Source organism: Ylistrum balloti, unplaced genomic scaffold (genome assembly GCF_031769215.1).
Source record: "Ylistrum balloti isolate Yb309-2 unplaced genomic scaffold, AGI_CSIRO_Ybal_v1 Utg370170, whole genome shotgun sequence".
Lineage (NCBI taxonomy): Eukaryota > Metazoa > Mollusca > Bivalvia > Pectinida > Pectinidae > Ylistrum > Ylistrum balloti.
In genome coordinates, this window is record NW_026782161.1 from 175,169 (window position 1) to 297,064 (window position 121,896).

Genomic DNA, 121,896 nt, shown 5'->3' on the forward strand with positions numbered 1-121,896 from the left:
AGCTGACAGAATGGACATTTCTACAGTAAAACTGTATGTCTCAGTACAACAGCTCAATAGATCACCGTGACTTTACTCGAAGTCGTATTACCATCTGACAGAAACCTGAGTTAGCGGCACGAAGGGTGACTCACAATTACTATCTATGTTGTACGTTATTGACATAAACATCCTGTTTAATGCCAAGCATTGTGAGTATAAATATAATGTGTTTGGTTGTATATGTATATCGATGTTTGGACTAGGCAGTAACGAGAAAGGTTTGTTAATCATTATTTCTTTATATTAAACAAAAGTACTATCGAATCATCTTAATTAGAAGCGCATCATATTGAAAACGATAAGCTATGTTTATCATCACTAATTGTTTTTATTTCCTATTATCTGATTCGTAACGGGTCCCTGGTAGTGGTGAGCGCCAGTTTTGTTTTCCTAATTTTTGTTTTTTATGTTCTCCGGCGGGGGAAAGCATATATATATAGTCGTTTTGTCCGTCTGTCATCATTTTGTCCTAAGTATAACTCAAAACCTATAAGAGGTATCCACATAAATTTCATAGGTAGAGAGATCTCATCAAGGAGGAGTGCAGTGCACAAGAACCATCTCTCTCTTTTGCATTATTTAGGAGTTATTGCCCTTTGCTATTTTTCATATTGAAATATTGCTCGGAGCATTACACTAAAATTACAGGAGGTAATAGCTTGATACTTTACCTTTTTACAAAGATAAACAAGTAGAAGCGCAGTGCACAAGAAATATCTCTCACTTTTGCATAATTTAAGAGTTATTGCCTTTCTAATTTTCATACTTAAATTTGTGCCATTCTGGGAGCATAACCCGTCTCTGACAATCCCTTGTTTTATTTTACTTGCACAGTATGTATTCATGAGTCGTTGTTTTATGACGATGTGATACATTATAGCGAATTCAAATTATTCTTGTGCTTATTTATTTTTGTATGTTTTTGTGACATGATTAACGTCCATTCCAGGTGATAAATGTACCGTTGATCCGGCATATATTTAGGATAGATGTCTCGTTACTTCGCTGTCTATTACGTATATTTAATGACGACATAAATCTCAAGGTGTTTGAAGATGATTGATGTATGATTAGAAACAATAAAAATCTGGTGTTTATAAATGGCTGCATTAGGGAGTAAAATTTTTACCACAGATGTGGAAGGTTCACAGACGAATGAATGAGGTCTCTGTCTGAGCAGTGTGCAGCTTTCATGTTCCTTTCTGTCAATTACAAATATGCAATAATACATTGTAATCTAATTACATCAGTATCACATTAACAGGTTATCATTATGTTGATTCAACCGATCGATCAAGGCGGGACCGTTTGATTTCGCTCGCCTGACAGTCGATTGATACAACACCCAAACAGATCGGCTTTCTTGTTACCTTTAATTTGTTACAGTTAATTAACTCATATTTTAACTTCAACTACTATCGTCTACATCACCGGTAGATGATATATATATATATATGCAACTGTACAGGTAAATAAGGAGCATCCGCGACACTAGACAACTAATGAGTGCAAAATTAACTGCTCACCTGTTCCAAACCAGGTGTTCTTTACGGCTAATCGTACTGGCTTCACCTTTCACTAATTATAATACTATTAACACTTATACATAAGAGGGATCATTATAAAGCCAGTCGGTGGTTAAAGTCAGCAGTTGTGGTAGGATCTGACGCGGACTCATCTCATTTGAAGAAATTGTGTGTGTATATACGGTTTGGGTTTGGACTGTATTGATCTCAAACGTGTTATTGTCTGTTATATTGAATATTGCAGATGGACATTTACAGATTGGCCATACCCTATTAATACTAATGGCCAACAACATGGAGATATATCACATACTAAACCCGGTTTAATCTGAGAGTGTCTGTGAACTCTTCTTGGACGATAAATTCATCGGAAATCCATTTAACCCAGGATATTTTTTTATTGTAAGTATTAATAGAAACATCCATGCCAACTTCGAATAAGAACAAAACAGATGTTGGGCTTTGTTTTATAAAAGTTAAAAGTAAACCACTATTTGTATTTGTTTAATCATACGCGAAACTTGATTCAATGTATTTCTGATATATCTATCACATTGTCACGATAAGGATGGTTTTGACCATATCTAAAATTCTACCAGCTCATTGAATTGTTTTTTTCTGCCTTAAGTAAAATGCAAGTAACAAGTATCCTGTATATTGATAACTGTCTAGTGTGACACTATTATAAATCGATACATTGATCCATTGTCTCGGGATCTTTTCTACATTACTCTAACTTTGTGACGTTGCTTTAACGTATATAATGATAAATAAACTGTCTAAAAACTGGTCCGTGTGAGACAGACATAGTTTTGTAAAACTTTTATAGATCATTTAATATGAGTGGACACTTCATCGCAAAACGTCCCGAGTCATTTACCGCCCTACAAGTTAAACCGCAGACGTATTCAATTTTTTAAGATTCAATAACGCCGTTTCCTTTATTTGTTTGGAGATCATCATATACCTCCTATTTAACCTTCGCAGGAAATAATAATAAAAATAACAAAAACTCGGAAATATAAAATTTTGGGGGAATATAAGACCAGATATTTCGGAAATTAACTTTCGCTGCTTTATCAAGCATATAAAGTAAATTCAATTAATGTTAAGTTCTCGGCATGAAATTGGGAAAGTATCAACGAAACTAGCAAACATTTAGAAAAGGATCACAGAGCACTAGTTAGCATATAAAGGCAAAGAGCATATCTCAATGCTGGTGTAGCGACCTTAACACTTTCCTGTAATGGTTTAATGGATCTTCACTCACAAGATTCACAGTGTACTTCGACATTTAGCCTGCTTGATCATCATTTTGAAACTAGTTATCATCAACTAAATGAATATAACTCTAATGTTTGGTGGAAAGAATATACAATTGTACGCTGTAAGCCTACAACAAACATTATATTGTTGCTAAGACTAGTTAAAGATTTTAAAATGTTCCTGACAAATGACATGAATGTATTGATTCAACAATATATTTTCTGACGGTTGCCACATTGATTTTTAGGTTTCGTCTCGGTTTCGGTGTCAATGTTGTTTTAGTTAATCCTATCTGTCACGTTGGTTGATGTTGTTTTGTATTTTTATATTACCCTAACATCACTCTCGTTGTGACGCTATCAACTGATGAACATCTTTTTTCAATTGTCCGTTACAGATGCTGTCATATAGAAGTGTTAAATGTCTGCTCCGATTTCTGCTCCTGATCACGGTCTTTCTGATCCACGCGGATGGCAAACATCAAAGATGGTACCTGTTGGGGTGTCATTGTCGAAACTGGTCGAAATGGCAGTTCAGAAAGAGCTTCAGAGACAGCGTACTTAGCATGTACCGAGGGCTGTTCATGAATCCTCGAGACCTTCGACAACTTCCGGTCATAAAACCGGAAGGTGTGAGAGGTCATGGTTTGAATTCATACGTAGATGGAATTAGACCACGACCTGGGCCTGTTCCTAACTCAAGAAATTCCTGCTGTTACACGTAAGCATATAATTAAGAAAGAATATCACATTTCGTTATTTGTGAAAACAAAACAGTGAGATAGATTTAAGCTATCTAAAGGTGAATTTTAAAATTAAAACCTAACATTGTAGTGTTGAAATGAATATAACATTTATATGTTTGAAAAGGGCTTTGTTTAAGCCGCAAAACTTGTGCCCAATGTTATTACTATTTATGTACAATAAACTCAATTTAAACCAAATGAGATGATAAGGAATTAAAAATAAAAGAGAGAAACAGATCATACAGGGGTATGAGGCATTAATACGCTAACTATGATTTGATGAGCAAGGTAAATTAAAATTGAAAATTCACATGACATATATTGACATGACTGGTCACACATGTATTTGTTTGACTAAATATCACATTATTGGAAAAAGTTCAAACCTAGCTATAATAACTGGTTAAATCGGTGTAATGACAATATATCGTTAAGTGGTGGAGAATTCTCTCTCGGCCAGAATGTATTTAAAATCCAATACTTTAAACTGATATTGTAATGTCAATTGGATTATATTTACTAGTTAATTTATTCATGACAGTACATCTTTCCTAAACAACAATATAAGTTGTCATAAATGAAATATGTAAATGAAATATTGATTGTTCGTTCCTATGAGTATACATGTAAAATGTATTGCTTGTTGCAGAGATTATGCTTACGAGGTGTTCAATACCACAGTCAGTTCCAATTTCCAGCTGAACGTCGTCCACTTTAAAAATGCTTTTCAATTTGTGCCAACAGGGCGGTGTGCGTAAGTATCAGCTCCATGTGACAGATTATACAGTTTTTCAGGAAAATTAAAAATTACCATGGGAAATAAGTAAATGATTTAAGAAAAAATATCAAACAAAGATACCATTATCTATATATATATTAAGTTTGTCAGATGAACGTCACAGATATTTACATTTTTCAATTGCTCATAAATTTACAAGAGAGATATATATTTTATATGTGTGAACTCATACACGGAAACAGTGAAGATTTATCATTTCATTGGTTGTAAATTATTTGTTTGTAGGTCAAATGTAAGCTGTGGAGTAGGGCAGTGTTTACAGATGTATCGCCATCACTGGATGTTAGTGTGGGATGACAACCTCCCTCATTATCCTCCTGTTACGTTCCTACCTGTCGAGGTACCCTCCCATTGTGAGTGTGTTAATGTTGGGAGGAGTAATTCCTAAACTAAGAGCATAAATTCCTTAAAAACCTTCAAAAGTATTGAGTGATTACATCACCAGGATTGGGAGTTTGTTTTCATGATCACTGCGTCAGATTACCGTGTGTGAATACATTCCTATTGCCAACAGGCAAGTCCATTAAGACATCACTGCTGATAGAATTGTTGCTTTTAAAGCTGTAAAAAACAAACGAAACAAAAACCACATGTCCCTTGCAGAGGATATTTTCTGCGTTTATCCGCACTTATTAATTTTGTTTTATTTTGACACAAATTGCTTCAGTGGAGATTATGATGTGACGAAATATTTATATATTGTAGATTTTTTTACACGAATTTTCATGAACTCACGAGATAATTTAGTTGGTTTATTCTAATAACGATACATATGTACATATTTTTAAATGTGACCATGAACGGTATTTGCCTTAATATATTTCATTTTATCTATACTAGGTAAATATTATGATAACAAATAAAAACCACACATTGTTTGATCCAGCTGTTATATAGTTTTGCTGTTCTGAATACATATCAGTTATCTATGTTGTAAGTAATGAAGTGACATAAGGTGGTAGTATACAGTCGATATGAATACAGTTGATTGACAGATGATTATATTGTGTTCCTGTAGACTACCATCTAGTAACATATAACATCATAGTATCATGATATATTTACGTTTACATTTTTGTGATCTAAAGCACTCACACACAAAAAAAAATACGTTTAGATTTCCTGTTTAACCAAATAATGACGTCAACAAGTTCAAATTCGAGAATAGCCGTAATAATATAGTTCATTATGTCATCATAGAGGGTCATCGTATGAAGTAGTATGATCATCAATTTACCTTGATTTTTACGTTTAAAGATGTTGACATGTTGCTAAATCTTTAACGATTGCGGTATTATACCTTTCCGTTTGAGATAAAGTCAATCATTGTGTATTGGTATCTGGTTAAGGAGGGAAAATGTTCCCAATGGGATTGAACGGAGCATTGTGTCTAGTTTTTTTTTCTATCGGGACTATTTACATTTACGTATTTTGGATTTGTTTCTTTTCGAAACGTGAAAATTCTAAATGAAGATTGCTCCTGTCACTGTCAGCAAGTAACAACGTTTAATGTGGAACAGATTCCATATGGACGGTCAGATTGTCATCTATCAAACGAAGTTGACAAAATTTGATAATCACAAATGTTAAGGCGCTATTTTGTTGTACATTTAATTTCGTGCTGGAAAACAAATATGCTTTGCAATAATTTTTTTGTAAAGTTCTATGACTATTGTCTAACAACTTTGGATGTGTCATAATGGATATTTTTACCGAAAGAGATCGCATGACATTCTTGGTTCACTGGTTTACGGAATGTGTCAAAGGTTCCAGATTAGATAGACGTCTAACTGTATATCTACCCTGACCGAATCACTGTTGATTGTAGTAAACAGTTTCATAAACTACAATGTGGCGTACTAATAACATATGCAAATGCAATACAGAATATAGATATATGACAATTTAATACTTAATACATATCATATTATGAAAAACATAATGTATAAGGCAATCGCGAATTCCAATATTGTTATTTCTGTTTTACCTACTGTATAATGAGCCATCGCCATATGCTATCAACTGTATATCTATATATTAGATCATTCTATACTGTAAGAATACATGTGTTTGTCAACTGACTACTAATTATTTGGAGGTTTGTTACTGTAGAGCTGTGACATATACATTGTAATATATGAGGTTATTGTATTGTATCAACTGCACTGTGCAACTTCAACATATATTTGATTTTACATGAATGGTTAAAATTTAGGATAGATGGTGTGTTGCTAAACTATTTATACTTTTCTTTATAATTTCTTTAGATCGGATAAACGATTTGAAAAAGATGTTTACTAATTTCGGTACAATAATTGTCTCTATGTGACCATTCATTATCCTGGTATATCGTGATTAATGTATTTTGATAAAATATTAAGCAGCCAAATAAACATGTTCTTATATCAAAATAGTAAATTTGAGTAAACTAGGACAGCATGTTCACGTGTGATACATAGAACGGACATTTGGTGAACACTAGTGTTTGTAATTCCTTCGATGTCGACCATAGAAATAAGACTTATGTCGAGTTTGTTAAGGTCCTAAATTATTTCAGTTCCGAATGTGTGTCTCCTCCATAAAGGATGGAATCGTTATATGTGGTCAAACCAGTAAGTGTGTACGAGATTGAATCTGAAGATTAATATCTTGTTATGTACAATATATACTCTGCTCTCTGTTTGTGTTTTTGTTCATATGCTGTGTTATTTGATTTGAACATTTAGAACTTATTTAGACATTTCAATAAACATCTCCAAAAATATATTCCCTTGTGTGTGTTATTGTAAACAGACTTTGGTTATGAATCTTCCTTTAACAAATTGATTTTCAGACAGACGAGGGAAACATCTATCAATATACCCAATAATATAAAGACAAGAAGTCACCGATATCGTCAAACAATTCAAAGCACCACGGAATAGCATCAGGATTTAAAGGGATGATCAAAATACACATCTACACTTCGAATGATGAGAAGTGCATCATTTAGCTTTTTCATAGGTTCACAATCGACTGTTACCAATGTTTAGATATAGACAAGTAGATCCCGTCAGCCTTTAGAGACAAAAGCCATAAGAAACACCAGGCCAATCCCCCATCCTGAACACCTCTTGTTTCAGACTGAAGATAAAAGTATAAGACGAGAACACAAGAAACGAAACAAAGAAGCTGACCGTGTGCGCAATTATCGTATGATCTAGCCAGGAAAGAATTTCTAAGAAACAAATGGTATGTAGAATCCTGTGTGTAACCCCCGTTGTCTACGGTTATGTCACTCTAAATCTTCCAGTACAACAAAAACCTACCGTCACTGTATGTATCAATCACATTAAACAGGTGTTCTACCAGTGATTGTATTATAAACATATATAGATATTAAGATAAAAACTTAAAACCCTGTGTAATGATACACATTTAATCATTATGTATGTTGCATATTGTCAAGTGTATAAACTGTGATGACTACGTGATGATAAAGATAAAAGCTCATTGTCTGAAATGTTTGACGCAATGTCGAAATGATGTACGAGCTGTGTGTAGCTCCATACAGGACACAGTAAGACGCCCTCAGTCTTTATGATCCTCAACATTATACAATTATCAACACTACTTTCTACAGCTTTCAAAATTTGTTAAAATAAATACGATAAAACAAGTTTTATGGGTTTCATTGTTGATTTACGATCGGATGTTTTGGAGTTATAACTAATAAGAATATTACGATTTATGTATCTCATTCTATGACAGTTTAACAAAGCTACGTCCTGAACTAATGCTTGATATTATATTCTTAAGTCATTATAACAGATTGCCATGATTCATCAGTGTCGAATAAAAACCAAGAGAGATCGTTAGTTATTTTTGTGGTCGAACGACGTCACTTATATTCTGACAGAAGAGCTTTACAGAAATTTACGCAATTATGTTGCTTCGCCATATGTAATTTACCCCACAATATGAAGTACATCTGATGCGACTAACAAAGTAACCTATGATTATGCGTTGACTTTAGCAGCGAAAACAAAGTGAATTTATATTGCTAATTTCATGATAAAAGGATTACAGAATAATAATTAATATAATTTCATATTATATAAAAGGAATACGAGATATTTTGTTATGTCATTATACAGAATATCTATGTTTTGTCAAACAGAATATCTATGCTATGTCATCGACATCATGTGTATTGTACTTCTGGAGATATTTTCTAGGTTTTTTCATTATATTAGTAAATAACTTATTTTCTCTTTCAAATATTTATATTTACTAATCATAGATCTATAGTAGATTTTACCTCATGTTTACATTTTTCTTGGTAGTGAGGACGCCATATCACAACGTTCGCACAAGCAATCTCTATGTACTTTATATATAGATATTGGAAAATGAAAACAACTCTTTATTGATATAAAAATATAATCAATTTCAATAAAGCTAGGGCAAATACGAACAAAAGACAGAATTTCATAGAGACTAAGGAAAAAGTACAAGGCTAACATGACCAGCTGTTCTTGACGAGTAAGCGTCTGCTGTTTCATCGACGACAAACGCCATGTAATGTCATGTCCTCAAATGGGGGAAACACAACCAACGGGTAAACTAATGAGCATTAATCAGCTTCATATCACACAAAGACAAAAACAGTATTTCTTAATTAGATCACTATGACGACCGTAAAATTTCCCCCTAATGTTCATCAACCTCTGTCTTTGAAAAAACATGTGGTACGAGATTTTCCGTCAGTTGACGACTTCTTGCACGAAAATCGTGGTGATTGGAACATGATGTTAAATATCGAATCAACTGAAACATGTAAACAACATTAAGCCATCGCATATTTAAGAAATATTGATAATTAGCTGAGTCTATAACTGGTTTTGTTCTGCGGATTGAAAGTTTAATTTTGAAGCCCACATACTCCTACGCTGCGGAATGTCCGCGCTAAACGTAATTTACATGTAAGGAAAACATTAAAGGAATGTGCGTAATGAAGAAGACTTCATAAATATGGATATAGAGCCGATTGACTTCCGTTCGCATTTATCATGTATATATAGAATCATAAACGTTTGCGATTTCAATATTTAATTTTGGAAGACACCATAAATATGCCAATGGGTCATGAAATAGAAATTGGAGACACGTACAATATGTAAATGCATTTATCGATGGCAAACTGTCTTAGTTTGAATAAACCCTTTCTCAAAATAGGATTATTTGGTGACGCGTCGATCTTTGTTAGGAATTTTTCAAGGGTACCGGTGTTACATACTCGTAACAGCGAATGCCAGTTATATATATTACTTAATATTGTTTATAGTGTCATCTGACAGGAATACTTGTTACGTTTAAAGCACCATCTCACTGAAATGCCATAATCTGGACATGGCGACATGAGACCCATCTTTTCATCTCATCGAAATGTCAGAATCTGGAGATGGCGACAGAAGGCACATCTCGTCATCTCATCGAAATGCCAGAATCTGGAGATGGCGACAGAAGGCACATCTCGTCATCTCATCGAAATGTCAGAATCTGGAGATGGCGACAGAAGGCACATCTCGTCATCTCATCGAAATGTCAGAATCTGGAGATGGCGACAGAAGGCACATCTCGTCATCTCATCGAAATGTCAGAATCTGGAGATGGCGACAGAAGGCACATCTCGTCATCTCATCGAAATGTCAGAATCTGGAGATGGCGACAGAAGGCACATCTCGTCATCTCATCGAAATATCAGAATCTGGAGATGGCGACATGAGACCCATCTTGTCATCTCATCGAAATGTCACAATTTGGAGATGGCGACAGAAGGCCCATCTTGTTACACCACTGAAAACAAAACAATTCAATTGTTTATTTTGTATTTTTGTAAGAACTTTAGTGGCTTTACTTATTCATTATGATCAAATTCACACAATGATCATATATGGTAGACGAATTAAAATATGGAAGTTACAGGAGTAAGGTCAAGGACACTTTTACTATTTTGTTATGGTAATTGTTTACCAGCCCCGTCATGTCTTCATTCCTTGAGTGACTTGTATCAAACATCACATAATCTCCCAATTTTCCCATCTCTATCGCACATTATTCATGTTTGAAATGAGGGGATTTGTATTCCCGTTTTCGTTATGAAAGAAGCCGTGACTTTGAGTTGCCTTGGTCAGGTAGTAATGGTTTGTGTTAATTGTCTATTTTGATGGACGAGGTGATCTGTCTATGTCGTGTGATGGGTACATAATATTAAAAGTAGGCCAGACTCATCGACACTGATAGATCACCACTAAATATAACCAGATATAAACTGATGAATAGTTACAAAGACCTACATATCGTTAGCAGTAGCGAAATTTTTATATAAAAAGCTCGATTACAAATTCGTTGTTTTGGCGAAAATCACATACCAACTCAGTTTGTTAAAATTTTATTCCTTTATCGTATCATTATAGGTTTTGCTAGAAGAACAGCATTTGTTTTAAAGTCAGTAATGAAAATATAAGAATTCTACTCAATGATCATTTATTTGGTTTGGAAATTTTAGTCATTGCAACAGATAAAGCCATATGAAGGTATTTATTGACTACTTAATTTGAGTCAACTAAATTGTTCTTTTACAGATATTCACCCTGAATTGTCATGACTTATTAGTACGAAAGCTCATTGGTCACAATTGCGAGTCAAATTATATCAGATCATAATATTTATCATTATTGCTGGGCAGTTAGGAAATGCTGAGAAGACATCAGAGCACTTAGGGAAAACCTAACTGGTACGAGACCCTATCCTTTTCCACGCCCACTTTAGGGAATCAAACCTGGAAGGCCACGGTTACTACTCCGTCAACCGATCAATTATATATTGAGATGTTTCAAGTAAGTTCAGTGTGAGGTTTATATATTCATCCGTTCTTGCGTAATGATATACGTAATCATACACTACCAGGTGAAAAAGGTAAAGACTTACGATATTGTGCAATATCAACAAACGAAACACCGACATGTCAGTCAGCAGAATCATAATCCAAACTCAAATTCAATAAACTATGAACAAAAGAAATATTTACATTGCGACACCTGAGAAAGTACACGAAGGAAAAATTGGTATTCGGAAGAGAAAGGTCTTCTGCTTATCTGTCATGGTTAATGCAAGGAATATATGTCATGTTCCCAAATGAAAACAATGGAATCATTAGGAAAGCTAACGGGCACAAAACACGTCCGATTTCATCTTGCACAATGAAATAGAATATTCCCCCTAGTGTGAATATTTTGATGGCTATGAAATTTCCCTATACACTTCACCAGTCTACAGCTCCCAAAGCACTGTGTTGTGCCGAAATCTTGAACATTGAATCAACTGTATTAACCCCATAAATTTAAGATGCAGGGATATTGCTACCAAGAAATGGAAAATTCACTTTAGTAAGATTAGAGTATCCTTAATTTCCAATGCTGGTGTATATATACGACATATATTGTCTTAAGATTTTCTGGAGTTTTTTTTAAGGACAAGACGTCCTTAATATCTGCATAATTAACAAGACTCTGTACCATGGTACCGCCTTTCTCCTTACTTTGAAAAATAATCTTTTAACCATACGATGACGGCGTTCCTTCAATATATGGCATTTTGTTGTGTTAAAGAGTTTATAGAAGATTGGTATAAAGCTATCTGGAGTTCTTCATTATAGTTCACAACCATATAACTGCACTCTACTACCCTTTCCATTCTTTGAAAAAATCATTTTAAGAGAACAAAATCGTTCTTTTCGTCTAGAACATCCTCATTGAAAATTTGGTTTTAGAATAAAGAGTGTAAGCTCCTTTGAAATCCACATTCCATTAGCAGCACTTCTAGAGTGTAAAGTATCACAATACGACTGTAACCCTGATTTAACATTGACAAGAATGGTAGTAAGAAGCTTAGACAAACGTTTGGTTGTATACAACCAGATAAACTGAATGACAAGCTGAATAACATTGATTTCTTTGAACTATCATACAAGTTGTACAGTAGTTTAAGTTCTGTATACAAAATTTATTTTTGTATTCGATGCCATGATATATTTGTACTTGCACATGACTTGATATTAAGTCCTTCTATAAATAACACACAGTAGCACCGCAGAATGAACAGTGATACCATGCTTCTCCTATGATGGCTAGAGTTGCCTCCCTTCATCATATCGAGGAAACATAGAAGATGTTTTTCTTTAAAATTGTAGTTTTAAGCAATGTTAAACGTATGCGTGTATGAAAACAAATAACTATGTGTTACCTTACAAAGAATGTGTATAAGCATAACTGTGCTTTGTATTTTCTATTAGTCCGTGGATTCAGGGACTAAATTCATCGAAATATAAGCGGCTTATATCTGAATAGAATTTCGAAGATGAAAATTAGTGAAAAAGTACGGTGCATTGTTTACAACCTCTTTTTACTATCATGAGATCAATTGTAGAAAATATTCATTTTGAAAAAAATATGGAAAATCGACGTGTTCGACGTGTCTGACAAGATGGAAACCCGATAACTTTGAACGTCCGATCCGGGAGTCGAACTACGCGTAGGCAACAAGCAAATTCGCCACTGCGCCACTGGGCCGTTTAGGTAAGACCATGTATTTATTGGTTTTAGTAGAAAATGCTTTTACGTAAGAGGGCCTATGAACCTACTTACCTACATTCAACATCTCTCAAAAATAATTTTCTCTTAGAATATCTGGAGCTCTTTTTATTAAAGGTTACTCCTGGTATCGATATGTTGTGGTAAAGATATCTTTTGGCCTGCCAGTGTAATTGATGGGGTTTTTATAACAAGTCAGGTCTACGTTGATACATCAACACTGCACTTATATCGATTGTTAACATAAGAAGTACACGCTTTACACACAATGAGTCACATTTGTCATTTCTGATGTCTAACATTTAAAACTGTCAGACATGTAGCAATTTATGTAATGACAACTAATGAATGTTTGAACAATAAGACCAGTGTATAATGTATAAAGGTCTAATTGTCAATAACTTAGTGATTGTACTAACTACACACATGTAAAAGTACCTTTATATACATAGGTTAGATACAGTAGAGCCGAACAATGAATTAAACTGCTGCATAAGAAATGTTAAAATCAAAGATAATGATAATACTACTATGAGAGCAAACTACTTTGAATTTCCCTTGTGAAAATCCACGTGGTTGCATCAAACCTTTCTGTGACTGATCTATTAATTATTTTTTTAAAATCAATAACTATCAATAGCTGTTATCCTTTTGTGCCTAGTTGTATGAAGAAAAATAATAAACAAAATTCATGACAGATTTACTAAGTGAAGTTGATCTTACTTCACCAGTTCCTGAACTTTTGGAAGGAAAAAGTCAATATCATTTAAGTAAGTACAAACAAAACATTGATTGTACATGTAATATCATAACATCGACATTTTATTTTTTAGACTCAGATACAAATCCAGCCATTACTACCGGATATCCAATCACCCAGGTATGAACTTTTGTTCTGCTCATTAAATCTTTCTGAGTGTATAGATATATAGGTATTCAATGTCTGTGTGTCGAATACGTACATATGTTCATGGTATTTTATTCTCCATGTGTTGTCGTAGTTGTTATTGCAGCTTAATTCATCAAATTATAAAACTAGTAAGACCACAACGTGTGCAATTTTAATTTCATATCTAATTGTCCTTCGTGAAAATTTAGTACATATTTAGTACACGATACAAATGAATAAAATATAACCACTTAAACTCGCATCTTATTTAGGAAATGATGTGTGATGTGCAGGTGTTTGGTATTCACACTCGAGATTTATCATTGACTGACATGCTATAGTGGCCGAGAAGTTAAGGCGTCTGATCATCTTTCTCTGTTTTATAAGAATCAAATTTGAAACAATACTCCCATTGTTCTGAAGAAGACTGTAAGACTGACAAAATGATTTTCGTTAAAAGTTTACTTCTCTTATATAGAAACATAATTTTCATTAATATCATACATCCACTAAGCATTGGAATGGCATACCCTCCCTAATGCTAACGAGTTTTTGTAAGATTTAGATTGTTTCCAATAAATTCTAATTTTAAATCATCGTCTTTGTCCACAAAAAAACAAAACAAAAACAAAACAAAAAATCAAGGAGTGCACTAACCTCATAATTCGATTCTTAGAAGAAACAAAATTAAAAGAAACAATCATATGAATTTGATGTTTTTATGAAGTGGTAGGGGTTGTTACAGAGAACAGCGATTTCCTTTTACGACATATCTCATTTAATGACTCGCGCAGTAATACGTTTTGGAATATATTTCATAAAAGCGGAGGCAGGGATTGAATTACCAAGAACGAATTCTTGAGGATGCCTAGTTAGCGATATATTTGTTTGCCTGACAACAGATACCTGAAAGATACTAACATATAACTGAGAGTAGACGATGTCCTCTTCCTGTCTGAAGTCCTTTACAACAGATATTAACATATAACTGAGAGTAGACTGTGTCCTCCTCCTTTCTGACGTCCATTACAACTGATTTCAACATATAACTGAGAGTAGACTGTGTCCTCTTCCTGTCTGACGTCCATTACAACAGATATTAACATATAACTGAGAGTAGACTGTGTCCTCTTCCTGTCTGACGTCCATTACAACTGATATTAACATATAACTGAGAGTAGACGGTGTCCTCTTCCTATCTGACGTCCTTTACAAAAGATATTAACATATAACTGAGAGCAAACTGTGTCCTCCTCCTGTCTGACGTCCTTATCAAAGTTTATCTCATCACATTAACTGAAATCCTAGGTAACATTACATACTTGAATTGACCAAGATTTACATTACGCGTGTTGGCGATGAAGCAGAAAACGCTTATTCCTCCGGAACACCAGAGTATTATTCTCCTTGTAGGTTTTTTAAAAGTCTACTTGTATTTTTTTCTTTTGTTTTTATTATGTCCTAGTTTGATTAAATTCAAGTTTTGGTGATATTGGCTTGTTGGCATTTTTTATTTTTATCATAATCATTTTGTTTTCTTTGAATAGTTTTTGTCAACATTTTATTTGTTGTACTTAACTTAACTGTAACTATATTCATGTTCTTAATTTATCTCCCGTTTGTCTATATTGCTGTATCATAACCATACATTATGAAATTACAAAGGAAAATAAGTTTGTATAAGCATATATTTTTAATTTGGCTATCTTCAGTTGTTTTCCGGGAAATACAGCTATTGGTATTTCAGGCTGATAGTGAAATTTTAATTTTAATTTCTCTTAATTAATAAAAAATCAAATTTTAGCTTCATTACAACTTGTCTTAGATGGATAAAATTACACTAAGGTGTGTGTGGGAATTAGATTGAAGAGGTGATATCCATAATTATTTATCTATTTTACAACAATTATGAAGCAAGCTATCAGCTTACTGTGGGAAGAAATGGAGTCTCTGTGGAAAACCCATATGGTCGGGCAGGTGACCTCTACCTCTTCACTACCATTCCGCGAATCGAACCACGAACCACCAGACCATCCAATACTTTCCTTACACTCAACAGACACCATAATCAGCTCCCATTCGTCTGTCTTTCTGTAAATCTCTATAGTTTCTCCGTTCTAATTATCTTATCTTTTTCGCCACTTAATGAATGATTCACAACGCTCCTAAGACATTTTGCTAATCCCTCCGTAATGTTTGATAATGTTCGTTATATTTCTCTACATGTCTCGTCGACGTTTAAATTCTTGTTTTGTTGATGAGATATTTCATTAATATCGTCCTGACATGATGACACCATAGTGCTGTTTGTTCTTCTATAGGAATTTCTCCTTGTATCTGTATAATGTTGTCGCTGCAGTGTGTTTTATCCGCCGTATATATAATGGGATGCTTTAAGTATAGACGTCCTTGTGACCTTTGTCCATGAGTGTTTTTATACCATTTTATGTCAATATCACAATGTACAAGTATTTTGCTCTGATGCGCTTATGCCACAAAGTGTAATTGGTTTTTAACTGTTGAGTTTTTTTTATCTAAATTTGACCGTATTATTTAAATAAAGTGTAATTTATTTAAATCTGTTAAGTTAATTTTGACATGATACCTTAGTTTTTCTGTGTTTGTTTATAGAAATTAATGTAACTTTCCTTTTTGTGCTGAAACAAGCCTGTAATTAACTTAAAGCCTCAAAGTACTTCATCTGCTATGTTGAAACCAGGGTAGTTAGCCCTGGTTTGTTAAATTCACAAGGTAGTCCATTCTTATGTGTTGACACCACATTATAGTTAGTCCTCGTATTTTAAAGTCATAATGTTCTTCATCCTTGTATGTTGATACCAGCGTATTCTAATGTGTTCACACCACAGCGTAGTTAGCCTTAATACGATTAGATACTGCATGAGTGATGATTTCGGCATGAATGTATGAGTTTGATCGAACTGTCTTCTAAGTGTTCGATCTATAGATATATCAGTAGTAAATTTTCCCATAAGCAGTATTCAACAGAACTTATTTGTTTATAAAATATGAAAAAAATAGCAAAACCTCAGATTGTCATCGCATACATAAATGGTATAATGAAACTGGTAGGTTTGATAATTCTGAAAGAATCAATAGAGTTTACACATATTGTACAAGTAGTGATATTCAGGATGATGATAATTTCACCTTTATAAAGTGCGAGCATTATGAAAATATCAGAAACTGTTTTATCAGAAAGTATCATTATTAAAAACTAGTGTGGCAAAATTTATCCGACAGCTGGAAAAAGAACAAATATTTGTCAAATTTAGGAAAATATATTGGCATTAGTAACAAGCGACTAAATACAGAATAAATAATGTATATATATATATTGATATATGGTATTATTCTCTACACTTTGATCAGGTATGTGTTGTTTGTGTGTGTTGTGAGCTATGTATTCCCTGTGTTTGTTGTTGTGTTTATACTTACAATGTGAATATATGTATACACTGTTTAATAAATCGTACGGTGTGCGGTAATAACCGATTTGAATCCTTGTATTTTGTGACAGGAGCTTGACATTGTTAATTGCAGATAAAACTAGTTATCTGCACTAACAGCTGAACTAGATACTTATAATACCAAGATCTAAATTTCTTAGATCAGTTTTATGATCTGAGGAATTACAAGATGTCTTGTATATTAATTATGACAAGGCATTGTTACAGGTTTCCACACCCTCACACGGGAATAGATACAACGCAGCTTTGTGATCATCTCATCTCCAACGTCAGACCAATACAACAATGGTCAAAGATGTTTGTTTTGTAAAGTCGCTGACGATATATTAGTAGATAGTAAATAGTGGGGGCCAAACTTAAAATCAATAAGCCTAGGTTTGATATGTTTATTTATATAAAGTTTTTGCAGCAAATGGATCAGTAATTATACAAGAACGAGGGAAAGAAAAGGATCAGACAACAAAAAAAGTTCAACAGTCAAAACAAACAAAAACATTCTGTATGCAATCAAGTATGTAGAATCCATCAACATTAATCTTCTAGGAATGAGAAAAACTTTACCTTCAGACGTCCCTCTGGAACGTGTCAATTTAGCGGTGTAGTTTTTATACCGCAGCCCAAAATAGCGTGGTGATAGTGTAGGTCACTTTTTATCGGTTAGGAAACACATTTACGACAGCGTTAATGGGTTTTCCAGGTAGTGAATGAGGTTTAAAAGACAGAAAGACAAAAAATATATCCTGTATACAATAAACAGGACGGCTTCTCATAATTTTGGAATGGGATTGAATTATTGCAATTTTAAAATTCTTAAATATACAGTGGTACTTGGTCATAACAATTAAAACGGGAAAAAGTAAACATCAACACAACGAAAGGAAAGCCAAAGTGGATATAGACATGTAAAGTTATTTAAATGTGCTCTTTACTGAAGTTCATAATTTAGTACTACAAGGATAAAGAAATCAAAGATACACTTAAAGATTGTATAAAAGACTCGCAAGTGAATAGCACCTTTTCATAATTAGGAGCAAGATACAGCAGAGCCAAATAAGGAATTAAACTGCATTATTCCGCTGTTTCGTCCTTCTAGACCTTGTCTGTGATGCTTAGGACCTAAATTTTGAACCTAGGAGGTGACTAAGGAAAATCCAAATCAAGAGAAATGTCAAAATCTAGACGGAGAGGTGCAGCAGTCCGAATATTAGATAAAAAATAAATAAGATGATTCATGAATACCGGGTTTTCCATGCGGTTTATGTTTTTGTCTTGAATCTATAATCAGTGACTATGTCCTTTCACAAATAAGCATTCTGTAGAAATAGATCATCTATCAAGAAACAATGATAAAAGAAACTTATCAAAACAATCAGGATATTGTCAGGAATCGCTGTAACATAATAAGCGTTATTTTTCGTCACCGCCCATCAGAAACCAATGAAAACGCTGTCAACGCAAAGGACATGAAAGGTGTCCGTGTATTGGCCCGGCGGACTCGCACTGTCAATCAGACAGTGACGACGGAAGATTTCAACCACTTACGGCTTGTTTTTATATACCTACTTACGTAGGTTGGTCCCATTATATATACAATGTATAGATGGTTCCCTTACAGAGTATATGTTGTGACAAGTTAAAACATTAGATTGCGGTTTGGAACACACAATAGGTTAATTTTAGTTGCTTCTTAAGGTGAGTTGTTGATGTGATTTGTCATAGAACGTCGGCGTTAGAATAGACTATTGTAAAATAAAAGACGTATTTTACATTGTATTATTAATAGTAATTAATAATGATTGTTAAAGTAAAAAATGTGTTGTCATCGTACGTTGGTGCACCTGTCATAGCATTGTATAAATACGGAAGCATATAGACTGACGGCATAAACTTATCAAACTTCAGGAAGCGGCAGGTAAAACGAGCAATATTCTTGACCGTTAACCACACATAGACATGGCAAACATCGTATTTAATGTGTGATAGTTTATAGTGTGTAACATATATGATCGTGTAGTGTTGAAAAAGTATATAATTTGTCTAATAGAATCTTCTGCAGAATTTAAACATGGATTTTTAACTTAATTTTCCCCCTCTCTTTTTCAGAAAACAAATCAGAATGAATATTGCAGTGAGTTACCGTATTATTTGTTTATTGTCCGTGCTGGTGTCTGAAGTATACCTTACTATAACTTTGCGAAGGTCTCGGTTTAACCCTGAGCTCCGACGACAACAACATATTGAATCCGGAGGCTTCCGACACCCTCTTCTCCGGCGCCAATTTAACTATAGACAAAATGGAAATCGACCAGTTACTAAAACTATTTATCACCATGGTCATTCACATACGTACATACCACGACTTACCAATAATGCTAATTTAACCCCACAAGGTCCGCAGAGTTTGCGGATAAAAAATGGTGTGGAGTATTTGCCAAAATGGGTCGTAGAGCGTTTTCCTCAGGGTCGCCAGCAGAGGCAGTACGGATTTTGCGATAGACAGTATGGCATTAACACAATGTTGTCGGAAATAAAAAAGCTGTTCCCTGGCAGATTTTCGTCTGAAAGACGTATCCGTCTATCTGATCGGGAACGCAGACACAAACGCCAGCACAGACACAGGGACGAGCAGTGGGAGTTTAACCCCAGTAGCAAGATCAGGGACACCAGCATGTTATCTGACAGCGAGGCATTACGACTTGATGGAAACACTGTCGAAGTGCAACGACCATTGCTTCCAAATAGTCAAATATTGGACAATAATATACGACGCAATAACGAGTCCAACAGATTGTTGACGAGCAATGATATCTCGACTGAATCTCAGCCCCGTCCACAAGCTAGTCCTGCACAGGCAGCTAGACCTCTTGACACGAGTGCTTTCAGATGTGAACCAACCTGCTGCGAAACGTAAGTAAACAAAGTCGGAAACACAATATTCTTTTCCATGGATTTGCATCGGGAATGAAAAACTGCTAAATATGTATAATTAACAATAGATTTTTAATCGTCCAGCTGACAGAAACATTTGAAGTAACCAAATATTATAAAGCTGTTTGTTTTCTGCTTCATCAGTCCTATTGAAGCCACTTTTGTCAGTGTATTACTTCTCGTGTTACAGTTATATATGGACTACAGCGATAAATTCTTGTCAAAATTCTTTGAAATAAGAACATCATACTATAATGGGAATGAACCCGTGTTACTTCGTTTTTCACTTACTCAATGTTTATTGGTTGTACGTCTGATAATCATTGTGATTTACATAATGTTATGATTGTTATAGGGAAATGTTACACGTGGTTTACGACAACGTGACAATAAACGGCGAAACATACTCCGTTATTAACCTGGAAGATGAGAAACAGTTCATGAACGTCGGATTTTGTCCGTAAGTTTTACCACGTAATATTAGATAGATAGATAAATCTGTACCAGAGTTGTCTTTCCTTACAGTCCCTACGCACGAGGATATCGCAATGCACTCTGGGAGAAATTGTGATGTATGATGCATTTTCAATCATTGTTCTCATTGTTATTGTTTTTACTTCTGAGTACAAACATAGGAGCGGTGGGTAAGATATGTCATTTCAAAATGATTTATGTTTCAAAAGTAAGATATCTTATAAGCATCCATCTTTTTTGTCAGTAACCAGCAATGTGCAATGTAGTATAAGATTATTTTTAGATTTTTTTTCTAGCTTGTTGTTTAATCAGTGTTAAGTTTTCCATAACATCAAGTGTTCTTCTGTGTAAAATACCAAACCTTAAATCTTTTGTTACGTTTGTTACAAGTGTAACAATCAGTTATACTTATGTAAAATGTAGATGACCAATCTTATCTTACTAATGAAAGAAATCCACGATATATCGTAAATATGATATATACATAAGTAAGATGTCTTTCGTGTGCATGTGTGTACAGGTGTTCAAAAGCAACCCTGCCACTTCAAAAGCCACCGTGCCACTTTAAAAGCAACTGTGCTACAGCTCATCCAGACATATTGTGCGTTAATCGTTTGCTTTTTCAATCCTTCCTTGTATCAAGTATCAATAATTTTAAATTAGACCAAAAACACAACTATTCTCAAGAACAGTAACTGTCCTACCATATTCGCCATGGTCATGACTAACTGCAGTGTGCGACTGTACAGTCATGACCTGCTCTGATGAATATAGTGAATGGTGGGGTCAATGCCGTGACCCCCGAAATATATGCGCACTCATAGTCATGACCTGCTTTGGTGAATACAATAAATGATGGGGTCAATGCCGTGACCCCCGAAGTACATGTGCACTCATAGTCATGACTTGCTTAAATATTCACTATAATTAATAGTGTAATCATGCCTATGATCTCCCGGAATATATACAAAACCTGGTGGGGACAAATTCATGACTAATTGCAATATACAGCTTGTGGAGCAGTCATAGGTATGGCTCTGGTCTCCTGCAATATATACAAAACCTGGTGGGGACAAATTCATGACTAATTGCAATATACAGCTTGTGGAGCAGTCATAGGTATGGCTCTGGTCTCCTGCAATATATTCAAAACCTGGTGGGGACAAATTCATGACTAATTGCAATATACAGCTTGTGGAGCAGTCAGAACTACGGCCTACTAGTGTCAATACCATACCTAACCTTGCCAAAATGTATCACGTTTCTTCCTTTGCATAATAATTTACATATATAATACCAATAATGAATATTGTATTGTTTTCAATAATAGGCAATACATGACTGTTGTCCTGTCCGCATAACACATGATAATTCCCCTGAACAGTGGTACTGGTTATTTTGAGATCGGTGTAGAAAGTCGTTATATAATCTAGGTATGACTGTATTTCCTCGTCTTTATTCTAATATCTATTTCGGCCTCGGTTCATTTACTTTAATTACCTCCCATTGTCCTGGCATCGCTAAGGATAAAACAGCTGTATGATATATTCTAATGCATTACCTGGAAATACTTTTATTCTAAATTCTATATTGAAAAGATATATTCACTTGTGTATATTTCGCACGAACGATATTTATAATGAAAAGGTCTAGGAATGTCTTGACCTTTCTTAGTGGTGTAGTGACATCAATCATACACGGTGACGTCACTGTAATGTCTGATACACACTTTAGATAGGTCTGGGACAGGATACTCCATCACACCACGTAACCATGCATGTTGCCACGGCACGCTTGTTCCCAGTTTTTTTTTTACGACAGCTGATTGAATGGTGTGATGTATAAATCAGACAAGGAACAGTGTGTCGTGTGTTTGTACACATCCGTAGTGATAACTACCTGTAGATAGGGTCCCCAATATTGCAGTAGAATATACCTTGGAATAACTGCATCAAATATTTTCAATTATATCTCTAGGAAAGAATGCTTGATATTTCATTTCAATTGCTTAATACAGATGGCATAATACAACCTTAGGGGTTTCATGACAATGATACCATGATGTTGTGACGTCACAACTGGACCAAGAGATTATCTAACATCTTGGTTCTACTAAATTCAACTGTTTAATCATAAGGCAGCTGATGTAATGAACGGCATTGTGTCATTGATAACAGGGTCGTTATGTGATTTTATTATTATTGGTAAAAGTGACTGTAGTTCACAGGTATTTTCTTCATATAGCTGGGTGTGTTAATTATACTTTGCAAAATTACATCCTGAAATCTTTTTACCGTATGTAGCTGACTGTTTCCTTATATTAATCAAACTTTTTAAAAAAAAATACATCCTGAAATGTTTGACGGTATTAAGATCCAGGGGCAACTTTTATGACTAGATAAAATTAATAACCAACATTTTGGAAAACTGGAAAGTAAAACACCAGTTTACACCCACGATAACATTTTTTGGGAATTCCCTTCAAACTTCCTCATTATGTTTCCCCAGGGATATGAAAACCTTTAATTCACTGTGTTTATTACGTCAGAGACATTAACTCTGCGTGTTCTAACCATATCGATGGCATGGCACTCAACTTTAAATATGCTGCCAGAAAGGATTCGCCTTTCATTTGTATTTTGACAGGATAGGGTACCATACTACCGTGTCAGGGTAATGATATTTCAGTGTGACGACACTATGATACAGTATAGTTCTGTGACACCATCCACATACGACGTTTACTGTTGCATTGACGTAATATCGCAAAGACATTAACTTGTTACCTTATGGCCACAAATAATGCTGACGCATCATTTAAATATGATAATAACTGTTTTTTTTATCATTTACTTCCTCAAATAAATCAGATTCGTTCTTTTTGTTTCAATAGGGAGAGAAATACGTGTACATTTGGTAGCTGCTTCCAACATTACTCAACCCAATACGTCGTTATATGGAACATAACAGTGGATTACTGGCCACCAGTTGACCTGACGCCACACGAATTTCCGTCACACTGTTCCTGGATTGGATAACAATGTCACACCCCCAAAGTCATAGATCAAACGCTCTCAGGTCATACCTCAGAACATTTCATCGAAATGAATCCTGATCGCCAGCGAGAAATCCACGATCACGTGACTCGTGTGAGCTGCAGGTCACGCCCACTGAAAAGGCGCCGCCCTCCACGGCTAGCACGAGAACAACTAGAACGAAGGTTATAGTTACCGGTAAGATAGATAGATACGCCATCACTGTCCTGGTGTATTATCCGTGTTATATTTGTCTGTGATACATAAAAAATAAATCTCTATTTTTGTCGTCTTGTTCCTCGTTGTTTGTATACGTCATAAGGACGGTTGGTAACGTGAAGTAGACACTGGTGCATGGAGTCGTTACTATGTAAAACAACTTTTTTCACCCCCCCCTCCCCCCGCCCCCCCCCCCTTTTTTTTAACTGAAATAACCCACTTTTTCTCATCTTTTATAACAATAACATATCTAAACATTTTTAAATGAAAGAACGAAGATAAATTGGCATGAAAATTGTCAGATTTGAGTCAAAACATAATACTAAAGAGTTCTGGAAAAATCGAAAATAAATTGATAAAAATAGATAAATAAAACTACAAATAATCTGAATATTTGGTTCCATCAATGAATAACAAAGATAGCTGCCCTCGCATAATCCTTCAGGTTATAACGGAATACAGTCTAATATAATTCCATCTAAATATATTTCTCTCTCTCCATCCATTTTTCATACAGAGTAAATGTAGGATGATAGATAACTGAAATGGGTCATTTCACTACTGCTAAATGATTTCTTAAGGGACATTTTTATTTTCGTTCTCTTCGATTTGATGGAAAAATTTTTTTTGAGAGATACAAATCGACGTGTTTTATCCTCGATATTTGTCTCCGTGATTTGTTGCCGAATATCTAATTTTAATTCAACTACGTCTGAAAGCATATGGCGTCGGTAAAAACCCTACAAGAACATCCCATCATATTCTTCTTCTGGTTAGGAATCGTCTCTCTTATCCCACTACATGATCGGAGGAGGCGAGTAGTCTTTTCTCTCTCTTTGAAGGGCATTTTGTACGCTTCCTCTTGGTGTTGGTAGTTCCCCAATGTGAGACGGACTATTTGTTGTGTCCCCCCGGAAGTGATACATCCGTTATCAAAGTAATTTCTCCTGGTCGTTCACAGCACAGGAACGTGTTACCTCGGTTCTGTATCATATAACCAAATGGAGTGTGATCCTTAAGTGTTCATATTGTGACACTTCAGTAAGATGAGATCGTAAAAGTGTCCGCCGTAGATACGACCTACCATCGGTGAATACTATTTTCAACTGACCATGAGAAAGGTAACTTCAAACGAACCACCAACGCTTTGTGAGTAATTTAACATACCAGACTGACGGAACACCGTTGTTCTTTTCGTTGTGAGATCTGGATTGTTTCTTAAGAAAGAGAGAGAGTGAGAATGTGGAAATGTCTACACAATATTAATTCAAACTAAATTTCAATGAAAGTATGGCAACATTTGAAGAAAAAGAGCATCATAAACGACTAGCTTCATTTCACACAAGAAATTAAATGAACGAAACTGAACATATACATATTTAACTAAATGCGACAATAGGGTCATTGATATCACGCTTGCTACACACATTAGTGGAAAGTTGTCCATGTTGGTTTCGTCGTTAAAAAGATCGATGAAACTGGCTGATACAGAAGAGACTGTCGTGTAAGCCAACTATTGGAATAATACTGAAGCGTGTTTGGTCAAAGATCATCAATATCAAAGAAAAAAAATACCGAGGGTCAAATTTCTGGTTGTCGGTATCTACGTCGAATATGATGGTAAGATCCTTCAGTCGGCTAGTACATACACATGTTCCTCTTGTCGAACTTTTTCTTTTTTCCCCATTTTCCCCCTGAACATGTCAAATGCTTTGCCATGTCCTTCAATTTCACTTTCAAATATACTGATGATGTTTTGGCTTTAAATACCACGAAATGTACTGACCCATCAATATTGCCTTAGAATTGGAAGCGAAAGACACGACAGTCACTCACTGGATATTATTCTACATCAAATACGACAGTTATATTCCCATGTTCGAAATAATGTAGATATTACAGAGTTGATTACCTTTATGAGTAAATATAATTTTTTGACAGAAATCGAATATATCTAACTGTAAATCAGTAGCACTGAAAATAACTAGAATGATTTTCTACATTTAAATGTTTTTTAAATGTCAATAAATCAAGCCTTCAAATATATATACTCTGAAATTAACGATTAATCCATCTATATTATACTTCAGAATGTTTGACATTGTTGTGGTTTATGAACATTATATTCCATATATACTAGTATTTTATTCGGATATTACGGAATGTCTGAATTATTGGTCAGGTCTCCCTACACCGCCTCCTTCTTTATTTTCTAGTTTTCAATCACGTAAAAAGACTGTTTACATCAAAAATAAAAAGCAATAGAATAGATAAGGTCATTCAGCATTTGTAACAGCCATCGCTATAACACGGAAAACACATTTGAAATTCGAACACATCGCATTAAGTATAAAGTCACTGTAGAGGAATTTTATTGATAATTGGATTATTGGCCCGAACCGAGCTGGAAGACGTTCTTTCGTTCCAAAGTGGTTTGTGTTGACTCCAATTGGTTCTGTGTTTATTTTAGTGACGATGTTTTCCTAACTTGAAAAGATTCTGCAATTCATATTTCGTACATACCAAGACGCAATCCCTAATTAAATTTCTAAATATTCGCTGATGCTATTTTGCATTCACTCCAAATGACAAAGAATATCTGGATGTGCTTTCATTAAGCAATGTCGTGTTGTTTATGTTGACTTTCTGGAGCATATGAACATCACCGCAGCCGAAAATGGCGGAGGAGATGTTAACATTGGAGGATATGACTATCTTTAAATCTATTATTGATAAAATAGATTTATCGATGCCAACCATTAGGACGATAACCTCGAACTAGTGCAAATCAAACAACACGACTTCACTTTACACAGTAACAATGAAACACTTTATTTATGAGACATAAAAAATATGTCAACAGAATCTAAAGTCAAACTTAAAACCTATGTAACGAGCAAGAGAAAAATGAACACAAGAAAGACAAGGATTCTTTTGAGAACATAAATGTATACAACCAGCGTGAGTTTCATTTGGGTCAATATCTTCAGCCTCATCAACGACACTCGCCATTAAGTCTAGGGCGTGGAGTAAAAATGAAATGTTCTTCTTGAAGTTTTTTTCACGAGTGTTCAAGATTTGGTCGAAAGTTTTCAGGAAGTCAATAACATCTACACATAAGTAATTCCGTTTCTCGAGTAAACAGAAAACCTCAAAATACTTGTAGGATGATGTTTGTCAAATGTTGTCAGCCATTTCATACTTATTCTGACGGTTGTAAAATGCCTTCAATATTTAACAAGACATTATCATGGCAAGTCTCGAACCATCATGACGACCCTTCATCTTACATATTTTTACAAGTTCAACAAATTGTAGAGTGTTTAATAACGACACCGCTATGGGAACAAACGTATTGGTTGATGGAGGAAATCCGATTGGGAATGAAACCAACTACGTCACATTGCTACCATATTGTGTTGTTTTTTTCTATTATCTGTCTACCATCTTATCACACTTTTTCTACCTTAAGTGTACATAGCATTATATTACAGGCGAAACAGTTGGTCAATTCCGTACCATCTCGTACACTACGTATGTCAGTGTTAGTACACTCCACTGGTCATTTGTCTGACGATGGTGACCATGTAATCATCGAAACGTTACACTCAGACATTCTACTGGTTGTGTTATAAGAATGTTCATTCTGTTTAGCCCAACGGGATAATCCTCTGCCAACAATGTGTCACGTACCCGCAATAGCGATGAACAACCAAAATTGTGTCTACAGTCTCAACATCACAACATATATCGAATTATTATGACGGTTATAAAATGTATTCATTTCTCATTATTACGGTAACCAACTGTTCTCAATGACATTTTCACTGATTGAGTATAATCATTCAGAAAGTTAATATCAATAACAGCTTGATACACGTGAATGCTGACATTCAGTTATCATTTTAGAGACAGAAATTTTCGGTCTATATGGCAGGCACTGAAATATCATTTCAGGGAATTATGAGTGGAAAACAGCTGCTCCATAAACTTGTACTAAGTGACCAAAACTATAGGTGTAACGATCCTAATAACATCAGAAACACATTTAGGCTTTCACGGTACCGGTTTAAGTGTTGTTTGACACCTGCAGGAAATGTTTTTCATAAAATGTAGACACAGAGCATTACTTAATGTAAAAGTTTTCAAAAAAAAAGCTTCATCAATTTTTGACATGGCGCACTCCTATTTAGAGTTTTATTCATACCTTAGTCTTAAATATAAAGGATGGATTCTGCATTTGTCAGTTTAACTTTGAAATTTAGTGACGTAATTAGGCCGTTTTAAGACATTTGTATTAAGGATTGGCGTTATGTTATCTAATGATTTCTAATTACATAACTCACCATCCCAGACACCTATAGTTCTATATATTGATTGATCTATATGTGTATAGCGTTGGGCCCAAAGACACTACACACAGAACACCTGTCAGTCCTAGTACTATCACTTTCTAGTGCTATAGAACCAGCAGGTACTTTTAGTTTAAACAATATTTCATTCAATAATCAGCAATTTGACAGATAATCTTATGGGAAAACAAGCTTGATCTTAAAAAAATATTACTTTTGGAAATGAATGTAATTCTTCATTAGATATGGTAACTTAAAGACATAAACCATTTTAGAATATGCAGATACTCTGTTTCAAAAGCTAGAAAAAACCCAAAGCAGTTGCCATATTAAGTTACCATATTTATGGCAAAAACAAATCAGTCATATCTGTAAGAAACTATGGGTTCTACAGCACCTTGGTGAGATTTGTAGCTATGGGACAGTGCTCAGTGTTTCTGGATAAAAGTGGTAATTCTAAATACCTCTATGGTTACTAGAAGTCCTCTAGCTGTGTCTTCTACCTGGTAAAAAAGACACACAAGTGAATAGTACTTTTATACAAATTTAGAACCAGGTACAGTAGAACCGAATAATGAATCAAAATGTATCCTACAGCTGTTTCTTCCTCCTAGGATCCTGTCAGTGATGCTAAGGGTCTTATGTCTTCCACCTATATCACCTAACCACATGAAGTCATATGGCTCCAGGTCTCAACATCTGTAGAAAAGGTTCAGTGGGAAGGTTGGGAGATTTCACTGTTACCTCTGGTCAGCTATAAAGATAGGTTGTTGACCTTTGACACTAATTAATTATAAACTGCTTTTGATGATTTCATTCAGAGTCCTGTTCAGGGAAATTGTAAATCTGCCATAATGACTAGAACATGTATCATCATGAATGTATTTCTACAATCAAAAGTCCTACATGTACATTCCATTCTGATAAGTTCCAACCTTTTTGTCAAATGCAAGTTTGAATTAATAAATCATAATTTACCACGAGTAATTTTAACAAAATATTCAACAACAGCAATGGTGGATGACCAAGAAAAGACAGAACAATTTTACTGTTTTCATCCGTTTTTATTTTGTTTATAAATATTTTGTTGTTCATTTTGTGCATTTAGAATTAACATTAAATAGTTGAGACATATGACACACCAAGCCCCTCCCTATTACAGTTGTTAAACCATCAGACAGTTGGTACCAATAGGCAGACAAATCTCACCTTGACCAACTAGAATTAAAATGCATTGTATAAAAGACAAGTAAAACTAGTAACAGTGTAAAATATCTACAATCCAAGCAGTTAACAAATCCATCTGTAGTGAACTAATATTTATGTGTACTACGGAAGTTTGTAAGCTGGTAATGTGCCCTGGTTTATCTGGTAACTACAATAAAGAACTTTACAGGTACATGGTAGTTACTATGACAACGGATACTTCAGGTATGTGTGTTTACTAACTTCGTCCTTAGTAAAACAAAGATCTGAAACAGTCACAACAAAAAAATGTAAACCATATTTCAAATTCCATACCGCCTTACTTCCAGTCTTTACATTATTTTGCTAGGTGAGGCATCAATTTCATCACCTGAATATCATACTAGTAATGTCGGTGCTCCTGGTTTGTAGAAATTGGCTGCCCAAAGGCATCAGAAAACCCATGTAATGGCAAAGAAAATGTTTTGTAGATTAGATTTATTTATTTCTTCTCCATACATATTTTGACAGTATATCCAGATGTCTTATCATTTCTAGGATAAAAGAGCATAAGCAAAGTCTAAACAAGATACCCCGCAAAGAGATGAACAAACTAAAATAAAATGTAAACACTTAATCCCCCTACCCCTCCTCCCCTAAAATGTAAACACCTAATCCCCCTACCCCTCCTCCTTTAAAATGTAAACACTTAATCCCCCTACCCCTCCTCCCCTAAAATGTAAATACCTACTCCCTCACCCCTCCTCCCCTAAAATGTAAACACTTAATCCCCCTACCCCTCCTCTTCTAAAATGTAAACACCTAATCCCACCACCCTTCCTCTCCTAAAATGTAAACACCTAATCCCCTGCCCCTTCTCCTCCCCCAACCCCGTTAGGACAGCAATAATATGTACACATCTTACGCCCCCTCCCCACAGCAAACATAGTATTACAAAATAAAAATATCACAATCAATATACGACTGCTATCACATCTTGAGTCTCGCACTCTCAAGCATCACTGAACATCAATTGTATTCTTCCATATCATTTTAGAAGCACTTTAATTTTCATTAAATACCAATTTTGTTAATCTATTTGTTTTGTCTAAAATAAAGGAAATGTACACTGAAAGATGAAATGTAAACACTATCCTGTACAGAGATCTGAAAGGTCTGCGGTCTGTGGGTGATGATTATTTCATGTTGGGAAAATGTGTAGGTAATTTGTTGGGGAAACCTAAAATGAACTGTCATGACAAACAGTGTATTCATTTTTACAAAACAGACATTCTTTAACAGCTTATAAGTATATATTGAGAATGAGTGTGTGGTTTACCGATGGTGTATTTGTAAAATTAATGACACACGTCATCAGCACAGGTGCTAGTACACCTTCTGGACAAACAGCTAGATAACAGGTAGTAACATCACTGACAGTCTGTACATAGATCAGCTCTCCTGTGATGGTATGTCCTAACCAGGTGGATGCAGGTATACATGTGTATAAGCATTTAAACAGTGAACTCCCATTCCCCTTTGTAAATATATATGTGTAGAAGTAGTTCCTGATCAAGGTTTATAATTTTATGTTATGAACCCTGCCAGATGGCTGTGTTACTTCCCTGCAGTTAGGGCCCTTGATGTAAATTTGTAATTATTACATTTGTGTACAACACATTCTGGCAGGTTTTAACTACAGGACAATTCTGTTTGACCTACATGGACACCCAAAGTTTACTCGAAATTTTTTGACATAAGTCACATCTCATGGGATGTGGTTTAAGTGTTTTTTACCTGTACAAAAATGTAACTACTGCCTGTCTTCAGAGGCCAAAAGTTATACTTGTGTACAAGTAAAATAGTTTTTCTCTGGAGTTACTGCCCCTGGCATAAAAATATAAAAGACTGAAGGGATAACTGTTTACCATTAGTAAAACAGTACTTTCCTGGAGTTACTGCCATTGAAAACTGAAGTTACACTTGTGTACCTGTAAAATAGTACTTCCCTGGAGTTACTTCCCCTGACATAAAACACTAAAGGTATACTTGTATTTTAGCACTTCCCAGGAGTTACGTGCCCCTGATATAAAAAGATAAAAATTTTTATAAACGAACTAAATGTTTATTGTTTGTCCTGCAGGATTTTTTTTTCGCCCCTTATATGTACATAACATAATCTGTTTGACAGATACATCTACATTAAATATACAATGCATATTAAAAAACTGACACAGAAAAATGTATTCTACAGACACAATTGTATGAAAATAATTTAAATAGTTCTACCCATCTAACTACTAACAACATAAATGCCATACTACATTACAGCAAACAAAAAGAATATTTCCACTCAGTCTAACAACGTTACATAAAAAAATGATACAGAGAGATAGATCTGGATAGTCAAGATGTAAGGAATTCACTCATTGTTTCATCCAGTAAATTTTTTTACAATTATTATAACACAGAACTGTAAAGGTGATTTATAGAGTTTTTCTTTTTATGTTTTTACATGATGAACATTACCCTCTCTATTTCCTATGGCCTGGATATATTTAAAAGTTCAAAGATGTTTTTAATGATGTGTAAAATAATGCTATTATTAGACACAAGTATGACTTTCATTAGACTGACAGGAGTTGAATGTGGTCGGTTTCCCTTCAGTGTTTATTCTACTTAATCTCTATCATAAAACTACATTTAAATACCATCTAATTTCAACTATGAGAATGAAATTTTCCTAACATCACTGACCTACTCTAATTTCGAACACAAAAAATTGCAGAAAACGTTTTTAAAGCAGTGTCACTTTGAGCAATATTCATAAAAAACATAAATGAAAGCAAGACTAAAAATGCTCTAGATTTGAAAGTGAAGGAAGATCAGAAGATGTGTTCTGATTGACGTAAGACAATAATCTAACAGACCATGCATGGCCACTTAACCATATAAAGTACGGAGTAGTTCCGCAGAATGAACGGAATATCAACACTTCACCAGATCGGCACCACATCAAAGATGATTGTTTCGTGTACTGAAATAAGGACTTATCAATCAGTACCACACCTAGTGAACACTGTTATGGGTAAACACGGAAAAAATAGGTCACGAAGATAAACCCTACAAAAAGAAAAGTAAAGAGGCCTATAGCTTCAGATTGATTTTCTATCTATATCGAAAAGTGACACAAAACAAATTTTCTGACATTACCAAAACTTTCACTCCTGAAGTGTTTTCTAAACTGAAGTACTGATCAAACACTAGACAAACTATGTGTTAATACAAGTTTCCCTAGCTCTGTACAGTATATAATTATATCATGACACACCGATAAAAGTCACACTCAGCCCTTCCCCAATGTTAAAATCACCAGCAAACAACACACAGATTACATCACCGTTGAGTAAAATAAAGATGTTGTGTATAAAGACATGCCATAGATTTAATAAATTATACATTGATACTACATATAACATTACATTAATGTATAGTAACTGTTTAGTTCTCAGTAGATCAACAGTGACTACTTATCTAACTACAGCAATCAATTAGCATTAACCATTATCATTTCACATCGATAAGTAGTTGAGTTTATAAAAACAACACCAGCAGTAGTCTTACAATCAGGCTGGACCGAACACAACATATTATTGTTATTAATATCAAAACTAATACTGGAATAATCATATTTTTAAAACACATACAAAATAAAATTGTACCATGAAAGATAAAAATAAATTTCTGGACGGATATGGAATCAAAATATTTCTGGACGGAATGAAACTGATTTCTAGCTGTTGCTGCACAATTCTAAATCTTGCGACTTCTATATGGTAATGACCATGATGCACAAGTATTAAATCCACTACGGTGTCAGGATACAAGTTCTCACACAGTTTTATAGACAACATTCAAAACAGGAAGGATCAATATGTATGAGGAAACCAGCCAATTTTAATGAAATACTTCAATATTAAGTAATGCTATTTCAATAAGATACACACTTCACTTACTACAGATAGGTGTTGAACTTCTTTAATGATAGTTATTATCTACTGACTAGCTCTGGACTGTGGATATAATTCAGCATTGCTACAGGAATGTTAACAAATTATCACAGATTGAACTACAAATAACTGCAATTACACAACGGCATTAATACATATGATACTATAATGATTGTGTACCTTACATACATAAAACAGTCAAACAAGATTCTAATGGCAGTCAATATGTGTTGTAGCCATAAACAGTTGATCAAACAGTTACTGGTGTAATAAAAACTCACAAAGAAGACAACAGACAAAATGATTTCTTAAAAAATAACACTATTCAAATAAAATCAAATTTCATCTTAAGTATATTAATTTTACCTAATGCTTTGAAAAATGTGTCTAGAATAAATAAGGCAGAAATGTGAAGAACAGTGTCTTAAAAAAGTGACATGGATTCACCATCAGTCTATATATACACGTACTCTGAGGAAAACCATGAGGTATGGACTCAAAAAAAAAACCCAATATTTTTTTATGTTTATTTATGATGGAAACTAATGGTGTTCATCCTTTCACAATCAATCATTACCATTTCAAAATTCAAGTGACTTTTCCGTAAATTCTAATTAAAACGAAATTTTATCATTTATGTTAAATAATTCCAAAATATTCCACACCCTGAAAATCCTTTATACATTTCACATGACGTAGAATATTTTGAGTTTATTATTAAGCTCCTTTTTGTGATAAATGTTGAATATCTGATTTAATAAACTTCACTCTTACAGTATAATGCTAAACCTGTTGTCAGTTATAACATCTCTTACTGTAAGATTTTATAACTATTTAAGAGGAATGTAAAAAAATCACATGACCTTATTAAATCATACAGATAATATCCTCACTTAGAAAGCCTTAATGGCAAACTTTACAGGTTGTTAAAGGTAAATTTTAGCACAGATAGGTCGTTTATTCAAACATGCCTTGCAGCTATATTTCTTAGACTTGAAAATCAGGCCATCAATTGAACATGTCTTTTTGGCAAACTTTACAAGCAGTTACTCCTTGTCAGTTAAGTTAAGTCCTTGTCAGTTAAGTCCCTGTCAGGTAAGTTCCTGTCAGGTAAGTTCCTGTCAGGTTACCCTTAAGGAGTTCTGAAAGTTGGTTACCAGTAAGTTTGACATGTACAATTGTATGTACTCATCATAGTACAAGTCTCATAATAAAAAGTAAAACAGTTGTAAAAGATATTGATCACATTTTAACAGATATTGATCACATTTTAACAGATATTGATCACATTTTAACAGATATTGATCACATTTTAAAGATATTGATCACATTTTCAATATTTGTGAGGTTGTTACCACGTGATTCTAAAATGTAAGTCTTCTATGTGAAAACAGTGCATGGAGGCAGATGTCACCTTGTGATGGTGTTTTACAAACCATTAGATCGTAATACACAAGTCATCAGAATGTGTACATCTTCTGGAGTTAGGAGTGTAAGGTAGATCACAGTGACAAGAGTTTATGCATTGAATAATTAGAGATACAGTGCTTGTCCTGTAATCATAGAGAGTCAGTATTTAGACACAACACCTTAGTCCTGTTTTATCACATCCAGGAATCACACAGACTCATACTCTCTCTGCCAGGCACTGTATTTTTCCTTCAGTTTGGAGGCAGAGGGTTTAGTCCGATCTACAGCTTTTAATACATCTGAGGTCGTTATTGTGTCCAGCCTGAAATGGAGCTGGTCGCCTGTAAACAAAAAATGATCACATTTACAGAATTTTATACATTGCAGGTTGGTATGTCAGAGATAAGGTAATGGAAGTCTGATGATGTAACTACACATAGTGGGTCAGTAGAGATAGATAACTACACATAGTGGGTCAGTAGAGATAGGTAACTACACATAGTGGGTCAGTAGAGATAGGTAACTACACATAGTGGGTCAGTAGAGATAGGGTAACGTAAGTCTGATATACATTGTGGGTGGGTGAGGGAGGGAGGGAGGGAGGAGGTAGGTAGGTAGGTAGGTAGGTAGGGAGGGAGGGAGGGAGGGAGGGAGGAGGTAGGTAGGTAGAGATAGAGTTATGTAAGTCTGATACTGTAGTAACATCTTAATTTACAACTTGTTAACAAGGTCAATGATCTCTTGATGACAAATGACTACTCACCATCTTTGTCATTTTTTTCCAGAGCATCAAATATTTTTCTAACTGGTCTCATGGCAGCCTCTTTACACACTAACCTCAGGTCAGAACCAGAATAACTTTCTGTTCTCTGAAATAAAAAGACAATCTTTGAAATATCAAACAAATATAGGTTGTTGAGTATCTGAAACAAACCAGTGATACAACATTCCATGAATTGACACTTTCTTTTTGTTTGGATAAGAAATAACACATACTCTGTCATCCTGACAACTTAGCGAAAATGATCGAAAGAAAATGTTTTCAATAAAGCATCAGACTCACCATGGAGCTATATCTGGATGAACAGCACAACCAGTTTTATTTGAAAATCAGACAATTTTATAGTTTCTGAATGTAGAGTAAAAAGTCATTTACCAAGCAAGAGGCCCATAGGGCCTGCATCCTTCACCTAACTAATTCAGCTATTCAGTCATTTAACAAAGAATTGAATAATTTCCTGATGGGGCTTTATGATCAAACGGAAGTCGAATCATCTGTTTATACTATATTTAGTCTCATTTACCAAACGCTTCAGACCAAACTTGGACATTATAGTAATCTTACACAAAAGACGGATTTTTAGGAATACATTTCGCCATTGCATCCCACATCTCTGGCCTCTTGGTGGTCATGAAGACTCCTGGTTTATATGAAATTGTGTTCCTTCAAATCGGATCAAAACAGTACAGAATCCAAGCATTTCCACAAAATACTCAACTTCTAAGGATATTTAAGAATTTTCCCTATTTCTGCTATTGGGCCCTGCCCCTACCCTCCCAACCCCAGGGACACACTGTTTATCCATGTCATCAAAGGATAATTCAGGAAAAACCAGAACATACTAACAAGAGAACATAATCGTACTCTAAACTCAAAATATGGAGTCTAATCATACTCCAAACTCAAAATACAAAACCTAATCATACTCCAAACTCAAAATACAGAGCCTAATCATACTCCAAACTCAAAATACAGAACCTAATCATACTCCAAACTCAAAATACAGAGCCTAATCATACTCCAAACTCAAAATACAGAGCCTAATCATACTCCAAACTCAAAATACAAAACCTAATCATACTCCAAACTCAAAATACAGAGCCTAATCATACTCCAAACTCAAAATACAAAACCTAATCATACTCCAAACTCAAAATACAGAACCTAATCATACTCCAAACTCAAAATAAAACCTATCATACCTAATCATACTCCAAACTCAAAATATGGAGTCTAATCATACTCCAAACTCAAAATACAAAACCTAATCATACTCCAAACTCAAAATACAGAACCTAATCATACTCCAAACTCAAAATACAAAACCTAATCATACTCCAAACTCAAAATACAGAGCCTAATCATACTCCAAACTCAAAATACAGAGCCTAATCATACTCCAAACTCAAAATACAGAGCCTAATCATACTCCAAACTCAAAATACAGAACCTAATCATACTCCAAACTCAAAATATGGAACCTAATCATACTCCAAACTCAAAATATGGAGTCTAATCATACTCCAAACTCAAAATACAAAACCTAATCATACTCCAAACTCAAAATACAAAACCTAATCATACTCCAAACTCAAAATACAGAGCCTAATCATACTCCAAACTCAAAATACAAAACCTAATCATACTCCAAACTCAAAATACAAAACCTAATCATACTCCAAACTCAAAATATGGAACCTAATCATACTCCAAACTCAAAATACAAAACCTAATCATACTCCAAACTCAAAATATGGAACCTAATCATACTCCAAACTCAAAATACAGAGTCTAATCATACTCCAAACTCAAAATACAAAACCTAATCATACTCCAAACTCAAAATACAGAGCCTAATCATACTCCAAACTCAAAATATGGAGTCTAATCATACTCCAAACTCAAAATACAAAACCTAATCATACTCCAAACTCAAAATATGGAGTCTAACCATACTCCAAACTCAAAATACAGTGCCTAATCATATTCCTAACTCAAAATATGGAGTCTAATCATACTCCAAACTCAAAATCAATAAAACTAAGGCAAAATATGAACAAGCAAATGATTTACACAGAGACTCCTGAAAAAAGTACAAGGGGAATTAGACCAGGTGTTCCAGAGGAATAAGGGTCTTCTGCTTCATCAACAAAACCTGCCATGTAAATTTTTGTCAATCGAAGTAAATCATATCCAACTTCATATTGCATTCACAAATAGAATATATCTCAACAAGATCACTATAACGAATGTAAGACGGCCTCATTATTTAATCTACTTTTCATTAAAGATGTCATTCAACTTTATCCAATGATGCTTCAGACAAAATTGAGACAAGACTCTTCCAGGCATTCCTTCAGAAGAAAAAGGATTTTAAAAGGATTTGTTCTAGTTTCACTACTTGACCACACAAGGGGCTTAAAACACTGATTTACACAAAATTGATTTCCCTTCACCTGTTCCCTCCTTAAGATGAAGAGGGATTAGATAAATAAAACCCCAGTTTTCTCTTTTTTCCCTTAGTGGACCCTATATTCCTGTCCCAAGTTGACAAGACTCATTATTTATACAAAATCTATTCAATTTACCCAAGTATGCTTCAAACCCAACACAGAAAGAACCCTTAAATTCCTATAGAAGAAGAAGTTTTAAGAATTTGCAAAATTTCCCTTGTGTCCCCTGGACCCTCAGGCCCTGGAGAACTGAGACCCAGTATTTATTGGAAATTTGTTCTGGTCCATTCATGGATGCAGAAACTGGTCAAAATGTATGACTATGGATGCCATGCCCCGGCATAAGCTCACCATTCCTGTAGGTGAGCTAAACATTAATGAAGACTTAAAACTTGAGCTAAGAGTGCTTACAAGGAAAATTATTGATGAGCAAACAAATATCACAGTGTATACTGTAACAGGACCCCTTATTAAAGAGAACAAAATGTTATAAAGCTTACATTTGCCAGCAGTTCGTAGTCCAGGTGAGAGAGGAGTTCCAACCCGCCTTCTTTAGGACATACTACATGTGGTAGATAATACCTAAACATGGCCTTCCTGGCCTCATATGTAGGCAGGTCAACAATTATCCTCTTCTCAAGTCGACGTAGCATGGCTTGGTCTAATTCCCTGTTAATAAAATAAAATCATTTTAACAAAGACACCTATGAATCATTTAACTGTAGCCATCAGAATTCTTTACATAAGTAATCTATAATCTCCATAACACAATTCAAACATTTCTTTTCAAACACATCATACCACAGAAAGTTAGATGCCAATCAAAAGACTTCTTAAACTACTAAAAAAAATTTTTTTAATCAACAAAACACAACTGTAAAACCTGCAATATTGTCATTTATTACAAACTTCATTTTTGTAAATTATCAGTTGAATAATTACAGAGCCAGGTGAGGAGAGGTGACCTTAGATAATTGATTACCATGGTAAGTTAGAGGCAGCTAACAAGAAAACAAGATCATCTGTCTTAGCCAGACCATCCATCTGCACCAGTAACTCTGTCTTCATACGTCTGCTCCCTTCGTGTTCTCTGAAGAAAAAAAACTTAATCTTGCAGGGACACATCAAAAACATTACAATATAAGGCCCACTGTCGACAGTTGTGATTGAGAGTTATCCTAACGTGATAGATATTTCTTTAACCAACATAATGTTTACATCAGGACATTGATGGATTATAAATTTGAATGAATATACATTGAGAAAAGGTCCTAGGAGTCCTATTTAATATCACTTACTTGCTATCAAATTTGACGGCCTATTTAACAAATGTAGAGTTATCTCCCTTTATATTTGTTTTGGTAGGGCGACCATGTTGTTGATTTACTTTTCATTCTGGAACAAATGCCACTTACCCACCACCACCACTGGAACCTCTCTGACTCATTATAGCTTCTAATTCATCAAGGAATATAGTGGAGGGAGCATAATATCTAGCCATTTCAAATAGCACCTATATTGTAAAACAAAAAACAGAAACATTTGAAAAGTCAATAAATGAACAGATATATAAATAAATTGTACAAACCAAATCAATTTGCTGACTTTTGTACTATTGTAACATCCCACTCTGACAATCCACTCACTCTATAATGTATCACACACTGACAATCCACACACTCAATAAAGTATCACACACTGACAATCCACACACTCAATAAAGTATCACACACTGACAATCCACACACTCAATAAAGTATCACACACTGACAATCCAACACTCACACTGACAATCCACTCACTCAGTAAAGTATCACACACTGACAATCCACACAATCAATAAAGTATCACACACTGACAACCCACTCACTCAATAAAGTATCACACACTGACAATCCACACACTCAACAAAGTATCACACACTGACAATCCACTCACTAAACAAAGTATCACACACTGACAATCCACACACTCACACTGACAATCCACTCACTGACTTCAGTACTACAGTATTATATCACACACTGACAATCCACTCACTCAATAAAGTATCACACACTGACAATCCACACACTCAATAAAGTATCACACACTGACAATCCACTCACTCAATAAAGTATCACACACTGACAATCCACACACTCAATAAAGTATCACACACTGACAATCCACACACTCAATAAAGTATCACACACTGACAATCCACACACTCAATAAAGTATCACACCCTGACAATCCACACACTCAATAAAGTATCACACACTGACAATCCACACACTCAATAAAGTATCACACACTGACAATCCACACACTCAATAAAGTATCACACACTGACAATCCACACACTCAATAAAGTATCACACACTGACAATCCACTCACTCAATAATGTATCACACACTGACAATCCACACACTCACACTGACAATCCACTCACTCAATAATGTATCACACACTGACAATCCACACACTCACACTGACAATCCACTCACTCAATAATGTATCACACACTGACAATCCACTCACTCAATAAAGTATCACACACTGACAATCCACTCACTGACTTCAGTACTACAGTATTATATCACACACTGACAATCCACTCACTCAATAATGTATCACACACTGACAATCCACTCACTCAATAAAGTATCACACTCAGACAATCCACACACTCAGTAAAGTATCACACACTGACAATCCACTCACTCAGTAAAGTATCACACACTGACAATCCACTCACTCAATAATGTATCACACACTGACAATCCACTCACTCAATAATGTATCACACACTGACAATCCACTCACTCAATAAAGTATCACACACTGACAATCCACTCACTCAATAATGTATCACACACTGACAATCCACACACTCACACTAACAATCCACTCACTGACTTCAGTACTACAGTATTATATCACACACTGACAATCCACACACTCAATAAAGTATCACACACTGACAATCCACACACTCAATAAAGTATCACACACTGACAATCCACACACTCAATAAAGTATCACACACTGACAATCCACACACTCAATAAAGTATCACACACTGACAATCAACTCACTCACTCATTAAAGTATCACACACTGACAATCCACACACTCAATAAAGTATCACACACTGACAATCCACTCACTCAAAGTATCACACACTGACAATCCACTCACTCAATAATGTATCACACACTGACAATCCACTCACTCAATAATGTATCACACACTGACAATCCACTCACTCAATAAAGTATCACACACTGACAATCCACACACTCAGTAAAGTATCACACACTGACAATCCACTCACTCAATAAAGTATCACACACTGACAATCCACACACTCAATAAAGTATCACACCCTGACAATCCACACACTCAATAAAGTATCACACACTGACAATCCACACACTCAATAAAGTATCACACACTGACAATCCACACACTCAATAAAGTATCACACACTGACAATCCACACACTCAGTAAAGTATCACACACTGACAATCCACACACTCAATAAAGTATCACACACTGACAATCCACACACTCAATAAAGTATCACACACTGACAATCCACTCACTCAATAAAGTATCACACACTGACAATCCACACACTCAGTAAAGTATCACACACTGACAATCCACTCACTCAATAAAGTATCACACACTGACAATCCACACACTCACACTGACAATCCACTCACTCAGTAAAGTATCTCACACTGACAATCCACTCACTCAATAAAGTATCACACACTGACAATCCACTAACTGACTTCAGTACTACAGTATTATATCACACACTGACAATCCACTCACTCAGTAAAGTATCACACACTGACAATCCACTCACTCAATAAAGTATCACACACTGACAATCCACTCACTCAATAAAGTATCACACACTGACAATCCACTCACTCAGTAAAGTATCACACACTGACAATCCACTCACTCAATAATGTATCACACACTGACAATCCACTCACTCAATAAAGTATCACACACTGACAATCCACACACTCACACTGACAATCCACTCACTCAATAATGTATCACACACTGACAATCCACACACTCACACTAACAATCCACTCAAAGACTACAGAACTAACAGTATAATATCACACACTGACAATCCACACACTCAATAATGTAGCACACACTGACAATCCACACACTCAATAAAGTATCACACACTGACAATCCACTCACTCAATAATGTAGCACACACTGACAATCCACACACTCAATAATGTATCACACACTGACAATCCACACACTCAATAAAGTATCACACACTGACAATCCACACACTCAATAAAGTATCACACACTGACAATCCACACACTCAATAAAGTATCACACACTGACAATCCACACACTCAATAAAGTATCACACACTGACAATCCACACACTCAATAAAGTATCACACACTGACAATCCACACACTCAATAAAGTATCACACACTGACAATCCACACACTCAATAAAGTATCACACACTGACAATCCACACACTCAATAAAGTATCACACACTGACAATCCACACACTCAATAAAGTATCACACACTGACAATCCACACACTCAATAAAGTATCACACACTGACAATCCACTCACTCAATAAAGTATCACACACTGACAATCCACACACTCAGTAAAGTATCACACACTGACAATCCACTCACTCAATAAAGTATCACACACTGACAATCCACACACTCACACTGACAATCCACTCACTCAGTAAAGTATTACACACTGACAATCCACTCACTCAATAAAGTATCACACACTGACAATCCACTCACTGACTTCAGTACTACAGTATTATATCACACACTGACAATCCACTCACTCAGTAAAGTATCACACACTGACAATCCACTCACTCAATAAAGTATCACACTCAGACAATCCACACACTCAGTAAAGTATCACACACTGACAATCCACTCACTCAGTAAAGTATCACACACTGACAATCCACACACTCAATAATGTATCACACACTGACAATCCACTCACTCAATAATGTATCACACACTGACAATCCACTCACTCAATAAAGTATCACACACTGACAATCCACACACTCACACTGACAATCCACTCACTCAATAATGTATCACACACTGACAATCCACACACTCACACTAACAATCCACTCACTGACTTCAGTACTACAGTATTATATCACACACTGACAATCCACTCACTCAATAAAGTATCACACACTGACAATCCACACACTCACACTGACAATCCACTCACTCAGTAAAGTATCTCACACTGACAATCCACTCACTCAATAAAGTATCACACACTGACAATCCACACACTCACACTGACAATCCACTCACTCAGTAAAGTATCTCACACTGACAATCCACTCACAGACTTCAGTACTACAGTATTATATTACACACTGACCATCTATTCACTGACTGATGCACAAGTATCTTACCCTGACTAGCTTCTCTGAGTCTCCTCTCCATTTGCTGACTATAGTAGATGCAGATATATTGAAGAATGTTGTCTTACATTCTGTGGCTATTGCCTTTGCTAATAATGTTTTTCCTGTACCTGGAAAAATTAAAATAAATTCCATTTACACTCCTTACAATATAACTGGGTATGTAAGGATTACAAAATTCATGTGCACATCACCTGACAGTTCCTCTTCCCTGATAACACCTGATTCTTGCTTCTCTCTGATAACACCTGACAGTTCCTTCTCCCTGATAACACCTGATAGTTCCTCTTCCCTGATAACACCTGATTCTTGCTTCTCTCTGATAACACCTGACAGTTCCTTCTCCCTGATAACACCTGATAGTTCCTTCTCCCTGATAACACCTGATAGTTCCTTCTCCCTGATAACACCTGATAGTTCCTTCTTCCTAATAACACCTAATAGTTCCTTCTCCCTGATATCACATGATAGTTCCTACACCTTGATAACACCTGATAGTTCCTTCTTCCTAATAACACCTGAAAATTCCTTCTCCCTGATAACACCTGATTCTTGCTTCTCTCTGATAACACCTGACAGTTCCTTCTCCCTGATAACACCTGATAGTTCCTTCTCCCTGATAACACCTGATAGTTCCTTCTCCCTGATAACACCTGATTCTTGCTTCTCCCTGATAACACCTGATAGTTCCTTCTCCCTGATAACACCTGATAGTTCCTTCTCCCTGATAACACCTGATAGTTCCTACACCTTGATAACACCTGATAGTTCCTTCTCTTTGATAACACCTGACAGTTCCTTCTCCCTGATAACACCTGATAGTTCCTTCTCCCTGATAACACCTGATAGTTCCTTCTCCCTGATAACATCTGATAGTTCCTTCTCCCTGACAGTTCCTTCTCCCTGATAACACCTGATAGTTCCTTCTCCCTGATAACATCTGATAGTTCCTTCTCCCTGATAACATCTGATAATTCCTTCTCCCTGATAACACCTGATAGTTGCTTCTCCCTGATAACACCTGATAGTTCCTTCTTCCTGATAGCACACGATAGTTCCTTCTCTCTGATAACACCTGATAGTTCCTTCTCCCTGATAACACCTGATAGTTCCTTCTCCCTGACAGTTCCTTCTCCCTGATAACACCTGATAGTTCCTTCTCCCTGATAACACCTGATAGTTCCTTCTCCCTGATAACACCTGATAGTTCCTTCTCCCTGATAACACCTGATAGTTCCTTCTCCCTGATAACACCTGATTGTTCCTTCTCCCTGATAACACCTGATAGTTCCTTCTCTCTGATAACACCTGATAGTTCCTTCTCCCTGATAACACCTGATAGTTCCTACTCCCTGATAACACCTGATAGTTCCCCCTGATAACACCTGATAATTCCTTCTCCCTGATAACACCTTATAGATCCCCCTGATAACACCTGATAGTTTCCCCCAATAACACCTGATAGTTCCTCCTGATAACACCTGATAGTTCCTTCTCCCCAATAACACCTGATAGTTCCCCCTGATAATACCTGATAATACCTGATAGTTCCCCCTGATAATACCTGATAGTTCCCCCTGATAACACAGTTCCAGTCCCTGACAGCTGATGACCTATAAGACCTACATTATATACCTACCAGGCGGGCCGTACAGTAGCAATCCTTTCCATGGAGACAGTATTCCTTTGAATAACTGTGGATACTATAAAGGAAAAATCAACATCAAATTATTTTTCTATATTTTGTTGCTTTTGGATTTGTGGAGTGAACATATCTGATAGAAAGGCTTTAGATCTTGAAATTTGTAATTATTATCATCAGCATCCTAATAGATTTAACTCTAAAAGTGCACAAAACGGCCAGTCACAATATCAACCAGTCACAATATCAACCAATCACAATAGAAACCAATATTAACTGTCATCATATGAGTACCTACCTTAATTGGATATACTACAGCTTCCTTGGATAAACGTTTAGCTTCGTCTAGACCTATAATATCATCCCACTTGACATTAGGGTCTTGTGAGTAAATATCCTGTAAAAAATAACAAACAACAATGTACACAAACAGAAGGTGAATAGTTAAGGTCAGAAACACAAGGTCACATAAAGGTCAGATAAACAAACATGTAAACACAAGGTCACATAAAGGTCAGACTTAAAAACAAAAGGTCATATTAAGATCAGAAACAGAAACACAATGTCATATGAAATTCAGGCTGAGAAACCCCAAATGGTGTCCAGTAAGGCCATACAATGGAACACAAGGTCCAAGTAAGGTCAGACAAAGGAATACAAGGTCCAAGTATGGTCAGACAAAGGAACACAAGGTCCAAGTATGGTCAGACAAAGGAACACAAGGTCCAAGTATGGCCAGACAAAGGAACACAAGGTCCAAGTATGGCCAGACAAAGGAACACAAGGTCCAAGTATGGCCAGACAAAGGAACACAAGGTCCAAGTATGGCCAGACAAAGGAACACAAGGTCCAAGTAAGGTCAGACAAAGGAACACAAGGTCCAAGTATGGCCAGACAAAGGATCACAAGGTCCATGTAAGGCCAGACAAAGGAACACAAGGTCCAAGTATGGTCAGACAAAGGAACACAAGGTCCAAGTATGGCCAGACAAAGGAACACAAGGTCCAAGTATGGCCAGACAAAGGAACACAAGGTCCAAGTATGGTCAGACAAAGGAACACAAGGTCCAAGTATGGCCAGACAAAGGAACACAAGGTCCAAGTATGGCCAGACAAAGGAACACAAGGTCCAAGTATGGCCAGACAAAGGAACACAAGGTCCAAGTAAGGTCAGACAAAGGAACACAAGGTCCAAGTGTGGCCAGACAAAGGAACACAAGGTCCAAGTGTGGCCAGACAAAGGAACACAAGGTCCAAGTATGGCCAGACAAAGGAACACAAGGTCCAAGTATGGCCAGACAAAGGAACACAAGGTCCAAGTATGGTCAGACAAAGGAACACAAGGTCCAAGTATGGTCAGACAAAGGAACACAAGGTCCAAGTATGGTCAGACAAAGGAACACAAGGTCCAAGTGTGGCCAGACAAAGGAACACAAGGTCCAAGTGTGGCCAGACAAAGGAACACAAGGTCCAAGTGTGGCCAGACAAAGGAACACAAAGTCTAAGTGTGGCCAGACAAAGGAACACAAGGTCCAAGTGTGGCCAGACAAAGGAACACAAGGTCCAAGTATGGTCAGACAAAGGAACACAAGGTCCAAGTATGGTCAGACAAAGGCACACAAGGTCCAAGTATGGCCAGACAAAGGAACACAAGGTCCAAGTGTGGCCAGACAAAGGAACACAAGGCCAGACAAAGGAACACAAGGTCCAAGTATGGCCAGACAAAGGAACACAAGGTCCAAGTATGGCCAGACAAAGGAACACAAGGTCCAAGTATGGTCAGACAAAGAATGAGTTACACAGACATACAGTCGTTGTGTAAGTCTGTATCAATGACTATGAAATGAAATACTTACCCTACTGATAACCTGGGCGAGTTCCCTCCATTCGGAATTGTACCCTACATATCCTCCTAGAGGTTTCAACAGTCGATCCTGTCAAAGGCAATATTATATCATCACAGGGTAAAACCTACACATCTAAACTAGTGACGCCTATAAACTGTCTGTCAGATAAAACATTAAGTACATGTACAGTAGTGATTAGTGATAAGGCCTTGTCTGAACTACAGAGTGTTATTCTGATGGAGGATCTAAAGCTTTATGTGTACATACATTGTATGTTTATTATTATCAAATGATGAGAATACTTCACCTTTTCATTTTTGTAGTTACACTAATTAAATGGTATATGCTGTCCTTTATAGTATTGTAACCCTAGTTTTGTTTAGAATGGTTTACAATTTCATAAATGAAATTATCAAACTGGAAATGTGACAAAATTTATGTGAAGATGATGTTATTTATTGTAGCAGGAAATCCAGATTCTTTTATCAAGTTGTGAAGTCATATTAACATTCACCATATGTTCTGTATACCAGCGTGATGATGTTTTAGAAAAAAAATGAAAAAACTTCTCTCACTCTCCCGTATTAGCTGATTGCACACTAAGCTGTAACTGATGAAGTTTTGGGAACTGCTAATTCCCCTAGCCATTAACAGCTGCTAGCTCATTATAATAAACACACTGGCAGGATTCCAACAGCTTCACAACTTACCCTGTGTGACTGTCAAATCAGAGAAAAACCAAACTAATTGCCGATACCATGTTAAGATCAAAAACAGAAATCTTTTCATAAGTCTGTTTAATCAGGTTTGAAAATTTAAAAAACAAGAGGCCCACAGGATCTGTATTTTTTATTTGGATATTATAACAATTACACATTTTACAGAAAAGTCTGTGGTAGTGTGTACTCATGACTGTTGCATAAGTATATATAAGTTTTGAACATACTTACATTCTGGTCAGCACCTTCTTCAGCAGACATCCTAGTGGCCTCATTTATCATTGACCTGATGTCTATTATCTGGCCCGGCTGTGTAACACCAACAAAACAACAAATTCAGAGACAAGAAGCAAACTTCTGTCGAACGATATTTATTTAGGATAGATAGGATGATGGTTTGTCCCAAAATAAGGTCCAGAGGTATTTACTAAAAAGACAATTAATTATTTGGAACTGACCAAATGGTGCTTGGTACAATGTATTTGTTATGACTGCCACAGAATACTTTTTAAGCATATTATCATAATTAAATCTTGTTCAAGCATAGTGTTTGAAGATTGAATCCACAATAATGTGACTGAAACTTGACATAAGGAATGACATTCACAAAATTTTGATCCTCTTACATTCAGATAGTGAAATTTTAATTTGATAAAATTTAATTTTTCTTATCTAGTTATTGAAATCACAAAATTTTGAACTGAGAATATAACTAGATAGATGATTGATTGGGGGATGAGTGAGGGACAAGATACTCATTCTCCAGAGAGGACATGTAGGACTAATTTGTCTGCAGACAGGATGTTTAAAGGTGACATGTACCGCTCGTAATTTTTTGGAAGGTTCTTCTACGATTCTGTTATCAGGATTACTGTTGGATCCCTGGACAGTCAGACCTTGTAAAGCTAGGCCCATATCTCCATTAGGAATTCCATTCATCTGTGTTTAAAACATAACCATTAGTATGAATGATTGAATAGTATGTAAAAACAATAATGCAAAGGAATACATGTTCAGGTAGGCAGTGTGTGGCGTGGCATGGTATTGTGGAGCATGGTGAAATAAACAGGCTATACCAGGGTAAAAATACCATAATGGTGAAATGACCCCACCCCCCACCCCCTCCCACCATCCCCCAATAGTAAAGTGAAGCCACATTAAATTTTGCTTAATATATAACCATAATGGTTCACTTTACCATGGGGGCAGAGGGGGGAGGGGGTTATTCATTTCAGCATCATGGTTCACTTTACCATGGGGGCAGATGGGGGAAGGGGTTATTCATTTCAGCATAATGGTTCACGTTACCATGGGCTTCACTTATCATACTACACCAGTAATCTATTTCCAGATCTGATACAAATATCAAAGTAAAGAACAACCTTAAAATCAATACAATACCTGTATTTTTACTATTGCATTTAGAACAAATGTGTGACAGTAGTTTTATGATAAAACATTTTCTAATCATATCAAATACTGGTTTATAAAAACCAAATCAAAATTAGATAACTGCAAACAGGAAAAATCAGTATTGCAGAAACATCTGTGATGTGACACTTGACAATGTGTGAAATTATGATAATTAGTTACGAGATAAACAAAACTTTGTCTATGATAATGCTTGACTGTACTACATGGTGACATACAACCTTATCTTGACGGTCATGTCCATTAGCACGTGGCCGCGTAGACGACTGCACTGCCCTCTGGCGGTTGGCACCAGACTTAGGACGCCCAGATGTTGGAGGACTAGGAGGACGAGCATTCTGAGGAATCCTTGGAAGTGATGGTGTAGTGGATGCAGATTTGTTGCTGTGGAAGGTAAAACATCAAGAGAAATTCTGATAAAATGAGTCAAGACATAAGATATGACTGTGGTTACTAGTTTATGTCAAACTATGATGACCCACATATTAATTACTGCAGGGGAGGCAGCTTTAACATCAATTAGAAGATCTCCAAGGTACTGATAATTAAAAAAGCACCTAATCTTTTCATACATGTTATACATGTACATGTATTGTGTTAACTTTAATAGCGTAGAAAGAAAATACAGACAATACTCTGATCAATGTTTAGCATGCATTAAAATGATACAGGAATTTTTGATTTCATGAGACAATTATGAAATAAGTGAAACATTTTCATTTTTGTAGCGTGTGGTAAGCTAAAATGAAAAAATTACTGACAAACTTCATAAATCAAATACAAAATGGAAAGAAATGTATTCTAATTATCGAGCTGTTTTCGACAGCATTTTTTGTCTTTCTATCCAAGCTCTCCATTACCATGCCATAGTAATCTGTGAGTGAAGGATATTTCATTATCACCTCCTGACAATACAACACATGTCATATAACATGAATTAATTCAATGGTAAATGCAGCACACACTGATAAATATTATATTAACTATACCCATATATAGATACTGTACCAGGCAGGTATATAATCCTGGAGAGGCTACAAGGCTATATAACAGTATTATAATGAAGCGGAGGAACCTTTAAGTATAGCTAAGTGTAGCAGATGGTATATTGTCAATCACACCGTATATTCCATATTGAGATTAATTTATATTATATACATCAAACAATAATTAATAGCATTTAATTTTATGGATATGAAGTTTGTAATGAATAGAGAGATATGGGACCAAATTGTAATAATATCAGGTTCTGTCAGTATATCTAGAGATATGGGACCAAATTGTAATAATATCAGGTTCTGTCAGTATATCTAGAGATATGGGACCAAATTGTAATAATATCAGGTTCTGTCAGTATATCTAGAGATATGGGACCAAATTGTAATAATATCAGGTTCTGTCAGTATGTCTAGAGATATGGGACCAACTTGTAATAATATCAGGTCCTGTCAGTATATCTAGAGATATGGGACCAAATTGTAATAATATCAGGTTCTGTCAGTATATCTAGAGATATGGGACCAAATTGTAATATCAGGTTCTGTTAGATATGGGACCAAACTGTAATAATATCAGGTTCTGTCAGTATATCTAGAGATATGGGACCAAATTGTAATAATATCAGGTTCTGTCAGTATATCTAGAGATATGGGACCAAATTGTAATAATATCAGGTTCTGTCAGTATGTCTAGAGATATGGGACCAAATTGTAATAATATCAGGTCCTGTCAGTATATCTAGAGATATGGGACCAAATTGTAATAATATCAGGTTCTGTCAGTATATCTAGAGATATGGGACCAAATTGTAATAATATCAGGTTCTGTCAGTATGTCTAGAGATATGGGACCAAATTGTAATAATATCAGGTTCTGTCAGTATGTCTAGAGATATGGGACCAAATTGTAATAATATCAGGTCCTGTCAGTATATCTAGAGATATGGGACCAAATTGTAATAATATCAGGTCCTGTCAGTATATCTAGAGATATGGGACCAAATTGTAATAATATCAGGTTCTGTCAGTATATCTAGAGATATGGGACCAAATTGTAATAATATCAGGTTCTGTCAGTATGTCTAGAGATATGGGACCAAACTGTAATAATATCAGGTCCTGTCAGTATATCTAGAGATATGGGACCAAATTGTAATAATATCAGGTTCTGTCAGTATATCTAGAGATATGGGACCAAATTGTAATAATATCAGGTTCTGTCAGTATGTCTAGAGATATGGGACCAAATTGTAATAATATCAGGTCCTGTCAGTATATCTAGAGATATGGGACCAAATTGTAATAATATCAGGTTCTGTCAGTATATCTAGAGATATGGGACCAAATTGTAATATCAGGTTCTGTTAGATATGGGACCAAACTGTAATAATATCAGGTTCTGTCAGTATATCTAGAGATATGGGACCAAATTGTAATAATATCAGGTTCTGTCAGTATATCTAGAGATATGGGACCAAATTGTAATAATATCAGGTTCTGTCAGTATGTCTAGAGATATGGGACCAAATTGTAATAATATCAGGTCCTGTCAGTATATCTAGAGATATGGGACCAAATTGTAATAATATCAGGTTCTGTCAGTATATCTAGAGATATGGGACCAAATTGTAATATCAGGTTCTGTTAGATATGGGACCAAACTGTAATAATATCAGGTTCTGTCAGTATATCTAGAGATATGGGACCAAATTGTAATAATATCAGGTTCTGTCAGTATATCTAGAGATATGGGACCAAATTGTAATAATATCAGGTCCTGTCAGTATATCTAGAGATATGGGACCAAATTGTAATAATATCAGGTTCTGTCAGTATATCTAGAGATATGGGACCAAATTGTAATATCAGGTTCTGTTAGATATGGGACCAAACTGTAATAATATCAGGTTCTGTCAGTATATCTAGAGATATGGGACCAAATTGTAATAATATCAGGTTCTGTCAGTATATCTAGAGATATGGGACCAAATTGTAATAATATCAGGTTCTGTCAGTATGTCTAGAGATATGGGACCAAATTGTAATAATATCAGGTCCTGTCAGTATATCTAGAGATATGGGACCAAATTGTAATAATATCAGGTTCTGTCAGTATATCTAGAGATATGGGACCAAATTGTAATATCAGGTTCTGTTAGATATGGGACCAAACTGTAATAATATCAGGTTCTGTCAGTATATCTAGAGATATGGGACCAAATTGTAATAATATCAGGTTCTGTCAGTATATCTAGAGATATGGGACCAAATTGTAATAATATCAGGTCCTGTCAGTATATCTAGAGATATGGGACCAAATTGTAATAATATCAGGTTCTGTCAGTATATCTAGAGATATGGGACCAAATTGTAATATCAGGTTCTGTTAGATATGGGACCAAACTGTAATAATATCAGGTTCTGTCAGTATATCTAGAGATATGGGACCAAATTGTAATAATATCAGGTTCTGTCAGTATATCTAGAGATATGGGACCAAATTGTAATAATATCAGGTTCTGTCAGTATATCTAGAGATATGGGACCAAATTGTAATAATATCAGGTTCTGTCAGTATATCTAGAGATATGGGACCAAATTGTAATAATATCAGGTTCTGTCAGTATATCTAGAGATATGGGACCAAATTGTAATAATATCAGGTTCTGTCAGTATATCTAGAGATATGGGACCAAATTGTAAAAATATCAGGTTCTGTCAGTATATCTAGAGATATGGGACCAAATTGTAATAATATCAGGTTCTGTCAGTATATCTAGAGATATGGGACCAAATTGTAATAATATCAGGTCCTGTCAGTATATCTAGAGATATGGGACCAAATTGTAATAATATCAGGTTCTGTCAGTATATCTAGAGATATGGGACCAAATTGTAATAATATCAGGTTCTGTCAGTATATCTAGAGATATGGGACCAAATTGTAATAATATCAGGTCCTGTCAGTATATCTAGAGATATGGGACCAAATTGTAATAATATCAGGTTCTGTCAGTATATCTAGAGATATGGGACCAAATTGTAATAATATCAGGTTCTGTCAGTATATCTAGAGATATGGGACCAAATTGTAATAATATCAGGTTCTGTCAGTATATCTAGAGATATGGGACCAAATTGTAATAATATCAGGTTCTGTCAGTATATCTAGAGATATGGGACCAAATTGTAATAATATCAGGTTCTGTCAGTATATCTAGAGATATGGGACCAAACTGTAATAATATCAGGTCCTGTCAGTATATCTAGAGATATGGGACCAAACTGTAATAATATCAGGTCCTGTCAGTATATCTAGAGATATGGGACCAAATTGTAATAATATCAGGTTCTGTTAGATATGGGACCAAATTGTAATAATATCAGGTTCTGTCAGTATATCTAGAGATATGGGACCAAATTGTAATAATATCAGGTTCTGTCAGTATGTCTAGAGATATGGGACCAAATTGTAATAATATCAGGTTCTGTCAGTATGTCTAGAGATATGGGACCAAACTGTAATAATATCAGGTCCTGTCAGTATATCTAGAGATATGGGACCAAATTGTAATAATATCAGGTTCTGTTAGATATGGGACCAAATTGTAATAATATCAGGTTCTGTCAGTATATCTAGAGATATGGGACCAAATTGTAATAATATCAGGTTCTGTCAGTATATCTAGAGATATGGGACCAAATTGTAATAATATCAGGTTCTGTCAGTATATCTAGAGATATGGGACCAAATTGTAATAATATCAGGTTCTGTCAGTATATCTAGAGATATGGGACCAAACTGTAATAATATCAGGTCCTGTCAGTATATCTAGAGATATGGGACCAAATTGTAATAATATCAGGTTCTGTTAGATATGGGACCAAATTGTAATAATATCAGGTTCTGTCAGTATATCTAGAGATATGGGACCAAATTGTAATAATATCAGGTTCTGTCAGTATGTCTAGAGATATGGGACCAAATTGTAATAATATCAGGTCCTGTCAGTATATCTAGAGATATGGGACCAAATTGTAATAATATCAGGTTCTGTTAGATATGGGACCAAATTGTAATAATATCAGGTTCTGTCAGTATATCTAGAGATATGGGACCAAATTGTAATAATATCAGGTTCTGTCAGTATATCTAGAGATATGGGACCAAATTGTAATAATATCAGGTTAATTATGTCAGTATATCACTTGACTGTACAACATATATCTACACCCCTTCCATTTGTTATTGAAACGATGCCACTATATATCATCAACACACCATGTGACAGCATATCAAACCGGTTGTCTATAAAGAGGAGATTGTAGAACAGAAAATATCTTACTTAGAAGAGGTCAATGTTGCAGAGTGCTCAGTGCAATATTAAATCTAAACACTCAGTGAAACAAATTTCCAGCCTTATAGTCACAGACTACTGCAGCTGGAGTGTAAAAGATTCCTTATAACGAACTAACCTAGAAAACACTGACTCTAAAGTAGGTGCACTTGAAGAGCTTTACATTCAACGAGCACAGCATATGAGCAATAGAAAGTACAAAGTTGAAAATACAATGTGTTTGATGTTTTAAGCTTAGTCCTAACTACTATGTTCAAAGTGCAACAAACAAAACATCAAAAATACAATTGCTACATATCAATTATCACTGCATGGGAAAAACATAAATATGTCTTTACCATGTCATAATATACCGAATTTGCTGCTATCGCAATGTACTGATGGAGAAGAAACTCAATATTAATGACAAGAAAGTCAGTGGAAATGCTGAATGTTCTGTGAATACAACTTTATCTGGAGGCTTTTCTTGTCTATGAATTTTGTATAACACCATATTCTGCAATAATATGTTAAAATGGAGAGTTTAGAACAGAGATGAATAATGGTATAACATATTAAATCCATGTACTTGTGTCTGACACAAACACGTAATTATAAAAGTAAGGGTATATTTCCCTCAGTCTGATATCAAATGCACAGGTCAGCTAAAGCACTGATTGTTACCTGTACGTTTGTTTATATTGTTTGTATTGTAAGTCGTGTGTATGGGCTGACTAATACAACTTAGTTCAGTTTTGAATTTCATCAGCATCAGTTAAAATATGTTATACAATTATGCTCTGGACAGAAAAAGCTTTAAAAAGGGCAATAACTCTGTAATTAAGGGGTTGTGGGCACTGACTTTGGAATACTGCTCATTCTCATAATATGAACAATGTTTACACCAAGTTTCATTCTCCTTGTTTAAATGAAAGTGAAGTTATGCTGCTGCTTCAAGATTTTAACAAAGGACAATAACTCTGTAATTGAGAGGTTGTAGTCCCTGACTTTGATTCATTGCACATGGCCTTTATATGACCATGTACACACCACATTTCATTATCTGATTCAATGCAAGCAGAATTATGCTATGCACAAAACATTTTAACAAAGGGCAATAACTCTGCAATTAAATAGTTGGAGGCCTTGAATTTAGTACACTGCAAAATGCTTTATATAACAAATGTACAACAAGTTTCATGGTCCTTGCTTCACTGTAGGTAAAGTTAAGCTTTAGCCACAAAAAAGACAAATGGAATGACAGATGAACAAAGTAGCAACTATATAATCCCCTACAAAGCTTAAAAATAAACAGTAAAATCAGCCCTTCTTACTAATCAATCTCAATTCTGAAGTTTGGATGGCTCACTAATATTTTCCTTAAACTACACTGAAACTGCCCAAACTGACAGCAGGGTTAAGACTAAAGGATTTCCTTAGGCTGAATTATGTTTTCCCTCAAATATCTAATGAAACAACACCATATACTTTAAATCTTTTCTTGGAACAAACAGCACTTCTGAAGAAAACAATCTCACTTTACTTAAGACTAAAGGTTGACATTTTTTTAATGACTGATTAAAATTTGATGGCTATGAACATACAAGAGATAAATTTTGTCCTTACAGAGGAGCACTGAATTTTTGTGCTTACAGAGGAGCACTGAATTTTTGTCCTTACAGAGGAGTACTGAATTTTTGTCCTTACAGAGGAGCACTGAATTTTTGTCCTTACAGAGGAGCACTGAATTTTTGTCCCTACAGAGGGGCACTGAAATTTTGTCCTTACAGAGGAGCACTGAATTTTGTCCTTACCGTGCAGCCCTGAATTTTTGTCCTTACAGAGGAGCACTGAATTTTGTCCTTACAGTGCAGCCCTGAATTTTTGTCCTTACAGAGGAGCACTGAATTTTTGTCCTTACAGAGGAGTACTGAATTTTTGTCCTTACAGAGAAGCACTGATTTTTTGTCCTTACAGAGGAGCACTGAATTTTTGTCCCTACAGAGGGGCACTGAAATTTTGTCCTTACAGAGGAGCACTGAATTTTTGTCCCTACAGAGGAGCACTGAATTTTTGTCCTTACAGAGGAGCACTGAATTTTTGTCCTTACAGAGGAGCCCTGAATTTTTGTCCCTACAGAGGAGCACTGAATTTTTGTCCCTACAGTAGAGCATTCGATTCTTGTCCCTACAGTGGAGCATTCGATTCCTGTCCCTACAGTGGATTATTCTATTTTTGTGCCTACAGTGGAGCATTCGATTCTTGTCCCTACAGTGGATTATTCTATTTTTGTGCCTACAGTGGAGCATTCGATTCTTGTCCCTACAGTGGATTATTCTATTTTTGTGCCTACAGTGGGTTATTCAATTCTTGTCCTTAGAGTACAGCATTGAATTCAAAGTTTCCTACAACTATGTATAGCTATTTATCAGTCTATCAATTCTACCTAGAATTATAACTGGACTAATTTTTTCCAGCATTGACAATAATCTTCATACTATAAAGCCAGAACTACAGGAGTGACGGTGTACTATAATTACTAAGTGTGACTGTCAGATCAGATACACAATCACTTCCTTATCTTAAAGCAGGAGTGACGGTGTACTATAATTACTAAGTGTGACTGTCAGATCAGATACACAATCACTTCCTTATCTTAAAGCAGGAGTGACGGTGTACTATAATTACTAAGTGTGACTGTCAGATCAGATACACAATCACTTCCTTATCTTAAAGCAGGAGTGACGGTGTACTATAATTACTAAGTGTGACTGTCAGATCAGATACACAATCACTTCCTTATCTTAAAGCAGGAGTGACGGTGTACTATAATTACTAAGTGTGACTGTCAGATCAGATACACAATCACTTCCTTATCTTAAAGCAGGAGTGACGGTGTACTATAATTACTAAGTGTGACTGTCAGATCAGATACACAATCACTTCCTTATCTTAAAGCAGGAGTGACGGTGTACTATAATTACTAAGTGTGACTGTCAGATCAGATACACAATCACTTCCTTATCTTAAAGCAGGAGTGACGGTGTACTATAATTACTAAGTGTGACTGTCAGATCAGATACACAATCACTTCCTTATCTTAAAGCAGGAGTGACGGTGTACTATAATTACTAAGTGTGACTGTCAGATCAGATACACAATCACTTCCTTATCTTAAAGCAGGAGTGACGGTGTACTATAATTACTAAGTGTGACTGTCAGATCAGATACACAATCACTTCCTTATCTTAAAGCAGGAGTGACGGTGTACTATAATTACTAAGTGTGACTGTCGGATCAGATAAACAATCACTTCCTTATCTTAAAGCAGGAGTGACTGTGTACTATAATTACTAAGTGTGACTGTCGGATCAGATACACAATCACTTCCTTATCTTAAAGCAGGAGTGACGGTGTACTATAATTACTAAGTGTGACTGTCGGATCAGATAAACAATCACTTCCTTATCTTAAAGCAGGAGTGACGGTGTACTATAATTACTAAGTGTGACTGTCAGATCAGATACACAATCACTTCCTTATCTTAAAGCAGGAGTGACGGTGTACTATAATTACTAAGTGTGACTGTCAGATCAGATACACAATCACTTCCTTATCTTAAAGCAGGAGTGACGGTGTACTATAATTACTAAGTGTGACTGTCGGATCAGATACACAATCACTTCCTTATCTTAAAGCAGGAGTGACGGTGTACTATAATTACTAAGTGTGACTGTCAGATCAGATACACAATCACTTCCTTATCTTAAAGCAGGAGTGACGGTGTACTATAATTACTAAGTGTGACTGTCAGATCAGATACACAATCACTTCCTTATCTTAAAGCAGGAGTGACGGTGTACTATAATTACTAAGTGTGACTGTCAGATCAGATACACAATCACTTCCTTATCTTAAAATTTCAATTTTTCAAATTCAAATCATATAAATGATCCTAACTGAACTAATCTTAACAATGTGTCTTCTCTGACAGATATATATATATATATTCTGATGTATAATTACATGAAGGCCCACTGTAATCTATTCCATATATACCAGTACATGAACCATCACCTGCATGCTAGTTCTTTACATCAATCCAGGCTCATTTGCATTGCTATCAGACTATCAATGTATTTGTATGTATTGTCAGATATTTCTGAATGATAGAAAATTCATCTGAAACATTGATGCTAAAGTATCTACAGAAAACATGTTATACAAATAAATTACCATTGAATTCACCTCATCACTTTAGAAACATAAATGTTACATACTTAGTATGATATACATGTAGATCTGTGGCCATCAATCTATTTTATACCATTACCTTTGAAGATTATCATGACTTCAATGTTATTATCCCAGTATGAGTACTATCTTTAAGATGAGTTTGGTTGACTTAAGTCTGGAATCCTCTACAGTTGTGATATCTAACAAACTGTTAATATTTTTTCGATACATTGGTACACAGTGACGAACATAACATAAATAGCACTATTTCTACACCTAGCCAATCACTGCCCACACAGGATTAATAAAAGCAGCCATTTTTGGTCCACCAACACCCCTGTCCTTTGACACGCCCCAGTACCTACCGACCATGCACCTGAAGGTCTGCTTTATAACTATGGTGAGACGACCGAGATGAACTGATGACGCCAAAAAAAAAATTCCTTACATTATGATCACTTGTTTCTCTTTACAGAGTTAAAAAAAATATTGTAAAGAGCGCCAATCCAATTTTCCAACTGAATTTTATTTGCTTTTATGGTAAGTTACAGAACACTCTTACATACTAAAAACAGTAAACAAATGGAAACATTCACTCTTGAGCATATATATAAAAGTAAATTGGTAATACAACCATACAGGTTAGAACTGCATATCTTTTATCTCATATTTATACAAAGCTTTATTTTGATCATGCCTCCATTATGTGCCAACATATTCATAAAGATACAACAAGTCTTATAGAAAATTTAATGGAAACTGAAATTATCTCCCTTTAAAATTCCACAAGCTGGGTTAACCAATCAACACATCGGAACCATCCCAGAAAAGACAAGTCAACCAATTGCAATCCAGGACAATACTTGACAAAAAATATGTACAGATAATAGACAACCACATCAACATGTTGCAACATAAAAAAGTGTATATATATTAATTGTATATGCCTAGGTGTGTATATATATATTCTTTTGGTCACTGATGTTGATGTATAATTCCTAGGTTGTGAATTCCTCAAGTAAACAGAATTTGAACCAGGTCTTTTGGTATAGTTTGTGTACCAGTCCTGTGTGTAAAGAATATGTACGTTCAACAAGTTGCCTGTGTACAGTATGTGTACCAATCCCCTGTGTACATAATGTGTACTAATCCCCTGTGTACAGGATGTGTACCAATCCCCTGTGTACAGGATGTGTACCATTCCCCTGTGTACAGGATGTGTACCATTCCCGTGTACAGGATGTGTACCTATCACCTGTGTACAGGATGTGTACCAATCCCCTGTGTACAGGATGTGTACCAATCCCCTGTGTACAGGATGTGTACCAATCCCCTGTGTACAGGATGTGTACCAATCCCCTGTGTGCAGGATGTGTACCAATCCCCTGTGTACAGGATGTGTACCAATCCCCTGTGTACATAATGTGTACCAATCCCCTGTGTAAATGATGTTTAATAATCCCCTGTGTACAGTATGTGTACCATTCCCCTGTGTACATGTGTACCAATCCCCTGTGTACAGGATGTGTACCAATCCCCTGTGTACATGTGTACCAATCCCCTGTGTACAGAATGTGTAACGCTAGCCAGTTGCCCGTGTAAATAATGTGTACCATTCCCCTGTGTACAAGATGTGTACCATTTCCTTGTGTAAAAGATGTGTACCATTCCCCTGTGTACAAGATGTGTACCATTCCCCTGTGTACATTGGATATGTACAAGTCTTCTGTTTATAGGGACTGTACCAGATCTCAGCTGAGGATGAATCAGTCAGATTTTACAAAATTGTACAGTAATGCTGGTTGGACTTTTAAGTGATTTTTTACATAGTACTGCAAGACATAATATTGGTATTTTTATAATTTTGTATGCTATATGGAAACAAGAAATGGAATACAACAATCAAAAACAGATTGGTAATGCCAGATAAACAATGCAAACAAGTCAGTGCTCTATCTATACATACCCAGAGTGACCAGACTCGGTTCTGCGTCTAATGCTACAAAACGTAACAGTTTATAAAGAGATGTCTAAACCTCTACTTACAATATATTAGCCAGTATTATAACAAACAACACTGTATACCGTTAGGCCCTATGATGTACACTATAATACATATGCTACAGATTATGATTATGTGGCTGGCTATGTTAGGCTGATAATATTAAGGTGATTTGTCACATCATCAAGTGTGCCAAAATAAGATACAACATGATGAAATATCAATCATTCTATCAATAAACATTGAATCTGGGAAAAAAATCCAGTCAGAAAGTAATTTCTGCAATAAATTAATAGACAAGAAATTCTAACATAAGACAAATAAAATTAATTCAAACTAGGTGAATCCTACCCTGGAGGTAAATGTAAAATTACCCATCTCCTTTTTCCTGCTAGCATTTATCATTAAACGCTTTACACATAAGATTTGTGATGTATCATCACACTTCTATTTACTTCTTCAGTTTAATACCAGAAACAGCATGGTAGGACACTAAACACTTGATCTTCCTAAGTCTAACTCTAGTAGGTTATTAGTTCAGCACTACTGTGGAGTTTTAGTTCAATCTACTATACACAGACTAGCTAATTACGTTAATGTTGGATTCCATTGTACCTGAAATATTTAACATCAATATGATACTTAAATCAATGATAAAGTTATAGAGACATAGAAGAGTGTTTAAGGATCATTACAAGGTACATTGACTTTCTTCTTGTATTTTGATTGTAAAGAGATTACAGGATGATGGCAGTAAAAAGATTAACTGAACACTTGTATAAAATTGGAAAAATGAAAATTGTCATATGAAACATAGAAATTATGAGGTCAACTTGATTTTAACATACAAGCAACTCAAATGTTATGATATAATAAGAACAAATACAATGTGACTGTATATATGGATAAACCTGGTCCAAAATTTCTCTATCAATCACAAAAGCTGAGTTAGTGACCATTTTGAATTTCAAACTGACTCCAAAAACAGAACAACATTCACACATATTTATAAATAAATATAGGTAAATGAAATAATGTCTGAGAATACAAAAAAATCAATCAACATCTGAATTGTGTTTCCTGATATTACAGAGGAGGAAAAAAGGTTACCTCTAACCACCAAGTATAAGGATAGAAAATTATGTTGTAGCTGTAGAGAAGGAGAGAGTTTTATGTTGTAGCTGTAGAGAAGGAGAGAGTTTTATGTTGTAGCTGTAGAGAAGGAGAGAGTTTTATGTTGTAGCTGTAGAGAAGGAGAGAGTTTTATGTTGTAGCTGTGGAGAAGGAGAGAGTTTTATGTTGTAACTGATTTTAACTGTCATTATAGAAGAGATTAACATAATATTTGTACCATAACAATGCTGTTTAACTTAGTAACAAGTATTGAGTATTTTGTTTGATAAATGTGCTGACACACATTACTTGTCAAAACAACAAGAACACTGACAGAGATTATGTTTGTGAAAACTGTTATTTTACTGAAGCTAATGTTTCTAAAGGTCTTCTGTAAAGAATTTTATAAATTATAAATAAAACAAGAAAGGAGTATACTTAATGGGAGAACCCTGATGACTAGGATTAGAAACAAACTGAAATAGCAAACAGGTGATAGAGGCCACTTACTGGTCCTAGAGCTGTTAAAAACAGTCATTACTTTCAACAGGTGACACAAACAATGAACTAGATAATAGAATTAACATGAATCTGCATTTCAGCTTGTAAGTACATACATATGTTAATGTGAGGGAAAAGATGTTTATCCAAAATCAATAAATATCTATTTGAAGATATACGAGAGTAGTGAACTATCTATATATGTACATAGAAGACTGAAATGCATATTCACCACCGCCATAGATACTTATATATCTCAATCTATCAGATCAAAAGGACACAAGACACAGTAGGGTTATTTACACTGAAAGTCAATCAAACATTCACTTTTACCTTTCTTTATTGTTTCTTAAAAAAGGTACCAGAACATAAAAATTACACAAACTGTACAACCAAGAAACTACCAAGGATTATCACTTAAATCATGTCTTTCTGTATAAACTCCTAAAGGAAATTGTGTATAACCTAGTGCCTTATGCTTGTTGAGGTGACTTACTATATACCTAAAGCCTGACTGAACATATTAAGGTCACACTGACTTCAAATGTTTCAATTTCAACATATAAAGAATATTCTACATTATAGTGGTTAATACTGTGCAGTTATATATATAGCTACCTGATAGAACTTTTTCTCATAATTATCATGCTAACGATTTAGACGTATTACAGCTCTTCTTTGTACATTGTACCAAAAAACAGCGTGAAAGAATGTATCAGACCTACATTTAAGCATTTACTTAAAGTAATCTACAGTGTGTGTTAATACAGGGTTAAGTTTATGATTTACCAACCTGTTTGTTCGTGTCATCTTGTGTGGAGCCCGACCACGCCCATCACCTGCTAGAGAGAATACACAAGAAAAGTGTGAAATTTTACATCCAACATATTTAATTTTAACCAAGTTTCATCTGGCCCAAATATCAGGCTTTTATCCTTTAAAATATTTGGTGTGGGGCCAGAGGCAACTCAGGTTAGACTGGTCTTCAAAAGTTGTTTAAATTATAAATATCTTTAATTAACCAAGCTTTCTGCATTAGATTTTATATATCCATTTTTATTGTAATGAAATCTTAAGTATATAAAGTTTGAAACACTTAATCCTAAACACACAACTTCTCTCACACAATCTTATACACACAACTTCTCTCACACAATCTTATACACACAACTTCTCTCACACAATCTTATACACACAACTTCTCTCACACAATCTTATACACACAACTTCTCTCACACAATCTTATACACACAACTTCTCTCACACAATCTTATACACACAACTTCTCTCACACAATCTTATACACACAACTTCTCTCACACAATCTTATACACACAACTTCTCTCACACAATCTTATACACACAACTTCTCTCACACAATCTTATACACACAACTACTCTCACACAATCTTATACACAACTACTCTCACACAATCTTATACACACAACTTCTCTCACACAATCTTATACACACAACTACTCTCACACAATCTTATACAGTCAACTACTCTCACACAATCTTATACACACAACGACTCTCACACAATCTTAATACACACAACTTCTCTCACACAATCTTATACACACAACTTCTCTCACACAATCTTAAACACACAACTTCTCTCACACAATCTTATACACACAACTTCTCTCACACAATCTTATACACACAACTACTCTCACACAATCTTATACACACAACTACTCTCACACAATCTTATACACACAACTACTCTCACACAATCTTATACACACAACTTCTCTCACACAATCTTATACACACAACTTCTCTCACACAATCTTATACACACAACTTCTCTCACACAATCTTATACACACAACTTCTCTCACACAATCTTATACACACAACTTCTCTCACACAATCTTAAACACACAACTTCTCACACTCACACAATCACACTTATACAGACAACTTCTCTCACACAATCTTATACAGTCAACTTCTCTCACACAATCTTATACAGTCAACTTCTCTCACACAATCTTATACACACAACTTCTCTCACACAATCTTATACACACAACTTCTCTCACACAATCTTATACACACAACTACTCTCACACAATCTTATACACACAACTACTCTCACACAATCTTATACACACAACTACTCTCACACAATCTTATACAGTCAACTACTCTCACACAATCTTATACACACAACGACTCTCACACAATTTAATACACACAACTTCTCTCACACAATCTTATACACACAACTTCTCTCACACAATATTAAACACACAACTTCTCTCACACAATCTTATACACACAACTTCTCTCACACAATCTTATACACACAACTACTCTCACACAATCTTATACACACAACTACTCTCACACAATCTTATACAGTCAACTACTCTCACACAATCTTATACACACAACGACTCTCACACAATTTAATACACACAACTTCTCTCAAACAATCTTATACACACAACTTCTCTCACACAATATTAAACACACAACTTCTCTCACACAATCTTATACACACAACTTCTCTCACACAATCTTATACACACAACTACTCTCACACAATCTTATATACACAACTACTCTCACACAATCTTATACACACAACTTCTCTCACACAATTTAATACACACAACTTCTCTCACACAATCTTATACACACAACTTCTCTCACACAATCTTATACACACAACTTCTCTCACACAATCTTATACACACAACTTCTCTCACACAATCTTATACAGTCAACTTCTCTCACACAATCTCATACACACAACTTCTCTCACAAAATCTTATACAGTCAACCCCTCTCACACAATCTTATACAGTCAACTTCTCTCACACAATCTCATACACACAACCCCTCTCACACAATCTTATACAGTCAACCCCTCTCACACAATCTTATACAGTCAACCCCTCTCACAAAACAGTCTTTACCAAACATCTCTAAAATACAGTCTTATTCCACTTCCCTCACACACTGTCTTCATTAAAGGTCTCTTGTCAACAGTCTTCTTCAACCTCTCTAACACACATCAGTATACAAACAGTTTTACCCTCCAAATGCATGTAGAATCTTTTATGTGAATCAATATACCAACTTAAGTTTATGAAAAATAAGAACACATTGCCCCACATGTGATACCCTCATTATGACCTACTCAGTAAGACTTACACATTGTATGTTGTGTTCTATTTCATACACAAAATGGGATGTATCAGGATTTATTTTTATATTAATTCAGGTGATATATAGAAAGAGTTTGGAATACAAAATATAATGAAAATAAGGGAACGGTCAGTGTTAAGTGCAGATTGGTATATGAAAAAGTCACACAAGTTATATACATTTTCAAAGGAATCACACATATTGGTAGGAATATTTATATACACTGGTACAAACTCCAGCATGTTTGACATTTTAGTGTTAGCATTTGTCATAATACACATAACCATATTTCCAAGGCTATAAACCACACCCGAGTATAAGCCGCATGGCTTGTTTTTAGCTTTTTCGTTCGATTGATGACTACTGAAAAATTTTTAAATAAACCGAGGGAAAGTTTGTTTTCCCTCTTCTGAAATTAGTAGAATTTTGTGAATCTGAATTTTCACAAAACTTCTTTTATAAGAAATAGCTTAAAAATCATGAATTTGACATTTATAAATCAGTGTCTTGTTAAATAGGAGTCATTCAAGTTTTACAATGTTGATAAACATGTAAACAACTTTGTCTCATTTAAAGAACCTTCTTATCACATACCCCAAGGTAGATTTTGTAGGTGTGATGACATCAAAGTAAATAAGTTAGTAGTTAACTTCAGGTCAATTAATTATAGCAATGCATCAATAATATGGATAGTATCACAAAATAAATATCACACACAGATATTATCATGTCATACCAGAAATAATAACTCTGAATAATTTAAATTGTTTGTAGTTAATTTCTTTAGAAGCATTAAATCTCTAAAAATAATACAAATAATGGATTTCTGCATAATGTGACTATGAGGTGTTACATGTCATTGATTAAGTAGTTTTCTTTCGATTTACAACGATACACAGGTACATAGTTATTACCAGGTGTTTCAGTCTACATGTTCTCTACTATAAATTTCTTTTTTATCAGTTTTAAATGTAGCATATAATTATATGATATTTTGCAAAAATTGATACACATCAACAATAATTTGTAACTTATTTCTGATATGTTATTCCAGGTTAATAAAAGAGAAAAAACTCAGGGCACACAGAGTTTCACATGACGATCTACCTGGATGTCCTGTGGAAAGAATGTAGGTCATAATTATATTTCAGGCTCATGAGAATGGTACAGATAATATCTTATATTGAGGGACACACTATTGTATATATTTCACATACTCTTCAAATAACGGCAGTACATGCAAGCTCTACAGAATCATGCATTTAAATTTCTAGCTGCAATGAGTGTATAAGTAACACATTGTAGTATATAAGTATTACATTATAGTGTATAAGTATCACATTATATTGTATAAATATTACATTACAGTGTATAAGTTTTACATTACAGTGTATAAGTTTTACATTATAGTGTTAAAGTTTTACATTATAGTGTATAAGTATTATATTATAGTGTATAAGTATTACATTATAGTATATAAGTATCACATTATATTTTATAAATATTACATAACAGTGTATAAGTATTACATTATGTTGTATAAGTATTACATTATAGTGTATAAGTATCACATTATATTGTATAAATATTACATTACAGTGTATAAGTTTTACATTACAGTGTATAAGTTTTACATTATAGTGTATAAGTTTTACATTATAGTGTATAAGTATTATATTATAGTGTATAAGTATTACATTATAGTATATAAGTATCACATTATATTTTATAAATATAACATAACAGTGTATAAGTATCACATTATGTTGTATAAGTATTACATTATAGTGTTAAAGTGTTACATTATAGTGTAAAAGTATTACATTATATTGTATAAATATTACATGATGTTGTATAAATATTACAAGATGTTGTATAAGTATCACATTATAGTGTATGAGTATTACATTATATTGTATAAGTATCACATTATCATTATAATTTAATTACGTTAGTTAATCATAACTTTATTACAGAGTGTGTGTGAAGGTCATAGTTACATCAGACTTATTGATAACATGTTATGCAAAATGACTGTTATATGGTAAACTTTTTAGACAAAACGTCTCATGTGAAACAGAACAAATCTGTAAGATCTATACTAAATACACAAGCATGCATAAAAACAGGCTCTTCCATTCCACCTTATACTAATGTTATAGAGTAATTGTTTCCTAATCATACCAAGTTTGGTAAAATAAAAACTGCCTTAAGTAGAAATCCTTGTTCACTTACCACTCTGTGTGAGTTTCTTGGTGATCTTTGGATACTTGGCAAATTTGACATAGTAGTAGGACTCATACTCCATAAGAATTGTCTCCAGGTCAATGTTATCACACACCTCATATTTACTTAGGTCTATATTTGTCTCCTTTGCTAAACTTTGTGCAGAGTCTAGATAGCTAGAAAACAGTGGAAGTTGAAAACATGTTTTCAGGATATGATGCAGACAAATTACTATAGTCATGGATGTACAAGAGAATTTGGGGGCCCATCAAAGTCCATCTTTTAGAATCATCTTTCTTTTGGCCTTGATGAATTAAGATTTTTCATGTTATAAACAAAATTTATTTCATTTCATGATTTATCTATTGATACTTACCCAGTTTTAGGTGATATCAAACTCAACAATATATTCTCAATTAATCAACAATTATATCATATATCTTACATAAGCATACCCTGGTATTACTCATGTACTGCTTTACTTCTTTCTAGGCAGAGAAATTTGGTAAATAAATAATAGCACAAGGTCTCTAAGTAAAAATGATAAAACACAATGAGATGAATAACAGGATAGAGAATATAACAATGTATTACAATGAACTTGGAAATGACGATATTGCGACGCACAAATATTTAGGGCTACCAAAAACACACTTACCCTTCTTCATGCATGTAATTCAGGACTAAAATCAGTAAGTTCTTTTTTCTACTTTCAGTCCTAAGCTCATCCTGCAATGAAATTCGAACTTTCTATGTATTTATGATTACCATAAATTTCCACGTATAGTGCACACTTTTTTAAGCTAAAACTATCGTGTCAAAAAGGGTGTGTGCATTATACGCAGGTACATGCCATTCTTTGGGTTATCATTCCCGAGTTCTGCGTCCGCCATATTGAATTACCTCCCTTCACATAGTTATATGTAAAAGTTGTCAGTCATATATGATAGTTTGGGGATAAAAACAACAAATAAATAAATAAAATTTGAATGTTTTTATCATCGGCCATATATATTGGCATGCAGTCAGAATCTCATGTAAAGTTATCAAGTTTAGAGTAATTAACAGCTGGGAAATTATATAACTGTGTTTACTTGTAATCACATTTTCTCTGTATATATGTAACAAATTGAGATACACAGAGAAAGATTTTGTGTTTATAGGACAAGACTTTTGCAATAGTTACCCAAAAAAGCATGCTACCTCCACTGAGGGATAAATCTATGACAGCTGATTGATAAGTTGTGAGTTTCATATTTAAGGGATTGACTTTTGGCAGACATATTGCATTGGTTTTCAACATAAACCTTTTCAGTATCTATTAACTTTTGCCAGCAATGTTTAAGCAACTCAATGCCACTTTTACAGAAGTCCTTTTCTTGGCCATTCAGAAAGTCCTGCATGTATGACATTATCATCTGGCTGAAAGTGGGTACCAGAAATGGCCTTTTTCAAATTCGGAAATAGATGAAAGTCTGATGGAACAAGATCAGACGAATATGGCAGATGCTCAGTCAATTCAAAACCACAATCGTTAATGGCAGCCATGGCAAATGACAGACCAGGACGGGTGTCATCCCCAAGGCTCTGCCTGCCAAATTTAAATTCTGTAACCCACATTTTCACTGTGGCTTAATGAAGGAGCACCATTCCCTAGCGTTGCTACCACATCAGTGTGGATATCCTTACGTGATAAACCGTTCTTATGTGAATATTGAATCACTGCTCTTTCAGCAACTTTTGTCCATTTTGCAAAAGTCACTAGCCTTGTTTACTTTAGGTTGCTACCTCTTCGACATAATTGACCAAATGACACCTGTCTTCAGGTATAAATAGCAATGAGAGAAAGAAACAACTGAGTGACACATGTACAGGTTTTATGTATACCTTATACAATTCACACAGACTTCCTTCTCCTCTTAAACAAGTACATGTACCAGCAGAATGCCAAATAAGATATTATGATGGAACTAAATAGCCACTTCAATAATTTTTTTTTAATTTATCCAGACCATTCTAAACATCTTCTTCATTTTTTATTTGTCTAAATAACTTTGTGTCATCCACAAATATAGCATATGGGGATGCTGGTTCTTCAAAAGAAAAAAATCTTTGATATACATGACAAATATGAATTGGACCAACAACAATTCTTTGTCACTTTTGTACATTGATGTTTTGGCCATTGGCTAATACTCTGTGGCATGTTACTGATTCTGTAAGCTGTAAGTTTTGTAAGGAGATGTCAGTGAGGGACTTCATCAAATGTCTTCCTTCATGATATCCATATAAAGTATATCTTGTTTTCCTAGATTATCAATAACCTTGGTTCACTCTCCAAATACAGTTAGTAAATGTAGCTGTCGCTATCTAAGATCATCTTGCATATGTAAATCCAAACTGCCTGTGACTTAATAAATCATTTATGTCCATATCTTTTACAATGCCGTTAAATATTTTCTCATCATTTCCTATCAACTCTATATTAACATTAGTCAAACTAACTGGTCTATAATTGCAAAATTCCGATTTTGAACCTTTCTTGTAGATAGCCCTTATTATTATATTTGTCTCCTTCCTAGCTTTTCAACAAGTGCCTGGCGTGAAATTTAGAGAAAAACGTTCAAATAATACTCTATTATTGGGGTTTTTCTTCTGCATAATAAAACTTCTTAAAGACATAATGATATATGTACATAGACCTGGTTTGTACATTCATGTGGATGAAGCCGAAATACATGTTATTAGCCGATGCCGATGGGCTGAATCAATGAATATCAACAGCTAAACAGGTGTCCTTACAATGTTAACGAACAATATAAATATATTTTTCACATATCCATAAGCGAAATACATACCGCCTCCCGAGCCTGGTTGGCTGTGCGGATAGCTTGATAACTTAGTTCCGTCATCGGAGGATTCATAACATTTTAGCCGTACATGTTGGCTCAGTCGCTAGAGAAAACAAATATGGCTGACAAGTCTCGTAAGATCTCGCCTCAATAACGTTGCCTAATTACCATTAATAATTGTGTTCTGGGTGCTATTTGTGAATTTGTTTTTATTTTTGTATTCGTCGCTTCATTTTAGATTCAAAATGAACAAGAATGAATTGACTATAAATATTTTACATTTACTTTTGTTGATGGCTGCAAAACGTTTATTTTGCATCAGGTCTAATAAGGAATTAGGCAAGCTTCTTGGTGACGTCGATTAACATAAAAATGGTCTGCACCTTGTAGATGACAGGAATGGAAATATAAATTCGGTTACAAATAACAGACAAAGCGATGAAATATTCCATATTGGATTGAGCTGCTATTCAGTGTGTTCAGAATATTTGTTACAAGTGAACTCATTTTATCTGCGGTGAGTTACAGGGAGTGCCCGTATCTGACTGGTACAATTGCAGTCGATTAGTGATTCCAGACGACATTTCCTCGATTGCTTGTTTGGCTATTCGCTACAAATAATCCTTACCCGTTTCATTTGCTTTTCCGAACTATTGAATACTGCATTTGGTTTTGGTAATGGTATTACGTAAAAGATAATGAACAAAGCTGATGTTGTGAGGCAATCTACGTTTAATCCCCTCTGCAAACATTATCGGATGATCGCTGTGTAAGTTGTAACCTCCCTGGATTGGAGAACATTTCAGTTCACTGTATTTATAAGCATTTTCAATGCAAAACTATATAATTACTAATCTTTCTAAAATAAAAGTTAGTAGAAATTTTGATAATTTTCAAATTGATTATACTATTTTTTGTGAGAAATGATTTCAGTGAACTTTTGATATTACAAAGCGAACTGCATTATGCCCTATATCTATTTGTATTTTTATTGACTGATTTACTAAATCAGACCAGGGACGTATAATACTGTATTATATGTCCCTGATCAGACGTAATTGTTTTAGCACATAAGATTCCTACCAAATAACCAACCTCCAACATGCACATTGAAGAGTAACCTGTGGGGGGAACTTGGGTTAAATATGTCCAAATAATTTTAGTTTACGGTAAATTACCGTCATCAGGTATTAATTAGACTGTTTTAAAAAAAAAGGCAGATAAGTGTCAATCTTGGATTATGATGATGAAAGTTAAGTATGTTTTTTTTTTTGAGAAGAACAAAACAGATCTTTTTAAACTTTCATATAAAGGTTTTTATATGTCTCTAATTGTGCTCTTTTGATGTTTGGACATGATCGCAAAAATAAAATGACTGACTGGCTGTCACAGATGACTATATAAGATTTGACTGTCAAAAAATATTCACTATTTCTTCAGGATAACTTTCGGATTTCATATATAGCCAAGAGAAAAGAAATGGAAAAAACAGAAAAGAAGGGAAAAGGTCCAAACATTTAAAGAAAGAACAAATAAAGATCAAACATGGAGGGTGCTAAGGTCCCTTGGAGATATCTTGTTTTTATGCCAATGCCCTCATCATAGAATTGTTTAAGTCCCTTGTCATGGTTATGGGGAGTTTACTCTGCATGTACCTTTTGCTTCTTCTACTTCTTCTTAACCTTCAAAAGTGCAATTACACAATATATTTCTTCACCACCACCCACCCTGCTCTGATCCTTTACCGAATTCTGACATAAACTTCAACTATATGTAATCCATGAATGCAATTAGTGTGAATCGACAAACTTAATTGTAATTCAGAAAAGATTGAACTTTCACATAAAGTCCATACAGCAACAAACATCAAGATCCCACTAGGGTCTCCTATACCTAAATATCCTGTAAGGTGCCCTTGCACAGGATGGGAAGCATTATGTTCCTGGAGACTTGTTATTGCTTCTTTAGTTATAAATTTGGTTTGATTCTGTCTTATGGTATATTTTTGTTTTTGTAGATAAACCAAGAAAAGAATGGACTGCAGACAGAAAAGCCATCTTACATTGCTATTTTAAATTAGAGATGGAAATGAAACATTCTTCTTCTTATGAATCAAAGCGGAAAGCTCAGAAAGAAGAATCAAATGAATCTAATACTGTGTTTAAAAAGGCACGACATGAGTGGCAGATAAAAGGCGAGTCAACCAAAGGCATTAAAGTACATGAGAGTAGACTGGCAACTGAGCTACACCTAAATCATGGAAGGGCCAACCAAAACATTGTGACAGTGCACAGAAAGCATCCAGAGTATGCATCTCCCACAATTATTGACTCACCAGATTGTAACAGGATATCATGTCAGAGTGAAATCGAGCTTGTTAGTAACCCAGAATTTCCAACACTTGACCAGACATCAAATGAGACAAGGCGGAGAAGGTTTAATGGACATCCTGCAGAAAGTATTGAATCTCAGAATCCAAGACAAACTTCAAATGGTTCTGATCCTGTAGCTAGTGACAGGATAACATCCAATAATTCCATTCATAATTGTGATATCACACAAGCCAAAGGGAGTGATCCACCTGTACCCAAGTTTCATTTACAAGATCAAAATTCATCTTCAAATAATAGCAGGAGAGAATACAATCCTCATTCTTCAACAAGAAGTTCGACAATTTCAAATGAGTTCAATAGTTTTCTAGCCAAGCGCCAAAACAGTCATATAGCTAAAGCAGTGGTAGACAATGCTATTAATAAGACACTGGAAGATATGGGTGTTTCTCCAGACACCAATAGTGATAACTTTGTAACTGGAAAGTGCCATGTAGAAGATGCTGGAATATCACAGGCTATACAGAGTCAGGGCCTTATCCCACAACACCAGGCTATACACAGTCAGGGCCTTGTTTCCCAGCATCAGGCAGTGTGTAATGCTAGACTAGCACCCATTCTTTCCCATGTCACTCACTTATCTGACATGGTTTTCTCTCAAGGTCACTTGCAGCCCAGTTGTTTGGCAGATACTCAGAGCATCATTCTTGATGAGAACTCGACTTTTGCCACCACCTCTGATACAACATCTGGATCAATGTCCAGTTCTGACCTTCTCGATCAGGCTGTTTCTATGGCAATATCCTCTCAAGGTTTAGCTCTTCAGAGAGATGTTTTATAGTCTTTTGGGTGCGTTAATCAGCAGACAAGAAATTTATTGCCTTCTCGTAAGTAATGTGTGGCCTGTTTGCACAGTAAATGATGAATTACTAGGTTGAAATTGGGATCATTTCATACAGTTATATTGAATTGTATGTGAAAAGCTTATAATTATTCATAGTATTTGTTGTATTTCTACATGTATGCTGTGATGATGATGATCATGAAGTACATGCCAGATGGCAAGAATTTTTTTATTTTACAACAGTTGCAAATATACAGTTTAGCAAATATTTTTAAGCCAGATACATGGGACATGTTGTCATATCAATTAGATAAGGAAAAATATTATAAAATCAAATTTAGTTTCTAAATGTATTCAGTATAACTTCTGCCAATGCAATATAATAATACTCACTGTATTGTCAACACTGAATAAGTATGTGTATATTCGTTTAGGGTCCATTGGAAAATGGCATGTAAACACCTTCCAGTCAGAGATGGAAACACAAATTTTCTTTGGTACAATTTCCAGTATGAAAAAAAAATATTGAAATATTTAAGCCAGATAGCATATAGGTTAACATTACATTATACAGTGTATCATATAGTGATATAATGATATATATATTATATTAAAATCAATTTCAGCTTCCACCCATAGACCTACTGAATTCAACATTTTAGTAAATGATTAATGATATATTGTAAAAGAAATTAGACATGTTCATAATGCTCAGGACATGTAGTGTATTTGTGCAGTAATTTTAGACTACTTGAAGTTTGCTTGTCACTAAATTATTTTTTCAGAATAAATGTATAGGTCCTGGAGTGAAGTTTTGACATCATGTTTTAATTTTTGAATTCATAATTGCCAGTTTTTGTGATAAAAACATTGATTTAACCTACAGTAATATGTAAGTGTTATTCAATTTGCCATGTACTTAATCTAAACCACAGATGTCAGTTATTGTTTTTCCTCATTTTAAAAACCATCACGATATATGTGCAGGTACATAAGTGTAATATACAAAAGTTAAGAATTGTTTAAATCAATTACATAGTGTGTGCATGTAATGTGTATGTATATAATATATATATTGATGTACTTTTAAGATTGTGAATATTTGAGTACATATTACATTGTGCTTTTATTTTAGTTTTCAAAACTGATTATTTACATTTTTAGATAATGTTTATTTAAAATCATTGCAATATTTTACATTTTTCCATATATTATATACCATACTGATCATGATATGACAAGCTTCATTTCATATCAATTCTGTTTCAACACCTAGTCTAGTTTGTATTGTAGGTCATTCAACATCATAATATAATCATTGTCTTAAGTACCAGGGATGGAAAGGTTCAGGTTAGCACCAGGAATATGGGAAGGTCCAGATTAGTACCAGGGATGGAAAGGTTCAGGTTAGCACCAGGAATATGGGAAGGTCCAGATTAGTACCAGGGATGGAAAGGTTCAGGTTAGTACCAGGAATATGGGAAGGTCCAGATTAGTACCAGGAATATGGGAAGGTCCAGATTAGTACCAGGAATATGGGAAGGTCCAGATTAGTACCAGGAATATGGGAAGGTCTAGATTAGAACCAGGGATGGGAAGGTCCAGATTAGAACCAGGAATATGGGAAGGACCAGATTAGTACCAGCGATGGCAAGGTCCAGATTAGTACCAGGAATAAGGGAAGGACCAGATTAGTACCAGGGATGGAAAGGTCTAGATATGTTCCAGGAATATGGGAAGGTCCAGATTAGTACCAGGAATATGGGAATGTCCAGATTAGTAGCAGCAATATGGGAATGTCCAGATTAGTTCCAGTAATATGGGAAGGTCCAGATTAGTACCGGGGATGGAAAGGTCCAGATTAGTAGCAGGAATATGGGAAGGTCTAGTCCAGTACAGGGAGAGGGAAGGTCCAGTTTAGATCCAGGAACAGGAAGGTCCAGTTTAGAACCAGGATTATGGGAAGGTCCAGTTTAGAACCAGGATTATGGGTTGGTCCAAAGAAGTACTATTGCTGTGTGAATGGTTTATAAAAACATTATTTCTTCATTTAGTGAATCAGTACATTTGATTGTATTTTATGCCAGTACTAGCTCAGTATTAATTTCCTGGATTATATAGCCAAAACGCAGGTACATCAACCAAAGTTTTAAAGCCCTAATAAAGGCATTGTTTTGCAAATTTACGTGATTCAGAGAGTTTTGAGAAGATCTCCACTTGATATTATGCAAAGGTAACATGGAAACATGCTTCAGCTCAGTGGTGTCTATAGAGAAGTGCTCAATGGGGATTGTGAAACAAACACAAATTAATAAAAGTGGGTCACACTAAAAATACAAACCAATGTTATACAAAGTTCTGAAGGCTGCCCCACATGACCAGTCTGCATACTCAGCATAAACAGAAAATGTACAGGTGTAGTGGCATGTGTACAGGTGGAGTGTGATGTCACATGTGCTGCCAGCTTTTCATGTTGTCATATGACAGGTAGAATGCAGGTGTATAGTCATTCATATGCTAACATTTTAATAGTAGACCTCTCAAGGAAACATCTGAAAGGATTTTCCAACAAAGCTAGTAAATGGAGACATGTTTTACACGAAATGTAACTGTCTTTTGTATTAATGCCCATACATGATATCCTTTGGAGTATTTATCAGATAAGTTAATTTTTACGATCTATATAGAGAGATCCGTTTTTCTCCTCACGTTTTTGTGAAAGTTGCATATATTGGGGCTTTATGCTGCAGGGCTATATCACATGTAGGTTTGTTCAAAATATGAAAATTTCTACCATACCAAATTTATGTGACAGCAGTATTACAGTGCACTTAAAATTAAGATAAAAAGAATATAAGCAACTCCTGAAACCAGGTTTCTAAGCAGTATATTGTAATCCTTGTTCATGGTTCCCATTCAAGGTTTTTGTCATTCTATCTTTACTAAATTACATGACCTATATGCTATGATATGTAAATGTGAAAACAATATAAATAAATATTTGAAAAATCTTGTTTAACATAAATTTGTGTATATTTATTTACCTGGCATGTCTCTATCAGTCAGTAAGACTTCCACATTTTCTTTTCAATGCTTTGTTTTATAAGAGTCAGATAGAGATTAGAAAAACAAGAATGTGTGTACATTAATCTTGACAGATTTCAGTCAGTTTTAAAGCCTGTCATTTTGAGTTATGAAAATACTCACTTTTCAACTTGGACTGTCATTTGTGATATTTTTCAAATATTGCTGGTCGGAAGAATAATGTTAACTATAGGTAAAACGAAAGAAGAAGTATTACACAGTTACACACACTCTCAGTTACACACACACACACACAGGCTTTACTTATAAGACTATCCAGCGACTCTATAGATCCTCGCTTTACAGCAGTACTACAGATGTACTATGGATAAGAGCGATATGCGTGTGTAGCTCTTGTGAGAGGGAAACTGAATTGTAATATGTTCAGCAGACCAGACATGCCTGTTAGTAAGGTGGGAAATTGAAGCATGCAGTGTGAGTTCTGGTCAATGAAACACAATGCAGATGTCCCAAATACAGGTCAATGTCAACATGTTACATAACACAGAACATCACTGCCAAGGTCATTTAAGTACATAAACTGCATATATACATAGAATAGTGGTGGTGAATTCTCCTTGACCAGCAAATATAGAAAAAAGTTAACACTGGAAAATAACAAATTGTAAAACATTAATACTTTTATTTCTTCTTCAGATGTTTTACATAGATATGAATTGTGACATCATAAATAACATTTCAATAGTGACGTAACATTATCTCCCTTGTCAATATGACATCACTATTGAACTGTTATTCACGATGTATCAATGTAAAACATCTGAAGAAGAAATGAAACCACTTATACTTTACAAATTGTTGTGATTTCCAGTCTTTGAACTTCATCACTAATTACACAATGTTACTATCATGGTCCAGTAATAAGCCCATCCCTTGGATTTGCTGAGGTTTCACCCTGGAGGTTGGTATTATGATCTAGATTTGTTGGTTGATTGTTTTTCTAGGAAGACGACTTGTACAATCTGTGATAAATCACTGATTATTTTTCTAGGAAGACGACTTGTACAATCTGTGATAAATCACTGACTATTTTTCCAGGAAGACGACTTGTACAATCTGTGATACATCACTGACTATTTTTCCAGGAAGACGACTTGTACAATCTGTGATGCATCACTGACTATTTTTCTAGGAAGACGACTTGTACAATCTGTGATGCATCACTGACTATTTTTCTAGAAAGATGACATGTACAATCTGTGATACATCACTGACTACTTTTCTAGGAAGACGACATGTACATTCTGTGATACATCATTGACTATTTTTCTAGGAAGACGACATGTACAATCTGTGATACATCACTGACTATTTTTCTAGGAAGATGACATGTACAATCTGTGATACATCACTGACTATTTTTAGGTCATCTGACCCGAAGGGTCCGATGACCTATAGTCATCATGCTTCGTCCGTCGTCGTCCGCCGTGCGTAAACTTTTCATTCAAACGACTTCTTCTCAATAATTGGAAGGCCCAGGCAACTAATATTTGGCCTGTAGCTTGCTTTGATGAAGCCCTACCAAGTTTGTTAAAAAGAATGACCTTGACCTTCATTCAAGGTCACAGGGGTCAAATGTCTTAAAATCTTCAAACGACTTCTTCTCAATAACTGGAGGGCCCAGGCAACTAATATTTAGCCTGTAGCTTGCTTTGATGAAACCCTACCAAGTTTGTTCAAATGAATGACCTTGACCTTCATTCAAGGTCACAGGGGTCAAATGTCTTTAAATCTTCAAAGGACTTCTTCTCAGTAATCAAAAGGCCCAGGCAACTAAAATAAGGCCTGTAGCATGCTGGGATGAAGGACTACCAAGTTTGTTCAAATGAATGACCTTGACCCACTTTAAAGGTCACAGGGGTCAAATATGTTAAAATCTTTAAACAACTTCTTCTCAATAACCAAAAGGCTCAGATTGCTGATATTGTGCCTGTGGCATGCTGGGATGAAGGGCTATCAAGTTTGTTTAAATGAATGACCTTGAACAACTTTCAAGGTCACAGGGGTCAAATATGTCAAAATCTTTAAATAACTTCTTCTCAAATACTAGAAGGCCTAGGGGGCTAATACTTGGCCCATAGCATGCTGGCATGGAGCCCTACAAAGTTTGTTCAAATGAATGACCTTGGCCCACTTTCAAGGTCACAGGGGTCAAATATGTTAAAATATACAAAGGACTTCATCTCAATAAGCAAAAGTCTATGAGTGCCGATATTGGGTCTGTAGCATGCTGGGAGGAAAGGCTACCAAGTTTATTCAAATGAATGACCTCAACCCACTTTCAAGGTCACAGGGGTCAAATATGTTAAAATATACAAACGACTTCTTCTCAACAAGCAAAAGTCCATGAGTGCTGATATTGGGCCTGTAAGATGCTTGGAGGAGAGGCTACCAAGTTTGTTCAAATGAATGACCTCAACCCACTTTCTAGGTTTGGCTTGCTTTTTGTCAGATGACCGTTAAGGCCCATGGGCCTCTTGTTCTAGGAAGACGACATGTACAATCTGTGATACATCACTGACTATTTTTCTAGGAAGACGACATGTACAATCTGTGATACATCACTGACTATTTTTCTAGGAAGACCACATGTACAATCTGTGATACATCACTGACTATTTTTCTAGGAAGACGACTTGTACAATCTGTGATACATCACTGACTATTTTTCTAGGAAGACGACATGTACATTCTGTGATACATCACTGACTATTTTTTGGCTTTGGTCTTCATGAGGCAACATCTGTTTTTGATTGGTTGTCGGTACATGGCTAGATCTTTGGAAGGTACAAGTAGATTACTGTGGCCTATATGTCAATGTTTGACATTAAAAAAAAAATTCCAATATATTATTAGGGTACCTGAAAAGATAATGAATCTTTGTTAAGTATGTATAAACATTTTCCCTGTACATTTGATATGAGTAAAGGCTGTAGTGATTGTGAAGATTTCATATGTAAAATCCATGATAGATGTGATTGACAAAATGATCATGAATTGCATTGTGTTGAGCACTACTGAAAGAGGGGCAATTCACTATTGATGTGTACATAGATAACTACAAAGTGGAAATGGAGACAAGTATTGAGCATTGAGCTCACCTCATCCTCGCAAAACAAAAAACAAAAAATTGACAAATAATAAATACATATTTATTGCATATTTTGTAGTGGTAGTTGTACATGTCCATAGTTTAAAAAGCCAATAATTTTTAAAAATGTGTACATATTAGATGAAAAAAATTTAACAGCACAAAAAATACCTCTTTTAATATCGTACATGATGTGATTCCTCAGCACATTTTGTGTACATAACGGTCATACAATGACAGACAAAACACTGTGATCTATGTCATACAATGACAGACAAAACAGTTTGGTCTAGTGTACAGTTACACATTGACCAATATTTAGCATTTATGATGATGACATCATTAGAAATAAAACAAAAGTGAGCAGAATATCCATTGGTACATGTGAATATGTTGTATAAAGACATACAAAATAGTGCAAAATTATATTTTTCTGCTGATCATTGTAAATGTTCATTTGAAGTACATGTCTAAATAACAGGGTGTGTATAGGTCTCAACCCCACTAACCTACAGGAAAGTATACATAAACTAACTAAATGTTAAACAAGAGATTCCAGGGGGATCTTGGCACCCACCAATGTTTGATTTTTGCTTGTTCTGGATAAGTTAGAGATTTTTTCTCATTTTGTCTGTTTTCCTCTTATTTGCTCTAATTAATTATATTAAATTTGAGGATTTCTTGTAATAAATAGCAAAAATAATCTTTAGCTGTCAAATATGTTTATTCTGATCAGTCTGAAATCAAAAGGGCACGACTAGGGAACAACGGAAATGTTTTCATGAAACTGAAGAAATATCCATCCCAAGTCCTTCTCAAGAAATAATGATAAACTTCCATTGTCGAGATTCAAGATGGCTGTTTCTTTGCCATTTAGTTATCCTAATACTGTAAGTAATCAAAAGGGCAAAACTAGGGACCAAGGGAAACCTATATGTGATGTTTCGGAAGTATCTACCGAATACTTCTCAAGAAATAAGTTAAAACAAACTTTTGGAGGGATGATAGACCACCGATGCAGGGGGATGATAGATCACAGACGCAGCGGGGTGATAGACCACAGACGCAAGGGGATGATAGTCCAAAGACGCAGGGGGATGATAGACCACAGACACAGGGGGATGATAGACCACAGACACAGGGGGATGATAGACCACAGACGCAGGGGGATGATAGACCACAGACGCAGGGGGATGATAGACCACAGACGGAAGGGGATGATAGTCCACAGATGCAGGGGGATGATAGACCACAGACGCAGGGGGATGATAGACCATAGACGCAGGGGGATGATAGACCACAGACGCAAGGGGATGATAGTCCACAGATGCAAGGGGATGATAGACCATAGATGCAGGGGGATGACAGACCACAGACACGTGGGATGATAGACCACAGACGCAGGGGGATGATAGACCACAGACGCAGGGGGATGATAGACCACAGACGCAGGGGGATGATAGACCACAGACGCAGCGGGGTGATAGACCACAGAGGCAGGGGGATGATAGACCATAGACGCAGGGGGATGATAGACCACAGACGCAAGGGGATGATAGTCCACAGACGCAGGGGGATGATAGACCATAGACGCAGGGGAATGATAGACCACAGACACAGGGGATGACAGACCACAGACGCAAGGGGATGATAGTCCACAGACGCAGGGGGATGATAGACCATAGACGCAGGGGGATGATAGACCACAGACGCAGGGGGATGATAGACCACAGACGCAGGGGGAATACCCCACTATCAGAAGATGGTGGACTTAAAATATCACAGTTTGTACATGTGATCTCCGTGAGATAGAGTGAGTAGTAAGTAAGGCCACTATAGTGAGGATCATTGTATTTACATTCTCTTTCTACATGCCCTCGATGAAAGCAAACATAAGACAATGAAAATTTCCTTCACGATAGTAAATATATAGAATCATATAAAAAATATTAACAGTACATATGTTGTTATGTTACCCTCAACATTTTGGTGACAAATCCATCTCTCACTTTCATCACATAAATCAATAGATCCTAGGGGAAGGTATGTATTGACAACTGCTTCCATAGGAAAGGTACGTAGATGTGAACTTGGAAGGGAGAGGTATATATTGACAACTGTTTCCATAGGAAAGGTACGTAGATGTGAACTTGAAAGGGAGAGGTATATATTGACAACTATTCCCACCGTAATTGTACACAATCCAAGGGAGGGAACATACTGACAACTGTTCCCAAGGGAATGGTACACAATCCAAGGGAGGGGACATACTAACAACTATTCCCATAGTAATTGTACACAATCCAAGGGAGGGAACATACTGACAACTGTTCCCAAGGGAATGGTACACAATCCAAGGGAGAGGACATACTGACAACTGTTCCCAAGGGAATGGTACACAATCCAAGGGAGGGGCCATACTGACAACTGTTCCCAAGGGAATGGTACACAATCCAAGGGAGGGGACATACTGACAACTGTTCCCAAGGGAATGGTACACAATCCAAGGGAGGGGACATACTGACAACTGTTCCCAAGGGAATGGTACACAATCCAAGGGAGAGGACATACAGACAACCGTTTACAAGGGGAAGGTACCCAACAGCAGTTCCCGAGGGAGAGGACATACAGACAACTGGTTACAAGGGGAAGGTACCCAACAGCAGTTCCCGAGGGAGAGGTACTGGACAACTTTACTCAAGCAGAGGTCAATACACTGGTTCTGAACATAAAGGTCCATATATTGAATGATTGCTTTCTTTTTGTATTGTTAAATCAATATTTACTGTCAGTTATGACTTATCATTCACCGAGAAAAATAAAAAAAAAACAATAAAACTTATGAATTCAAGCGATCACAATTTCTACAGCCAAAATCAGTTGAGAAATATATTGAAGGCTGTAATTTATATATTACAATAAGATAATGGTCAACTGCAAATGTATAATCATGAAGTGATACAGAAACTGTACATGATGTTCCCGATATAGAATGTCTGTTAAAGGAGGGTTTTATACTGACTGCTTGTTCCTATAAGGTTGATCATTATATTGACAACTCCTTGTAAGCAAGGTTTACAAAACATCTCATTTCCAGGGTTGTGTTCCAGGTTAATTACTGTACCAAAATAAAGAATCTTATTGAACACTGCCTGTTATGCATGCATGCTCTTTCCCTGCATCAAAATAAGACAGAAAACTTTCCTTATGACTGCAATCAATGATGATATTGATGACATTCAGTAATTGTTTCAAAGAATGAAATTCCATATGAGTTGAAATGATGTTTCATTGTATAATTAATTGCAAGTAAGTATATCTTTAACAATTATTCTGTCTCATTTTGCAATAAAACACAAACCAACAGTTTGGTTATTTCTGTCAGAATCACAAATCTAGTAATTAAAATTTGATGTAAAGTCATCCAAATGATTTCACGCCATTTTCCTTCCAAGGTCAATACAAGGTCAATACAAGGTCAATAACTATACCTTTATACAATGATTTAAAACTGACTGGTCCACAACATCTTACAGCTGGGATGTAGATGTGAACGCAAGATTTTAGTAATCATTCATCTGTTGATGATCCTGAGAAGTTGTCTCGTTCAGACAGTGAAATCATTATCATTATTATGCATCATATACAGTAATATGACTTCAAGGTTTCAGATTTGAATTCCTTGTCGAAATTGCACCCTTGTTTAATATATATCCCATGTACAATTTGTATGCATGTATATATATCTATATAAGTTATTGTCATATATACGCTAAATGTCTACAGTGCAAACCATACCAACAATTTACGATGGTTTTTGTCCGTTATAAACGGCCTTCGGCATCCATCGCCCAAAAGGATTCTCAAGTAACCTAAATTTACACCACCGCTCTCGATTTAACTTTATAACTTTGTATTTGTTTTATGTTCTATGTATGTAATATAATTAATGTGATGTTTGTGTCCTGATAAAGAGGCAGGTTGCCTCAAAAATTTCACAATTTGCTTGTCTGTCTGGTCATTCATGAGTATGGATTAGCACATAGGGGTTACTTGGTCCACGATTCCTGGAGCTCCCGAAGACTCTCCGCATCAGCCTCTGTAATTAAAACATTTGTTTCGTAAAGCAATACAATGTTTCCGAAATATAAACTCTACATAAAGCTTCAGTATTTGTAAAGCTCAATGTTTCTGGAACCATGACGTTTAAAATCTATTCAGATTTTTAACGAGGTCCGAGGAACATCTGCAATCTGGAGGAGCATATTTGATAATTGTTGTTTAGGTTTTATACAACTCTGTGTAAAATGTATAGAATTATACAACTCTGTGTAAAATGTATAGAATTATACAACTCTGTGTAAAATGTATAGAATTATACAACTAAGACCTGTGTAAAATGTATAGAATTATACAACTAACGCCTGTGTAAAATGTATAGAATTATACAACTAAGGCCTGTGTAAAATGTATAGAATTATACAACTAAGGCCTGTGTAAAATGTATAGAATTATACAACTAACACCTGTGTAAAATGTATAGAATTATACAACTAACGCCTGTGTAAAATGTATAGAATTATACAACTAAGGCCTGTGTAAAATGTATAGAATTATACAACTAACACCTGTGTAAAATGTATAGAATTATACAACTAACACCTGTGTAAAATGTATAGAATTATACAACTAACACCTGTGTAAAATGTATAGAATTATACAACTAAGGCCTGTGTAAAATGTATAGAATTATACAACTAAGGCCTGTGTAAAATGTATAGAATTATACAACTAACACCTGTGTAAAATGTATAGAATTATACAACTAGCACCTGTGTAAAATGTATAGAATTATACAACTAACACCTGTGTAAAATGTATAGAATTATACAACTAACACCTGTGTAAAATGTATAGAATTATACAACTAACACCTGTGTAAAATGTATAGAATTATACAACTAAGGCCTGTGTAAAATGTATAGAATTATACAACTAAGGCCTGTGTAAAATGTATAGAATTATACAACTAGCACCTGTGTAAAATGTATAGAATTATACAACTAACACCTGTGTAAAATGTATAGAATTATACAACTAAGGCTTGTGTAAAATGTATAGAATTATACAACTAACGCCTGTGTAAAATGTATAGAATTATACAACTAACGCCTGTGTAAAATGTATAGAATTATACAACTAAGGCCTGTGTAAAATGTATAGAATTATACAACTAACACCTGTGTAAAATGTATAGAATTATACAACTAGCACCTGTGTAAAATGTATAGAATTATACAACTAAGGCCTGTGTAAAATGTATAGAATTATGCAACTAACACCTGTGTAAAATGTATAGAATTATACAACTAACGCCTGTGTAAAATGTATAGAATTATACAACTAACACCTGTGTAAAATGTATAGAATTATACAACTAACACCTGTGTAAAATGTATAGAATTATACAACTAACGCCTGTGTAAAATGTATAGAATTATACAACTAACACCTGTGTAAAATGTATAGAATTATACAACTAACACCTGTGTAAAATGTATAGAATTATACAACTAAGGCCTGTGTAAAATGTATAGAATTATACAACTAAGGCCTGTGTAAAATGTATAGAATTATACAACTAGCACCTGTGTAAAATGTATAGAATTATACAACTAAGGCCTGTGTAAAATGTATAGAATTATACAACTAAGGCTTGTGTAAAATGTATAGAATTATACAACTAACGCCTGTGTAAAATGTATAGAATTATACAACTAACGCCTGTGTAAAATGTATAGAATTATACAACTAAGGCCTGTGTAAAATGTATAGAATTATACAACTAACACCTGTGTAAAATGTATAGAATTATACAACTAGCACCTGTGTAAAATGTATAGAATTATACAACTAACACCTGTGTAAAATGTATAGAATTATACAACTAACACCTGTGTAAAATGTATAGAATTATACAACTAACACCTGTGTAAAATGTATAGAATTATACAACTAACACCTGTGTAAAATGTATAGAATTATACAACTAGCACCTGTGTAAAATGTATAGAATTATACAACTAACTCCTGTGTAAAATGTATAGAATTATACAACTAACACCTGTGTAAAATGTATAGAATTATACAACTAACACCTGTGTAAAATGTATAGAATTTTACAACTAACACCTGTGTAAAATGTATAGAATTATACAACTAGCACCTGTGTAAAATGTATAGAATTATACAACTAACACCTGTGTAAAATGTATAGAATTATACAACTAACGCATGTGTAAAATGTATAGAATTATACAACTAAGGCCTGTGTAAAATGTATAGAATTATACAACTAGCACCTGTGTAAAATGTATAGAATTATACAACTAACACCTGTGTAAAATGTATAGAATTATACAACTAAGGCCTGTGTAAAATGTATAGAATTATACAACTAAGGCCTGTGTAAAATGTATAGAATTATACAACTAAGGCCTGTGTAAAATGTATAGAATTATACAACTAACACCTGTGTAAAATGTACAGAATTATACAACTAAGGCCTGTGTAAAATGTATAGAATTATACAACTAAGGCCTGTGTAAAATGTATAGAATTATACAACTAAGGCCTGTGTAAAATGTATAGAATTATACAACTAACACCTGTGTAAAATGTACAGAATTATACAACTAAGGCCTGTGTAAAATGTATAGAATTATACAACTAAAACCTGTGTAAAATGTACAGAATTATACAACTAACACCTGTGTAAAATGTATAGAATTATACAACTAAGGCCTGTGTAAAATGTATAGAATTATACAACTAAGGCCTGTGTAAAATGTATAGAATTATACAACTAAGGCCTGTGTAAAATGTATAGAATTATACAACTAAGGCCTGTGTAAAATGTATAGAATTATACAACTAACGCCTGTGTAAAATGTATAGAATTATACAACTAAGGCCTGTGTAAAATGTATAGAATTATACAACTAAGGCCTGTGTAAAATGTATAGAATTATACAACTAACACCTGTGTAAAATGTACAGAATTATACAACTAAGGCCTGTGTAAAATGTATAGAATTATACAACTAACACCTGTGTAAAATGTATAGAATTATACAACTAACGCCTGTGTAAAATGTATAGAATTATACAACTAAGGCCTGTGTAAAATGTATAGAATTATACAACTAAGGCCTGTGTAAAATGTATAGAATTATACAACTAACACCTGTGTAAAATGTATAGAATTATACAACTAACGCCTGTGTAAAATGTATAGAATTATACAACTAAGGCCTGTGTAAAATGTATAGATTTATACAACTAAGGCCTGTGTAAAATGTATAGAATTATACAACTAACGCCTGTGTAAAATGTATAGAATTATACAACTAACACCTGTGTAAAATGTATAGAATTATACAACTAACACCTGTGTAAAATGTATAGAATTATACAACTAACACCTGTGTAAAATGTATAGATTTATACAACGAAGACCTATATGTTAAATGTTCAGAACTAAGATTTCTCACAAGCCTTACAAGTTAATGGTAGCAGAATTACTTTGAATAAAACACGATTAAAAAATTATATCATATAACTTTGCATAACTGTCATTAGATCATTCAAATGAAAAATCATTTATAAGCAACAACTACCTTAGGTTCTGATCAAGTTTAATATATATTGGTAGAGACAGCACTTCATTTTCATGCAGGCTATTGTTCAAAGATAGGAGAAATTTAACGAAGTTTTACAGACAGAATGAATGACCAGATTTCATGGTATATGATATTCTTACTTACCAATTCTACGGACTTTCTTTATTTTCTTTTTGTTTGCATTATTTCTTTGTTCCATGAATTGGAATATAACCCTTTCACTGATAAAACAAAGAATAATGTTATTATACTATCAGGTTACACATCAATCAAGAAGACATGATAACTTTTAAACATATGTAAGATATGGATATATTCTACCACAGATACAGAATATGGGTCAGAAACATGGATTCAGCAATGTTTTTATAATCAAATTATATACTTAAGGGTAGAAGAGTACCTACAATAAGCTCTCTTTTTCTCCTCAATCTACCTGAATATTTGCCTATAATTATGATACATTAAAAGAGATCACATAGAGATCATGTTGAGCAATATTACAAGATCTGTAAGTTGGATTTTTTGTCTCCTTTTCCTTTCTGTGCTTTTTATGTCACCTAACAACTACAGCGGATAATCTGATGAAGGTCACATAACAATGTACAGCCCATCATCTGATGAAGGTCACCTTACAATGTACAGCTCATCATCTGATGAAGGTCACATAACAATGTACAGCTCGTCATCTGATGAAGGTCACCTAACAATGTACAGCTCATCATCTGATGAAGGTCACCTTACAATGTACAGCCCATCATCTGATGAAGGTCACATAACAATGTACAGCTCATCATCTGATGAAGGTCACATAACAATGTACAGCTCATCATCTGATGAAGGTCACCTAACAATGTACAGCCCATCATCTGATGAAGGTCACCTTACAATGTACAGCTCATCATCTGATGAAGGTCACATAACAATGTACAGCTCGTCATCTGATGAAGGTCACATAACAATGTACAGCTCGTCATCTGATGAAGGTCACCTAACAATGTACAGCCCATCATCTGATGAAGGTCACATAACAATGTACAGCTCGTCATCTGATGAAGGTCACCTAACAATGTACAGCCCATCATCTGATGAAGGTCACATAACAATGTACAGCCCATCATCTGATGAAGGTCACCTAACAATGTACAGCCCATCATCTGATGAAGGTCACCTTACAATGTACAGCTCGTCATCTGATGAAGGTCACCTAACAATGTACAGCCCATCATCTGATGAAGGTCACATAACAATGTACAGCCCATCATCTGATGAAGGTCACCTAACAATGTACAGCCCATCATCTGATGAAGGTCACATAACAATGTACAGCTCGTCATCTGATGAAGGTCACCTAACAATGTACAGCTCGTCATCTGATGAAGGTCACCTAACAATGTACAGCCCATCATCTGATGAAGGTCACATAACAATGTACAGCCCATCATCTGATGAAGGTCACATAACAATGTACAGCCCATCATCTGATGAAGGTCACATAACAATGTACAGCCCATCATCTGATGAAGGTCACATAACAATGTATAAGCAGACCTTCTAGATTGCTTACACGTATCAAGATAAATACCATATTTTAAGAGAACAGAATAAAGATTAAATCTGCAACATGTAAAGATAACAATTCCCAGAACAAAATCATTTCTTCACTGCAACAATTTGTGTAATAAATTCTTTTGTTCATGATCAGCGAGATCACGTTCCTTTAAAGCAATGTTTTGATGGACTTTTGATTCAGGTGATAGTGGTATCGTTTTATTTCTAGTCACTGAGCTCACCGTTGTGAGAAATTCAAAGGAATTCATTGTACATAAAATCCACTCCCATCTGGACCTGATCCAACATGGAATTTGTTAGAACTCCAAGATCAAAACAATCAGTCTGTTTCTCATCACTTTCTTGTAGAAAATTTGATATATACTTACAACTGTCCCTCCATCTGGATGATTACTGTTCCCTTCTCCTTACGTTTCAGGTAAGTTTCCTCCAATTGTTTTTGTATGTCAGGAGGGTAATTCTTCCAGTCACCTTGTTCATTAATATACTGCCAAACAAAGCAAGCTGAAACATAACATTTAGAATTTATCTATGTTGTATATAACAGTCAGAATTTATCTATGTTGTATATAACAGTCCGAATTTATCAATGTTGTATAAAACAGAATTTATCAATGTTAGTATAAAACAGTCAGAATTTATCTATGTTGTATATAAACATTTATCAGTAATTTATCAGAATTTAATGTTAGTATAAAACATTCAGAATTTATCCATGTTGTATATAACATTCAGAATTTATCCATGTTGTATATAACAGTCAGAATTTATCTATGTTGTATAATAACATTCAGAATTTAATGTTTATATTTATCAATGTTGTATATATAAATCTATGTTGTATATAACAGTGAATTTATCTATGTTGTATAAAACAGTCAGAATTTATCCATGTTGTATATAACATTCAGAATTTATCCATGTTGTATATAACAGTCAGAATTTATCTATGTTGTATAAAACAGTCAGAATTTATCTATGTTAGTATAAAACATTCAGAATTTATCCATGTTGTATATAACATTCAGAATTTATCAATGTTGTATATAACAGTCAGAATTTATCAATGTTGTATATAAACATTCAGAATTTATCAATGTTGTATATAACATTCAGAATTTATCAATGTTGTATATATAACAGTCTATGTTGAATTATCTATGTTGTATAAAACATTCAGAATTTATCTATGTTAGTATATAACAGTCAGAATTTATCATGTTGTATATAACAGTCAGAATTTATCGATGTTATATACAACAGTCAGAATTTATCTATGTTGTATATAACAGTCCGAATTTATCAATGTTGTATATAACAGTCAGAATTTATCTATGTTGTATATAACATTCAGAATTTATCAATGTTGTATAAAACTGTCTGAATTTATCTATGTTGTATAAAACAGTCAGAATTTATCCATGTTGTATATAACAGTCAGAATTTATCAATGTTGTATATAACAGTCAGAATTTATCAATGTTTTATGTAACATTCAGAATTTATCAATGTTGTATATAACAGTCAGAATTTATCAATGTTGTATATAACAGTCAGAATTTATCAATGTTGCAATGGCTTTTAAAATATATGCTCTTTTAAACATCATAGTGATTACAATTTACAATACACATCTAATTTTTGAACAGCTGAATATGTTTCAGATATCAACAATGAATTTATTTTTAAATGTTTGATTGTTTTATAAACTACCAGTATATATCTACATTTTGTACTTTCACTTGGTTTTGAAGCAGCTCTGACATCTAGCGACTGGCCACTGTCTTTAGACCCCTTTTCATTGGTGGTCACTGTGTGGGTTGTTCCTGTAGATACTGGTGCTGTAGATACAGTTGCCGTAGATGTAGATGCTGTAGATACAGTTGCCACAGATGTAGACGCTGTAGATACAGTTGCCGCAGATGTAGATGTTGTAGATACAGTTGCCGCAGATGTAGATGCTGTAGATACAGTTGCCGCAGATGTAGATGCTGTAGATACAGTTGCTACAGATGTAGATGTTGTAGATACAGGTGGCATGGATGTTGCTTTGGGAACCCTTGGTGGAAGTGAGGAGGCTGCTTCCTCTGGTCTTGTCTGATGACTGCGAGCAGTATTCTGATGATTCAGGGCATTTACATCCTGCTGCACAAAAGTAGGTTTGTCTCCTGATTTAGAAGAAATGCTGGCAGCTGCTTCAGCTGCCCTCTCTTTTTGCCTCCTTGCTCTGGCCCTATCAATTAAAATTGAACCATCACATATATCCCCAAAACTGACCCCGAAGTCATGATAGAAAAGGATGCTACAGATATATTCTTAGTGTCAAAATACATTTGTTTATCAACAACAGACAAAATTTAGTTTTTGACCAATCAAACTGCTGCTTTTAGTTGCCATGGTGAGCAATCAAACAAGAAGGCCATAGAACCTGTATCGCTCACCTTATTTATTTTGCTGAATTGGATTAAAAGTCTTTAAAACATTTGTATCTTTTCCCCCATAATAGGCCCCTCCTCCATAAGTAGGTTACCTGCACTGTTTGCTCAAAACTAAACTGTCTTCACCTAGTATGTCCTCATATTTTAAAGAATTTTAAACAATTTGCTAAATTTCCACCATATGGCAACTCTTCCACCCTAAGGGGCCGAGATCCATCATTCATACAAAATTGATTCTACTTCACCCAAGGATGCTTCAGGCCATATTTGGTAAAAATCGGTGCAGCTATTGTTGACTACTTATGATAAATACGTATTAAAGAGTTAACAGAGAATGGAAAACACAGTACCCCTTTAGCTCACCTGACCCTCTGAGCTAAAATGATACATTATTTGCACTCCTATATATTCATGTGAATGTTTCAATGAATTCTGCTTCTGTTTTCAAGAGAAGTGGTGACAGACAGAAAACAGAAGAAATAACTACAAAAAGCGTAAATAACAAAACTGAATCTGCAGGAGCAAAATCATTATGTTCCCAAACTTAGAGGACACACCAGAATATTGCGATATCTGTCTCCCAATAATTCCTATACATAACAAAAAATTTACCTGTAGTAACAGGATAAACAACAAAACTTCAAACGTTTCACCCATAACTTGACCTTTACCTTTCCACACTGCATGTGGATAATGCAGCTATATTTTTTCTAAACTTCATCACAATAATTGTTTAAAATGTATAGCTTACAACAAGACAGTACTGATAAAGTATTTAATAAACAAATGAAATATTTCAAACAATAAATTTTTTTCAAAATCAAAATTAAAATCTAAACAGAAGCTACTTTTGTATTATAGTTTTGTGTATTGGTAAATTCAACTCCTTCAGTGTCTCCATAACTTGTGAGATATTTTGCTGAAGTAATCTACGTATATATTAACAGCAAGGGAGCTCTAACTAGATACGACTGATTTAAAAGGACAAAAAACTTACAAATTTCGAAGTTTTTCTTTCTGAAAAAAAGAACAGATGAAACAATTTAATATTTGCATTGCTAAGTAATCAAAACAAGCATTTTATAACCAATAAAAATAAACGACCAAGAAAGGAATCACACAAATTTGATTTAAAGATAATTTTTATCTTGAGATTTTTGTGACAAAGAGTAACTTCCGTTCTTCCCCGAGTTGGCATCTATTTCTGTGTGGCTTGCATTCATTTTTACCCATGTCTTTGCAGAAGCTTTGAAATTATTTTTGTCTTTTTAAATATCTAATTTGTATATACTCATATTTGTTAATGGCTTTAGCTCCATATGTTTTCAAAGTTGCATTTTTCCTGTAAGAAACGGTTATATTATATGAAATCTGTGAGAATAACATGGAAAAATTCCCCCTTTTTTTGACATATTAACAATCTTTACAGAAAATAAGACTATGAAATGCTGTTATAGTTTAGTTCTTATTAATAACAATGTCGGGCTGTGCGAGTGTGGTGTATGTACACGATGCATACATGGCTTTACCTGTATGTGTTATTAGGTGTGTGGTGTATGCCTGGGTGCATGTTTGTATTGCATGTACATGTTATATGTATAGGCATGTGTGAGTAGACATGCACATATTCTTTGAGAGAAGCTCATCTGTATGTGTATAGCCATGTATACATGCATTCAGGGAAGTGAAAATGTGTATGTTATTCTGGGAGAGTGTTTTTCATATTTATAAATACTACTGTTGTATTATGTACCTGTACATTATATTGAATAAAAAAATCAAATTAAAAAAAAAAAAAAACAATGTCGGACTGTTATTATCATTTGTTGTGATATAATACAATGGATTTTAATTCCCACAATGTTATTGATTGGTCTTAAGGTAGCTGAACTGTATGATCATGTGCTATTTAATCAATAGTTTTTATTTTACTATTTCTATTATTTTTGATTCACTGATGATTAGTTGTTTGGGTTTCTTGATTATTTTATCACTACTGAATACATTTGATAATTTTTGTTGTCCTATCACAGACAGCATTTTCGTGAATAGCGTTAAAGCAAGGGTACCTCATGTTGTTTCCTGATCCAAATCAGTAGTGTGTGTGCCCACCCCAGGCTTCAGTCTCTGCTCTTACTCTCCTTAACATTGACCCCATCAAGGTGTTTATAATCCTTTGAGGGATATTATACCACTCCTGAACAAAAGCCTATGTGAGTTAGTGACGTTATATGGGACGCTGACTAGCTTCCTAATCCTACTGTCCAGTTCGTCCCACAAATGCTCGATTGGGGATGAATTTGGACTGTATGATGGCCAATCGAGAACTGGGACGTTTTTTGAGCCAGAAAGTTTCAGCAACCCCTAACAACATGGGGCCTCACATTGTCCTGCTGCAGCGTAACATTACATTGATGATAAGAGGAAGGATGTGTGGTCTCAAGACCTGATGCCGATATCATGTCATAGATAACCGCGAGAGAGGTTTTCACACCTTTAAGTATTCCTGCCTATACCTTAACAGACCCTCCCCCGAATCTGTAACTTTCCATTTTGCAATCATCAGGTATTACTCTCCACAATGTTAATAGACATGTAGTCGTCCATCTGACCTGTAAAGTGTGAAGTGAGACTCGTCAGTGAACGACACGTGTCTCCTACAGGCCAAATGAAACCGATTAGGTGCAAGTGGCAGACCAACATAGGGACGTTGTGGCCTTAAATAAAACTTCCGCAACTGATTCTAACCGTTCTTGGACACATCGGCTGACCATAAGTGCCGACAAGTTGACGTGACATCTCCATCATCATCGGAAATCAGTTACAGAGGTGCCAGAGACATACACCTCTATCTTGACCTTGCGAATTCACGTGCATGCGTCCACCCCTGGAAAGGTCACCCCAATATCCCTATGGCTCTAAGATGCCCAACTAAACATGTACACCACACCATATTGCAGGGCTACATGATGTTGCGAATATCCCTGCATAATGAAAGCAATGACCCTACCCCTTTCCACTTCACTAAATTGCAGCATTTCGCTCTACAATCGCTTCAAAAGGAAATTGTCCATTTTCACAGTGCACAGAGGTAGCTCAGTGTCAAATTTAATTAAATCTAATCTATGTGTCTTAAAGTCCTATAACAAAAACCAAACTTATGCTTCTTTTTGCCACTGGTATATATATATATCAAAAGCTTACCACTTGTTTTGGTCCAAACTCATCAGCAATATCTTGTGTGGATTTGATTATTCTCTCTAAGACAGAAAAATAAAATAAAAACTTAATTACAAACTATTATAATTTATATTCACCCTATGTACTGAATCAACAGATTATCATATATACCGATCTATTCTGTATACCTGTTTGTCATTAATCAGTACAACAGATTATCATATATACCGATCTATTCTGTATAACTGTTTGTCATTAATGTCTCTGACAGTATTTTGTATGTTTGTAACATCCTCAGATTTCATACACTGGACAACACGGCAATCAATCAGAAAACATCAAATAAAATGACACACTGAACGTCTGTACATACCTTTGCCTTTTGGCCAGGAGACAGCAGCCATTCCACCTTCAACAGGTTCTACATCAAATTCATAGTCTAGTCCCCAACGATAGTCTTCCTCAAGACCATTGTGTTTATCCCACTTCACACGAATCCATCCTATAATAATTTTATTAGCTTTTATTAATTTAGGAACACACAGCAGTATTTATTAACAAGGAAGGCCATCTTTTGTTGTTACTGATAACAATTATCAGTTCGGACAAAACCGCAATTTGCACAAGCACGAACATATGAAGTAGCCTAAATAGAAATAATTTGTTACTAAAAATAGCAACACATCCATACCTCAGTAGGTGTATAATAGACTGTAAGTAGGTTACACGACCTGATAATAGTGAACAAAAGATAGGTTTTCATTGTAAAGTATGTGATCTCCTCTGTGCTATCTTAACCTCAGGCTAGGCGCTAGTCAGATGACATTCCACTACATAAGTTTTTGACTTTATACACAGAGGAACCAAACATCAATGTCAGTTTATGTAGTCCTCAGAGAGCACACACATATACAAACCTTCATCTTCCTTATCAATACTAACAACTGTGCCTTTATCCCAAATACCAACATCATTACATTTCCACATCCAGTCTGGTCCCGGCTTCACTCTCAGTCCAACAACAGGCATATTGGGAAGGTTGTCAACGTTATATGGTCCACCTCCAAAATCATCTAACAACTGGTTCACTTGTTCCTCTGTCAAGTCTCCAATGTCATCATCCATTGTCATTGCTGCAGCAAATTCTGGGTCATTATCACAAGCCTTCTTCCACTCATTATACAACAGTCTGCGTTTTTCCTTCTCTTCCCTTCTTAGTACAGCCTCTTCATCATCACCCAAGATATTGCCATCGCTATCCTGTTCAATCTTGGTTCCATCTTTCCTGATCAACAGAAATTCTTGAAGACATGGAGAATCCCATGGCTTTGGAGCCTCACTTCCAGCTGTGATATCCCTTTTCATTTCCTCAATAATATCATCGGTAAGTGTCCTGGTCCGCTCTCTAGTTGCCTCTAGCTCCTTTGGAACCTCCATGGTGTCTAATATTTTTGCAGCAATGGTGGCTGGAGTGACCTCCTCTGGCTGTCTATTTGCATCCTCCCCTACTTTAAATGCACTAGGGAGATTAGATAGGAGCTTGTTGCTCAGGTCATACACTGGCACTTTAGTACCTGCTGTCTCAGCACTTGACGTGGAGGCTGACTGAGCTGGTGATACCTCTGTGTGCCCACTCCTATTATATAGTACAGTGTTGGATGCTGATGACGTAGAGGGTATGGTTCTTGATGGCAAGGAGTTTTGTGAAGATGACTGGACAATATCTGGAGTAAATGTAAGAAAATTGACACTTCTAATATGAAATAATAAAAAAGACTTTAATGAATAATTGTATGTCAGTGAGTTTTAATGTACTTTGTCTATTTACATCAGGAAATTTAATTTTCTAATCTGTCCTTTTAAAATCTCATGGTTTTAGCCAAGAACTAATTTTGAAATTTTCAATTTCTAAATCATTTTGCAATGAATATCATTTACAAATTATGTTTGAAATGAAAGAACATATCACATACTACTAAAGCTGGTAATCATAACTCTCAGAAAATATGACTTCGTAAAAATCTAAAACTTTTTATTATAAATAGCTTATTGACAATGTATTTTTGTAAACATAATCAGAAATCTTTCACTCCATCTGATTACTGACATGTTAACATCAATCTAGATCTAGAATGTAAATACATACACTATACCTACACTATGATGTAATCTACAAGTTTCAACTCCAATGCTTTACTGTTTCCTTCATACAATGATTTAAACTGTGATCAAATATTAGGAGTTTTCTGAGTTTAATAAGTGTCTGGTAGTTTTGAGTTTTAATATTCTAATCATTTGATAAAACATCAAGTTAGGATGTGTTAATTTTCTACAATATTCAGGAATTAAACTCTATGCATACTTAATTTCATGCAGTTGTCCATCATAACTTTTTGGTAAATAAGTGAAAATATGAATTTAAATGTCCTTTCTAGTGACTAAGACTATATTTCCTTTCAGAACTTTTCTTCAATTTTTTTCAGATGTTCCAGAATAAAAAAAGGTGGGCAATTTTCAAAATAGGTGAAGGGAGGCAATTGTTATAGAGAAGCCATAAGACAGACTTGGAAAATGTGCATTCTTTAAGGGGTTTGTTTTATTTGAGCTTTCTATACTGTTAAAGAACCAGTTTACACCCAACTGGAAATTCATGTAAAGAATCAACACTGTAACATTGTGTTTTACGGAGCTCACGGTAGACTTAACCTAATTAACTTAAAGTATGAAAATCATCACCATGAAAATTTACACAAACAACGATCATAGCATTACAAAATAATTTTGTCCAATAAACTTGACAGAGAGACAGAGGGAAGTGATTGGTTTCAACAAAATAAAGTAGAATTTTAGCAGGCATATGAAAAATTTATTTCAACTCACTTTTTGAAGACATAATGCAGCCATGTAATACATGTTTTTGACTGATCTTTGGTTATTTGTAGCCAATGTGTAGTCTGTGTACTTAGTTTTGTTCTAATCAGCGACGTATATATTATTATCCCTGGTCTAACAAATTACTTTTTTCTAAATTCATAACATGTATAACCAATCTATAGATGTCACCTTTTGGAGGAGAGAAACTTCTGTCAAATATGCCTGCTGGCAGACTGCCAGGGGGACCACTAGGTTTTGGCAGCTGTGTGGGCATCGTTCCCTGTCCCATTGTTTGACCTGTCATCTGGCCTCGACCAACTCCCTGTCCAACAGCTTGATCCTGAGTCTGTCGGTTCTGATCCTCCTCAATTAGTTTAATCACAGCATCCTGAAACACAAGCAGCACAGGTTGTTAGACAGGTGAGCAGTTATGGTTTTTAGATAATTTTTTTACTTAGATGGGAAATGATTTGAGATAAATATTATACAGATAACAAAGTGGGCGTAGCTTCAGGTTATTTTTTCACATATGTGTGTTTTTGTTGTGTGTGGCTTCAGATATTACTATAGTCTGTGTTTGGTGGGTGTGGCTTCAGATATTACTGTAGAGTGTGTTTGTAGGGTGTGGCTTCAGATATTACTGTAGAGTGTGTTTGTAGGGTGTGGCTTCAGATATTACTGTAGAGTGTGTTTGTAGGGTGTGGCTTCAGATATTACTGTAGAGTGTGTTTGTAGGGTGTGGCTTCAGACATTAATGTAGAGTGTGTTTGTAGGGTGTGGCTTCAGATATTACTGTAGAGTGTGTTTGTAGGGTGTGGCTTCAGACATTACTGTAGTGTGTGTTTGGGGAGTGTGGCTTCAGACATTACTGTAGAGTGTGATTGTTGGGTGTGGCTTCAGATATTACTGTAGAGTGTGTTTGGGGAGTGTGGCTTCAGATATTACTGTAGAGTGTGTTTGTAGGGTGTGGCTTCAGATATTACTGTAGTGTGTGTTTGGTGGGTGTGGCTTCAGATATTGTGTAGTGTGTGTTGTGGCTTCAGGTAGAGTGTGTGTGCTTCAGATATTACTGTAGTGTGTGTTTGGTGGGTGTGGCTTCAGATATTAGTGTGGCTTCAGATATTACTGTAGTCTGTGTTTGGTGGGTGTGGCTTCAGATATTACTGTAGTCTGTGTTTGGTGGGTGTGGCTTCAGATATTACTGTAGTGTGTGTTTGGGGAGTGTGGCTTCAGATATTACTGTAGTGTGTTTGGTGGGTGTGGCTTCAGATATTACTGTAGAGTGTGTTTGTAGGGTGTGTGTTAGTGTGTGAGGGTGTGGCTTCAGATATAACTGTAAAGTGTGATTGTTGGGTGTGGCTTCAGATATTACTGTAGAGTGTGTTTGGGGAGTGTGGCTTCAGATATTACTGTAGAGTGTGTTTGTAGGGTGTGGCTTCAGATATTACTGTAGAGTGTGTTTGTAGGGTGTGGCTTCAGATATTACTGTAGAGTGTGTTTGTAGGGTGTGGCTTCAGACATTACTGTAGTGTGTGTTTGGGGAGTGTGGCTTCAGACATTACTGTAGAGTGTGATTGTTGGGTGTGGCTTCAGATATTACTGTAGAGTGTGTTTGTAGGGTGTGGCTTCAGACATTACTGTAGTGTGTGTTTGGGGAGTGTGGTTTCAGACATTACTGTAGAGTGTGATTGTTGGGTGTGACCTCAGATATTACTGTAGAGTGTGATTGTTGGGTGTGACCTCAGATATAACTGTAAAGTGTGTTTGTAGGGTGTGGCTTCAGATATTACTGTAAGTACTCACCAGTTATACTCTTATAAATAAGGTTGAGCTATCACTATCTATGAAATAAACCAATGTTTGAAAATTTTTCTCAATTACTGAAAAAATAAAAGCAACAAATGCTGTCTAGATGAAAGGATAAGTGGTATGACAATGGTTTGGTGGTGTTTGTGAAAGGTGACTGTAACCTACAATGTCCCTATCTTCTACTGCGTGGTACTTCTGTCTGGCTGCCTCTGCTATCATGGTCCGGTCTGGTACACTGCCTTGTGAGTACGCCAATATCCACTCAGTAATCATCTGTACACACATACACCTCACAGCAATATAAAACTATCTACGACTCTAGTTTACAGTAATACCTTCCATATTATATGATATGAACTATATCTACAAACATTTTATAGTATTAATACAACAATATATCAGTTTGACATAAGACATTATATTTGCTAATATAATTTAATTCAAGACATTATATTTGCTAGTACAATTTAATTCAAGACATCCTATTTGCTCATTCATTTCATTACAAATCAAATATGAACCATAATTTTCCATTTCTGTTACATCAAGTTTATCTGAGCAATACTTAACACATCTCTTCACATCCAATTATTTCCTCCAGAATGTAACTCACATGATGGAGGTATCTTTTAGCAATTATCCACTTAGCATCACTAGCTGGACACACCTGGCCATCTGCAACCCCTATCACAGACTGCATTATAACCTACAACAACAGATAAGGTCAGCTATATTTCTACTACAACAGAGGATCTACTTACGATTAACACAACCAGTAGAAGATTTGAGTGTGATGTTTCCGTGACTATACCATCACCTTCATCTTATAACACAACCAGTAGAAGATTTGAGTGTGATGTTTCGATGATTATGCTGTCACTTTCATCTTATAACACAACCAGTAGAAGATTTGAGTGTGATGTTTCGATGATTACAAAGTCACCTTATAGTTCTTATAACACAACCAGTAGAAGATTTGAGTGTGATGTTTCGATGATTATGCTGTCACTTTCATCAGACAAACAACCAGTGTGAAGCATACTAGCAGTGAAATTGTTGACAAATTTACAAAAAATCATCAATTATATTATACACATCCATTCTTCATTGCCAAGAAAAACTGAAATTGCTCTGATCAAACCTCCATTTAAAGTGTGAAATAATTGTCATAAGCTGGTCAATGTTATTTTCACATACTGGGTAACACTGATCACTTACATCATTTACATCACCCACAGGGATAAAATACAGCTGTAATCCTGAAGTATCAATCACCTGCTTTGCTAGATGGGACACCTCGTTAATTAACTGTAAAGAAGAATAAATCAATTAGAATAAAACAGATTTCTACAGGAAACAAGTCTACAGAAGATTTGTTACACATGATTTCTACAGGAAACAAGGCTACAGAAGATTTGTTACACATGATTTCTACAGGAAACCAGTTTACAGAAGATTTGTTACACATGATTTCTACAGGAAACAAGTCTACAGAAGATTTGTTACACATGATTTCTACAGGAAACAAGTCTACAGAAGATTTGTTACACATGATTTCTACAGGAAACAAGTCTACAGAAGATTTGTTACACATGATTTCTACAGGAATTGAAACAATTTTACAGGATACAAGAGTATGTTAGAGTACCACATGATATTGTTTATACTGGTTATATTACACTAACTATTGCCTACCACGTGATATTGTTTATACTGGTTATATTACACTAACTATTGCCTACCACGTGATATTGTTTATACTGGTTATATTACACTAACTATTGCCTACCACGTGATATTGTTTATACTGGTTACATTACACTAACTATTGCCTACCACGTGATATTGTTTATACTGGTTATATTACACTAACTATTGCCTACCACGTGATATTGTTTATACTGGTTATATTACACTAACTATTGCCTACCACATGATATTGTTTATACTGGTTATATTACACTAACTATTGCCTACCACGTGATATTGTTTATACTGGTTATATTACACTAACTATTGCCTACCACGTGATATTGTTTATACTGGTTATATTACACTAACTATTGCCTACCACGTGATATTGTTTATACTGGTTATATTACACTAACTATTGCCTACCACGTGATATTGTTTATACTGGTTATATTACACTAACTATTGCCTACCACATGATATTGTTTATACTGGTTATATTACACTAACTATTGCCTACCACATGATATTGTTTATACTGGTTATATTACACTAACTATTGCCTACCACGTGATATTGTTTATACTGGTTATATTACACTAACTATTGCCTACCACGTGATATTGTTTATACTGGTTATATTACACTAACTATTGCCTACCACATGATATTGTTTATACTGGTTATATTACACTAACTATTGCCTACCACATGATATTGTTTATACTGGTTATATACACTAACTATTGCCTACCACGTGATATTGTTTATACTGGTTATATTACACTAACTATTGCCTACCACATGATCCATATTTATGGACTATTGGTATAGCTTGTTGCTGAAATACATAGAAGTAATTTTGTGTAAACTTCATTGAAAAATAAAACGGTTACAAGTGTCCCAAATGGCCTGTTTCACTCACCTTTTTTCCTTTTTTTTTGCTTAAATTGCTTTATCAAAACTACAGAAAAGGATTGTAAAGAGAGCAGAACCCTCCATTTTTACAAAATTGGATCCTTCTTCCCCGAAGGATGCTTCTTAAAATACCTTCAAAACAAAAGATGATTTTTATAGAGATACCTCAGTTCCTTCTATAAGGCTCCATTCCTTAGCCCAGATCGTGCCCAGACCCAGCATTTATTTACAATACAAACCTCTTCACCCAACGATGCTTCAGACCAAACATGGACAAAATCCCAACACTCCAACAAAGAAGGATTTCAAGGCAATTGATCTTATTTTCCCTAATGGACACCAACTCTCTGCCTCCAGGGGGTCACAACCATTATTTTTATAGTATTGAGTCCTCTTCAACCAAGGATGCTTCAGACCAAACACGGACAAAATTCTGCCATTACTATAAGGACATTTAAAGTGGCTTGTCTATTTTCCTTGTAATCATTGCTTTGCCAGCAGGGCCAGTTAGGACATCAAACACCAAAACATACCTCTCTAACATGTTGGGAGTCAATGGCATCATTAAACATTGGTGATGACTCATTTCGTGTAAACTGTGCATCGGACAAAATGACGATTCGTGAGTTAGCAATATGTCTGCCGAGGTTTATATGACCTCCTGTAAAATAACAATAATGGTGTAAATGTTAACACAGATCAACCTGAATGACAACTGTTCAAAGGTGAATGAAGACATCAATGTCACTTAAGATAGACTTCAGGAGTCCTGTTGCTTGTTCTGCATTAACATAATTATACTGTTAGAACATATTAATAAACATACCTTTACTGTTTGTGAAACAAGTTTCAAAATCTATTGATTGTACTTTTTTATTATTGAGCAGAAAAGCTACATTTATTAGCATATCAAAATCACTTATTATTTATTTCAGTTATGATAAAAGAAATTTAATTCTTTGTTTCAAAAATATCTATTTAACCTTAGATGAAAAATTGTTTCTTTATCAAAGTAATGAGTTATGACCTACCTGAACTAAAAAACTAACTCTATACAAATTAAATTCATTGGTTCCAATGTTGTTAGAATTTCTCTTCAGTGCCTGTGTTGAAATGATAAGTAAAATGGCATCAAAGTCTAGTGAGCATGTTGTTACCATCCTAGTCTAGAGTGGGTGTTTATACTGTCCTAGTCCAGTGTGGGTGTTTATACTGTCCTAGTCCAGTGTGTGTGTTTATACTGTCCTAGTCCAGTGTGGGTGTTTATACTGTCCTAGTCCAGTGTGGGTGTTTATACTGTCCTAGTCTAGAGTGGGTGTTTATACTGTCCTAGTCCACTGTGGGTGTTTATACTGTCCTAGTCTAGAGTGTGTGTTTATACTGTCCTAGTCCAGTGTGGGTGTTTATACTGTCCTAGTCCAGTGTGTGTGTTTATACTGTCCTAGTCCAGTGTGTGTGTTTATACTGTCCTAGTCCAGTGTGGGTGTTTATACTGTCCTAGTCCAGTGTGGGTGTTTATACTGTCCTAGTCAAGTGTGGGTGTTTATACTGTCCTAGTCCACTGTGGGTGTTTATACTGCCCTAGTCCAGTGAGGGTGTTTGTCAGTGTGTGTGTTTATACTGTCCTAGTCCAGTGTATGTGTTTATACTGTCCTATTCCAGTGTGGGTGTTTATACTGTCCTAGTCCAGTGTGGGTGTTTATACTGTCCTAGTCCAGTGTGTGTGTTTATACTGTCCTAGTCCAGTGTGGGTGTTTATACTGTCCTAGTCCAGTGTGGGTGTTTATACTGTCCTAGTCCAGTGTGGGTGTTTATACTGTCCTAGTCCAGTGTGGGTGTTTATACTGCCCTAGTCCAGTGAGGGTGTTTATCAGTGTGTGTGTTTATACTGTCCTAGTCCAGTGTGTGTGTTTATACTGTCCTAGTCCAGTGTGGGTGTTTATACTGTCCTAGTCCAGTGTGGGTGTTTATACTGTCCTAGTCCAGTGTGGGTGTTTATACTGTCCTAGTCCAGTGTAGGTGTTTATACTGTCCTAGTCCAGTGTGGGTGTTTATACTGTCCTAGTCCAGTGTAGGTGTTTATACTGTCCTTGTCCAGTGTGTGTGTTTATACTGTCCTAGTCTGTGTTGATTCATTACTTAGGAAGTGTCCTTCTGAATATGGGTAATTGATGTTACCTCTTTCACTCATTCCTAAGGTCATCACTAAACTGTCTGAGATGCTTGATGGTCCTTCTGGATGTAGGTTCTCTACAAATACAGAAAACTGTTTAAATACGCCACTGTAGAATTAGTTCATTTATATATCAAAGACTGTATTTAATGACATTTACTATCCCAAAATTAGGTCACAAACACACAACATACATGAAATGAAATCAACCAAGCAAGCACTTAATTAGCATATACCACATGACCAATATCCAATAACACCAACCATTCTACTGGTATTGACACATCACAGGTATAGACACACATCACTGGTATAGACACATCACTAGTATAGACACACATCACTAGTATAAACACATCACTGGTATAGACACACATCACTAGTATAGACACACATCACTGGTAAAGACACATCATTGGTATAGACACATCACTGGTATAGACACACATCACTGGTATAGACACACATCACTGGTATAGACACAGCACTGGTATAGACACATCACTGGTAGACAGATCACTGGTATAGACTCACATCACTGGTATAGACACATCACTTGTATAGACACACATCACTAGTATAGACACACATCACTGGTAAAGACACACATCACTAGTATAGACACACATCACTGGTAAAGACATACATCACTGGTATAGACACATCACTGGTATAGACACACATCACTGGTATAGACACAGCACTGGTATAGACACATCACTGGTAGACACATCACTGGTATAGACACACATCACTGGTATAGACACATCACTTGTATAGACACATCACTAGTATAGACACACATCACTTGTATAGACACACATCTCTAGTATAGACACACATCACTGGTAAAGACACACATCACTGGTATAGACACATCACTGGTATAGACACACATCACTGGTATAGACACAGCACTGGTATAGACACATAACTGGTAGACACATCACTGGTATAGACACACATCACTGGTATAGACACATCACAGGTATTGACACATCACTGGTAGACACATCATTGATTTAGACACACATCACTGGTAAAGACATACATCACTGGTATAGACACATCACTGGTATAGACACACATCACTGGTATAGACACAGCACTGGTATAGACACATCACTGGTAGACACATCACTGGTATAGACACACATCACTGGTATAGACACATCACTTGTATAGACACACATCACTAGTATAGACACACATCACTTGTATAGACACACATCTCTAGTATAGACACACATCACTGGTAAAGACACACATCACTGGTATAGACACATCACTGGTATAGACACACATCACTGGTATAGACACAGCACTGGTATAGACACATAACTGGTAGACACATCACTGGTATAGACACACATCACTGGTATAGACACATCACAGGTATTGACACATCACTGGTAGACACATCATTGATTTAGACACACATCACTGGTATAGACACATCACTAGTATAGACACACATCACTGGTATATATACATCACTGGTATAGACACATCACTGGTATAGACACACATCACTGGTATAGACACACATCTCTGTTTTAGACACATTACTGGTAAAGACACATCACTGGTATAGACACATCACTAGTATAGACACACATCACTGGTATATATACATCACTGTTATAGACACATCACTGGTATAGACACACATCATTGGTATAGACACACATCTCTGTTTTAGACACATTACTGGTAAAGACACATCACTGGTATAGACACATTACTGGTATAGACACACCTCACTGGTATAGACACACATCACTGGTATAGACACATCACTGGTATAGACACATCACTGGTATAGACACACATCACTGGTATAGACACATCACAGGTATTGACACATCACTGGTAGACACATCATTGATTTAGACACACATCACTGGTATAGACACACATCACTGGTATAGACACATCACTGGTATAGACACATCACTGGTATAGACACACATCACTGGTATAGACACATCACTGGTATAGACACATCACTGGTAGACACATCACTGGTATAGACACACATCACTGGTATAGACACATCACAGGTATTGACACATCACTGGTAGACACATCATTGATTTAGACACACATCACTGGTATAGACACATCACTAGTATAGACACACATCACTGGTATATATATACATCACTGGTATAGACACATCACTGGTAGACACATCACTGGTACAGACACACATCACTGGTAAAGACACACATCACTGGTATAGACACACATCACTGGTATAGACACATCACTGGTATAGACACATCACTGGTATAGACACACATCACTGGTATAGACACATCACTGGTATAGACACATCACTGGTAGACACATCACTGGTATAGACACACATCACTGGTATAGACACATCACAGGTATTGACACACATAGACACATCATTGATTTAGACACACATCACTGGTATAGACACACACTAGTATAGACACACATCACTGGTATATATATACATCACTGGTATAGACACATCACTGGTAGACACATCACTGGTACAGACACACATCACTGGTAAAGACACACATCACTGGTATAGACACACATCACTGGGACAGCCACATCACTGGTATAGACACACATCACTGATAGACACATCACTGGTATAGACACACATCACTGGTAAAGACACACATCACTTGTTTAGAAACAACTGACTGACTACTAACCTAAAGCTTCCCTGAATTTGGTGTAGTCATTAGTCAGATGTTGGGCCACTTTAGTTTCCTTTCCAAATACAATAAGGGCTAGGTTCTCTTCCAAACCATTGTCCATCACGTTGTCCTCAATACCTGTACAAAAAGTACATATTGATGAAACACTTTCTTTTATAGTAATTATATACCACATATTATTTTCACCTTTGTCACCATCTTAACATCAATAAGATAAACTCAGATAACGTAAGATAAAGATAAACTCAGATAACATAAGATAAAGATAAACTCAGATAACGTAAGATAAAGATAAACTCAGATAACGTAAGATCAAGATAAACTCAGATAACGTAAGATAAAGATAAACTCAGATAACGTAAGATAAAGATAAACTCAGATAACGTAAGATAAAGATAAACTCAGATAACGTAAGATAAAGATAAACTCAGATAACGTAAGATAAAGATAAACTCAGATAACGTAAGATAAAGATAAACTCAGATAACGTAAGATAAAGATAAACTCGGATAACGTAAGATAAAGATAAACTCAGATAACGTAAGATAAAGATAAACTCAGATAACGTAAGATAAAGATAAACTCAGATAACGTAAGATAAAGATAAACTCAGATAACGTAAGATAAAGATAAACTCAGATAACGTAAGATAAAGATAAACTCAGATAACGTAAGATAAAGATTAACTCGGATAATGTAAGATAAAGATCAACTCAGATAACGTAAGATAAAGATAAACTCAGATAACGTAAGATAAAGATAAACTCAGATAACGTAAGATAAAGATAAACTCAGATAACGTAAGATAAAGATAAACTCAGATAACGTAAGATAAAGATAAACTCAGATAACGTAAGATACTAATTCAGATAATGGATGATCAAAATGTATTGTGAAGAATAAAAATATAACTGATATGAAATTATTTCGGGTATCATTATGACCACTTTGCCTGTCCTGACCTTGACTGATACTGACCTGTCAGTATGTCCCCTATGTCATCACTGTGATAGATTGATACTGACCTGTCAGTATGTCCTCTATGTCCCTACTGATCTGTGATAGATTGGTACTGACCTGTCAGTATGTCCTCTATGTCCCCACTGTGATAGATTGATACTGACCTGTCAGTATGTCCTCTATGTCATCACTGTGATAGATTGATACTGACCTGTCAGTATGTCCTCTATGTCATCACTGTGATAGATTGATACTGACCTGTCAGTATGTCCTCTATGTCATCACTGTGATAGATTGATACTGACCTGTCAGTATGTCCTCTATGTCATCACTGTGATAGATTGATACTGACCTGTCAGTATGTCCTCTATGTCCCTACTGTTCTGTGATAGATTGGTACTGACCTGTCAGTATGTCCTCTATGTCATCACTGTGATAGATTGATACTGACCTGTCAGTATGTCCTCTATGTCATCACTGTGATAGATTGATACTGACCTGTCAGTATGTCCTCTATGTCATCACTGTGATAGATTGATACTGACCTGTCAGTATGTCCTCTATGTAGAATACAGCTCTGTGATAGATTGATACTGACCTGTCAGTATGTCCTCTATGTCATCACTGTGATAGATTGATACTGACCTGTCAGTATGTCCTCTATGTCATCACTGTGATAGATTGATACTGACCAGTCAGTATGTCCTCTATGTCTCCACTGTGATAGATTGGTACTGACCTGTCAGTATGTCCTCTATGTCATCACTGTGATAGATTGATACTGACCTGTCAGTATGTCCTCTATGTCATCACTGTGATAGATTGATACTGACCTGTCAGTATGTCCTCTATGTCATCACTGTGATAGATTGATACTGACCTGTCAGTATGTCCTCTATGTCATCACTGTGATAGATTGATACTGACCTGTCAGTATGTCCTCTATGTCCCCACTGTGATAGATTGATACTGACCTGTCAGTATGTCCCCTATGTCATCACTGTGATAGATTGGTACTGACCTGTCAGTATGTCCTCTATGTCATCACTGTGATAGATTGATACTGACCTGTCAGTATGTCCTCTATGTCATCACTGTGATAGATTGATACTGACCTCTCAGTATGTCCTCTATGTCATCACTGTGATAGATTGATACTGACCTGTCAGTATGTCCTCTATGTCATCACTGTGATAGATTGATACTGACCTGTCAGTATGTCCTCTATGTCATCACTGTGATAGATTGATACTGACCTGTCAGTATGTCCTCTATGTCATCACTGTGATAGATTGATACTGACCTGTCAGTATGTCCTCTATGTCATCACTGTGATAGATTGATACTGACCTGTCAGTATGTCCTCTATGTCATCACTGTGATAGATTGATACTGACCTGTCAGTATGTCCCCTATGTCATCACTGTGATAGATTGATACTGACCTGTCAGTATGTCCTCTATGTCATCACTGTGATAGATTGATACTGACCTGTCAGTATGTCCTCTATGTCATCACTGTGATAGATTGATACTGACCTGTCAGTATGTCCTCTATGTCCCTACTGATCTGTGATAGATTGGTACTGACCTGTCAGTATGTCCTCTATGTCATCACTGTGATAGATTGATACTGACCTGTCAGTATGTCCTCTATGTCATCACTGTGATAGATTGATACTGACCTGTCAGTATGTCCTCTATGTCATCACTGTGATAGATTGATACTGACCTGTCAGTATGTCCTCTATGTCATCACTGTGATAGATTGATACTGACCTGTCAGTATGTCCTCTATGTCATCACTGTGATAGATTGATACTGACCTGTCAGTATGTCCTCTATGTCATCACTGTGATAGATTGATACTGACCTGTCAGTATGTCCTCTATGTCCCCACTGTGATAGATTGATACTGACCTGTCAGTATGTCCTCTATGTCATCACTGTGATAGATTGATACTGACCTGTCAGTATGTCCTCGATGACGGCCTTTGCCTGCTCCATGCCTTGTCCCAACATACTTTTGGAGGTATCTAGGATCAGAATGGTGTTCATTCCCTGTGCTATTGGATCTGTGCAACTTTCAGCTGTAGGGAGAAATATAGAATAATTCTTATTATTATTGATATGTTCTTAACAGTTGTCAACACATAAAATGTCATTAGGGTCATCAACTGGTGGAAAACACAGTGATCCAAAAGGAAATAACATCAAATGAACTTGAAGATCAAAGACAAATGCTGAAAATGATAAATAGTCAAATGGTTAAATAATCACAAAACATTGAAATAGTAAGTCATATGCTATAGCATCGACAAACATCTTTCAGATAACCTAGAATTTTATAAATCTGAACAGCTTCAAAAAGGTCTTTAGACTTGTAATGTTAGGATAAAAATTTTCTCGAGTAGACAGAAGGTCAATGCAGTCCAATAAAAAATGTTTAACGGTGAATGGCTCATCTCATACTATGCATGGGATGTGCCATTAAGAAATTAAGAAATTTAAGAAATAAAGAATTTATCTTTGCATTTCAACATATATGAATGTGTAAGGTAAGCATCCAAAGACAGGAAAGGACAACTTTGTCTCGGTGGTTGTCTCTATATCATGGAAACCATTCACCGGTAATAGGTTTTACAGAGTGCAATTTATTGTTAGTAAATTGATTCCATTCCTCTTGCCACTGAGCTGTTAAAAATTGTTTGATAAATGGTTTAAAATCAGTAAAATGAAATTTAAAAACGGGTGGTAGCAGCCTTTGCAGCACGATCTGCTTTTTCATTGCCTGGTATTCCTATGTGCCCAGCAAAAAACAATAGGAAAGTTTGAGGTAAGTTCAATATATAATATCATGTATTACGAATGAAAATATTGTCGATATTCTATTGCTAAGACTTTGTAGTACAGAAAAGAATATTTTCAAGGGCGAGGTAGATAGCTCGCGCTTCCGTCGTGAATATTGAGGCGCTATTGGGTAGCTGGCATCCAAAGGCTTCTTCTGTCACCATGGCCACTGCAACCTTATCATTATCTTTTGAACCATCAGTATATAAATGTAGAAAATTTTCATACTTTAACTACAATTGCGAGAAGAATGAACAGAAGGTACAATTGTCAGTGTTTGATTTAACCATTGCATGAAGTGAAAAGTCAACTTCAGGTGAAATCACAAGCCAATATCAATATTTGTGTTTTGTAACAGAGCGAAAATCTGAATACTGAATGGTGGAATAGTCTTTGGTTTGTTCTGAAACAAAGTTTTATAATTTGGATATAATACAAGCCAAAAGGCAGGATTTGAAGGATTTGACTGTAGCAGAATTGTGTGATAAATTGGTAGATCCAGCTGGCACAACAACGCGGGCAAGACAGGTGACAGGGATTAAGTTACTATATACAGTTCAGATATATGTACATCAATCCATGAGACATTGCCGCAATGACGGGCAACAGGAATTAATCTTTTACAATAACGTGAACTGTCACATGGTTATGATGTTACCTTGCTGTACATGTAAATTGTATGTCTACAAGGCAAATGTTTGTGAATTTAGCACCACACTAATCTTCTGTTTAGTTGCTGTTAAATCCTGTATGAAATCTTGTGACATGCAATGCCCCAAACATGTGAAATCCCTGGAAAAATCATTCCCACTTTCCTAGATTACACAGTTGTTCACAAGTTAATGCATACATGATGTGAGTGGAATTATCAGCAGTACCGTGTTGTATAAAGATGTTGATAATTCCTGTATGTAATCAGAGTACAGGAAGGCCACTTACTAAGGGTTTGACACTGATTAGAATCATTACCTTACAATGTAATTTCAATATTACATATTCTGCCATAAGTCCTGATCATTGAATACACAAAGTGACAATTTTACGTTACTGAAGTTTCAAAAGTCAAAGATTGCAAGCCTTACTCAAAGAGAAATTCCTATAATGTTCACTGCAATAATAGATTACGATTCCTGTTTAATAATTTGTACAGACTTAAAGTTAACATGTCCATGCACTTTGAATTTCGCAAGGGGAATGAGCCAGGAGTGTATATTGGTCAAAATTTCAAAATCCAATACTGTGACAATAGAATAGATTTGTACATGTACTTGTTCGTACATGCATGTAGACTTAATGGGAGAAGAAATATTTCCAGTTTTCACGTTTGGTAACGATATAGTACATATGACTGTAATCACTTCAACTGTCAAGATGTTTGTACATCTACATGTGTAATTAACTGCATTTTGAATATTAACTCTACAATTAATTAATTAATTTCTACAATTCTTATTTCCGTTTTATACAAATCATCTATCATTTCTTACTATACTATCATAAAATTCCTGTTTTGTACATTTTAGCTGTCTTTCTAAGTGTTTGTGTAACAGACAGATATAAGAAATTTACATGTACCAGATTACAAGTATGATGTCCACCTTTTTTCAATGGTACATTTATGTATTGTTTTAATTTATTCATTGTAATATTGCTAGGAGAAAGAAATAATCCACAAATTTGGGATTTCTACATTCAAAAGCTGCCTTGAGCTTTGTAGAAAGTACATTATCCCTAACGTCCACCAAAACCCCCTGGACCTCACCGTACCCCACCCCAGCCCCATTCCTGTATTCTTAAAACAATACAAAGTTTAAACACGGACTATGTCAAGTATATATGTATCTAAACTGTAATGATATGATGTATATGATAAATTACATGTAACAATGTGAGGTAAACTTTATCAACACTTTCTTACAAATAACATCTAGTTTTAAAAGATAACAAGAAATACAGTGTAAATATACCAGGCTGACCGAGAAATGTCCCTGTATGACGTCACAAGGTAAATCTTAATATTCTTGGTAATATTTCCTTTCATAAACGTGAGCTTTGTGTTGATTGCTACGTACTAGGAAATGTGTTACCATATTCGCATAATTTCAGATGTCACTTTTTTGGCTAACCTACATTTAAACATAACTTGTTAAGATGCTCATGCAGATAGACCATTTATCAAACTGATAAAGAGTCTATGTTAATTCTGTTGTATCTGTATGATTACTCAGTCAAGTACTAAGTACTAGATATAATATGATTCAAATATAAAAGTGTTCTATATCATTCCTGTCCATTGAATACACCAGCGCCACCTGGGGAGAGGTCGATTACTGAATATGGACGACAAAATTAATCTAGCCAGTAATAAATATAAACAACTTCTTGTTCAATGTTTCAACAATACAGAACTGAAGCAGTTTACTGGCACATGGTAAGGTGAACAGGATTTTGTAGTAAAAGCAGGTTAGTAGGCATCACAAGACTGTTAAATGGACTGTGAACATGTGCTAGGCTTATGAAGATGAAGTACGCACAATATTACAAATGTTTCTAAACTTGTAAATAGAATGAAAGGTGGCCTAAAAATTGTCCATAGCTCATCATCGTCCAGGTAAAAAGATGGCTGCCTATGATCCCTATTGCTCATCATCGCTGAAGGAGCAATGTTCCAGCGATATCGCTAAAGTGGGATTGTGGGATAGTTTTAATTCCTTCTGCTTGCACGTTGCTCGTTGCTCCTGCAGGGTTTGAGAGGTAAATCACCTCAACTGTTCTGTATGTGATATATAATATGACACCAGTGAGATATATATATGTTTCTTAGTGAGAAACCATGAAATTTTTCTTTTAATTACATTTTTAAAGGAAAAACAAATGAAACAAAATGCAATCATAATAAAAATAAAATAAGCTGGTGAAAAAATTGGGGAAATCAAAGCATGTTCTCTTACATCTGATAGTTTGACCTACATTGATCTTGACAACATGGCACCATTTTATTTGGCCTCTCTATGTGGCACTCATCAAGATAAACTTTATTTATTTACAACAATTGCGACACAAGTTTTACAACTTATATTAATCACTCTCGTTGGCCTGGTTGGAAGAGGGCGAGGGGTCTAAATGTGGGAGGAAACAGGAGTACCCATTTTTTCAAGCAGGTGACCCAATTCCTTCTCACCTCCATTCTGGGAATCAAACCCCAAACAGCTAAGTGAAAGTTGAGTGTGTTACCACTGCGCCACTTACCACCTGTACTCATCATATGCTGTTGTCTGGTAAGAACAGTTTACAAAGCCGTTTTTATACTAAATAAGAAGAAACTCTAAATGTACCGTACATGGAGAATGTTTTATATAAACCAACTTGATCAACATGTGCTTAATCTACATCAGTTCTGTTCAAGAAAATCAGCTATTTCCAAAGCAGTGACCAAAAGCTCTGTTCTGATTGGTCAAAACTACAAAAGATACATAACAATTGGAATAATCGTATCATCACTAGTGATGAAATAAAATTTCTCACCACTGCAGTAGCGATCATATAAGTTTTTATCAAACTGATTGATTCCTTCACTTACATTTCACTTGCAAAAATGTAATAAAACTATATTCTACAAAGCAGACATTATGATTAAACAAAGACTGGCATTCATATCAACTTGTGTGTACATAGGTTATCAGTGATAGTACTGTAAGGACACCCACTATACACTCAAACATCCCCTCATAAGTACCAGTTTGAAAACAGTTAACTTCCGTGAGGTTTAAGTAGCAACAGGCTAAAGATATACATGCGGCTCAAAAGAAATTATTGTGACAACAGCTGATAACATGTAACAAGGAAGCAGTAATAATGGGCTAACTATATATATACATCATGGTAGAGAAACAAATGTAACATCAGCCTAGCTACAGGGCTAGTTCTAGTTGGATTTCCCTTAGATTCACCAGTAAAGTTCTAGATTGAAAACCCATGATGGAGGACCCCTAATTAATTATTTTACATATACAGGTAGTGGATTACTACAGGCTTAACCAGCCTGCTGTGGTAATACAGTTGAAAAATACAAAATACTTGGTAAGATAAAAGTAGGTGCACAAGCCTACTTGGGCAGTACAATTAAAAGACAAAAACTTGATAAGATAAAGGTAGGTTTATATAGGCTACATAAGTCTACTGAGGTAACACATTTATGAATAAATAAGACCTGATAAGACATATTTATGTAGTCTAAGTTGATAAAACAAGACATTACTAGTGAAACAAATGATTAAATAAATCGTTTCAGAACCTACTTGGTCGCTTGATTCGTCAATCAGTAATCCCTGATCATCTGTGATAATATGTATAGGAGGGTTTGTACTGTTTAAAGTTTCTCTATTGTTCAACAGAAAGATACTACATTATATACTTTACTAGAATTAACATTTCTTTTTACAGATAAAGACCTCCACATACTTCTACATGTATGTTTCACCTACCAGTGGCTCGGACATAGCCTATAAGTTGCTGAGCTGGGTCTTGGTTGTCTGTCTGACCACCGCCACCTCCTCTGTTTCCTAAATAAGAAAATAACATTCAAATGTATTGCTCACGTCTGTTACTGATATCAGTTTTTTCAATTGATTTCAAAAGCATCTGATTCATAGACTTTGTAACAACTGACAAGATTTTGTTTTGATTATTTTATGTTCAAACTAATCTGCATTTTCTTACAATGAAAATTCATTTACAGATTTCTGACAGAGAAGAATATCCTAAACCTCCAATTTGTGTAGACCATTTTAACACTGACCTGTTGGTGGTAATTGTGACTCTCCATAGGGTGACCCTGTTCGGTTTTGTCCAAAAAAATTTTGTGGAGTATTGAAAACCTGTTCATTTCCACCACTACTGTTGCCACTGTTGTACATGCTTCCTCCAGTACCTACACCTCTGCCTGTACTTCTTCCATAGTCATTATTTCCACCCAATGAATTAGGTTCAACAGTCCTACTTCCAAAATCCATTCCACTTCCATAAGGATCAGGTCTTATGTTCCCTGAAGTTCTGGCACCCCCAGCGCCACCTGGATTACCTTGCATTCCTAGAAAGTTGCCTAAACCTTCCTGACCACCCATTCCTCTACTTCTGTCCAACTGTTGTTGCTGCTGAAATTGTCGCAGACCCTCAGGTCCTAGTATAGCTTCTAAGGCGGCGTTTCTATCTGCCTCACTCATGTTAGCTAACCCAGCATATTCTGGGGGCAGCTGGTCTAGATCTGGTCCCTGTGATTGCCCAGGAAATCCTGTCATACCTCCCATGCCTCCTGGGTTTCCAGACACCGGCCCTCTACCTCCTCCAGAACCTTGCCCAAAATTATTGAAACTCATCCTTCAAAATAAGAAATCAATAAAAGATCAAATGACTGTGATTTGCTCTGTTTCAGGTAAGAATGTGGTACGATCACTTCTATAATACTGAAAATTATTTCAAAGGAAGAAACAACAGATAGGTGATGTCTCCACTTCCCATGTGAAGTAATGGCTCATATACATACAGTGTACATTATATATTGACTCATAATCACACATACTGTAGGTTTACATTAAATATTTCAGAATTATATAATATTGGTGTAGTTTACATTAAATATTTCAGAATTATATAATATTGGTGTAGTTTACATTAAATATTTCAGAATTATATAATATTGGTGTAGTTTACGTTAAATATTTCAGAATTATATAATATTGTTGTAGCTTTACATTAAATATTTCAGAATTATATAATATTGTTGTAGCTTTACATTAAATATTTCAGAATTATAATATTGTTGTAGTTTACATTAAATATTTCAGAATTATATAATATTGTTGTAGTTTACATTAAATATTTCAGAATTATATAATATTGGTGTAGTTTACGTTAAATATTTCAGAATTATATAATATTGTTGTAGTTTACATTAAATATTTCATATTTCAGAATTATATAATATTGGTGTAGTTTACATTAAATATTTCAGAATTATATAATATTGTTGTAGTTTACATTAAATATTTCAGAATTATATAATATTGTTGTAGCTTTACATTAAATATTTCAGAATTATATAATATTGTTGTAGTTTACATTAAATATTTCAGAATTATATAATATTGTTGTAGCTTTACATTAAATATTTCAGAATTATATAATATTGTTGTAGTTTACATTAAATATTTCATATTTCAGAATTATATGATATTGTTGTAGCTTTACATTAAATATTTCAGAATTATATAATATTGTTGTAGTTTACATTAAATATTTCAGAATTATATAATATTGTTGTAGTTTACATTAAATATTTCAGAATTATATAATATTGTTGTAGTTTACATTAAATATTTCAGAATTATATAATATTGTTGTAGTTTACATTAAATATTTCAGAATTATATAATATTGGTGTAGTTTACATTAAATATTTCAGAATTATATAATATTGTTGTAGCTTTACATTAAATATTTCAGAATTATATAATATTGGTGTAGTTTACATTAAATATTTCAGAATTATATAATATTGTTGTAGTTTACGTTAAATATTTCAGAATTATATAATATTGTTGTAGTTTACATTAAATATTTCAGAATTATATAATATTGGTGTAGTTTACATTAAATATTTCAGAATTATATAATATTGGTGTAGTTCACATTAAATATTTGAGAATTATATAATATTGTTGTAGCTTTACATTAAATATTTCAGAATTATATAATATTGTTGTAGTTTACATTAAATATTTCAGAATTATATAATATTGTTGTAGTTTACATTAAATATTTCATATTTCAGAATTATATAATATTGTTGTAGCTTTACATTAAATATTTCAGAATTATATAATATTGGTGTAGTTCACATTAAATATTTCAGAATTATATAATATTGTTGTAGCTTTACATTAAATATTTCAGAATTATATAACATTGTTGTAGTTTACATTAAATATTTCAGAATTATATAATATTGGTGTAGTTTACATTAAATATTTCAGAATTATATAATATTGTTGTAGTTTACGTTAAATATTTCAGAATTATATAATATTGTTGTAGTTTACATTAAATATTTCAGAATTATATAATATTGGTGTAGTTTACATTAAATATTTCAGAATTATATAATATTGGTGTAGTTTACATTAAATACTTCAGAATTATATAATATTGGTGTAGTTCACATTAAATATTTGAGAATTATATAATATTGTTGTAGCTTTACATTAAATATTTCAGAATTATATAATATTGTTGTAGTTTACATTAAATATTTCAGAATTATATAATATTGTTGTAGTTTACATTAAATATTTCAGAATTATATAATATTGGTGTAGTTTACATTAAATATTTCAGAATTATATAATATTGTTGTAGTTTACGTTAAATATTTCAGAATTATATATTGTTGTAGTTTACATTAAATATTTCAGAATTATATAATATTGTTGTAGTTTACATTAAATATTTCAGAATTATATAATATTGGTGTAGTTCACATTAAATATTTCAGAATTATATAATATTGTTGTAGTTTACATTAAATATTTCAGAATTATATAATATTGTTGTAGTTTACATTAAATATTTCAGAATTATATAATATTGTTGTAGTTTACATTAAATATTTCAGAATTATATAATATTGTTGTAGCTTTACATTAAATATTTCAGAATTATATAATATTGTTGTAGCTTTACATTAAATATTTCAGAATTATATAATATTGTTGTAGTTTACATTAAATATTTCAGAATTATATAATATTGGTGTAGCTTTACATTAAATATTTCATATTTCAGAATTATATAATATTGGTGTAGTTTACATTAAATATTTCAGAATTATATAATATTGGTGTAGTTTACATTAAATATTTCAGAATTATATAATATTGTTTTAGCTTTACATTAAATATTTCAGAATTATATAATATTGTTGTAGTTTACATTAAATATTTCAGAATTATATAATATTGGTGTAGTTTACATTAAATATTTCAGAATTATATAATATTGTTGTAGTTTACATTAAATATTTCAGAATTATATAATATTGTTTTAGCTTTACATTAAATATTTCAGAATTATATAATATTGTTGCAGTTTACATTAAATATTTTAAAATTATATAAGAAAAACTCCTGACAGCTAATCAGGTCATTATGTGAATCTATTAAAGTTCTGATAGATTTTTTTTATAAAACTAATGAGTATTGTAACTGATTAATCAGGTCTAAACTGGACGCTGCATTTTTACAAATGATCCCTTATTGTCAAATAGAGACAGAAAAAATTACCATCTGGTTGAATATGATATATTTGAATATTTTTAGTGTGTTCCTCCTAGAAGTTTGTTATATGATATACACAATACCACTGTTGTAGGTATAGTCTGAGGAATATGAGGTTTTAGTTCATTCTCACTGGAGCACTGACTTGAGCATGAGGACTAAAGTTGAGTTTGAGCATGAGAATGGTTTCGTGAATACGTCCCCAGTTCATAATAGCAGAGTTTTCTTAAACTGATATTATTTCAAATTCCTTCACTTGAAGCTCCATAGAAATTTCCTTTTACAGTAAACTCTTAAATTTTGATTCCATTGTTTCCATAACTTTGAGAATGATTTCATTCAATGCTTCATATAACCAATCATTATACACGATGAAGGAAATTAAGATCAAAATTGTCAATTGTTTCAACTAATCGAGAACGATTGTTCAGAAAATTATTAATAAATGTACCTTAGTTTTAACCAATCATCAAAATGACAGCATTTATTTACTTTGTTACAATACAACCAGCCTATACAACAGTTATAAGGAAATCATGCATTCCTGCATGTAACAATTTCCAAAGAAACCATTAGAATCCAATTTCTACTATGATTCTATTTATTTTATTTTGTTTTGCCTGTGAAACAGATCAAATTGTAAAACGTAAACATTCTCTAATAAAAATTTAAAGTCTGTGTAACTAATGAGTTCCTTTATCCTACACTCCAATACTTAAGATTTCCAAACTCACTTCAGTTACATACAAACTCACTACAGTTAAATACAAACTAATTACAGTTACATACAAACTCACTAGTTACATACAAACTCATTACAGTTACATACAAACTCACTAGTTACATACAAACTCACTACAGTTACATGCAAACTCATTACAGTTACATGCAAACTCACTACACTTACATAAACTCACTATAGTTACATACAAACTCATTACAGTTACATACAAACTCACTACACATACATACAAACTCATAACAGCTACATACAAACTCATTAGTTACATAAAAACTCATTACAATTACATACAAACTAACTACAGTTACATACAAAACTCACTAGTTACATACAAACTCATTACAGTTACATACAAACTCACTACAGTTACATACAAACTCATTACTGTCACATGCAAACTCATTACAGTTACGTACAAACTCACTAGTTACATGCAAACTCACTACAGTTACATACAAACTCATTACACTTACATAAACTCACTATAGTTACATACAAACTCATTACAGTTACATACAAACTCACTACAGTTACATGCAAACTCATTACAGTCACATGCAAACTCGTTACATTTACATACAAACTCACTAGTTACATGCAAACTCACTACAGTTACATACAAACTCATTACACTTACATAAACTCACTACAGTTAAATACAAACTCATTACAGTTACATACAAACAAACTGCCTGCAGTTATATACAAATTTTTGGGACCAGTACAGTGAACTGTTTCTCACAACCACAGACTGAAGGAAGTGGGACCAGTAGAGTGAACTGTTTCTCACAGCCAGAGGCTGAAGGAAATGGGACTAGTAGAGTGAACTGTTTCTCACAGCCACAGGCTGAAGGAAATGGGACCAGTAGAGTGAACTGTTTCTCACAGCCACAGGCTGAAGGAAACACTTTGGTGGGTCAATCCTCACATCTACATTGTATATGCTGTAGAATTTACTAGGTCCGTGGTCTCAAGAGAAACTTATTGAAGGAGAATGAGTTTTCCACCATGTCCAGGTTAATTCAGATATGATCTAGTCTCCATATGGGATAAGGTGACACTTTCAGTGAAGTGTTTTATATTTCCATTAACAAACAGACACGATGGTTTATATTCCAAATCTTTGTAACAGATACATATTATAATGCCGTGAGATTACTGTTGAAGTGGTTTATTCTAGACATGCTCTAGTACAACTGTATATTGATATTAGTACTATTTTCCTTATGTTTCATACCTGTGTCACTGCTAAGGTACTCACTGGTATAAGGTGATGACGGGAATTTTCAAATCTAATTCTGAATTCAGGAACTGTTAAAGCGATATTAATCATTATCAATTGCTGAATTACATGTACCCTATGTACCAGCCTCGTCTGTCAATACACTAAATATTATTGTAAGTGAATTATTGTAGGCTATGGTAAACAGTTAGACAACATCGACGGGAAGATCATTTTACGTACATACCTCGATTATAAATTAGATACAGATTGCAGCATACAGATTGTCGTTACGAAAATCAGTTGGTTCACATCGACAAAGAAAGTCACATTGTCATAAGTTCAACTTTAACCTTATATCAAATATGAAAATTCCTTGACACGAAAAAATTCCGGTCTTAAAACCGAAAGTACATACAAATTTAGGAACGGAAATTATACGGAGTGATCATAATGTAACATGTAAAATCCCAAAGTTACGATTTGACGAAATGAAACAGTATCAAGAGTTTTTCCATTCGGAAACTCTGGTGGTGGTACAGGGTCTTGACACGGATCACCAGTCCATGGTCCATATGTT

At 34.9% G+C, this 121,896-nt stretch overlaps 5 protein-coding genes across 8 annotated transcripts; 3 read left to right on the plus strand and 2 right to left on the minus strand.

The window, feature by feature from the left end:
• The first annotated feature begins 3,231 nt into the window (after nt 1-3,231).
• On the plus strand, nt 3,232-4,766 carry LOC132551047 (uncharacterized). The gene is made up of 3 exons (XM_060215148.1): nt 3,232-3,554; nt 4,229-4,333; nt 4,604-4,766. The coding sequence occupies exons 1-3, from the start codon at nt 3,232-3,234 to the stop codon at nt 4,764-4,766; spliced, it is 591 nt and encodes a 196-aa protein (XP_060071131.1).
• Nucleotides 4,767-19,504: 14,738 nt separating this feature from the next.
• On the plus strand, nt 19,505-23,828 carry LOC132551059 (uncharacterized). The gene is made up of 3 exons (XM_060215157.1): nt 19,505-20,295; nt 20,672-20,776; nt 23,684-23,828. Exons 1-3 carry the CDS (start codon nt 19,505-19,507, stop codon nt 23,826-23,828), a joined length of 1,041 nt encoding a protein of 346 aa, XP_060071140.1.
• An 11,380-nt stretch (nt 23,829-35,208) lies between these two features.
• Nucleotides 35,209-70,869, minus strand: LOC132551066 (katanin p60 ATPase-containing subunit A-like 2). Its single transcript, XM_060215171.1, has 19 exons — nt 70,804-70,869; nt 68,604-68,674; nt 67,955-68,121; nt 66,827-66,835; nt 63,344-63,392; nt 62,884-62,898; nt 60,901-60,933; nt 49,582-49,747; nt 48,755-48,871; nt 48,164-48,241; nt 47,223-47,300; nt 45,666-45,764; nt 45,365-45,428; nt 43,717-43,835; nt 39,651-39,748; nt 39,218-39,325; nt 38,736-38,904; nt 35,765-35,870; nt 35,209-35,342 (listed from the first exon to the last, which is right to left on the minus strand). Exons 1-19 carry the CDS (start codon nt 70,867-70,869, stop codon nt 35,209-35,211), a joined length of 1,746 nt encoding a protein of 581 aa, XP_060071154.1.
• A 331-nt stretch (nt 70,870-71,200) lies between these two features.
• LOC132551060 (uncharacterized) lies at nt 71,201-75,201 on the plus strand. 3 transcript variants are annotated; one of them, XM_060215160.1, is made up of 3 exons: nt 71,201-71,314; nt 72,815-74,014; nt 74,406-75,201. In XM_060215160.1, exon 2 carries the CDS (start codon nt 72,880-72,882, stop codon nt 73,966-73,968), a length of 1,089 nt encoding a protein of 362 aa, XP_060071143.1. In that variant the 5' UTR covers nt 71,201-71,314; nt 72,815-72,879; the 3' UTR covers nt 73,969-74,014; nt 74,406-75,201. The 3 variants fall into 3 exon arrangements, with proteins under 3 accessions (XP_060071143.1, XP_060071141.1, XP_060071144.1); XM_060215158.1 differs by having other exon boundaries at nt 72,815-75,201; XM_060215161.1 differs by lacking the exon at nt 71,201-71,314 and adding an exon at nt 71,420-71,566 and having other exon boundaries at nt 72,815-75,201.
• A 5,011-nt stretch (nt 75,202-80,212) lies between these two features.
• Nucleotides 80,213-121,660, minus strand: LOC132551061 (uncharacterized). Of its 2 annotated transcripts, none has more exons than XM_060215163.1 (19): nt 121,564-121,660; nt 115,821-116,398; nt 115,507-115,584; nt 110,140-110,262; nt 107,208-107,330; nt 104,511-104,582; nt 102,866-102,993; nt 100,941-101,030; nt 100,336-100,428; nt 99,888-99,995; nt 98,103-98,301; nt 95,957-96,763; nt 95,413-95,541; nt 95,064-95,119; nt 92,857-92,876; nt 91,149-91,654; nt 89,790-89,925; nt 87,994-88,070; nt 80,213-84,266 (listed from the first exon to the last, which is right to left on the minus strand). In XM_060215163.1, exons 2-19 carry the CDS (start codon nt 116,395-116,397, stop codon nt 84,217-84,219), a joined length of 3,372 nt encoding a protein of 1,123 aa, XP_060071146.1. In that variant the 5' UTR covers nt 116,398; nt 121,564-121,660; the 3' UTR covers nt 80,213-84,216. The 2 variants fall into 2 exon arrangements, with proteins under 2 accessions (XP_060071146.1, XP_060071145.1); XM_060215162.1 differs by having other exon boundaries at nt 95,957-96,772.
• Between the last annotated feature and the right edge of the window lie 236 nt (nt 121,661-121,896).

Coding starts and splice junctions, on each gene's coding strand:
- LOC132551060 (XM_060215158.1), top strand. CDS start 72,880: ATGGAAATGAAACATTCTTCTTCTTATGAATCAAAGCGGAAAGCTCAG.
- LOC132551059 (XM_060215157.1), top strand. CDS start 19,505: ATGAATATTGCAGTGAGTTACCGTATTATTTGTTTATTGTCCGTGCTG. Junction 20,296..20,671: donor GAACCAACCTGCTGCGAAAC/GTAAGTAAACAA, acceptor TGATTGTTATAG/GGAAATGTTACACGTGGTTT. Junction 20,777..23,683: donor ATGAACGTCGGATTTTGTCC/GTAAGTTTTACC, acceptor TTGTTTCAATAG/GGAGAGAAATACGTGTACAT.
- LOC132551066 (XM_060215171.1), bottom strand. CDS start 70,869: ATGAATCCTCCGATGACGGAACTAAGTTATCAAGCTATCCGCACAGCC. Junction 45,429..45,665: donor CTGTAGTATATCCAATTAAG/GTAGGTACTCAT, acceptor TTTCCTTTATAG/TATCCACAGTTATTCAAAGG. Junction 38,905..39,217: donor GCTGCCTCTAACTTACCATG/GTAATCAATTAT, acceptor TTTTATTAACAG/GGAATTAGACCAAGCCATGC.
- LOC132551061 (XM_060215162.1), bottom strand. CDS start 116,397: ATGAGTTTCAATAATTTTGGGCAAGGTTCTGGAGGAGGTAGAGGGCCG. Junction 115,585..115,820: donor GTCACAATTACCACCAACAG/GTCAGTGTTAAA, acceptor TTTCTTATTTAG/GAAACAGAGGAGGTGGCGGT. Junction 104,583..107,207: donor CAAATTCAGGGAAGCTTTAG/GTTAGTAGTCAG, acceptor CTGTATTTGTAG/AGAACCTACATCCAGAAGGA.
- LOC132551047 (XM_060215148.1), top strand. CDS start 3,232: ATGCTGTCATATAGAAGTGTTAAATGTCTGCTCCGATTTCTGCTCCTG. Junction 3,555..4,228: donor AGAAATTCCTGCTGTTACAC/GTAAGCATATAA, acceptor TGCTTGTTGCAG/AGATTATGCTTACGAGGTGT. Junction 4,334..4,603: donor GTGCCAACAGGGCGGTGTGC/GTAAGTATCAGC, acceptor ATTTGTTTGTAG/GTCAAATGTAAGCTGTGGAG.